The sequence below is a fragment of the Ctenocephalides felis genome, unplaced genomic scaffold (genome assembly GCF_003426905.1).
Source record: "Ctenocephalides felis isolate EL2017-DRISC unplaced genomic scaffold, ASM342690v1 CF-g0.4_SCAFFOLD_03573, whole genome shotgun sequence".
NCBI classification, from domain to species: Eukaryota; Metazoa; Arthropoda; class Insecta; order Siphonaptera; family Pulicidae; genus Ctenocephalides; species Ctenocephalides felis.
Window position 1 is genome coordinate 13,111,719 of NW_020539727.1, and position 144,179 is coordinate 13,255,897.

Consider the following 144,179-nt stretch of genomic DNA (forward strand, 5'->3'; position numbering starts at 1 on the left):
GAAGTCAGAATTAAAAGAGTTGTGATCCAAATAATTAAATTAAACTTTAGATTAAGATTAGCCTATTTTCATAATATCATGCAAATTGGAGCACAGTAAACAAATTCACAGGGCATACGCTTTTTCCTCTCCATTTACAGCAGTAATTTTGTTGATCATAGGTTAAATAGAGCACATGAGAACAGGAATTGTCAGATTAATTCACTTCAAATATGAACTTAAGTAATAATGTATATTGAATTATTAGTGAGAAATATGTAAATTAGATATTAAAATTACTAAAAGGCATTTAAAACTTGGTACGAAATTAAAAAAATTAGAGGGCAAAATTATTGAAGCAATTATTTTGGGTAGAAAATTCACAGGTGATATGGTACCTTTACCGCAAATGCTGTATATTGATTCTTTCTGAATTTGTTTTTTTAATTTAAAAAATTTCTTATGCTATTATCGTAAATACATTACAAAGGCAGACGATGATTTTTTGTGTGAAAAATTAGGAAAATCAATGTTTTAGTCGTGAATAAATAAAAAATCATTCACATATACATCCACATCTACAGGTATGACTAAAAATATTGTATGACTCTAGATATTAAAATAAATTGAGCTATTGGAAATAAATTTGTTCTATAAATCGCAGTGTATAATTTTAATGTACAATTTTATTGAACATATTTTAATATTTGTTAAAGGGATAATTAAAGTATTAACTGTGGGAATTGAGAAACATCATTTTATTTGAAGCAGTTCTACATTTAACATTACTTATATATTTGTTTGAATAGTAATTCGAAAAACAATAATGATTATTTTTAACTAAACGGTATAAATATTAGTATAAGATATTAAAAAAATTATATGTTGGTACAAAACAACGTCTGTCGGGTCATCTAGTTTTATTATAAAATTTGAACAGCAAAAACTGTGCATACCACAATACGCGAGCTGAAATAAACACACATAAACGATATTCTAGTTACTTACGAAAAAGTTGTGAATTCATTATATTATATAACGCCATAGTTCAGAAAATATTTTCTTTAACAAATCATGTTTGAAACGTTTTCCGAGGCAACGGGGCAATACAGACAAAAATTTGAAATCCGTAATTCAATCTGGAAGCAAATTATTGGTGTAGCACAAAAAGTACGTAGCAAATCACCCCCCAGCTTCCACACTACCATACAATTCTGTTCTCTCCGCTTTTTGTCGCTCGGAGCCGAGTTAACGACTGAAACAATAATAAAAAAAATAAAACAAATACTCTTATTTGATGTTGTGTCTACCATACGAAGGTTCCGTACTAAACTATACTTTACTGCATTGTTCTCCTGTATTCTCTGACTCATATGTGTTAACGAAAAAAAGAACCTTGAACGGAAAAAACCCTATACGTTTCATTTCGATTTGGTATTTGGTTTAAAAGCACGTTCCGAATGGAATTGAGATTGTGAAAGAATATATTTTGAATTATTAATTGGAAAATTCATTGTTCACTGGTTTCAAACAAATACCAATTTATTACAACAATATATTGATTTTAGAGCTCATGTTTATGTATGTTTATATACTTTGTTCATTTAACATAAGAAATAAGTCTTATTAGTCTATCGATGGCACCATAGTAAACACTAAAATAAAATGCTGAAATGAAGATGTTGTCTAAAATCATCTTCAGATAATTATTTCAGATAATCATTCTGAACCTTATGAGTAGGGTTTATACAAAAACCGACATTTCAGAAAACCGGTTTTCGAATTTTAATTTTGCTAAAAAAAACGGTTTTAGCCGGTTTTCGAATTTTATATAGAAAATGAATTTTTGCTCGAATATTCTGTAATTTATCCGCAAATTTAGTGTGATTTAGAGCAGTATTTGACTGAATTTATTTATTGTTCAATTTTATAGATAGTAAACAAAATTATTCTAATTTTAGTTGACAGAAATAAAAAATAATAGTTTATCTTGATTAAATAACTTTGAAAATAATTATTCGTTATTCATGCATCATTTTCACATATGAAAATGAAAATATTTTTATGATAGTGAAAGGAAAGTTTTCGAATGAATAAAAATAATACATTTCTAAATAAAAAACTTTCATTAAATTATAAAAAATATATTTTATACATGTCGATACATACTTGTTAATATCAATTGTAGTTTTAAAAACAATTAAGCTAAACTCGGGTATTCTAATTGTGTTTTCTGTTTAATGAAATATGATTTCGAACAACTGAGAACGTTTTTCGAATTGCTACTGAAATAAAAAATAATATCATAAAGCCTGATATAATAATTCTGAGCTTTTTTTTAAGTTTGAGTCGAGGAAGTTTCTTCTTCAAGAAGAAGTCACACTGATTTAAATTAAAATATACTCTGGTATAAAAATCTAAATTAATTTTTACAACACCTTTCTGGGAACCATTGCACACTGATAAGATATCAAATGCTATTGACCCGATATGATTTTAAGAATCTAAACGCTTTCATCTATCTTTTATATTTGGCCATATTTGTCATTTTTTATTTATACGGAGAAATTCGACTTTTTTCACTAAGAAACCGGTTTTCCAATTCCATAATTGCAAAAATTTTCATTTTAGATTTTCGGCCCACTACCATAACTACCTTACGGGAAGTTAATAATTGACTTTACCATTTAAATGCTATAGCATTCATGTGTTCCTGTTCATACAACTCGTCAAATTAAAATCATAGTTCATTATACATGTGTGTATTACTATTTCCAAGATGATTGATGTATTTTCAATCCATTAAAAAGGCTGATGAAAAATAAACATTTCGTTTAATAAAAAAAATGAACGAGTAATGAATGAATGAATGAACAAACGGAACGACCGCATAAAATCAAAGAAAACAAATGACTAAACATCACATCAGGCCCAGAAATAAATTTTGTTTTTCTTTCTCGTCCTGAACAGTCCAAACACTCGAGTTTCCGTTGTTTGAATTTTTTTCGAGTTGCATAAAACACAAAAACGATACCGACGGATTAATCTGAGAGCTGGGATTGAAAATCAAAAACATTTTATTCATGAAACTAAATAACTTGATTTCCTCATTTTTCAAGCAACATCATCATCTAACTTTCATAAAATTTCTGGTTTTTGTTTTAAAAAAACTCGATCAGGTTCAATTTGACGAAGTCATGGAAAAAAACTAAACACTAACTAATCTGAAAGTGCAAGGTCAGGATTATTTTGTAGAAGTACCAAAACATCCCAACCAATAATTTTTGTAGTGTATTAATATTTAATCTATTTGAAAACATTTAATATTCCTCGAACATTTTATTACGGTACGGGAAGTTCTAGCAATTTGCCTTATGGCACGATGCCACTAGTTTTGATTTTGATTTCATATAACCTGAGATTTTTGCGATTATTATATCTGTCAAGGTTATAACTAATTAATTCTCTAGGCAATTTCGTATTATCTTATCTTTTTCTGTAGTCACTAATTAGCACTAAATAGAAGCGTTTTACTTGACGTGGATGCTATGACATTCATGGAAAATAACGACTAAAATATGATAATCTTGAAAATGGTGTTGATTAACTTCCCGTAGGGTAAGTTATAGTAATCGCAAAAAATCGAAAATAAAATTTTTTGCATATCTTTACGTTTCAGAGGTTTCTGAACATTTTGGCATACCTTAGAAAAAATGGATGTGTGTATATGTATGTGTGTGTGCGGATACAAATGAAGTTCAAAGTTTCCAAAATATTTCTAACTAGAAATAAAACATTTTTTCAAAAGTGTTTTTCCAAAAATTAATTTTTATTCAAAAATTTAAATTTTCTCAAAAATCTATGTTTTTTAAAACATATTTAATCTTTTTTTTGAAAAAATAATTTTTGGTACGGGAAGTTCCAGCAATTTGCCTTAAGGCTAACACCACTAGTCATGGTGGTGTCAGCACGATGCCATACACCACTAGTCTTTTCCTGTAGGCACGAATTAGCTCGGACAAGCACTTTGCGTAAAATATAAGCGTAATACTTGGCGTGGATGCTATGACATTCATGGAAAATAACAACTAATATATGGTAATCTTGTAAATGGTGTTTAAACAAGTTGTAGATATCAAAACTCATCATGTAATAATTGTGTTTGAAGAACTTCATGTAATTAAAATTAACATACATTCATTGACTGATGGTTTTTTACCTTTTCGCTGTCGATATAATCTCATTCTTTGAACAGTTGTAATATCTGTCTTGCCTAAAAAATATTTTCTATTTTAATAACTTCAAACATTTATGTAAACTACGAATAATATAGAAATTATTTTTAATCAATAAACTTATGCTTAGTACACGGCACAAATGTTTAATTTGTTTTATTATTTTCAAGGAACAGGGTAAAAAATTCTTCTGATTCAGGCATTTTTCATTAAGTCAAGATTTGTACTGCGATGTAACTTTAAAATGTTTATTTATCTATGCCGATTTCCTTGTTGGTAGCGGTACGCATACAACGTTGATGCCGGTACGTATACAACGACTGGCCTCTATTCACATGACACGACAACTAATCACAATCGACCCGTATAGAAATGATCTCATCGAGAGCGAATGACGAATCATTGGCACTCGACTCGTAACGCACTTCCGTTGCATTTGTACGGATTTACACCCTAGTCGCGGCTAAAGAAGTTTTACTTCTAAAATAGCAAAAACTTAGTTTATTGTCTAAAATTGTCTAATCAATCAATAATAGAAATTTTTACGAGTGGGACTTGATGTTGAAATCTCCAGCAAGAAATAAAAACCCTAAATGTCGTGGTAGTTGTACATAAACGTGATAAGACTACTTCGACCAATCACGTCCAGTCGTTTGCAATGGTCACATCGATGACCAATGGCGAATCAGTTTGTCGCGTAACGCATTTCCGTTGCATTTTCGCGGATTTACTCCCCATTGCACTGAAAGAACTTTTATTCCAATAATGACAATTTTTGCACCTTGCTAAAATTTTTTTGTCTAAAACTTGTATATGGTAAATTACTTAACTATGTACCATTATTATAGTATTATTATTATCTTATTATTCCTAATATTGTTATTTTGTTATATTTATTATTATCTGTCTCTTATTGTTTTAATTCCACTTTGTTTTTCTAGTATTATTTTAGAATTCAGAAATTTTATTTATTAATTTTATTTTTATTATTATTTGCTTCTATTTTCTATTAAATCATCATACTACGGATATCATTTCAATATAAACACTATCCTTTGTACTCTTATTTATTTAAATTTATGTTATTGTTTATTATAGTTACTAGATGTTAAATTATTTAACAGTTGTAATAAATATTGTAATTAAAAAAAAGTTAATTTATTATCAAATTCGTTTTATCTCAAATAGGAAACGATAAGTAAACTTCATTCAACAAACTCGAATAAAAACAGAAAAAAATCCACGGTTGTATCGCGTTAACTTGAATGTTTGTTTTAAAAATACCCGTCCTGATTTTAGGATTTCGGAGAATAGTAGGATTTTGTAGGAGTTACGTATTTAGAATAACGTAAAACCAAAGAATTTCTATCATAATTAAGTTGTTGGATAAGGCGAACCAGGTGCTCTTGTTAACTAGAAGATATTAATGGAAAATACATTTTTGAATCAGACAGATACTGAATTTTATATAAAAATGTACTTTTACACATCGTATATTTAACTTCGTAGGGCAAGTTATAGTAATCGCAAAAAAATCGAAAATGAAAATTTTTATATATATTTACGTTCCAACGGTTTCTGAACATTTTGGCATACCTTAGAAAAATTGAGGTATGTGTGTGTGTGAGTGTGAATGTGTGTATGTGTGCGGATACAAGTTTTTGTCGACGATTTCGGGAACACGGATCAACCGATTTAAATAATTCAAAATACATTCGATTCATATTGATAAGGAGACGTGCTGATTAGTTTTTGGCGAAGGCAGGTCTAGCCGTTTAGTAGATAAAAGTGCGATTTCAACAATTCAAAAAACATTTTACTTGTATTGACAAGATGAAGAACTGATTAAATTTTTGGGACGGCAGGTTTAGCGGTTATGGACTCTCAATAAAAATAAGTTAAAAAAATTTCATTTGGCGGTCAAACATGTTTATTAGACTTATTTTATGGAGATTTTCATAATGTGTACACAACTTCCCTACTAAGATTATTAATTACGGTACGGGAAGTTCCAGAAATTTGCCTTAAGACACGATGCCATGCACCCCACTAGTTATGTTTATATATTTTGATTAACATAATACTGTTTTTATCGTAATTGACCTATGATTTTTTTAAATTATTGAACTTTTTTATAAGAGGAACCAGGGTGCTTTTGTTAACTAATTTATTGGGAAAAACGTTTTAGAATAAGACTTTCGATATTGATTTATTTTTTGTGATGAAATGCAATTTATATTACATATTTATATTATAAAGTTATAAATGAAAACATATTTTATTATCTGACATTTCATGCTGAATTTTATATAAAAATTGCACTTATATGTCCTAATTAACTTCCCGTAGGGTAAGTTATTGTAATGGGCCGAAAATCGAAATTGAAAATTTTTACATTTCTCGACGTTTTGAAGGTTTCTGAACATTTTGGCATACCTCAGAAAAAATTGTGTGTGTGTGAGTGTGTATGTATGTATGATACAATTTTTCGTCCACGTTTTCGGGCGCACGGATCAATCGATTTGAATGGTTCAAAAAACATTCGATTCCTATTGATAGGGAGATGTGCTGATTAGTTTTTGGCAAAGGCAGGTCCAGCGGTTTCGGAGATACAGAGCTAAATGTGAAAAATGGCAGTTTTTGAGAAAACTAAGCTTCTGATTTGAATGATTCCAAAAACTTTCTGCTTGTTTTAACAAAATAATTGATTTTGGAAAAAAAAGTTTTTGCCTCAATTTTTTTTTTGTATATCGAAAATAATTCAGATTTTTATTTTAATTGTGTTCTAATATACTTAAAACAAATAATTTCAACTTTCCAATTTAGTTTATATAATTCTTATAAATATAAATAGACAATGTTACAATATTTATAATAATCTATTTTAAATCATTTAATATTCCTCGATCATTTCGTTACGGTACGGGAAGTTCCAGCAATATGCCTTAAGGCACGATGTCATACACCCCACTAGTTTTATTATTTTACTTAACATATTTATACAATAATTTTCTGCAATTGCAATCACATAATGTTGAAATATACATCAGGGTTATAAATATATAGTTCAAAGCTGTTAAATTTTTTTACGATATTTTATTTTTATTAGAGCAATTACAAAACCATAAAACTTTTGCAATGGTATCATTTTACTATAAAACCGTTAAATTGGTGGTTTAATTTTACAATGCTATTAATTTTCTGTAAACATGATAGTCTAATAAAATACGTTTTGTGTTTTTGTTCATTAAGCAATACGATTATAAAAATTTGAAGCAAAATCTATCTGCATATAAATGCCAGTAAAATGGTGAGCCAATAAAATTTAAAATCGGCTCAGCAGTTTAGGTATCTATTCCGGACCAACTTTGTAACATATTTTTGTGTATATATGTAATAATAATGAGAGCAGTAAAAAAGTATTTAAAAATACGATTTCCATCCCCCTGTTCCAAAAATCGACAGATGTATCATCATTTCGAGGGAATGGGTTCGAGCCTGTCACCTCGTATGTGCACCCATTGCCTATTAATGGGTTTATATATCGAGTAACAATTTAAATTCAAATTTTGTTGGGGGCTGTGAAAACATCCCCAAACACCCTCCAAAATGTATGACACGATGGAAATGAATATTTGAATATTTTAATATCGAATATTGATATGAATATGAATATATATATATATATATATATATATATATATATATATATATATATATATCATTTTATTAGATTGCACATCGGTTGTGTAACGAAAACACCCCATAAATTGAATCAAAAACTGTTTTATGAAAATTTGAATTTAAACGATGTGTCAGTTGAATTGTAGATTTTATTATAGATTGTAGTAAATGTGAATACACAGATTTATAAATATATTTTTGATTATTCAAAATTTATTTCTTGCTTCCCGAACAAGTTTATGTTCTAGTCCAAAAATACGATTTGCTCATTTTCAATTATTATATACATATGCAGCGAGCATTTAATTTTTATCTTTCTTGCCTATAAAATTTTGTGAGCAATTTATACTGAAAATTCAATATTTTGTATTTTAATTCCAAATCCGACTTTCTAAATTTTCAATTATTATAAATGTATTTTTGATTATTCAAAATTTATTTCTTGCTTCTCGAACAAGTTTTTTTATTATTTTTATTTTTATTATTATATGCATATTCAACGAGCATTTATTTTTTATCCTTCTTGCCCATTGCCCATATTTGGGGAAATTTAAACTAAAACATTAGAAAATTCAATATTTTGTATTTTAATTCAAAATTCGACTTTGTAAATTCTCAATTATTTTTAATTTAAACGACGTGTTTGTTAAATCGTAGGTTCTATTATAGATTGTTGTAAAAATGAATACAGATTTTATATTTTTCAAATTTATTTTTGATTATTTAAGAAATTATTTTTATTATTGTGTTAAGGAATATAAATTCCTTAACACAATAATAAAAATAAACTAAAATATTAATTTTAGTTCAGAAATTACGATATGCTAATTTTTATTTATTATATACATATGTAAAAATAGTTCTTTTTATGCATATTCTAATTTTTTTATTTAGCTTAAATAAGAATATTCAATATTTTGTATTTACAGAAATTCCGACATCCTAACTTTTTATTAACTTCCCGTAGGGCAAGTTATAGTAATCGCAAATGAAAATTTTACATATCTTTACGTTTCAAAACTTTCTGAATATTTTGGCATACCTTATAAATAATAGATGTATGTGTGTGTGTGCGGATACAAATTTTCGACGACGATTTCGGGAGCACCGATCAACCGATTTGAATAATTGTAACCGATTGCAACCGATTCGTATTGATAAGGAGACGTGCTGATTAGTTTTTGGCACAGGCAGGTCTAGCCGTTTTGGAGATACGGAGCAAAGAGTGCAGAAAATAGAAATAAGTTTTTGAGAGATCGGAGCGTCCGATTTTAATAATTCAAAAAACATATTACTTGTATTGACAAGATGAAGAACCGATTAAATTCTTGGGAAGGCAGGTCAAGCGGGTTCGGAGATCTAGTCAAAAAAAGTGAAAAAATGCCTTTTTGAGGACAAAAATGATTATTAGACATACGCACGTCAAATTAACAGATATTTTATGAAGATTTTAATAATGTGTATCAATTTTGTTTACTTATCTATGGGTTTTCTTAACATCGTTTGCCCGTTAGACGGCGACGCGGCGCTTACGCGCTTCGATATTGCATTTCTATGCAGCTAAAGCAGTTCGATTGCTTTGAAATAAGTTCAAATTTTCCAAAATATTAAAAAATAAAAAAAACATTTTTTTCCAAAAGTTTTTTTTCAAGTCATTTTTTTCAAAAATTTAAAATCTCTCAAAAATCGAATTTTTTCAAAGTTTAAAACAAATTTAATCTTTTTAAAAAAATCGATTTTTGGTACGGGTAGTTCCAGCAATTTGCTTTAAGGCACGATGCCATACACCACCAGTTATTTTTAATTGAAAGCAAAAAAAAATATTTACAAAATAAACAGTTCAACTATTTTACCTTAATAGCTGAATTTCAATTCCTTTTAATTAAGATGATTATATATAGGTATATTTATGCAACTTGCCTTATGACAAAATGCCACTTATTTTGTTATAACAAACATTTTTTTTATTAACTTTCTAAATAGCAATCAGAACGAGTTACAACTATATAAGCTATTGTGATGTATGTAACTCAAATACAGTATTTGAGTTCAAAACAAAACAAAAATAAAGATATGTAAAAATAATTTGTTTAGAAAACTCCCCGTTCAGAGTTTCTAAAATGATCATTCAAATTAGGTAAGCTGGTTGCTTTATAACAAACATTTAAATTACTTTATAGAAAAACTGTGAATATATATAATATGATATACCTATAGAACTTTTTAAAACAATCATGATAATCAAATGACACTAACTCATATAAAACCAAAAGACAATAGTTATATAAAATATATAAAAAATTTAAGAAAACACAACTGAAATCTTTTACCATGAAGCCGCCACCGAACAATTCAAAACGCGCGCCTCTGAGTCCTCTGGACAACTTCAAAGCAATCCTGTTTCACAATGCAAGTGTGTTTTCAAAATCCGGAAACACGTCGCCTCTATCGGCGGATAGTGGAATCATAAACGGATTTGCATCTGGTGGAACTTCCGACAGCAATAGTTGCAGTTTTAGCGAACTTTCTTCTCCTGATAATAATGGACAAGGTACTTGCATGTCGCCAAATGGTAATGGGAGGAAATTTGACACAAAATCAGGCGGAGGAGGTGGAAATATCAAACCAGATGGTAATGGAGTTAAAAGGGTCCATGGTTCACCCTTCAGCGAACTTTCTTCTCCGGATGTCAACAAAGGTTTCGATAACTCTGGGCCAGGTACTTGCATTTCACCAAATGGCAATGGTAGGAAATTTGATACAAAATCAGGCGGAGATGTTACACCAGATGGTAATGGGCCTAAAAGGGTTCATGCCAATGGCCCTAAACGCCAAGGTTCACCCTTGGAAAAAAATGTACCAAAGTGTATATCCACCGAAACCAACGTCAACTCTTGTTTCGAACACGTTTCCAAAAGATCTTCAGCTATTTTGGACTTGGGTAAAACCACACCTAATGCTGATAGGAATAATTTAGTCGACGACAATGTGCACGTTACCACTACCGCCTTTATGGCAACTCCTAATAATAACTCCTACACCAACAGAAGTAGTTTCATCCTGGAACAATCTGGTGGCAGCGTGACACCAAACAACAAATTTTATCCGGATACCACCAACAGAAGTAGTTTCATCCTTGAACAAACTGGTGGCAGCGTGACACCAAACAACAAATTTCATCCAACAAATAGCTTTATCTCATCACAAAATGCTGAAACAAACGGGTTTTACCCAGACACCTCCAAATTTTACCCGATATCAGTGGACAATCGTTTTCAACCAATTACAAGGAGAATTGATTCTCCTTTAGGGTATAAACAAAAGTGCAAAAGTGGTAGTGCTACTCCTGTGGATTCTGGAATAAACAGGGATTCCAGTAGGAGATTTTCTGGAAGCAGTTTTAATGGTTTCAGTTCGCCTAATGGAAATACGAGGCGGTATGGAGAGTTGGCACATTGGAGATGCACGAAAAGGTAAAGGATAAGAAAATTTTAAAATTATTTGTTTTTTGTTTGGTAATTAGGTAAATGATTTTTTGTGTAAATGTTTTACAGAAGGGTGATGACAAAATTGAATATGTTTTTTCCTTTTTAGACAACTTCAAGTGTTTATATTTCAAATATAGTTCAAACAAAATTTAAGACAGAAATTTGATTTGCATATTAAGGTTGAACAAATTTTATTCCAATATTAGATGACTCGACAGACGTTGTCCTATACCCATGTCTGCAAGTTTTTAATATAATATACTAATATTTACCGTTTACCTAATAATTATAATTATTGTTTTTTAAATTACTCTTCACGCCAAAATGCATATACATTTATAATATGAGCGATGGTAAATGTAGAACTGCTTTAAATAAATTGACGAGTCTCAATGCCCACACTATATTGGAAATTGAAGTATTTTAAACGGTATAACATAACCATAACCATAACATAATACTGGTACTTAATTTAATTTTTTAGTATTTAAGATATCCAAAATTGCATCTTAAACTTCTCCTAATCGATATCGTGAGGGCCGAATTTTATGTATTCATCTTTACTTTCCCATTTGTTGTTATAAAGTGACATTTTTACGAATTTTAAAACTATTGTGGAAAGATTAGTAAAAGATGCAAAGAAATTATATATTGAAATAAAAACTGTATTGAAAATTTAATATCCGAATCTTGTGTCGGCGCCCCCTAAGGCGAGCGCTCGTATTTTTCGCATGCATCGCATTAAAGGTAGGACCGGCCCTTATTAATATCTAATTTCATATTTTAAGTGAATTAGTTTGTCATATCCTGTTCATATGTGTATCATTCAATCTGCCATACATATACTGTATCTTATATTATTTTAATTTCTGGCACATATCAGCTGCTTTTTGACAATAATAATGTAGACATTTCATTTTTTTATTCATAATTATAAATTTATTATACATGTTCTAATATTGTATAGGTTCATAAGTAAATTGAAACATGTCGAAACATGTCGAAAAAACAAAGAATGGCATGTCGTTTTTTGCAATTTTTTCCATTTATTTCTACAATATTGCACATACTTCACAGTACTTTATAATCACATACATCCTAGAAAATTTCCTTAACAAACTTCAGAAAGATTTATCAAAATCCGAATAATCGTTTCGGAGGAGTATACAGTAATTGCTTGTAATTTAATATGAACTTCATATAATAGCAATGAAGCTCAAATTGATTCTACATTTTAGTTAGAAAACGTTTGTATGAGAAAAAGAAAAGGGCTGTTTTTAGGGTTTTTCCGGCAATTATTCGATTTTTTTCAATCGTAAGAATCATGATTTAGCAAGTGTTTACTTGTTTATTTGCATTCATAATATGATTTAAATTTGGCATAAATCAATTTGAAAATTGGAACTTGGCATTTTATATTATTACTGTCTTAAGTTTTTGATAAAAATATCAAATATTTTTGTTATAAAATACAATTGGTTGAATTGGTAAATAAGTTTACTATAAAGCGTATAAAATTGTTGTGAGTTTCAGAATATTTACATATATTTGTTTGACATAAGATATTCATAACTAATGCATTTTTCTCAATTCATATCCCATCTAGTTCATTTTTTTAATATTTTCCTAATATGACCTAAAAAAAATCCGGCACCACCAACTCGAGTAAAAGAAGCAGAAAAGATCAAGTAAATATGTTTGTCCCAACTAGTCCATTTTTTTTTAATCTTCTCTTAATATGACCTAAAACATTTTCGGAACCTCCAATTCTAATCAACTCAAGTACTTCCAAAATTATCAGAAATTTCTTAAAACAAACAGAAATTATATCAAGTACATATGTATGTCCCAACTTGTCAATTTTTTTTAAATATTCTCCTAATATTACCTACAAAAATCTTGCATCTCCGATTCTAATCAACTCAAGTACTTCCAAAATTGGCAGAAATTTCCGAAAACTAGCAGAAATTAGATCAAGTAAATATGTATGTCCCAATTTGTTTCTTTTTTTGAATCTTCTCCTAATATTACATAAAAAAATCTGGCATCTTCAACTCGAATCAACTGAAATAATTCTAAAATTGGCGCACATTTCCTAAAACAAGCAGAAATTAGATTAAAGTAAATATGTATGTTCCAACTTGTCCATTTTTTTAATCTTCTCCTAATGTTACCTAAAAAAATCTGGCATCTCCAATTCGAATCAGCTCAAGTACTTCTAAAATTGGCAGAAATTTCTTAAAACAAACAGAAACTAGATCAAGTAAACATGTATGCATTTAAATTCTTCATTTATATTCTTAGTATATTTATGATATTTAAAGGACATTTCGGAAATATACATTTCATATATTTTCATCCTCATATGATTGGTCTTTCCTTTTTATTAACTTCCAATTTTTATTTGCATCGAAGTTGGCATAAATATGAATTAGAAGTAGAACTTATTGGTGACAAATTTCATATTCTATGGTTAGTTTTATAAAAAATTTCCGAAATTGAATACAATTAGTCGAAAAGCCGAAAAATAGTAAAAATTGAAAATCAATTTACTGTAAACTGAATGGAGTAGTAGTTGTCTACTTAGCTTAAGCTCACACGCCATATACTTGATTTAGGATATTTCTAATTAGCACATATTAGCAACCTTTTGGCTCGACTTTATTTCATTTACATTATTCTAATCATTTTCCAAAATGACCCAAAAAAAATTCCTCCGGCACCTCCAACTCAACAGTGGAAGTAATTCCTAAACCCGTTGCCAACTTTTCCCTTAAACAAATAACATTTTTTTATTTCATTTGCTATTTGCTGCCTTCACATATGGCTAGTGTGATTTATCTTGAAATTTTGGCAAATGTTACGACAATAAAACTTGCAGAAGATGTAAGTGGACTGTTGGCCTAATTTTGACGCGGAAGGATAGTTTTAGTCATTGTCCTGGAATCCAGATAATAAAATAGATAATATAATAATAATTTAGAGTTAATGCACAATAAAGATATTTATAGAAAACTAGATGACCCGACAGACGTTGTCCTGTACCCACATCTACGTTTTTGCAATATCCTATACTAATATTTACAGTTCAGTTAAAAATAATAATTATTGTTTTTCAAATTATTATTTACACCAATATATGAGAGATGTTAAATGACGAACTGCTTCAGATAAAATGATGGTTCTCAATGCCCACAGTTAATACATTAATTATCCCTTTAACAAATATTAAAATATATTCAATGAAATTGTATATTAAAAATTATAGACTGTAATTTATAGTACAAATTTATTCCCAATAGCTCAATTTATTTTAATGCCAAGGTTTATACAATTTTTTAGTTATACCTGTAGATGTGGATGTATAAATGAAAGATTTTTTATTTATTCACGACTAAAACATTGATTTTTCAAATGTATCACACGAAAAATCATCGTCTGCTTTTGTGATTTATGGTCATAGCATAAGATTTACACGTATTGAAAATAAAAATCTTTTAAAAGGTATAACAAATTCAGAAAGAATTAATAGCATTCGCGATAAAGGTACAATATCACCTTTGATTTTTCTACCCAAAATAATTGCTTCAATAATGTTGCCTATAATTTTTATAATTTTGTACCATATTTTAACTGGCCTTTAGTAATTTTAATATCTAAATTACATTTTCTCACTAATAATTCAATATACATTATTACTAAAATTTATATTTGAAGTAAATTAATTTGTTAAATCTTGTTCACATGTGCTCTATTCAGCCTACGATCAACAAAATTATTGCAGTAAATGGAGAGGAAAAAAGCGTGTGCCCTGCGATTTTTTTTACTGTGCTCCAATTTGCTTGATATTTTGGAAATAGGCTACTCTTAATCTTAAGTTCAAATCTTTCAATTCTGATTTTATCAGAACTTATAATATACTATTTTAAAGGTAATTAAATGACCTACAACTTTCTCTATCATAAATTTTACCGTAACTTCTCTTGTTTTGAAACGGCGACGGATTAAACGGCTCGAAAGACACTCTGGTTGGACATCCGCGCACTTTTTTAAACAATCATAACTCTATCAATATTTGTGTAACAGAAAAATTTTAAAAAGCAATAATTAGTCAGAAAAGGACCTTGAAATTTCATCTATAAACCTTTATACGTATCTTTTATTCTTTCAGAGATATAATAATGAGAAATTGGTTGTTTTTTTTAATAGATTTTTTTTCATGAAATCATGAGCTTTTTGGAAATTTGTACTAAAGTTGTGGTATTTTCTAGAATCCATCAAGATCTCTTAAACCAAGTTAATTCTAGAGGGAATACGATTTTTTTTAATTTTGGTGGAACTGGTACTCATAAACTATTTGATTTAAATGGAAAAAATATTGTATGCGTCCTTTATCTGCATGATAGCTCACTCATTTTACACGCAGAAGTACTCATTTTAAAGCTTATTTTGAGCACTATGAAACCTCATTTTCATATCTAGCCTAATATTGTTCCTAGAACACTTTATAGAACACCGATTTATTAAGATTTTAATTGATATAATTTTGTTCATTACATGATTTTCGTAAAAGTGTATATTTTTAGAAATATTTGCAAAAAACGATGAGAAACGCCAAAAAAACAAATTTAAACAAAGTAGCCAGAACTTAAAAAGGGATTGCTTTTTTGAAAAACATTATTAAACATTTTTCTCTTCCAATTAGTTCTTTTATCGATATCCGGCGTTATAGCAAAGGAGTCAATGTCAATCAATGATAAGCGTTTTTTTTTGTAATTTTTTCCACTTCTTTCTACAATCTAACTATATTTCTATGAATCAAAAATCCTAGAATATTCCCTTAACAAACTTCACGAAGATTTATGAAAATCCGAGTAATAGTTTAGGAAAATTAACCATTCATACCCCATTACAGAAGAATTTTATATATAAGATAGATAAATTTGGAGACGTTTTAAAAAGTACCTTTACCAATCAATTTTTTTCCAAGCTAGTTCCATTGTATCAGTCATCCATTCCCATTTGTCGATTTTTTGATCTAGTAATTTTTCATGTAACCTTTATCTTAGCCTTGGCTCTCACCCCTTGACCTGAAGGCAAGAAAAATCGCCCTATTAGCGAGATTGCTGTTTTGGCTCCGACATTGAATTGTGCTCCCTAAAACAGGATATTACGATTACGAACACTATACTGAACAAACTGTTCTTTTTTGAGATATGCGTCTTGCTTTTTATTTGTTTAAATGCGGCAGCTGGGGGAAGAGAATACTCAACAAAATAATAACTGAATGTGAAAAACTCTTGACCTGCAACAAAAAACCTCTAAACACGAAGTTTAAAGAGAACTAATATATAGAGTCTCCGATTTTTTTCTGTGATTTTTTACAAATGTCTGTTGCACAAAAAGTCAAAGTCAAATTACTGAAGACTACTATTTATTCAGAAAAATTTACTTTTTATTTTTTATCATCAAAAAATTTATAATTAAAATTATACTATTTATATTCATTAAATCAAGTAAAAAGTTGATGGTAATGATTTTCTTGTATTTTTTTGTACTTGGTTGCAATTTTTCTGATCTTCTGTCACTATGACAAACTGGATTTTTGAAAATTATTAACTGTCTTGTCGACTTTTTTTAACTTTAAAAAAATTTTATTTATAAATATTTTGTAAACTTATTTTGGGCTTTTTCGTGGCTCTCGTGGCTTTCGTGGCGTAGTCCATCCCGCAGATTTCAAGTTTCTGGTCAAAAAAAAAATGTTGAGCATTGAAAGAAATTGACATTTTCACTAGCTACATTAAGTTTAAAATTTTGATCTTGATATATTTTAATGTTGGAATTTGCATATATGTACTCGTAATTTTATAGTTTTATTGTTCATACTTACTAAAAACATCTGCTTGATATTTGCATACGATAACAATATACTTTCAAGTCTTTCAAGTTTATCTTTATGAGCTCAAGTTTACCTTTGAACTTTCTAAAACTCAAGGATTTTTTGGAAAATAATGTCTTCGTCTATTATCTAAAAACTAAACATATACATTTCCTTATTATCAATTATACAATTTGTAACTTCCCGTAGGGTAGTTATAGTAATGGGCCGAAAATCGAAAATGAAATTTTTTGATTTCTCGGCGTTTTAAAGATTTCTGAACATTTTGGCATACCTCAGAAAAAATGGATGTGTGTGTGTATGTATGTATGGATACAATTTTTCGCCCACGTTCTATATAGATATACGGAGCAAAGAGTGCAGAAAATTTTTGAGAGAACGGAATATCGGATTTGAATGATCTAAAAAACATTAAATTTGTAATGATTAGGAGAAGAGGTGATTAGTTTTTGGCAAAGACAGGTCCCGCCATTTCGAAGATACAGAGCTAAATGTGCAAAAAATGGCAGTTTTTGAGTGAAATAAGCGTCCGATTTGAATGATATAAAAAACTTTCTGCTAGTATTGACAAAACAATTGCTTTTGAGAATGTTACATCTTTTTTTATTTTCCATAAAATATTTTTGTAATTTTGGATTATGGTAATTCAAAAAATGACCCAGGCTAAGCACAGTCTTAGCGCCACTCTGGTACAAATGTTTACCCAAGTGCGTTTAGACTGTTTATGTACTATGTCCAATTTTGTGAAAACTATTGAAAAATGTGAAAATGCCGCCAAGATAAGCACAGTATAAGTGAAAATGTCGCACAGAATTATTTGCAAATGCGTTTTGACTGTGACTATACGGGAGTACTTTTTCAATTTTATGTAAATTAGGCAACTATTTTTTTGAAAATGAATTTGAAATGAAATGACGATTGTTAATGTTCTGGAGTTGAATTGATTTATGATTTACATTTGATTTGCTCAGATATAACAAGATAGAAAAATAATGAAAGTTACAGTATTTGTAATAATATATTTGAAAACGTTTAAAATTTCTCGAATATTTTATTACGGTACGGGAAGTTCTAGCAATTTGCAATAAGGCACGATGCCATACACCTCTAGTTTTACTCGGAGCTGGGAAGACAGAAAATAGGAGTCTACTGACGAGCAAATTAGATACGGACTGGAAAGACAAAAAAAGGACTTTATTGACGAGCAAATTAGGTAGGATAATAAGTGGAATATTAGGAATACCTATGAGACCAATTTTCGGATAAAATATACCGAGAGGCGTTGCCATGACAACGCTATGTAACGCTCTTTTCTTAGTAGTAACTAGCTGTAAGTGGAATTCTGTCTTAAGGCAATTAAGGCATCGTGCCTTAAAAATTATTGTTTTTTTAAAAACGATTGACGTTTTTAAAACAAATTTACTTCGAAAAAATAAGATTTTTGAGAAACTATAAATTAAACAAAAAATTACTTTTTTTTGAAAAAAAATTTTTTTAAAAAAAAATCTATTTTTTTTAATTTTTTTTAAATTTTTTTTGGAAAAAATAATGTTTTCTTTATTTTGGCATATTTTGGAAGATCTTTTTTCAAAGCAATCGTACTGCTTTAACTGCATAGAGACAAAATGTCAAAGCGCGTAAGCGCCGCGTCGCCGTCTAACGAATAAATATTGGTACGGAACCCATAGGAATGCAAACAAAATTTATACTTATTGTTAAAATCTCTATAAAATATCTGATAATTTGATGTGCATATGTCTAATGATCATTTTTGACCGCCAAATGGCATTTTTTTTTTACTTTTTTCGTTAGATCTTCGAAACCGCTAGACCTGCCCTCATGAAAATTTGATCAATTCTTCATCTTGTCAATACAAGTCAAATGTTTTTTGAATTATTAAAATCGGACGCTCCGTTCTCTTAAAAACTGAGTTACCGTTTTTGGCACTTTTTGCCCCGTATCTTTGGAACGGCTGGACCTGCCTTCGCCAAAAACTAATCAGCACGTCTCCTTATCAATACGAATCGAATGCTTTTTGAATTATTCAAATCGGTTGATCCGTGTTCCCGAAATCGTCGACGAAAATTTGTATCCGCACATACATACACACACGTACATACATACATACATACACACACACACATACACACACACACATACACACACACACACATACATCCATTTTTTCTAAGGTATGCCAAAATGTTAAGAAACCTCTGAAACGTAAAGATATATAAAAATTTTCATTTTCGATTTTTTTGCGATTACTATAACTTACCCTACGGGAAGTTAAAAACTGTAAAAATGCTATCTATTTGTGTGGCATTTTAGATATAAAATCTAAACTTCAAAAATTTAGATATAATCGCACAAACGTCAAAAAAAATTTATCACAATTTCTGCATCTGCAATTCCTGATGTGTCATGATAACACATAAGTTAGATTTTATGTGTAAGACGCCTGATCGCACAGCAAATTTATAGTTTTCACTTTCATTTATTATAGAGAAAGGATCGTAACATAGCGTTGTCGTAAAATTTTAATTTCATTAAAGAATTGATCCCTAAGTCTTTAAAAATACAAAATATTCTGACCATTGACTGATGTGATTTTGAGATTGACAGAAATTAATGTAGAATAAACTTCCTTTCCAATCTATCCCTGATTTCTCTGGCAAGTGAGTTCGGGTGATCCTCGTGGAGGCTTTTGTATTTGTTTAAATGATTTCGTTAAATTTATATATTTTTCGATAGAACAATTCTATAAATTGGCATTTCAAGTTGTTTTTCCTCGATCAGCTCCTCGTTTTTTCCGTCATATATCTGATAAGTCGAAAACCCACGCCGTCGTATAGAGAAGAGAATGTTATAACTTATTTATTCTTTTTTCATGGGTCGTTTATCATTTTGCCTTCTGCTTTTACTAGTGCCAGTGTTTACCTTATATACTGGAAGGTAATAAATTCTGATATGCCATATTTCTCACAGGATTAATATAAACATATCAGGTTTTTGTTATCTGTATCTATTTCGTTGGATATATAGATGTAAATATTGATACATAGAATAAATTCAGATATATAAATAAATAACTATAACTATAACTATATATATATATATATATATATATAATAAAAATCTTTCAACAATATGTGTCTACTAAAAATAAAATGTTTTCTCGTTAAATTACGATTACTAATAAAATTATATCGGGGTGAAGGTATTGACCTTAATTGTTCTGAAAAAATTAAAAAAAAAAAACTATTGGTGTATGGCATCGTGTCAAGGCAAATTGCTGGAACTTCCCGTACCGTAATGAAATATTCGAGAAATTTTAAACGTTTTCAAATATATTATTACAAATACTGTAACTTTTATTATTTTTGCTATCTTGTTATATCTGAGCAAATCAAATGTAAATCATAAATCAATTTATCCCCAGAACATTTTCAAAAACAAATTTCAAAAAAATAGTTACCTAATTTACACAAAATTGAAAAAGTGCTTCTGTATAGTCACAGTCTAAACGCATTTGCAAATAATTATGTGCGACATTTTCACTTATACTATGCTTAGCTTGCACCAGTACATAAACAGTCTAAACGCACTTGAGTAAACATTTGTACCAGAGTGGCGCTTAGACTGTGCAATTTTTTGAATTAGACTGGATAATTTTTTGAATTTTTAATGCAAAATTACAAAAATATTTTATGAAAAATAAAAAAAGATGAAATATTTTTTTATCCTCAAAAGCAATTGTTTTGTCAATACAAGCAGAAAGTTTTTTAGATCATTCAAATCGGACGCTTAGTTCACTCAAAAACTGCCATTTTTTGCACTTTTAGCTCAAAAACTCGATTTGTACTTTCTGCACTCTTTGCTCCGCATCTACGTAACGACTGGACCTGCCTTTGCCAAAGACTAATTAGCAATCTCCCTGTCAATAGGGATCGAATGTTTTTTAAACCATTCAAACCGGTTGATCCGTGCGCCCGAAAACGTGAACGAAAAATTGTATCCATACATTTGTATCTGAGGTATGCCAAAATGTTCAGAAACCTTCAAAACGTCGAGAAATGCAAAAATTTTCATTTATTTGCCCATTACTATAATTATGAGGTTTTTAGTGCAACCTAGAGCTTTGATGAAATAATGATCATTTTTTGGCTTTTGTAGTTAACTTGAAATAACATAATTTGGCATATTACATCATCATTTAAATTAAAATTTTAAGTGAGCTAACATTTTGAGAGTTATCATTTCATGTGTTTGAATATTTTTATTCCAATTTTTCTACTTTTTTTCGATGATTACTATATTTATTCAATTCCGAATCACTATTGTATATACATTGACACACTCTAAAATGATTTATCAAAATTCGAATAGCCGTTTGGTGACAACACACATATAATAGCTATATGTATATTGTATATGTATAATTTATATGTTTGTATTTCTATTTCCATATTGGCTGCATGCATATTTGATCAGAGTCTCATTGTTAGTTAATATCAGTGTAAATATTTCAATATTGAGCTGTTCAAATATAATATTCGTGCATAACATTGTATCAAAATCATGTTTTGTTTATCATGTGCCTCGCATTATTGTTGATTTTAGCTTTCTGCATTTCTATCATCAAATATGCGAATTATAAAGCACATTGAATCGAGCACGTATTGTAATGAAATTATTTAACTAGTTTAGACAAATATACTCGTCTTGAGAAGTGGTGGGATATATTCGTCATGCTTATAAAACAGTTATTATCATTTGTTGAATTGAAATATTTGACAGAAAAAAGAGTGCGCGTAAGATTAACACGCGATTGAAGTAAAACTTATTTGCTACTGTACAAGATGCCATTTAAGTAAAAATAAATACATCATATAACAATTTTCAATAATGTTCATCAGTAATATGATAACACTCGTGATGCACACACTTATTAGTGTCAATCATTATACTCATTTATATAATGATAAATTATAAATTATATATTTATAATAGCATTAAAAATATGTATGTTATTTAAAAACAATAATATAATTAAAGTCATACTTGAAATATGACATGATCGGTTTGTCATTGCAATTAGCATTTATAACTTGAAACTTTATTAGAGAAATGAAGTAATTGCTGATTAATAAATTCTAAAATATTCGTTCACACAGTGGATTATGTTAAACGACTAAACAAATATTGTTTTCGCAACTTCACTCATCATGTAATAATTGTGTTTGAAGAACTTCATGTAATTAAAATTAACATACATTAATTGACTGCTTGTATCTTTTTTTATTTTTAGCTGGCAATATAATATCATTCTTTGAACAGCTGTAATATCTGTCGTGGCAAAAAAATATTTTAATGCGAACAATATAGAAATAATTTCTAATCAATAAACTTACGTTCATCACACGGCACAAATGTTTAATTTGTTATATTATCTCCAAGGTACCTGGGTGAAATATTTTTCTGATTCAGGCATTATTCATTAAATCAAGATTTGTACTACGATGTAACTTTAAAATGTCTATTTATCTATGCCTATTTCCTTGTTGATATCGGTACGCATACAACGTTGATGCCGGTACGCACATAACGATAGATCTCTATTCACATACACGACGACTAATCACAATCGACCCGTTCTGAAATGATTTCGTCGATAGCGAATGACGTACAGATAGGGAGTAACGCTATTTCCATTGCATTGGTACGGATTTACACCCTAGTCGCGCCTAACGAAGTTTTACTTCAAAAATGTGTTCTAAAATGTCAAATTTATAATATAAAGTAAGTACTTGCATAAAGCATTTTACCAAGGCAAGTTGCAACAGTTTCACGAAATGTGGAAATAATAAATTTCTTAGGTATTTAGAATTAGCTTTTTAAATATCACTATCTAAAATTTTTCTACATTTTTTTTCTAAAAAATCTAATTTAAAATTGAAATTTTAATAGATCTTTGCATTGCAAAACTTTCTGATAAACATTTTGGCATTTATTAGGAAAAAAATGATGTACTTGTGTGTGTGTGTATGTATGTGCGAATATAGTTTTTTGTTTTTGGTTTAATTTCATCGTATGTTTCGAGTACGGAACCTCAAAAGTACTTTTGGTCCGGAACAAACAAAATCGCATAAACAATTTCATTCTCATATCTGTGGAAGAGCACGAGCGTTACGACAGACATAAAAGGAAAAAACTTTTGTGCCGGATATAACAGTCGTTTTACCAGCATATAATATCATACATATATATATATATATATATATATATATATATATATATATATATATGTATGTATATATCTTTTTCTCGGCTGGTAACAGTGGATAAAAGTACTTAAAAGATGGTAGGCTGCGAACAAAACTAAACTAAAAGACCACCAACTTTTATTGTTTTTGCGAAACTGCAATTGACCGTAATGACCGACAACACATAAAAATGTGCGGTAATAAGCACGAAGAGAATTTGGCCCGAAATGGCATAGTTGACGATCGATAGAAATGATAGGGAAAAGGAACACTTAAACAAATTAATAGAGATAAGAAGGAAAATATATTTATTTTCAATTAATAACATATAAGTCTTAATCAATTGTTGATTATTCATCATTTATTTATAGAACTAAACTGCTTCAAACTGCTCGACCGATGTTTCACAATAAGTATTGCCAACCACTATGTTTCCCAATAAATATTCTTTTTTTGCTAATTACGAAGAAACGGCGTAGCCCATCATTGTGCGAAACTAATCAACGTGAGTCCTTATAGAATTACATTAAATGGTTTGCAAGTTTTTGAAATCGTTTAGCCCTTTTTGAGAAAACGTCGACAAAATGTCAAAAATGGGCTCACGTACGGACACACAAGCGCACACTCACATGCTCCAAATGTGGTCGCATGCGATTCAAAATGACTTGAAAGGCCGAGAAAGAATAAAATTAGCAAATCGAATTTTTTGGAGAAAACATAATAAACCCCTTCAGGAAGTTAAAAAATCTAGATTTTATACTTATATTGTACTCGATAACAAATTTTATCGCTCTTAACTTTTGACTAAACTTTTTACTCTTATAATTTACTCAATTCAATTGTATTAGCTTTTCAATTTTATTTTTAGTTTCCACTGAAGGAAAGTTAGGATTATAGCCAAAACGTATGGATTGTAAAATAAATTTGTTTTTTTACTGATGTTGTGCCCGATTATTAGACTTTGTTAATGCTTAGTATGTATAAAATCAATCTTGCACTATGAAGAATCTTTAAATTAAGAAATAATTTAGAAAAATTATCTTTATTTTATTTCAAATATTTGCACCAAATTCTCTTCTTAAATTTTGATTTTAGTACAAATCAATACTAATATCTCTATTATTAGAAATATCCGTATTAATTTGTACTGAACTCAAAATTTTAGGTGCAAATATTTAAAATATGTAAATAAAAAAATAATTGTTCTAAATTATTGATTGATATGATTGATATTAAATTTTCTATATTATAAGTCGAGTATTGATAGAGAAAAATGTAATTTCCTTTGTACACACTTATTACTTTCACAAGTTTTATAATTTTTGACTCAATTGGACCTAATTTTATATATTTTTAAAAATATATAAAACTTTATGTGCAACAAAAAACAATCAGGAAGTATATATAAAATAATTTGACTAAAATGTTTGTCAAAAATATTATTTTTAGAGAAAACTCATATTTTGTTAAATCATTCACTTTTTTAAAAAGTACGGACACTCTACTGCTTTTATTCTTTCCTGAAGATTTGAAAGGACTATTTTTTTCCTTTTATCTCATTTTAGTATTTAGAAACAGTAATAAGTACTAAATTACATAAATAATTTTGTTAAGTAACGAAGCAAAAAATAACCTCATAATTTACTATAAATAACAGTAACTTATTGCAATATTTTTTTGTAAAAAAGCATAAGTTTTAGAATTAATTATGGAAAATTTGGCTGATTGAATAAAATTCTTTGTTACAAAAAATTCTTAGTCAAAAATAATCATATTGTTCGAATTTAACTTACAAATAATAAAAATGTTTTTTTATTATTTTTTTATATTTTTTAATATTAGTTTTAAATAATTACTTAACATTTTTTTCAACTTTCCGTAGGGTAAGTTATAGTGATCAGAAAAATCGAAAATGAAAATTTCATGTTTTAGAATTTTCTGAACATTTTGGCATACCTACTTTAGGAAAAATTGATGTATGTGTGTGTTTATGTATGTGCGGATACAATTACCAAAAGTTTAAAACTTCCAAAATAATTCAAAGTATAAAAAAATTAAAATTTTCAAGGTATTTTTTTTTTAATTTATAAATCTCAAAAATCTATTTTTCTATTAATATTATTATTACCATCATGTGAATCGCCCAGATTTTATGGATTTTTTCTAAACAAATTATATAATATTTAATTTATGTAATTTTAGCCATCGAGTATAAGTATATATATATATATATATATATATATATATATAAATTACACTAATAAAAAATTCATTTTTCTATTACCACTATCCTTTCCCAAAAATTGCTGCTCCATCATCGTCGCCCACTCTTATTTTCGTCTCGGATGTCAAATCAATAGAAATTGATTGGCCAAGATTGATTTATGGGGGTTCTGTGAACTTTTCCTACTCGAATTCACTTTTGTGTTGGGGCCTAGAAAAGTCTCATGCTAGAAAATAAAGGAAAACGTGGGAAAAGTCGACTAATGTATTATTTTGTCACCCTTTGGTAAGGGTTAGAAAAAACATCTAGAAAAGAGAATCAACTTTGTATTTTAGTTATTTTAATATCTCTGACCTGTCTTTGATATAAAATTCATATACATACGTCCAGAAATTTATTTTGAAAATATTACTTACTTTTAAATTTCCAATATTTCCTGGTATTGCAGACAGACTTTTCTGTATACATTATCCAAAGATAGGAATTCTGCATTTCTCCCAATTTCAATCTAGCCTCACATTTCTCAAGTGCATATTTCAAGAGCACAATAGAATGAAAGAAATGTTCAGCATTGCTGCAGCAGTTAAATTCTATTGCTGCTGCAAAATGCAACAATGCAGACGAAGGACACCAAATATTCATGAGGAGGATACCATCTCATATGCATCTACTTTTGCTGTAATGAACTTTAAATTGGAGAGGAATTTTTTTGAAAGAAATAGGGTAAAGGAATCTTTTTTGGAGAAATAGCTGGTGTCGCTATTTCTTATATATAAAAATCTTATATAGGTTGTCAAATATCTCCCTTCCGCCTTTTTGTATTATAAACCAGAAGCAAAAAAGCGGAAGGGAGATATTTGACAACCTAATATATATAAAAATGGAGCCCTCGATCAAATGATCCGCTAAAACTCGAAAAGGGCTAAACCGATTTAGCCAGTATTAGTCTTGAAAAATCGTGCTAATCAATAGGTTGTCAGAAAGGTGAGATATTATTTCAAAATCGCGTAGAAACTTTACATTATTAATTTGTAAATTTTTGTAAAAGCGTAATTTAAATAAAACAATGGACGGTGGCTAATACGTCAAATGTCAAACGTTTTGGACAGATCTTTAATTGCGTTTAATAGGATGTTTTACGTGAATATTCTTTAATTATGAATAAATTGTGATAAGTAGTTTTGTTTGTAGTTTTATTTATACACAAAAACGTTAGTAAACGGGCCGCAAGTGATACTAGAAACTCAAAATATCATTTTTTTTGAAATACTAATATGAAAATGCATTTTTTGGCATTGTAGCACTCTTTTTTTGCAAATTTTATTTTCTGAAAGATCTCATTTGTATAATTATATACTCATTGGCATTTATAAAACATTTTCTAAATTATATTATTTTTTATTCCATTATTTATATTGTTTAAATTCAGAACCTACATTTGGTATGGATCAAAGGGACATTTTGTCGAATAACATTTTCCCAGTTATAATTTTCCAGAATTTATCGAAGAATAGATAGTAATATATGAAGATCTGGGGTTAAAAGGGTTCACCACCGATGTGTAAAAAACCAGTAAAGTTAAGCATTGTTTAACAACAATATTTGAAAGTAGAGGGAGAAAGATGTATAACCAGCTATAACCTTGATTCTTCTGCCTTTGCTATTGGGAGATATACGGTAATCTTTGAAAATCCATAATAAAAGTATTTTCTTCCGTTAGTAGTTTTTTAACATTAGTTACAAATGTAATTATTTTGAAAAATACCTTTAAAATTAAAATAAGACATTAAACCTGTTTGCCACCTGGCCGTTCCAAGTTACTAATCCTATAGGGGAAAAAAGGTCTAGATAACAAATTTTTTAAAGACATCAAAAAAGCACTTTTGTACTATGATGAAGTAGCTGACAGTTTTACTGATCGTAGTCAGATAATTGTTTGTTTGAAATGAGTTATTTGTTGTGATTTAATTGGTATGGTCCTCATAATATAATTTATATTTGCTCAAAGTCAAATTGGACCTTTGTGCCTCGCCTAGCCTTACATATATACTTTTTATTATTTTTTTTTTAATTTATCGATGGTACTTAAAACTTTTCAAAAAACTGGTCAAAGAAGAAATACTTAATTCATTTTTTATCTCTTCTCGCAGAACTTTCAAAATTTTGTATAAGGTCAGTAGTATTATTTACAATTATACACAAAATCCAGGATCCAAAAAGAAGTTGAAAAAGTTGAAACGTAAAATCAATAAGTCGAAAGATCAAAAAAGACTTGGATTAGATTATACCATATTTTCTATAAAAAGTGAATAAAACTTCAGTTTGATTGTATTGACAAAATATAGACAAACTAATGAAGTTATTTTTATAATACCTTATTATATATATATCATTCAAACAACGCATCCTTATACACTAAAAGTATAATTTTTTTTGATTCTCTAGAAATTGTTTAGAATATACCTTACTTAGCAAAACGTAAATACCTTACTTAACAAAAGTAAATAAATAAAATAATTTTGGTATCATTTTTCTCAACAAGAATCAATATCACGAACATCGAATGGCATCAAATGAAATTACCAGACCGCAATCTTGAAGCTTCGTAGAAATGCCTTTTATATTTCATAAAACCTTTCATATTTCATTTTTCTCATCATACAGAAAATGATCAAATACCTCGGTTTTATATTTAATAAACCTGTCTGGTATAATTGAACTCAGGTGAAAGGAGAAGAATTTTATTTGGCATTTGACATGAAAATATAAAGTTGGCGTGTGGTAAAAAATAAAGATTTCTGGTCAAAAACAATTTTCCGAATAATTTTCCAAAATTTATGCAGGACCTTTTACGTCTTTTTATTGACAAAGGATGACAATGACACATGTCCAAGAATTAATCTAGAATATTTTCAAAATTTTGCGATGACAGCCTAAAGTGACATGTGTACAAGGTGTTGGGAAAAAGGTAGAACAGAGGAAAATAATGTAAAACATGTCAAAATGTCAACACGAATTTGAATATTTCAGATGACATGGAATGAGGATTTTAATTCTGAATAGTCGTAATTTTTGCACTAATACTACATACAATAATTTACTTAATACATAAATTTATACTCTTAATTATTTTTTCATTATTTTTTATAATTTGTTACTTTCATAAATCATAATATCAAATTTAAATATTTATTGTATTTATTGACCAACAAATGAATAAGGGTTTTTTTACTTATCTTAAATATCTCAAATATCTGTACCTTAAATACGATTTTTGTTTCAAATTAATTTCAAAATCGTGAAAAATCTATATTGAAGAATATTATAAATATTTACAATAATTTTCATAAATTGTTAGAAACATCGGGATGGAAGTGAACAGATTATAAATTATAAATGTTTTAAAAGTCAAAAATTTACGTGTTTCTTTAAAAATGTTTTTGTTCAAATTTGATCGGTTTGTCATTGTAATTAGCATTTAGAAATGAACCTTCATTAGAGAAATGAAGTAATTGCTGATTAGTAAATTCTATAAAATCAACTACAAAGATTTATAGAAACTACGAATAATATAGAAATAGCTTCTAATCAATAAACTTGCGTTTAGTACAAATGTTTAATTTGTTTTATTGTTTTCAAGGTACAGTGTAAAATATTCTTCTGATTCAGGCATTTTTCATTAAATCAAGATTTGTACTACGATATAACTTTGAAATGTTATTATTATTATTTATATTTATCTATTAAAAAGTCACAAAGAATGTATCTGTACCATAAACATTTTTCTTGGTTCCAATCAAGTTGAAAAACTAGAAAAATCTATATTAAAGAAGTTTAATAATATTTACTATAATTAAACTTCTTAAACTACTATAATTAAATTTCTTTAAAAAAAAATCAGAAAAAATCTGCGTCCAAGTGCTATACAATATTTATTATAAATCATTAGAAATATTTAGATTCGTTGTTTGTTTGTTTAAAATGCTATTTTGTTCAAATTTTATCCAAAATCTTAAAATCTAGACAGACGTATAAGTTTCTAAATTATGTGATTTAGCATGTTATTGTGAATACACAATATTTTTTATAAATTGTTAAGAATCTTTTAACTAAATTTGTTTTTTATAAAGATGTTAATAAAAATAAATCGTTCACTAAAAATATTTGGTTCTTAAAAATAGTATTTTGTCTCAATTTTATCCAAAAACTTGGAAGATTTTTTGTTAGGAATATAAATTTTTAGATTCTGCCATTTATATTGGCACTATTATTTAAAAATCGTTAAAAGTCGAGTTTGTTTTTATAAAAATGTTTTTTAGTTCAAATTTGGTCCAAAAACGAAGGTATGTGGATTGATAAATATCGTGGATAATAAAGTGATTTAAAAATTTTGAATGTTGATTAAAAGCTTCTGTAAATTGTAAATAATTTGATTTTTAAAAAATGTTTTTTTGGTCAAAATTAGGGCAAAAAATCTGAAAGTACCTCATCAAATTATAATTCATGTATATAATATTTATTATAATTTGTTGAAACAAATATTCCACCACAGGTTATAGGTACCAATTAGTTGCCATATACAAACTGCTAAAATTAACCTCTACTTTTCCATCTGGTTACATAATTAATTTTATCACTCTATTTTTATCCAATTTCTCTAACAAAAAATCTACAAACCCACTTCCAGACAGTATCTCCTGTGTATTTTTTGCCATTAGTTTCAATTGTTTTCTCTAGGAAATGTAATTATTTACAAAGCCTTCCGGACTTATCGGATTTAATCTTTGTCGCACATGTTTCCTTCAATTTCCACCTGCTCACATATGAGTTAGTTAGAAGTTGGAGAGGAGTTTGGTAGTCATCCTGCTAAAACTCCTATCTAATGGAGTTAGAAGTCGAACTGACGCGATTCGTAATTAAGAAGAACATGCTACACTTGATTTAATACGATTTACGAAGATAGGTAGGAATAAGATGACTTGGTGGAAAATGGATTGAAATTGAGGAAAAAATTTGATGTGATGTAAATTTATACTAGTGGGTGATTTATGATTTACATTTGATTTTCTCAGATATAACAAGATAGCAAAAATAATGAAAGTTACAGTATTTGTAATAATATATTTGAAAACGTTTAAAATTTCTCGTATATTTCATTACGGTACGGGAAATTCCAGCAATTTACCTCAAGCCACGATGCCATACACCACTAGAGTTTATTCCTTTACCCTGGTGAATCTGTCTTGTATCCGTCCATATATCATTTACAATTTACCTTTCTCTAAATTCGACTTCAAAAAGAAATGCCGAAATCATACATCTTCCGCAAAGACTACTACTTAGCGGGATTGCTTTCATGCAAATATTGCTCCCGAATAAAAAAGGATGAAATGCGAATGAAATAAAAAAACTGGGCGAAAAATATACAGTATGTAAATTTATGGACAGAAAATCCTTGGGAGTAAATTATTCGGGACGTGTGCCATAAGTTAAGAGAGGCATATGTTAATATTCTGACGTTAAAAAGTTGGAGAAATTGAGGAGATTTACGGTGTTGGTGGTTCAGAGATCGATCATTGATCCATTAGGGATAACATATAAATTTATGTGATTTATACGTACAATACTTTTTATAAATTGTAGAATATCAGAATGGAATTTATTTTTATAAAAATGTTTTTGGTTCAAATTTGAGCCAAAACCTTGAAGAAATCTGGATCGAAGACTATGGGTTATGAAAAACAAGGATTTTTTAATTTTAAATTTAAGTCTTCCTTTAAGATATTGTTACGAAAATCATTGCAAGTAAATTATTCGGTTATAATAATATTCTGACGTTAATGGAGATTTATAGTGATCCATCATTGATCCATTAGGGATGATCCGCAAAAAGTGCAAAAAACAAAAACAACTAGCTGTAAGTGGAATTCTGTCTTGAGGCAATTATGGCATCGTGCCTTAAGTCAAATTGCTGGAACTTCCCGTACCGTAACGAAATGTTCGTGGAATACTGAATGATTTCAAATAGATTATTATAAATATTGTAAAATTGTCTAATATTTATAAGAATTATATAAACTGAATTGCAGAGTTGAAATTATTTGTAAAGTATATTAGTACTATAGTCAGAATTAAAAATAAAATCTGAAATATTTTCGATATATAAAAAACTAAAAAAAAAAAAACTAAAAAGAAAAAAAAAATGGGACAAATTTTTTTTTCCAAAATCAATTATTTCGTTAAGACAAGCAGAAAGTTCTTTGAATCATTTAAATCGGACGCTTAGTTCTCTCAAAAATTGCCATTTTTTACATATTTAGCTCCGTATCTTCAAAATGGCTAGGCCTGCCTTTGCCAAAAACTAATAAACACTTCTCCCAATCATTACTAATTGAATGTTTTTTAGATCATTCAAATCGGATACTCCATTCTCTCAAAAATTCGATTTCTATTTTCTGCACTCTTTGCTCCGTATCTCCGAAACGGCTGGACCTGCCTTTGCCAAAAACTAATCAGCTCTTTTCCCTATCAATAGGAATCGAATGTTTTTTGAACCATTCAAATCGGTTAATCCGTACGCCCGAAAACGTGGGCGAAAATTTGTATCCATACATACATACACACTCACACACACACACACACACACACACACACACATCCATTTTTTCTGAGGTATGCCAAAACGTTCAGAAACCTTCAAAACGTCGAGAAATGTAAAAATTTTCAATTCCGATTTTCGGCCCATTACAATAACTTACCCTACGGGAAGTTAAACATAAAGTATATTGACCTAAATGCAGGTAAAATTTTGAAGCAAAATTTGGTGTCATTATTTTATAAAAATTGTTCATTTGGCAATTATTCATACTCGGTTTTTGGTATCTAATTCTTGATCGATGTGGCAGCACTTCCCAAATTCTAATTTTGTGTTACCATTAAAGCCCCAAAGGACCCCATTTGGGTCCTTAAAATGGCCATTTTCGAATTTCCTTACTTCCAGGGGCTCAAATGATTCCAAATAGATAAAAAACAATTTTCTGAAAGTTTTAGCTCTTAATATCAACGTTTAGATAGAGCGCAATTCAATCAAAGTTTTGTATGGAAATAGCATGGAAAATTTTTCAAAAATTTTAAAAATGTTTTTTAGATGTAATTTAGCGAACAAATGAATGAACAAAACTCATTCATTTGTCGCTATGTAAAACATTTTTTTAAAATTTTCAAAAATTTTTCCATTCTCTTTCCATACGAAGTTTGATTGAATTGCGCTCTATCTTAACGTTAATATTAAGAGCTAAAACTTTCAGAGAATTGTTTTTTATCAATTTGGAACTATTTGAGGCCCTGGAAGCAAGGAAATTCGAAAATGACCATTTTAAGGACCACCCTAATATATATATATATATATATATATATATATCAATAAATTGCATAGTTTTACTGCCAATCAAAATTATATACATTTTTAGAGATATATCTCTTTTTATTATTTTTTGACATTTTATTTAAGATCGTATAGCTACTTTTTTTCAATCTTTAAGTGGGATATTCCTCGCTTAGTTCTTTCAAATATTTGTTTGTGTGCCCTGGTAGTTTTTCGTGGTATTTTTTTCTACTTAGTTTTTATTTTTAGGTCTTTATGTAGTGTGTCATTTGTAATATACCAGGGTACGTTCACAAAGCATCTTGAAATTTTTGATTGCGCTACTTGTATTTTTTTTTATTTGAATTGCTTGCGCACGCCCGTAGCTCAATGCCGTATGTCCAGATTGGGATTATTATTGTTTTATATAAAAGGAGTTTGTTTTCATAGCACATATTTGATCTCCTGACAATTAGCCAATACAACTCTTTGAACTTCTTCTCCATTTGTTTTCTTTTCATTTTGATGTGCATTGACCAGCTTAATTTTCTGTAAAGATGAATCCCAAGGTATTTTACGCTCTCATATTTTGGTATTTCTATGTTGTTTATTTTTACTCTTGGGCAGTCCAGGGTTCTTGTTGTGAAGGTTATATGGCTAGATTTTGTTTCATTTATTTTTATCTTCCACTTATTGAACCACTTTTTAAATTCGGAGACATATTGTGACGGATGCAGTTGTATGAGTCCCCATGGCAACTGTATCACCGGCAAAAGTTTCATTGTCGTGTCGTGTGAGTATATGAGATACAATAGTGGCCCTAAAACACTCCCTTGTGGAACTCCTGACTTGATTTTACGTAATTCTGATGTTTCTGTTCCAACTCTAGTTCTGAATAATCTCTTTGCTAAGTAACTTTTCAATCGTGAAATTATCTTGTGCGGCAAAGAATTTTTTATTTTGATGAGTAGGCCCTCGTCCCAAACTTTATCGAATGCCTGTTTGATATCGATAAAGATTGCTGAACAATATATATGCATTTTAAAACAATTTTGTTATTATTATCAATTATTATTATATTAATCTGTTTTTTTCTTTTTTCCAGACATGACCGCCTGGAAGGGCGCGGAGGTTCCGGCAACAACGCCGGAGGTGACGACCTCCAGGCCCTTTTACCTTCTTGCAACAGGAATGGAAGAAGTAACAGGTCTCAGGCTTTGGGAAACATAAATCACAATTTGGCAAGTGTGAGTACCTTTAAAAAATATTACTAATACTAACTTAACACGTTTTCGAATGCTATAGCATTCATTATAGACATGAATGCAATTGTCAATTATTTTGAATTTATTTTATATAACCTTACGATTTTGTGGGTATTGTACAAGTCAAGTTAATGACTGATTTTTGGGGTATTTTGGTATTATCTTGGTAGTCACTAATTAGCTTGGGCAAGCGTAAAACTTGACGTGGATGCTATAGCATTCATCGTTTATAACGATTAAAATATGATAATCTGAATACTCTTATCAACGGTGTTTAATCAAATTATGGATACCACAATCAATTAATAAGTTTAGTAGTTTAGAAACAAAATAACAGCGTCATGGAAATAGACTGTTAGACATAACTATATAAAAGGATCTAAGGAATATTCTAAATTAATTGTTTACGTTCTCATTTATAAATTTAGTAAAATCATGAAAATTAAGAAAATGATAGAATGTCTTCAAAATAAATTTAATCTATGGGCCATATTTTGGGGTTATTAATCTAGATATACCAGCACTTTGAATTACCTATTTCTACCAATACCAAAAATTCTAAGATAAATATACTAAAGTTTTTTTTGACACTAATGATTTTGTAAAGTTCTACTCATTTTTATTTTATAACATTAATTTAATAATTGACTCTTGTAGTCACTCCCAATTTATATGCAAGACTCACAATCGCGCTGTTTACTGAAAAAAATCGTAAATTTTGTTGAAATTCCTTTTTTAAAAGAGATTTTATGAATTTCATTTTTAAATAAATATTTTATACATATTGATGATGGTTTGATAATACTAGATAGTATCTATGTTCTGAAAAAAATCTAAATGTATATATTTATTTGCTTCTAAAAAAATCAAATCTCCAACCTTTTCAATAAGGATAGTACTTTGGAAAGATTTACATTATTAGTCAAAACGCACAAGGATTCGAAAATTCAGAATTATCTTCTTAACATTTTTACTCCTAAATTCCCCTAAAAATTACAAGATTTTAGGAAATTATGAATTGAGTTTGGTATTAATTTAATCTATTTTACCTTGACTATTTTTTACTATAATTTTTCAATTATATATTTTTTGCAATTGATATATATGTACTATATTAGTTCTAATGGAATTCGATTTTGAATTATTATCGTCAGGACACCCCACTAACTTTCCTTTATGGTCACTATGGCGATTTTTAATGGTCGGTAAATAAAACATTATATGGAAGAATGCTAGCAAATTGCTAGCATCTCGTTCCGAATCGTTATTTCGAGTATTGGGATATATATATATATATGTGTGTGTATATATATATATACATATATATATATATATATATATATACTAGTTAGCCCGGCTGCGCATTGCTGTGGCACGATCCTCACTTTTCTAAAGTTGTTTCAATCTTTGTTCACAAATGGGTTGAATCAAGTTCAGTAGTTTAGGATTACAATCTTTAATTGGTTTAAAATTTCATATGGTACTCAACAATCTCTAGTTTGTTTAACTAATAATGTTTTCTATTTGAACATGAACTCCTAATTTTGTACAATAAAATACATAATGAGGTCAGATTTTTACTTGTGATGTTGGACTTTTTCCTAGATTTCTTAAATTATTTTAAATTATTAATATTTTAATCTATGTTGAAAATTTTCACACCTAAAATCGGTATGACTTACCTTTTTTATTCAATATATATCATTATTATAAATATAAATTTTTTGAATATTAGTCTAAAAATATCTGATTGACCCTGGCAGATTTCACTGTATTTTGATTTTTTTTTACAAAGTGACTGAAAATTAATTGACAATTAATAAACGTACTTGTCAAAGGTACGACCTTCATGCAAAAATAATGAAATTATTTTATTCGTATTATATATATATATATTTATAGATATATATATACTAGCTAGCCCGGCCGCACATTGCTCTGGCACGCTTCTCATTATTTGTTGAAAACTTATTTTAATCTTTGTTTGCAAATAAGTTGAATCAAGTTTAGTAGTTTAGGAGTACAATCTTCAGTTGATTTAGAATGTTATATAGTACTCGACAATCTCTAATTTTGTACAATAAAATTCATAATGAGGTCAAATTTATAGTCGCCATCTAGAACACTTTCATTGATTTTTTTTGGGGTTTTTGAAATTTGTAATGTCTCTAAATACTTAATTTATTTCAGAAGATAGAATTTATCCCAGAAAAATTTTGAGTCAAAAGTCAGATTTTTCTTTATTCAATATTATTTTTTTTATTATAATATATATTATTTTCATAAACATCCATATTTTTTGAGAATGAGTCTAAAAATATGTGATTTGTAACCCTGTCAAATTTTACTGTATTTTGAGTTTTTTTTTTAAATTGTGACTGAAAATTAATTGACAATTAATTAACGAATCTGTAAAAGTTACGACATCAATGAAAATCAGTGAAATTATTTTATTCATATTTTTTATACAAAAAGGGTCTTATTTTCATCTTTTCATCTAGTTAATGACAATTTTTTAACATTATTCATTATAAATAATATAGACAAGATCAGTACAAATAGAATGACGTAAACAGTTTTTCGATATCTCTCATATTTCCGACAAAAAGTGAGTTTGAAAAAAGGGGCCACTTTCACATGTTTTCACTGATATCTCGGCCAAATGATGAGCTACAGATTTGAAATTTGGTATATCGAATTTTCTCGAAAATACCTATAAAATGACATCTAAATAATTTAAATACCAGAGTGGGGCCAATTCTGTATGGAAACACGCCCATACCCTTTGGCCCACGTCTTTTTTAAATTTAAGTTCAATTTTTAGTTCGAAAAGTAGTTTTTTTAAATGTCGATTAAGAATCTTTTATATATAAATATATATATATATATATATATATATATGTTTTACAACCATTTATTCGATTATTACACCGAAAGCAATAAATTTTTAACAGGGCATAATATTTTCAAAATGCCATTTTATTTCATATCCATCGTAAATTTTTGCGACGTTTGCAATAAATTTAATTGTTTGGAATGGATGTGGCGAATGTTTTCGAAATTTATAGTTCTGATCAAATATTACTATCGATGTAAAACTACTCGAGATAAAATAAATTACCTTGAATAAAATATTTTGATAGAAAATTTAAAAATAGTTTGAAGTTTACATATTTGAATTTTTCTTCAGCCGAAATAGCTTATATATTTTGTGATGTAACTTTTCTTTATTAGATTTTCAGAGGCAACCCAATGGTTGTCCTAAATATTTTTGATGTTTATCTTACATTTACTATTAATTCACCTATTCAAATTTTCCTCCATGACTTTCATTTCCAAGTTAAATTACAGATGCCATTCTAGGAAATGTTCTCTATGTAGAACGCCTTGTAATTTTCTTAAAGATTAGTTGTCGTACCAAGATGGCATATAATTCTTGTTATTAGTCATGGCTTTTGATTAAGTTGAAAACATACGATGAAAATTATATATTGGCAGCTCATAAATTCAATGAGATCATTATGAGAGCATTGAACACGGTTCAATACCTTGGAATTACTGACAAGTAATAAAGGAAGATGATATATGCAAATATTTGTTTAATAATAAATGCCATATTTTATTGAAGACTCTACTTCAATAATGATAACACTTTCGAATGAGGTCAATTTTCTTCTCGTAAAATCATTAAAATCAAAAATCAACAAACAAAATCACAAATTAACAATCAACGATATAATTTTTTCAATCAGTTATGGTTTTTGGCTTATATACTATTATTAAATTTTATTTTTTATATATGTTTCAATTTTAATCAGTTGCCTAATAAAATACAATCATATTTACTCAATTTTGTGCACTAGCCTAAATTATTAAAAATTTATTTCACGTAGAGGATTTTTAAATCCAAAATCAGTTTAAATTGTTTTTTTTAATACACTATTTTAATTTTGATATACGGATTCAATTGGAAAATGTCGCTTTTCATTATTCTTAAAATACATATAATTAAACCTCTTTATATTATATTAAATTAAATTAATTTTATTATATATTTATTTATATTATATTAAATTAAATTAAAATTTGTATATTTATAAAAAATGTTGTGAACAAATATTTTTTTTAGTATTTTTGATATTGAATTTTGAATATTATACAAAATATAAATTTGATTATAACAATAGCTATATTAAGTTTTGGAGTTTTTTCTGGAATAATTGTTTATTTCTTCTATATATATTATTATCGATTATAAAATTTTATGACATTTGTTTCACATAAGATACAATTAAACATTGTGATAATTTATAAACACTTATAAATTCAATTAATTAACAAATATAACAATTAACAAATATAAAGTTCAATTAATTAATTTTTGTTATTACTTATTAATTCATTTTAGTTATGTTTTTCTTTTTATGATTTATCATTATCTTCGTTTTTTGAACATTTAAAAAAACTCTGATATTTTGTAAAATATATTCTAATATTAAATTATTTTTATTTTAGATACTTACTTAGTATAAAACTAACAAGTATTGTATTATTTTAGAATTCTGATTACATGCGCTAAATTTTAATGGAACTTCCTAGCATTTTTTAACACTTTTTTCTTCATACTTTTTTCTCTCAAATTTGTCAAATTTTGAATTTATTTACATATTATAAATTTAAATAGTACAAATAGTCATAATTATAGAAAACTGAGGGTTTTTGCCAATATTTTTTTACTGCGATCATAATTATGTTATTTACGATTACGGTTCGAAATTTTGAATGACCAAAATTTGTAAAAATTAACTACAATAACCGAAAAATATTGATTAATTCACCAAACCTCTCTAGGTTGTACTTTAAAGCTCATGATTTTCTCAAATCCATCTGATAAATTTAATTTCTTTTTTTTTTCATTAACACTGTCTTCCTGTTTCGGCTTGACGCTGAGTTCTGGGACACCCTGTATATATATACATATATATATATATATATATATATATATATACTGAATGCATTTGCATACCTCTCCTCCAAACTATTTTTCCCTGTTTTTATTTGTCGTAAAAACACCGCAATTTCAAAACGATACACTCTCGTTATATTCAAATGTGCGGATTTACCGACGCAAAAAATAGACAAGTACCCAATTCAAAGAAAAGATTTCAAACCCTAATAGTACATATATATATATGTATATTTATATAAAAATATTTTCCTATGTATATTATGCAACCTTTTTTGCAAAATGGCAATTGGCATATATTTCGCACGACTATGATATTGCAACAACAAAACACGACGTAAGTCTTCTCATTAGCATATACATGGCGAGTCCGGATTTTTTACGATTTTCCGGACTTTTCTGGAAAAAATCACGCATATAGTTTTATCCATAGTATTTTATGCCTATGTTTTACGACGTATAGGATGTTTGCATAAATAAACATACCTTTTTGATACAGATTTTTATGTCTACGGTAATAAAAACTCATCTATGAATTTCAATGATATTTTTATAGTTGATTGTTATTAGATACTAGTAATATTTTTACTAGCTAAAATTGGTAATATGGTTTTTGCAAAAAAATGACTCTTAATATTTTTTGGTTACACTTAAACATCATTTTATTTATATTTTCAATGTTTAACTATTTAAGTTTAAGAATATGTGTACCAGAGGATTTTTTAAAAATTAAGTTATTTTTGGAGATACAGCTGTTTGACCATAATAATCCTTTTCCGTTTATTCCCTTTAAGTGTTAGTCGTAAAGCTTTGTTTTGTATAGTCTGTAGTCTCCGTAGGTTAATCTTTGTTTTGAAGCAAAAAGTAAGAAGTTTTGATTTGAATATTAGTTTGCACTACTATTTATAAAAATTAACTGGTGGTGTTTGGCATCGTGCCTTAAGGCAAATTGCTGGAACTTTCCGTACCGTAATTAAAAATCTTGGTACGAAACACAAAAAATTTGCACAAAATGAGTGCACATTATTAAAATCTCTATAAAACACCTGATAATTTGATGTACATATGTCGAATAATCATTTTTGACCGCCAAATGACATTTTTCTAACTTATTTTTATTGAGAGTTTCTAACCGCTGGACCTGCCTTCCCAAAAATTTGATCAGTTCTTCATCTTGTCGATACAAGTAAAATGTTTTTTGAATTAATAAATTCGGGCGCTCCGTTCTCTTAAAAACTGAGTTACCGTTTTTAGAACTTTTTGCCCCGTATCTTCGGAACGGCTAGACCTGCCTTCGCCAAAAACTAATAAGCACGTCTTCTTATCAATACGAATCGAATGTTTTTTGAATTATTCAAATCAGTTGATCGGTGTTCCCGAAATCGTCGACAAAAATTTGTATTCGCACACGCACACACACATATCCATTTTTTTCTAAGGTATGCCAAAATGTTCAGAAACCTGTTAAACATAAATTATATAAAAATTTTCAGTTTCGATTATTTTGCGATTACTATAACTACGGGAAGTTAAAAATGTATGAATTGAATATTAGTTTGCACTACTATGTATAAAAATTAATAAATGAACTAATTTGTAAATAATGTTTATAATAATTGCATTGTACAAATGATGCTATAACAGACGATTTTTTAAGGTCTGTGTTACGATCTGCCTTTAAGAAAATAACTCCTAAATATAAATATTGCTATGTACTTTGAGCTATTAATTTAATTTCTTAACTATTTTCTTAAAACGAATAACTTTTGAAGGTTTTTTCTACGTTTACGATTTGCAGTTCAAAGTATCTACTCCTTCTATAGAAGGTAAAATGCGATCCCTAAATATAAAATAAAGTGAGAGAGTGAGGTATAAAATAAAAATGATTCCTTTATTCAAAATCCCGAGACCGCGAAATGCGTTTTCAAGAATGCTGTAGGAACATTTCTCTTGTATTATATATAGACGGGGAAATAGACGGTTCTTAAATGGTTTAAAAACCGATTTTAGACAATATTTTTAAACACGAAATCATTGCACAAAGCACAAAAACAAAATTGTTTGTTTGTTGCTTTAAAAATGATTGAAATGAACAAAATCTAATAAACTGGTATCAAACGATAGCGAGGCATGTTTTTCACAAAATTTGATATATCACTTTAGTCAATTGATTAATTACTTTTTGAGATATTAGGTCGACCGGTTGCAAAAACAAAACTTTTGGAAAATCGTAGTCAAAGATATTAATGCTCTTGGAAAAAAGTTACTTACAATCAATCTGCAATTCCAGGGCCATAAAATTTATCTTTTTGTTCGAGAACAGACTCCCGTTGCAAAATAAAAAATACGAAATAAAAAAAGTCGACTTTTTTGAATTAACAAGGTAGAAGAGACTTCCTTAATTTACTTTACTCCCAGCTGATAAAAAAAGAGTGCGCGTAAGGTTCACACGCGATTGAAGTAAAACTTATTTGCTACTGTACAAGTTGCCATTTAAGTAAAAATAAATAAATCATATAATAAGATTATATATCTGTAATCAAAACATCCAAATCAATGCAAGACCACGTTTAGTTTAAATAATACTTTTATCATTTTGCATGAAGTGATCTTAGAATAAAAATTGCAGAATCTGTTTTTATCATTCTGAATATCTTCCTTGTAATTCTTTTCTTTTGTGCCTAGTTAGTCTATGATACTTTTCGTAATATGAATTATTTCAATTGTTTTTGAATTTATGCCTTTTTTGCAATGGTAAATGGTGACTGATTAAATTGTAACGATTGCAGTTGTTGTTATATTGGTGAATGTTAACAATATATTTAAAAGAGAATTAATGAACCTATCTGTAATCAAAGTATCCAAATCAATGCAAGACCATGTTTTCGGAACATATTTTTAGTGTAATTAATACTTTAAGTCCTCTTGTCATTCTGAATAAAATGATCTTAGAATAATTTTCTGAATCTGTTTTTAACATTATAAATCCTCTTTGTAATCCTGTATTTTGTGCCGAGTTAGTACGTGATACTTCTCGTAATATGAATAATTTCAATTTTTTTTTAATTTCTGGCTATTTTTTCTATAGTAAATGATGACAGATTAAATTGTAATGATTGCAGTTATTGTTATATTGGTGAATGTTAACAATATATTTACAAGAGAATGATTGTACATATATGTAATCAATACATCCAAATCAATGTAAGACCATGTTTTCGGAACATATTTTTAATGAAAATAATACTTTAAATTCTCTTGTCATTCTGCATAAAGTGATCTTAGAATAAAAATTTGCAGAATCTGTTTTTATTATTTCAAATCTTCTTTGTGGAAATAAACACAATTTTGCCCTTCTACTAGTTACTTATATGATACTTCTCATAATATCAAATTATTTCAAATTTTTTATCAATTTTTGATTGCGACCTCTATTTCAATATTTGAAATGCTTTTAAATATTCAGATTTTATTACCTTCATTATTTTCTTCATTTTTATATTTTTTGGATTTATTTTTAATATTTTTAATACTTTGTTTTGTTTTCGTTATTTTTTCCAAATCTTGGATTCACCTTTCTTTCAACCAAAAAATTCAAAATTTTCCTGGTTTTCCAGGCATGACTTTGTTTTTGTTTTCCTTAACAATTCAGTTATATAACTATATATAACTATATAATTTTATATTTAACTTTTAGTTACGATTTAACGATTTAACTTTTAGTTTATCATTTTATTGTACTGATCTGTTTTTATGCAACAATATTTTAAATTTGTTATTTGTTTTTGTTAGTTACAATTACTTTAAACTTGTTAGCTAATATAGTATCATTGTAAGTAATTAAATATAATACTGTACGTTTTGATATCTATATGCCTATCTATAAACATTTAAGTGTATTACTATCCGTATTTTGAGAAACGCTTCTCCAAATTCCAAAATTTTTCTTTATTTTTTCCTCATGATGTGGTAGAAAATATCTTGAAACCTAAAGATTTATGGACAGTATTTCCTCAATGTTCAAATTACTATTTAATGTACTTTTTTCCCAGCTAACTGGTAAATCAACAAAATTATTGCTATTAAAAAGAATGTTATTTTTATTCTCTTTTCAATGTTACATCTTTACAATCATCTATCACCGATCCCAACTTTTTATCCGTATTTTGAAAAACGCTTTACCGAATTTTTCTCTTTTTTTGTCCTATGATGTGGTAGAAAATTAGACAACTGGTAAATTAACAAAACTATTGCTGATCAAAAAAAAAAGTTTATTTTTTTTATCTTTTCAAAGTTTTACATCCATCTTCCACTAGTCCAAACTTTTTATCCGTATTTTGAAAAACGCTTTTCCGAATTTTTCTCTTTTTTTCGCCCTATGATGTGGTAGAAAATATCTCGGAACAAGAAGATGGAAAAACCTTTGATCGTCTCAAGACCAAAGGAGCGTGCAGTGAAATGGATGTATCAAATTGCTAAAAGACGCCCTTATAAAGGTGGTAGGTTGTTTTATTCTGAAGAAGTTGCCCGCATATATTTGAGGGATGAATTTTGAATATTTGATTTAAAGAGGAGAATTTGATCCGAACACTATTATAAAATTATATATATATATATATATATATATCTTCTATATATATAAAAATAATTCGAGTTTTCCTTCCTGACGAAATAACTCCAGAACGCACGAACCGATTTTGACAATTTTGCATTCGTTGGAAATGTCTCGGGCTCCGCAAGGTTTATAGCTAAGAAAATTAGTTGTGCATGGCATCGTGCCTTAATGCAAGCTGCTGGAACTTCACGCACCGTAATTAAAAATTCGAGAAATAAAAGTAATCAATAACTGTTTTAAATAATTTCAGAAAGATTATCTTCTACATATATAAAAATAAGTCGGGTTTTCCTTCCTGACGAAATAACTCCAGAACGCACGAACCGATTTCGACAATTTTGTATTCGTTGAAAAGGTCTCGGGCTCCGCAAGGTTTATAGCTAAGAAAATTAGTTGTGCATGGCATCGTGCCTTAATGCAAGCTGCTGGAACTCCCGCACCGTAATTAAAAATTCGAGTAATAAAAATAATCAATAACTGTTTTAAATAATTTCAAATAGATTATCTTCTATATATATATATAAATAAGTCGGGTTTTCCTTCCTGACGATATAACTCCAGAACGCACAAAACGATTTCGTTTCGTTTATAGCTAAGAAAATTAGTTGAAAATTTGCGAATTAATTATGGATTCACTTTCATTTACTTAGAGAAGTTCAACTAAAAAATACTTCATTTTTGTAATCGAAATAAATTCATTACTGTTGTATAATAAAATTAAATTTTTCCTTTTCAAATATAAAACAAACAAAAAATTTCTTCATCTTTCTCACGAAACCATCTGGTGGCGAAACGGAGTTCGTCGGGTTTGCTAGTATATATATATATATATATATATATAAATTTAAAAAAATTACTATTAAACTTCTCTTGAATTACCATTACCATTTTCTTGCATCTACTAATAAGTCATTTTCCTTAAACTTTTACCAGAACTTTTTAACTTTCCGTAGTTATAGTAATGGGCCGAAAATCGAAAATGAATTTTTTTGCATTTCTCGACGTTTTCAAGGTGTCTGAACATTTTGGCATACCTCAGAAAAAATGGATGTGTGTGGATGTATGTATATGGATATGTATGCGTATTGATACAATTTTTCGGTTACGTTTTAGGGCGCACGGATCAACCGATTTGAATGGTTTACAAAACATTCGATCCCTATTGATAGGGAAATGTGCTGATTAGTTTTTGGCAAAGGCAGGTCCAGCCGTTACGGAGACACGGAGCAAAGAGTGCAGAAAATACAAATCGAGTTTTTGAGAGAACGGAGTATCGGATTTGAATAATATAAATAACATTCAATTTGTAACGACTGGGAGAAGTGGTTATTAGTTTTTGGCAGAGGCAGGCCCAGCCATTTTGAAGATACAGAGCTAAATATGCAAAAATGGCAGTTTTTGAATGAACTAAGCGTCCGATTTGAATGATCTAAAAAACTTTCTGCTTTCTGCAAAAAACTTTTCAAGATAAAAAATTATTACATCTTTTTTTATTTCTTATAAAATATTTTTGTAATTTTGGATTATAAATTCAAAAAATTACCCAGGCTAAGCACAGTCTAAGCGCCACTCTGGTGCTTTGACTGTTTCTGTGCACCAAGTGCGTTTAGACTGTTTCTGTACTGGAGCACTTTTTCAATTTTGTGAAAGCTATTGAAAAATGTGAAAATGCCGCCAAGCTAAGCACAGTATAAGTAAAAATGTTGCGCAGAATTATTTGCAAATGCGTTTAGACTGTAACTATACGGGAGCACTTTTTCAATTTTGTGTAAATTAGGCAACTTTTTTTTGAAATTTAATCGAAATGAAATGACGATTGTTGTTAATGTTCTAGAGATAAATTGATTTATGATTTACATTTGATTTGCTCAGATATAACAATATAGCAAAAATAATGAAAGTTACAGTGTTTGTGATAATATATTTGAAAACGTTTAAAATTTCTCGAATATTTTATTACGGTACGGGAATTTCCAGCAATTTGCCTTGGCACGATGCCATACACCGCTAGTTTCTTCTTCCATTGATCTGTAATTTTTAATGCGTCGACTGTTTGAACTTGCAATAAATTTTTAATGATCAATTCGAACTGTGAACGGGAAAAGCTTTTGTCCTTTATACAAAAGACTATCGGAGGAATCAAACGGAATTCAATTAGAATCACAGACGATTCCGCGTTGAAGAATTCTGCTTAAAGCGATTTGTGCTGTATAAGACGCCGGGAGATGTATTCTCGGTGGATATATATATTGAGAGATATTTCTAGGACAGTAGATTGAGTATTTCGTTAGATGATTCGTGACTTTATGCAGTTTCTCCGGGGTTTCCTCCAGATTCTATTAAGAATTTATCTGGAGTTAATTAATGAAATTATGATTAATTTCTAGAAACGTCTACTCTTTCGTAAGGCCAATGTACTGGAATATTATTCCGGAACTAGTTAGTCAGAAGATTAAACCTAAGAGACAAATTCTAGGATAAAATAGGAGTGTTATGTAAAATTTGGTACTTTTTACGTTGCTATTTTAAAGTAGAGGGCAAAAGATGTAAGACACATTTTTAACTTCTCGTAGGGTAATTGTAATCGTCGCAAAATCAAAATTGAAACTTTTTACATTTCTTCACGTTTTGAAGGTTTCTGAACATTTTGGCTTACCTCAGAAAAAATGGATGTGTGTGTGTGTGTTCGTATATATGGATACAATTCTGGTCCACGTTTTTGGGCGCATGGATCAACCGATTTGAATGGTTGAAAAACATTCGATTCCTATTGATAGGGAGATGTGCTGATTAGTTTTTCGCAAAGGCAGGTCCACCCGTTACGGAGAAACGGAGCAAACAGTGCAAAAAATAGAAATCGAGTTTTTGAGAGATCGGAGTATGGGATTTGAATGATTCAAAAAAACATTAAGTTCGTAATGACGGGGAGAAGTGGTGATTTGTTTTTTGCAAAGGCAGATCGAGCGGTTTGGTAGATATAGAGCTAAATGTGCAAAAAATGGCAGTTTTTGAGAGAACTAAGCGCCCGATTTGAAAGATTCAAAGAACTTTCTGCTTGTTTTAACAAAATAATTGCTTTTGGAAAAAAAAATATTTCAGTTTCTTTTTCAAGAATTTTTTTTTTTTGTATATCAAAAATAATTCAAATTTTAATTGTAATTCTGACTAAAGTTCTAATATACTTTAAACAAATAATTTCAACTTTGCAATTCAGTTTATATAATTCTTATAAATATTAGACAATGTTACAATATTTATAATAATCTATTTGAAAACATTAAATATTCTTCGAACATTTTGTTACGATACGGGAAGTTCCAGTAATTTGATTTAAGGCACGATGCCATACACCACTAGTGTTTTATTAATATTGTCAAAAGAATTGATCTAAAAGTATGTAGTTATACCACTTGCACAGACTTATTAAGTCTGGATTAATTTCACAAAGCTTTTATGGTTTTATAATGATTCAAAAAATTACCGAAGAATGTTTTGCTTTAGTTTGTAATTTAGACAAATCGTTTAGTTCTTAAATCTTAAATTCCTAAATATAAAATAACCGATTGCTATATTGGCAAAATTTCTCATTATATTTACAAGAGAATAAATGAACATATTCATAATTCCAAAAATCCAAAATCCAAAATCCAAGTCTATTTAAAACTATGTTCGCCAAAGTTTCAGCAAATCTCACAATTTTTCTTTGTGTAAAAATTGGCTGAATAGTGTCGAAGTGTGATTTAAAATTATTATGTGTTTCACGTTTTGAATTGGTTTGGATTGAAATTATATTGCTTTTTTCTGTATTTGATTTTCTATTTTTTTCAATAGATGTCAACGTTAAATTTTTTAATTTTAATGCATGATATGTATTTTCTTACTTATTATTTCCAAAAAATAATTTATCACAAAGTTTTTAAGGTTTTATAATAATTCAATACATTTCTGAGAACTTTAGTTTCTTTTTTGTTTTAAAATCTTAGAAGATATAATTACCTATAACGTTTCTAAAGTTGATTGTAACGATTGTAATACATGCTAAGTTGGTAAAAATTCTTATTATATCTACAAGAAAATTAATTTGCATATTTAACTTATCATTCTTGTATAAGCTTCAGTTAATAGTTTCATCACGTAATCTATTTTGATCATGTCTAAAATTGTACCTGGTGTAAAAAAATCTTGGCCAAATATAAAAAATATACATTAGACACAAAACATACTTGTGGTTTCTCACCAAAATTTTGCACAAAAGCTTGGAAAGTCATTTCTTTGCTTAATTTTTTTTTGTAATTTTTACACTTTCATCATCTGGCATTAACAAAATTTGCTCGCCACAATGAAGTGGCTAAAATGAGATCTATACAATATATCACCTTTATATCATCCATACTTTTTCACCGCACTGTCCACGTATTTAAAACAGGGGTTTTTGTCCTTCAGGGGTTGGTTTTCCAATGTACATCGGACCAACTTCATCCCCAGGAAGGGTTGTAGAGCAAATTGAATTAAGTGTCTCATTGAAATGAAACTGCGTCGGTCTGTTTTGTCGGAACAGATAGGACGAATCTTGATTTTACTAAGAATAGTAAAGTCTCGTATATGATTATATGGGTTGCTTGAGGATTCTTTACACGTTTTTCTCATAAATTTTGCATTTATGATCTCTTCAACGTACTCGGCTTGAATATTAAATGCGAGGATTATTACATTATAGAAATAATTTATAAGCTGGATGAGCCGAACTATCGCTTGGATATGGATATATATATATATATATATACATATATTAGCGTGGTCCTTGATATGGATATTTTCGAATTTCTTTGCTCCCAAATTGATAAAAACAATTTCATTGAAAGTTCTAGCTCTTAATGGTATCTTTAAGATAGTCTGCACTCCAACCAAAGTTTTTTGGTTTTTCTTCCTAATTAAATACTTATTTTATAAAATATATCAAATTTTTGTTGTAATTTTTCATTTATGATCAAAGTAAGCAAATACAATGTTATTCTCAAAATTTTGATTCACTTTTCGCTAAGTTAATAAATTCTAAAAAACAAATGGAATTTTACCCATTTTATTTCTCTAAGAATCTTTGGTTGGACTGCGAACTATCTTAATGTTAATATTAGGAGCTAAAACTTTCAGAGGATTCGTTTTTATCATTTGAGGCCTTGGAAGTAAAAAAATTCAAAATTATCCATGTCAAGGACCACCCCAATATATATAATGTTTGTGTCACGATGTATGTCCTCAATAAACTCCTAAACTACTGAACCGATTTTAAACTTTATTTGCTCATCGTGTGCATATATATCCAACTTAGGTGATAGGCTTTATTCAATATCTCATTTAATATTAGAAATATATAATTTTTAAGAATTTCAATAAATTTTGACAGTTATAAACTAAAAAAAAAGTGAAATGACAGTTTTAAATATTAATGGAAACTTCGATACAAATCGATTTAAGATTCAGATCAGATTCATTCAACATTCATTCAACATTATAAATCACAAGACAAAGTGACATATTAAATTTAACATAAAAAATTCAATAGTTCATAAAAATAATATTTTTGACGAATTCAAAATGGAAAAATATATTTTAATATATCCAACTTATGTTATAGGCAATATTACAGATCACATTTTAGATACATAATATTAAATTTTTGAAAATTTAAATAAATTTAGGCAGTTATGAATTTCAAACAAAAAAAATGTGCAAAATAACAGTTGTGAATTTTCAGAGAAATTTGTGTGAAAATTGATTTATTATTAGAATTTAATTAACTCAACAATGTGTGTGTGTGTTTCGTCGACGATTTCGGGCGTATGGATGAACCGATTTGAAAAGTTCAAAAAACATTCGATGCCTATTGATAGGGAGATGTGCTGATTAGTTTTTGGCAAAGGCAGGTCCAGCCGTTTCGGAGATACGTAGTAAAGAGTGCAGAAAATAGGAATCGAGTTTCTTAGAGAACGGAGCATACGATTTGAACGATTCAAAAAAATTCTGCTTGCGTTGACAAAAAATTGTTCTTGGACAAAAAATTTTTTTGTTTCTTCGAATATCTCATTTTGATACTGAAAGTTCCACCAAATTTTTTTAAGGCACGATGCTATTAGTTTGCTTACTGTCTTATGCTTATTATGTATCACGATTTAAAACTAAATTATTATATTATATCACATTTGTCATAAAACTTTGATTGTTCAAAATTTAGAACACATTTTTTCTTGCATGTATTCAGCACATATTGAATATAACAATTTGGCATTCACTAAATTGAAAAAAAAATGCATGTACGATATGTATTTTAGGAAATTATTTATTAATTAGTAATATAAAGGGTATGCCAAAAAGAATCTGGAAAGAAAATGCAGGGCAAGTGAATGCAACATCAATGCATCTATAAAATTTATTTTAAAATTGGTAACAGTTTTAGTATTTGTCATCAAACATTACAGTGTGTATGGAGTGTCAATGTATGTATATGTATATGCCTATTTTATATGTACACAGGATTAATTATATATTCCTGGGAACAATTGTTCGTCACACCATACAATAGTTAATCTTGGCCATTATTGTCCCTGGGATGACGACAATACGACAAATGATTCCGCATCATATACACACAGATATAATATATATATATATATATATATATATATATATATATATGCATTTATTCATGAATTAATGAATACCGTCTTCAAAGTCCTTTTGTCCTGAAACTAATTCATAATAAGAGATTAGCACGACATTCCAAGATCATTCAGAACATCACAAAGCGAGCACATTTCATTCTAATATTATATAAGACACGGTGTTATAAATTTAAATAAATTAAATTTGTACTCGACAATAATGAAATACGGAGAAAATACTGTTTTTGTAATCATTTATCGATCAGAATCATTCTATTTTTCTCAAGAGCATAACATCCATCTATTTTTCTTCTACTAATGTCAACAACCCTCAGAGTTTCAAATGTCAATAACTCGAAATGAGAACGAGGAAATCCAAAAGGACCAGTTGGAGTTAGAGGGGTAGATTTTTGTCAATGGGTGGTTTTTGCATTTTTATCACGGTCACACATCCCTGCAGGATATGCAAAAATGATTTCACAAACCCCTTCCTTCCAGCAGCCCCTCTTTGGGGAAATAAATATATAGTATTTGAGTGTGTCTAGATATTTATTCTTAAAAGGAATTGCTGATGCTGGTTCGATTTGTCAAGTTATATAACACGATAGGAAATATATTACATGTTTATTGCATTTTTGTGATGGACAAATTTATACGATTACTGTTTATCATATATATAAATACTTGTTAACTTGATTTGTCTCTATTAACACACCTCATTTCTAATTACTCGTTTATTGTCTCTAATGACACTCTCTATAATATTTATATTTATATAACACTATTTATCTTCCACAATATATAATCTACTCACACATTATTCTTTTGTTATTCTATCCACACACACATATATATGTATGTATATATATATAAATATATATATATATACAGGGTGTCCCAGACCTCAACGTCAAGCCGAAACCGAGTAATAGTATTGACTTTAAATGTTCTGAAAAATTAAAAAAAAATTATCTCAAGTTATTTGGAAATTATGAGCTTTTAATGCAATGATAGAGATTTATGAACTTTTGTTATAAAATTGTAAAATTTATTAAACAAACGAATTAGAATTATCTTCTGGATGAAAAGGGATAAATTTGTGAGATGTCATCGATTTTAATAAAAAAAAAGTATTTGAAAAAGTCTCAAATTGAGTTTCGATATTCCAAATGCATTGATAAATTCTAGAGATTTTTTTAAAAATTCAAAGGGTTATGCCAAAATACAAGCAAAGATAATGGTTTCATTTCTAGAATCCATCTTTTTATTTGCAAAATTCATGGCTTCTACTCTAGTGTAGATAAATCGAAGGTATTATTTTCAAAATCCATGACTTTTTTTCAACCTGGATAAATCCAAGGCTTTATGTTCAAAAATTCAATTATGGATTTTCATAATCCAAGGCTTTATGTAATAATCTAAAGCCTTATGCCAAAATCTAAGACTTTTCTAATGCAAATGCCTTCGGTGAAATTATGACCATAATTTGGTTATCGTGGTTAACTTTTATTAATTTTTGTTTGTTGCTTCTAGTTTCCAAGAATTGAGACTTTTTGTCAAATGAAATTAAAATTTAAAAATTTGAAAGGCTTTCAAAGTCGATCCTTAATACAACTAGCAAAAATCGAGTCATTTTTCGGTTTATTTATTGTTTTACTCGAAAATTTTCAACTATAAAATCATTAAGTATTTCACTATTTTAGAATCCTGGTTAAATTTGTCAACTTTTGATGGTACTTGCTACACACCTTTTACACATTTTTTTTAAAGAAGTGCCTCAAAATTCCTTACCATTTAGATTTTAAATTCATAGTTCTACAAAAAGTCTTCAGGCTTCAGGCTTCAGGCAATTCTGTCATTATTTATGACGTGTTATTTATATTCTAGAAGAGTTTAATAAACAAAAATAACGAAAATTATTCAAAATAACCAAAAAATGGTGACAGATAAATTTCTGAGGTTGTACTAGAAAGATCGCAATTTTCAAACTACGTTAGATATTACTTTTCCATTTTTTAAGATTTAAGTTAAGATCAATACTGCAGCTTTGACGTTGAGTTCTGGGATACTCCACACACACATATATATATATATATATATATATATATATATATATTATTTTATATAGATAGACAGTATATCCGAGGTTTAACAATTCGTGCTAATCGTTCCGGGGAGCTTAACATCATAAACCCAACATGACTAGGATCTGGCAGGACGAATTTAATACAATTTATACATTGTGGTGGTGTATATTTCCAAAATGCAAATAACAGAGTTTAGTATAAATAGATCCCCTATTCCCCATCTTTGAATAGTAAAACTATTCGCAATCCATCCTGATAATTCTATAATACCTACTAATTTCCATATACATCTGTATCTACCTTTTTTTTTTCAAGTATATTGATTTGGTCATTGTAACAGATTTTCCGCAAACGATTTTCACTCACATGTGTTGCTCGAACGTGTATCTTGTGTGTACTTTTCTGGAAACGCTTCGAGAATATGAAAATACGTTTTCTGCCTTATTACCAACAAAAATCTAGGGTGAAAAGATGTTCAAAAGAAGAAATTTTGGGAACATTCTAACATCTGTTGCGTAAGAAAAGATACAGTATCGTATCTGAGGGATACATTCAAGGAAATTGACTTATGAAATTTGTTTATTATTCTCAATATTTGACTAGAAATCAGCACACTATTCTTTGTCAGTGTTCTGTTAACTTGGAAGGTTGTCATTTATATTGTGGGATCAAAGTAGACTCATTAAATCGGAAATATTTGGACATTTTTCTTGACAAGAGCCTGAAATAATATCTATCATTATTGATTACGGCTTGCTTATGAATAAATAAATAAATAAATACATTACCACATTGATGACGACTTGAAAATTACAAAGATTAAGAATTCAAGAATATACGAACATTTGTGCTAGAATGATAATGCCATATGTACAACTCTTTTACATTCAGTCTACATACAATTAAGTACAACGTGTTTCCGATCAGTTTTGTAAACAAATATTTTATAATTCAATTTTTGTGAAGATGGAAATTATGATTCAAAAGACAAATCAAGACAAATAATTGCATTTTCACACTATTATTGATCCCATTTTTTTTTCGTTTACATTACGTGAAATGTGGGGAATCTATTGCAAAAATACCCTAGAATTTCTCTGGATTGACATAGAGGTTAGGTTAGTTGTAATAGTGATCGCTTATTGAAGTTCTAATAATCATGAGCAATATTTAACTTCCCGAAGGAGAAGTTTATGTTTTCATCAAAAAATCCGATTCGCTAATTTTATGTTTTTTCCTGGACGTTTCAAACCATTCTGAATCGAATGAGACCAAATTTGGAAAAATAGTGTGTGTGTGTGTGTGTGGTAGAGATCGACTGGGTCGTTTTCTCGAAAAAAATTTTTCCGAAGATTTTTTTTTTTTTTCTGGCGATAGATATACCATAGTCTTATAGATCGTACTAAAATATTACGGCCCTACGTCAAGAGTTTAATTTTAAAAATTCGTCATAGTTTGCAAAAATTAGTATCGCTTTTTGTCGAAATTAGACCTTACATCGACGTTTGCTCAAAAACACCTGAACCGATTTCACAAATTTAAAAGCCATTTGATGTATCTAGATGAGGACTATCGTTTCTCAGTTTTGTGCGACGATCGACGGAGCCGTTTCTTTGTAATTTGGAAAAAAGTGTTAAACTTTACGTCCACATTTAAGCTCATACTTCCGAATAGATTTTAAAAAATCAAAATGATTTGTTTTAGATGAAAATCTACTGAGCCGTTTTCTTATAATGAACTGTTGAAAACAAAATTTAGACCGATTTTTGTGGAACTTTTTTTGGCGACATATATCATGGTCTTATAGAACTTACTGAAATGTTACGGCCTTACGACAAGTAGTTTATTTTTAAAAATTCATCAGAGTTTGAGAAAATGAGTAGTTTTTTTGACGTTTGTTAAAATTAAAATTATATGATTTACTTGATATAACGATAGAGTAATTGGTCTTAATGAACATACTAAACCATTAAAGTCCTACAGAAACTGGTTCAATTACAAAAATTATTGATTTGTGAAAATTTGCTTTTAGAAAATACTCCGAGGTAACGTGTACGTTCGTTTTCAATTATGTGTAATAAATCAACTCGGAATACTTTTAATCACTCATAAATTAATTTATTTTTTATCGATTAAGTCGATTATTTATCGGGAAGTATATGGACATATTTGACAGATCATGTTCAAGAATTTCTTTGATCGTCAGGTATCTCATGCAAAGCTCGAGGATTTACTCTGTCGTGATATATTACATTATATTAATTAATATATGCAAATAGACTGCACCACATTCGCAATTTGAAATGTCAATACAAAATGACACATGTTTGGAGGGTGCACATCTGTGCACTTGACAATGTCATTAGTTACACCACGATTCTAATTGGATTTGGACAAGGTTTCATATTAGAGTGAATTTTGCACATACAATTGCACATGAGAGATTGATAAATGTATGAAAAATAATATTTTAGCAGGAAAATTATAAGTAATCGAAATTACCAATACAAATATAATATTTTGTAATCCTGATATAATTTGAGAGATTCGTTTTGATCGCCATGCACAATCATCACAATCCAAGAAAAGTGAACTTGAAGTAGCCTTGAATTTGCTTTAAAAAACACTCATTTTTCCTTTCTCGTCTAATTGCAGATATTGGAAATTGTGCAGAACAAAATTCCTCTACACAATTCCAAAATCCGCACAACCGCATTTTATTTTTCAATTACCAATTAATCAAAATCCCTTCAAATTTATCACCATCATCGTCCATAAACAATATATGAAATTCAAATTTCGCCGCCGCAGATCTACATAAAAACCAGTGTTCAAACAAATGAAATTCCGGAACAACCATTCGATGTGTATGTCTATGTGTTCAGGTATATTTCTACCTTTTAGTTATATCAAAAACAGTGGTCGAATGTGTGTGTTTTATTTTGAATACATTACAAATTTCATAAATCACATTGCGATGCATTCCATGCACGTAGTAATTGAATATACGCGAAACCGAGGTAGATTCAGGAATGGTTGGAGAATTACACTGTTTTGTCGAAAATAAAGGGATTTTAGGGTCTTTTAGGATATGGAAATTGTGGTAATAAATGAAATTATTATTTTGTGAAAAATGCGTTTAAGAAAGTGCCACGAACATTTCTAGAATCAAGCTCCAAAAATATTTGTTAAGAATGTGTTTCAACGTTCAACAAAAAGTTTTCAAATATTACGTGATTATTGTAAAACATTAATGTGCTCAATGAAGGGAGGGTATTTTAGTCTATAAGTTTTAGGAATTTGTGATGGTAATTATTCAAAAATATGTGCACAAGAGGATTTTTCAAAATTTAAATTATTTTCGGAGTTATACGTGTTTGACCACGACAATCATCCTCATTACGGGATACGATACCCACGATTTCTCAACTTTTACTGGACCGATTTACTTGAAATTTTTACAAAGACTTTTTATAGACTCATGTTCAGTATCAACTATGCTCATTCCCAAATACCGATTTTTACTATTTTTGTTAAATTAAAGAATATAAAAAAAAGGTGTAAAAAACATTTGTTCAGACATTCGCGTTTTGTCAAATTTTTCAGATCCCATACTTCATCACCTGATAGAATTAAAAATTTTGCTTTTCAAACGTTTCAAACGTTTTGACTGATTTTTTTTTCTGGATTCTTAAAATAAAATAACAACCTGTAAAAAATGGATTGCAATAAAATTGCCTTTTTACGGACTTTCAAACATCACATATATTTAGTTTTTGGTAATTAATATTTAATATAATTATTTAGAATAACAAGTTTAGTTACATTTAATTGTCCAAGTGGAATCACATCATACATTAAAAACGAAGTGCTTTCAAAAACTTGAGAATAACAAAATTGTGTTTTTGCTTAAAACGATTAAAATGTTTTGGATTAAATCATCATTATTTTTAAGGTACTTTTCAAAATTCAGAGTTGATTTAGAAAGCATTTATTGTATAATTATAACAATTATTATATAATAATCAATTATTATATAATAATTAATTTTTGTATAATAATTTTTGAGAATGACTTTCAACGTCGAACAAAAAGTTCAGACAAATTGCGGACTCTCAAAAGCCATATTTCAAATTAATTTTAAAAATTTAAAGTCTATTCGATGTAATTTGATAGGACTTCGAATCTATCATCTTTGCGCTACAATCAGTCTAAACATTTCTTTATAATTTGCAGAAAAGTGCAAAATTTTACGTTCACGTTTTTTTTAAATGATATAATGTGGATACCGTGCTGATTACTCTGTAATTTAAAAAAAAATATTTTTTGTTAGTGTTTTCAATGAATCTCAGCATCTCGATAATTGATAATATATATAAATTATAGACGTGTGAAAACTAGTTAAATTACAAAAGTAATTGAAATTTGGAATAATAGGCTGCGATTTTAGGACATACAAACTCGTTTTTGCGCTTTATAATTAACCTAATTTCAAATATCATAAATGTGTTTGCCATTCTAAGTGAAAAGTGAAAAACTTATTATTTAAATAACATAGCTAAATTCACTTCTTATTGATCAATTCAATTTTCAACAATTCATACCTATGGGAATGATCATGCAACTTGCCTTGAGGCTAAATGCCTCTTTCATCTAGTTATTGTAAGAATTTATCTAATATTAGTAATTTATTTTTTATTTGAATTCATGCATTTTGAGGAAGAGCAATTTTTACTTATTAGAGCGATTTTTTGTTTGGGGTATTATCGAGTGAAAATTTATATCACTACTGCTCGATATCAAGTTGTCTGTGCACGTTAAAATTAAATTATTTCAATTAAGGACTAAATTCAATTACAGACTGTGTGTATGTGGTTTAAATTTGACAGTGTACAGTTGAATTGCTATCACAAAGGCAACAAATATATTCGCCTACTACAAATGATATACGCTTCAATTAGCAGGTACGTGCGTTTGTCATGAAGAGGGTCCACAATTGTGGAATGGTAGAAGCATACAATTCAGGCGAATATTTACATATGCAGACAACATAAACGACGATGGGAATATGTATATATATATATATATATATATATATATATATATATATATATCTTCTTATATCTAAAAATGGAGCTCTCGATAAAATGATCCACTAAAACTCGAAAACGGCTAAGCCGATTTGGCCAGTCTTATTCTTGAAGAATTCGTGCTAATCAGTAGTTTGTCGAAAAGGTGAGATATTATTTCAAAATCGCGTATAAACTTCACATTTTTTATTTGAAAATTTTCGTAGAAGCGTAATTTAAACTAGTTGGTTTGGTATTTTGCCTTGAGGCAAGTTACATGAACTTCCCGATATGTGTAAATAATCGACTTAATAAAAAAAAATGTGTAAATAATATACTTCATCAATCCTACTTAAAAAAACGATAATAATTTTAGCAAAGTTTGAAAAATTTTTGAAATTAAACTACTTGTCGTAAGGCCGTAATATCACAGTAAGTTCTATAAGACCATGATGCATATCGCCAAAAAAAGTTCCATGAAAATCGGCTTAAATTTTTTTTTTCAACAGTTAATTACAAGAAAACGACTCGGTGGATTTTCACCTAAAATTAATCAGTACCATTCCCTAATATCTTTCGAACAGTTTTTGATATTTTAAAATCGGTTCGGTAGGATGAGCTTAAATGTGGACGAAAAGTTTAACACTTTTTTTTCGAATTACAAAGAAACGGCTTGTCAGATCGTTGCACAAAACTGACAAACGATAGTCCTCACCGAAATACATCAAATGGCTTTTAAATTTCTAAAAACGGTTCAGGCGTTTTTGAGAAAACGTCGATCAAAAGTCTAATTTGACAAATGCCAAAAAGACCATACTGATTTTTGCAAACTTTGACGAATTTTTAAAGCTGAACCAGTTGTCGTAGGGCCGTAATATTTTAGTATGATCTAGAAGACTATGGTATCTATCGTCAAAAAAATAATCATAAAAATCGTCGATTTTTTTTTTAAAAAACTTTATTACAAGAAAACGGCCCGGCCGATCTCTACCAAAAACTAATCAGCACGATTCCCAACCAATATCTTTCGAACGGTTTTTGAATTTTCAAAATCGATTTAGAATTGCGGGCTAAAACGTAGACGAAAAATTTTTCACTTTTCTGCCATTTATAAAGAAACGGCTTGGCCGATCGTCGCACAAAACTGACAAACAATAGTTCTCGTCGAGATACATCGAATGGCTTTTAAATTTTTGAAATCGACCCAGCCGACGTTTTCGAGAAAACGTCGATTTACGGCAAAAAATCTGTTCACATACACACACACACACACACACACATACTTTTTCCAAATTTGGTCTCATTCGATTCAGAATGGCTTGAAACGTCGAGAAAACATAAAATTAGCGAATCGGATTTTTTTATGAAAACATAAAGTTCTCCTTCGGGAAGTTAATTAAACAATGGACGGTGGCTAATACGTCAAATGTCAAAGGTTAGGATGTTACAAAATTGAATCACATTTTATTCTGATACGTAATGATGCCCTTGTTCTGTTCGACATGTAATAACAGATAATCAGATCGCTTATTACAACCATATCAATCCCTTGCTCTTCCCTTATTTCCTCGCCCCGTATCAATATCGGGGTATATTTATTGGTATTGATAAAATTATCCCCGATATATCTGGTAATAAATCCAGAAAGATATCGTTTCGTTATTGTCCCTTCACTCTCGTTTGATAACTTCATTTATTTACGAGGACATCAAACGAAATAAATTCGAACTGCTAAGGCAATCAGGAAAACCAAAGAGAGATTCGTCAAAATAGATTTTAAATCTGGATAATGGAAAAGATATAAAATGGATTTGGAATGGAGTTTCTTATAAAATTTTAGCTTTTTATAAAATTAATTAAAAAAGTATTTTAGAGCTTCACCTGTAGTGGAGCTAGGAAATGCAATACCGGTATACCGGTATACCGAATTACGGGTAAACCGCCCGATTTTTTGGCGGTATTTTTACCGGTAATCATCCTAAAAATACCTGTCTTTTCGGTATTTTTATATAAGCGCTATTTGATACATAATAAACTAAAGATTAAATTTCTCAGATCAAATTTATCTTTAAATTCCGTAATCGCATAAAAAGCTATATCTTCAAGTGATTCTATAAGATAAACAAATGTCAAATATTATCTCAACTCGTCATTAAACTGAATATTTATTGCTTTCTAAATGGCTTCATAACGTGTTACAATAAATAGAATTGGACTGATAGATTATGATGTTTGCTTCATCTTATGTAAAAATGTAACGGTTTTTTAAGTGATATTTGCGCCAAAATATTTTATATCATACAGATTACCTCTGCGTAATCTTTATTTTTTCCTAACTTTGTACATAATAATTATGATAATTACTAAATATTTTTGCTTCTTATTACAATTATGAAATATTAGTTTTCGACATCGTTTCGAAGTTTAAAAATACTATAGAAGCATCACATTGTTTTAAATAACAATACTAAACAACTATAGTAACTTATTATTTATCTCGATAAAGTACCCGATCTTAAATTATATTTTTGTAGAAAAATTATTTTTTTGGAGATTATGCTAATTTAACACATCGGATACAGACAATACAGTTATTATAATAATGTAATATGATCTTTTATGAGTTTTTGGTCTTTCTTACTCATAAGTTTGTTTTTGTGAAAAGTATTCAATATACTCGATAGTGATAATGAATTAATTAAATTGGATATACTTTTGTTAAATTATTATTTAAAAAAATAAACTTATTGTTTTATTTTATTGTTTTTATTGTTTAGTTGAATATAGTTGTGGTTGTATAGACATTTCTTTTATATTTGTACTAGTAACTTTCAATTTGGTTTACGTTTGTTTAAGATAATAAAAATACCGGTAATTTATCGGTATTCCGGTTTTAAAATGAAAAATTACCGAAATACCGGTATTAAAATTTTCCATCGGTATTGCATTCCCTAGTTGGAGCTATAGGATTTCAATCATAACTTCCAGGTTTTAGATCCTGGATAATTTGTTCCAACTCCAGTAAATTCAACAGTACATTTTGTTTTGAAATTACTTACTCCTTGCAGTATATTCCTGCAGATTTTCGTCCTTTATCTATTTTAAACCTGTACCTCCTATCTAAAGTTCATCCACCCCATAGTAGTGCTCCATCTTTTAAATGTGCTATGAGGGTTGTTTTCGATCTGTAAGTATCGCCGGGTAGTTTGTTCGAACGACAAGAGTTTAGGGGAGGAGAGGAGACAACGTGTTCGGTTATGAGAAATCGAACCCCCTATTTCTGTCAAATGCTCTACAGTCAAATCAAACGCTAATTTTATAGGGGCACATCCGGGGGACGCGGGATTTAAAAAATACAGAGTCGAATTGGAAAAGTAATAGACTAAAAACAAATATTGTTTTTAACTTCCCGTAGGGTAGTTATAGTAATGGGCCGAAAATCGAAAATTTTTGCATTTCTTGACGTTTTGTAGATTTCTGAACATTTTGGCATACCTCAGAAAAAACGGATGTGTGTGTGTATGTATGTATGTATGGATACAATTTTTCGTCGACGATTTCGGGCGCACGGATCAACCGATTTTAATGCTTCAAAAAACATTCGATTCGTATTGATAAGGAGACGTGCTGATTAGTTTTTGGCAAAGGCAGGTCCAGCGGTTACGGAGATACAGAGCAAAGAGTGCAGAAAATACAAATCGAGTTTTTGAGAGAACGGAGTTTTCGATTTGAGTGATCTAAAAAACATTCAATTTGTAATGATTGGGAGAAGAGGTGATTAGTTTTTAGCAAAGGCAGGCCTAGCCATTTCGAAAATACAGAACTAAATATGCCAAAAATGGTAGTATTTGAGAGAACTAAACGTCCGATTTGAATTATCCATAGAATCCTCTCTGCTTGTTTCAACAAAATAATTGCTTTTCTTTTTTTGGAAAAAAATTGTTTTTAATTTGTATATCGAAAATAATTCAGATTTTAATTTTAATTTTGTTCTAATATACTTTAACAATTTCAACTTTGCGATTCAGTTTATATAATTCTTATAAATATATATTAGACAATGTTATAGTGTTTATAATAATCTATTTAAAGGTACGATGCCAACACCACTATTTTTTTTAATTCAAATCTTTAATTTGTAAAAATAAAGTATGGGTAGTATCAAAAAGGAGCATTAAGTATAAAAATTCTTGTGATGATATAATAATTAGCAGTGATATTTTTTAACCGAAAATAGGTAATGTTGAAAGAAAAGTTGTATCCAATCTTATTTGTATGGTATAAAAATTTAGCGTATTTAAAAATGTCGTAGAAATTTTTGGACTTTTGGAAATTTGACGAGAATGCTCCCAATTGCAAAATTTCTCTACTTCATTTTGGCAACAGCTTGTTTTAATAATTTCGTTTTAAAAATTGATTTCATACTAAATCTCTATAAATCTATTTTTTATAGTCATATCTCAGAATAAACTATACTTATAGTAATAAAATATCACATCATAACTATTAAAATAAGTCGTGATTTATCATTCAGCCCTGAATTAACCTCATAATATCGTATCTTCACTTCGCAGACATTTTAAAGGGCGCAACCATCCCTTTGGTAGTTTGGGTAATCCTCTCATGTAAATTAAGAATACGGATATATATATATATATATATATGTGTGTGTGTGTGTATTAAATGTGCACAACTGTTCCTTTAACGAATTTTTGCCACGTGTCTACGAGGAGCTTAAAGTCAATCAAAAAGCTAATTCTTTGATGTTTTGGCAGGAGCTTAGAGCTTAGCTGAAAGTTTTCGTAAACTTTCTAAATTCCCGTTCACCTTACATTATTATAACATATGTTAAATTGCTAAATAGTAATAATATTTATAAAAAGAGTAAGGATCACACGCGATTGAAGTAAAATTTATTTGCTACTGTACAAATTTGAGTTCAGTAAAAATGAATACATCATATAACAATTTTGAAATGAACCTTCATTAGAGATATGAAGTAATTGCTGAAGAATAAGTTCTATAATATTCGTTCACACAGTGGATTATGTTAAACAACGCCTAAACAAATATTGTTTTTGCAACTTCACTCATCATGTAATAATTGTGTTTGAAGAACTTCATGCAATTAAAATTAACATACATTCATTGACTGGTTGTATTTTTTTAAAAAAAATTGCGATATAATTTCATTCTTTGAACAGCTGTAATATCTATATTGTCTAAAAAATATTTTCCACTTTAATAACTTCAAAAATTTATAGAAACGACGAATAATATAGAAATAATTTCTATTCAATAAACTTACGTTTTGTACACGGCACAAATGTTTATTTTGTTTCATTATTTTCAAGGGGCATGGTAAAATATTCTTCTGATTCAGGCATTTTTCATTAAATCAAGATTAGTACTACGATGTAAATTTAAAATATTTATTTATCTATGCCGATTTCCTTGTTGATATCGGTACGCATACAACGACAGATTTCTATTCACATATACGACGTCTAATCACAATCGACCCGTATAGAAATGATTTCATCGAGAGCGAATGACGAATCATTGGCACTCGACTCGGCCGTAACGCACTTCCGTTGCATTTGTACGGATTTACACCCTAGTCGCGCCTAAAGAAGTTTTACTTCAAAAGTTTACATTCAGTATAATACTTTTATAATTTATGCTTATTCTAACTAAAGGAGTGATATTCAGAATTAAAATTTTCATTTTTGTGATTAACAAATGTAGTCGTCATTGCTCCATTCTGATGATACATAACTATGTCTAATTCATATCATTAAGAATTTCTATTAATAAATATTTTTGATACTTGTAAAACTAATAAATGTGTTTGGTTTGGCAATTTTTATTCACTACAAATAATATTATTCCAACTAGCTTAAAACACATTTTACTGAATGAAATGTTTAAAACATCAAGTGAATAGTCAATTGTTGCTCTACTTATTATTATTATAATTAAGAAACAAATAAAATTCATGAAAAATCCATCTATAGGACCTTTATTTATTTCTAATTTTTTTTTTATAGAGTCGATGTTCCTTGTCCAGTGATCAGCAGTCAGTAACTCCGACTTCAGATTTGGACGCAGGAGTTTTTGCAGCAGGAGAAACTAGTGACAGTGATTCGCCTGTGCCTCCTGAAAGACCAAGGGCTCAAGGACAAAGGTAATAATAATAATTTCATTCCATAATAATTATTTGCCAAATGACAAATAACGACAAGGTAACAGAATGCTACCTGTATTTATTTTTACGTATTATGATTTTTTTAACTATCTTTTATTATTTCCAGGCCGCCTCTCGATTTACCACCAAAGCCAGTAGAAAACGACATAGAAACAAAAGATTTACTAAAAACCAACTCGGCTGATCAAAGAAGACCGTCTTTGGACGACATAAAAAAAATCCAGGATGTCGATGGTGACCAAGAGGACGAAGGATCTTATGGGGCACCCTGTGGATTAGGATTACTTGAAAGATTACTGAGGTCGCACCCTGTTTGGTTTTTGCCTGGTATCCAAAGAGCTGGTGCTGTGCATTTGTTGCAGGGGAAAGATGAAGGGGTAAGAAGAATTAGACCGATTCTGCTGCATAACAGAAAAATGTTATGGCAAGGCCATGTTATGAAGAACTTTCCATACTAATATTGACAAAACCCGTGGGGGTGCTGTGCAGTCAGGCGAATTTCTTAGGTTGTCTGGTAGAAAACTCTACCTAGAAACCGCAAAAATGTCAAAAAAAACTTTGTTACATAACAGGGTCTTTCTGACCCAGCTTCATAACATACGAGTGACGTTTCACTTTATATGTAAAACGCCTGAATGAACATTGACATTTTGACAGTGTTCAGTATGATTCACTAGCATAATGTATGGAAGTCGGAGCGTAACATGGCCTTGCCATAACATTTTTCTGTTGTGCGGCAGAATCGGCTCTTTAATCAGTTTATTCATGATGTGTCAATTCTAATCTTTTATCATTATTTTTTTAGAATTTTGTGGTTCGTGGCTCTAGTCAACCTATGACGATGGCTGTCAGTGTGCGGCTTCCAGCAGGCAGAGGTCCTTATATTGAACATTATTTAGTAAGGGCTAGTGAAGGTCGTGTTGGTTTGGAAACATCTGCTAATAGATTCGATTCTATTCCGGAGTTGGTTGCTCATTATGCACAGTGCTGGTAAGTAAAAAATAATAATTAAATCTTGAAAACGCTACCCAAAGTTTTAATTCTAAATCTTGCATATGACATGATTCGTTTGTCATTGAAATTAGCATTTAGAAATGAATCTTCATTAGAGAAATGAAGTAATTGCTGATTAATAAATTGTATAATATTCGTTCGTACAGTGGATTATATTAAATAACGCCTAAACAAATATTGTTTTTGCAACTTCACTCATCATGTAATTGTGTTTGAAGAACTTCATGTAATTAAAATTAACATACACTCATTGACTGCTTGTATTTTTTTACTTTTTCGTCGGCGATATAATCTCATTCTTTGAACAGCTATAGGATCTGTCTTGTCTAAAAAATATTTTCCATTTTAATGACTTCAAAGATTTATAGAAACTACGAATAATATAGAAATAATTTCTAATTTTTTTATTTTTATTTACTTATATATATACATTATTTTCATATCTCAGTCAGGCAGATGTGCCTGGTATGAGAGATTATGAAAAACAGTTTTCATATAATATATACATTTCATTTGACTATAATATCTATTTCATTAATATAATATCTATATATAATTAAAAATATCTTTATATATAACTCTTCAGTCTTCTTTGTCTTAAATTTCCTTATAGTATTTCTTTATTTTTCTTTTAAATTTATCGTCATCATTGGTCATCTTAATATCGTTTGGCAATTCGTTATATATTTTGCTAGCACTCCATATGACATTTTCTCTCAAATTCTTTTTTCTATTGTGTTCAATGTGAAAATTGTTGTGTTGTCTAGTGTAGTGTTCATGTATATCTTGATTTGTGTCTATTGTTGCACTTGTTTTAATTCTGTTATATTTCATTTTGTGTATTAATTTGCATTTCTCTATTTTAATTTAATCAATAAACTTAGGTTTAGTACGCGGTCGAAATGTTTAGTTTGTTTTATTATTCTCAAGGAACAGGGTAAAATATTGTTCTGATTCAGGCATTTTTCATTAAATCAAGATTTGTACTAAAATGTACCTTTAAAATGTTTATTTATCTATGCCGATTTCCTTGTTGATACCGGTACGCATACAACGACAGATCTCTTTTAGCATACACGACTGCTAATCACAATCGACCCGTATAGAAATGATTTCATCGAGAGCGAATGACGTACAGTTCGGGCGTAACGCACTTCCGTTGCATTTGTACGGATAAACACCCTAGTCGCGCCTAAAGAAGTTTTACTTCAATAATAATTAAATCTTGAAAACGCTGCCCAAAGTTATATTTCTAAATCTACCATCTATTTTAGTGATGAGTTACCAGTGCAGTTAACCTTACCTCGAGCCCTTCGCGAAGCCAGAAACCGTCAACAATTGTCATCCTTGGCCCTTTTGGGTCAAGAATTTTGGAGGCATCCTGCTACGCCTTTATTACCACCTCCAAGGCCTTCGACTTCTGCTGATTCACTTGGTGAAAGTTCTTCTGCTTCGGATGCTGCCAGCGATTACACCAGCGACAATGGTAAGGAATCATTTGAAATTTAATCTGTAATTAGATAATTGTTTTCTCTTTTTTAAGTTGAGATAGTTGACGTTTTATTAAATGATTGATCTTCATTCCAACATGCCTTGTGTTTGAAACCAAAATTTATAGACGTCATTGGAGGCAATTGTTGTTGACGAATATTATACATTTTTTTGTCAACAGAAATATTTTTTCTTTTACCATTTTTTTAGGTAACAATAAGCACATAAACCCTCTAGAAACCAGGACACCATCACCGTTCTCTGATCCAATTGAACACCATCCTGCTCAACGAAATCAGTTAACAACTTTTAAGGGCCCTAGGGCTCCAAGACCTACGCCACCTTGCACATTAGATCTGAATAATGTGACGACAGGTGGACATAGTAATGGATTTGATAGGTAAGTAAAACATGTCATTATTGTAAGGCAAATGACTTAAGAAATTATTATTATTGTATTTTTGTGCAGAATTCCTGGACGTGTACCACCTGTTCCGCCGCCACGATGGAGCAAACCTACAACTCCTCCAGGAACTAATGATAACTCGAGAGTTCCTGTAAGTTAATAACATTTATTTTTAACATAATCAATTACAATTACAGTTTATACTAGATGACCTGACAGACGTTGCCCTGTACCCACATATACATTTTTTAAATATCCAGTACTAATATTTACCATTCAGTTGAAAATAATAATTATTGTTTTTCGAATTACTATTAACGCCAATATATGAGAGATGTTAAATGTAGAACTGCTTCAAATAAAATGATGATTCTCAATTTCCACAGCTAACACTTTAATTGTGCTTTTAACAAATTTTAGAATATGTTCAATAAAATTGTATATTAAAAATTATACACTGCAAGTTATAGAACAAATTTATTTCCAATAGCTCAATTTATTTTAATGCCAACGGTTATACAATATTTTTCGTCATACCTGTAGATGTGGATGTATAAATGAATGATTTTTTGTTTATTCACGACTAAAACATTGATTTTCCAAATTTATCACACGAAAATTCATCTGCCTTTGTGATTTATAGCATAAAATATACGTATTGGATATTGAAGTCTTTTAAAAGGTATAACAAATTCAGAAAGAATTAATATATAGCATTCGCGGTAAAGGTACAATATCACCTGGGAATTTTCTACCCAAAATATTTGCTTTAATATTGCCTATATTTTTTTTTAATTTTTTAACTGGCTTTTAGTAATTTTAATATCTAACTTACATTTTTCTCACTAATAATTCAATATACATTATTACTTAAGTTTATATTTGAAGTGAATTAATTTGTCAAATTCTGTTCTCATGTGCTCTATTCAACCTACGATCAACAAAATTATTGCACTAAATGGACAGGGAAAAGCGTGCGCCCTGTGATTTTTTTTACTGTGCTCCATTTTGCATGATATTTTGGAAATAGGCTAATCTTAATCTCAAGTTCAGAAGTGAAAACAATCATATTAAAATAATTCACTATTCCAGTTGCGAAATGTAATAAAAATCACACATAGATTCCAATTAGAATAATTTGAATTCAACAAATATAAGTACAATATAAAAAATATATCTCAAAATGGCATATTTTGCCTTTAGATATACGAGAAAAATTTGAGATTTAATAAGGGAACGCCCATTAATTTCGTGAACAATTTTTAAGGATTTTTTAAAGATTTTTTGTGTAACAAAAAATAATAAAAAGCAATAATTAGTCAGAAAAAACCCTTGAATTTCAGAGATATAATAATGAGAAATAGGTTGTTTTTTAATGGATTTTTTTTTTTCAAGAAATCATGAGTTTTTTGAAAATTGTTTGTACTGAAGCTATAGTATTTTCTAGAATCCATCAAGATCTCTTAAACCAAGTTAATTCGGATGGAATACGATTATTTTTAATTTTGGTGGAAATGACACTCATAAACTGATTCAAATGAAAAATGAAAAACATTGTATGCGTCTTTTATTTGCATGATAGCTCACTTATTTTACGTGCAGAAATACTTATTTTAAAGCTTATTTTGAGGACTATGAAACCCCATTTTCATATCCAGCGTTATTTATTAAAATATTAATTTATATAATTTTGGTCATTTCATTATTTTTATTAAAATGTATATTTCTGAAGATATTAGCAAACAACGTTTTTGTCATCATTTAGTTAAAAAATAATAATCTGTCAAATTGAATTTTAATATAGGGTATGTAATTACATTGAACTGACATTTTACAAACGTGAGACGCATGCGCAGAACTGCATCACTTGTCAGACGCATGTTGACTCTATTTTATTATATTATTTTAATTTTTGGCACATCTCAGCTGCTTTTCGGCAATAATAATGTAGACATTACACTTTCCTTATTTATAATCATGAATTTATTATATTTTAATATTGCCTTAGCCTATAAGTGAATGGAAATGTTTGGCAAATGACAGTTGTCATTTGTTTTGATGTCAAACCATGCCTTAAACTAGTGGGGTGGGTGGCATCGTGCCTTAAGGCAAATTGCTGAAACTTCCCGTACCGTAACGAAATGTTCAAGGAATATTGAATGTTTTCAAATAGATTATTATAAATATTGTAACATTGTCTAATATTTATAAGAATTATATAGACTGAATTGCAGAGTTGAAATTATTTGTTTAAAGTATATTAGAACTTTAGTCAGAATTAAAAATAAAATCTGAATTATTTTCGATATACAAAAAATTAAAAAAAAAAAAAAAAAAAAAAAAAAAATTGAACAAAATTTTTTTTCCAAAATCAATTATTTTGTTAAGACAAGCAGAAAGTTCTTTGAATCAATTGAATCGGACGCTTAGTTCTCTCAAAAACTGCCATTTTTTGTACATTTAGCTCTGTATCTCCGAAATGGCTGGGCGTGCCTTTGCGAAAAACTAATAACCCCTTCTCCCAATCATTACTAATTGAATGCTTTTTAGATCATTCAAATCGGATGCTTTGTTCTCTCAAAAACTCGAACTCTATTTTCTGCACTCTTTGCTCCTTATCTCCGTAACTGCTGGACTTGCCTTTGCCAAAAACTAATCAGCTCTTCTCCTTATCAATAGGAATCGAATGTTTTTTAAACCATTCAAATCGATTGAACCGTATGCCCGAAAACGTGGGCGAAAATTTGTATCCATACATACATACACACACACACACACACACACACACACACATCCATTTTTTCTGAAGTATGCCAAAATGTTCAGAAACCTTCAAAACGTCGAGAAATGTAAAAAATTTCAATTCCGATTTTCGGCCCATTACAATAACTTACCCTACGGGAAGTTAAAAATATTTTCAAGGGCAAACAATCATAAGCGGTTTTTTGTAATTTTTTTCATTTATTTTTACAATCTAACTATATTTCTATGAATCTAAAAATTCTAGAAAAATTCTCGAACAAACTTCAGGAAGATTCATGAAAATCCGAATTATAGTTCAGGAGGATTAACCATTCATACATAGTTACAGAAGAATTTTATATATAAGATATTATAGTATATTTTACATTTCCAGACCTTGAGCAAACGCATGTCACCCGAAGGAGAATGCTTCGCATCCACCATCAACTCCAATACATCTGGCAGCATGCGTGTTCACAAATCCAAAATCAACGCCTCTCTGATAACTTCAACGAACAATGGTATCATGTCACCAGGAACCATCAGCAATGGTGTCACTTCCCCAAATATTCTATCACCAGGAATGCTCACGTCTCCTGATTCTAACAATGGACAAGTTTCTGGTTCTACAATGAGTGGTATAAATTCTACTATCACTTCGCCTATGAGTGGGACGAGTGGCGTTACGTCTCCTATGAGTGGAGCAACATCTTATCATACGAAGAGCAGCAGTCATAATAATAATAATGGGAGCAGTGGCAGGTCGAGGAGGGGTGCTAAGGCTGCTAGGAAAGCTAGCAGACACTACCAGGTAAAGGATAATAGAATAACTAGTGGTGTATGGCATCGTGCCTTAAGGCAAATTGCTGAAACTTCCCGTACCGTAATTGAAAATACGCGAAACCGAGGTAGATGTAGGAATGGATGCAGAATTACACTGTTTTGTGGAAAATAAAGGGATTTTAGGGTCTAAAGGATATGAAAATTGTGTTTTTAGATAAAATTATTATTTTGTGGAAAATGCACTTTAGTGCAATAAACGGAGCGTTTTAGGTCTGAATTTTTTTACGGTGCTCTGAATTGGATGAAATTTTGGAATTAGGTTCATCTTACCCTCAAGTTCAAAAGTGAAAACAATTCGGGTTGCGCCATCACCCACCGGGGGGATGACACCCCCTCTCAATTGTGTAATTACATTTTTTCAAAATAACGTTGGATATGGATAGAAGAACTAATTATAAGAAAAAATGTCTTTTATAGTTTTTCAAAAAAACTAATACTTTTCAAGTTACTGGCCACTAAAGATTCATATATTTTTGGCGTTTTTCTTCGTTTTTTTGCAAATATCTCCTAAAATATACATTTTAACGAAAATCATGTAATGAACAAAATAATGTCAGTAAAAATCTTAATAAATCGGTATTACATAAAGTTTTCTAGGAAAAATATTAAAAAAGATTTGAAAGAGCAAAGTTGTTTTTTATTTCGTTCAAGATTTAATTGTTGTATTTAAAGCCATCTAGTGTCGAGGTTTTACATTTTATGCATTTCGGTGAAATTGGGTTTTATAGTGCTCAACATAAGCTTTAAAATGAGTGCTGCTACAAGTTTTTTGCGTGTAAAATGAGTGAGCTATCAAGCAAATAAGAAGCATATACGAAGTTTTTTTCTTTTAAATCACATAGTTTAATGAGCCATTTCCACCAGAATTAAAGTAATTCACATTCCATCTAGAATTCACTTTATTATAGACATCTTAGCTTAGGATTCTAGCAGATTCACTACTTTAGTACAAACTATGTTCAGAAAACTCACGATTTTATAAAAACTTTTTTTTCTAACGAACTTAATTCCAAAATTTCATTCAATTCGAAGCACAGTAAAAAAATTCAGAGGTTATACCCTTTTTTCCTTTCCGTTTACTGCACTACTTAAGAAAGTACCACGAATATCTCTAGAATCAAGCTCCAAAAAATATTTTCTAAGAATGTGTTTCTAAAAACAAAAAGTTCTTAACTAGTGGTGCCTTAAGGCAAATTACTGGAATTTTCGTGCCCTAATGAAATATTCGAAGAAATTTAAATGTTTTCAAATATATTATTATAAATACTGCAATTTTCATTATTCGTATTTTATAGACGAAGACGTTTATATATGTTTGTATGAAAAGTAAATAAATAAAACCTAATCAAGCGGAATAAGAATAGAGGATTTCTTTGTATCAATTTTCTAAGAATTTTTTAAACTGAATTGCAAAGTTCAAATTATTGACTTTAAGTATATAAGCGAGCTTTATAATTTTTGCCAGAATTAAAATCAAAATCCGAATCATTTTAGATATTTTGAAATTAAAAATTGTCTTCTTCAAAAACTAATCATTTCGTCGCACTGTCAACATAATCAAAATGTTTACTGAATCATTCGAATGAGATGATCCAATCTCTCAACTAGTGGTGTATGGCATCGTGCCTTAAGGCAAATTGCTGAAACTTCCCGTACCGTAATGGAATATTCGAGAAATTTTAAACGTTTTCAAATATATTATTACAAATACTATAACTTTCATTATTTTTGCTATCTTGTTATACCCGAGCAAATCAAATGTAAATCATAAATCAATTTATCTCCAGAGCATTAACAATCGTCCATCATTTCATTTCGAATTCAATTTCAAAAAAATAGTTGCCTAATCTACACAAAATTGAAAAAGTGCTCCCGCATAGTTACAGTCTAAACGCATTTGCAAATAATTCTGTGCCACATTTTCACTTATGCTGTGCTTAGCTTCGCGGCATTTTCACATTTTTCAATAGTTTTCACAAAATTGGAAAAGTGCTCCTTTACGTAATCAGTCTAAACGCACTTGGGTAAACATTTGTACCAGAGTGGCGCTTAGACTGTGCTTAGCCTGGGTAATTTTTCGAATTTTTAATCCAAAATTACAAAAATATTTTATGGAAAATAAAAAAGATGTAATAATTTTTTATCCTTAAAAGCAATTGTTTTGTCAATACTAGCAGAAAGTTTTTTAGATCATTCAAATCGGACGCTTAGTTCACTCAAAAACTGCAATTTTTTGCACATTTAGCTTTGTATCTTCGAAATGGCGGGACCTGTCTTTGCCAAAAGCTAATCACCTCTTCTCCCAATCATTACAAATTGAATGTTTCTGAGATCATTTAAATACGGACATACAAAACACACACACATCCATTTTTTCTGAGGTATGCCAAAATGTTCAGAAACCTTCAAAACGTCGAGAAATGTAAAAATTTTCATTTTTGATTTTCGATCCATTACTATAACTACCCTACGGGAAGTCAATGAGAATATCTGGTTACGTGTTAGGCTTTTTTAACTTCTCGAAGGATAAGTTTATGTTTTCATCAAAAAAATCGATGAAAAATTTTATGTTTTCTCGACGTTCCAAGCCATTCTGAATCGAATGAGACCAAATATGGGAAAAGTATGTGTGTTTGTGTATGTGAACAGATTTTTTGCCGTAAATCGACGTTTTCTCAAAAACAGCTGGACCGATTTCAAAAATTTAAAAGCAATTCGATGTATCTCGATGAGGATTATCGTTTGGCAGTTTTGCGCTACGATCGGCCGAGCCGTTTCTTTGTAAATCGCAGAAAAGTGAAAACAATTCATCCACGTTTTAGCCCGCAATTTTGAATCGATTCTGAGAATTCAAAAATCGTTCGAAAGATATTGGTTGGGAATCGTGCTGATTAGTTTTTGGTAGAAATCGGCCGGGCCGTTTTCTTGTAATAAAGTGTTAAAAAAATGTTTTTCGACGATTTTTATTATTATTTTTTTGACGGTAGATACCATAGTCTTATAGATCATACTTAAATGTTACGGCCCTACGACAACTGGTTTAACTTTAAAAATTCGTTCAAAGTTTGCAAAAATTGGCCGTTTTTTTTGGTATTTGCCAAAATTAGACCTTTAATCGACGTTTTCTCAAAAACGCCTGAACCGATTTTAGAAATTTAAAAGCCATTTGATGTATCTCGATGAGGATTATCGTTTGTCAGTTTTGTGCGACGATCCTCCAAGCCGTTTCTTTGTCATTTGGAAAAAGTGTTAAACGTTTTGTTCACATTTAAGCTCATACTACCGAATCGATTTTGAAAAATCAAAAACTGTTCGAAAAATATTGGTTGGGAATGATACTGATTAGTTTTAGATGAAAATTTACCGAGCCGTTTTCTTGTAATTAAATGTTGAAAAAAAAATTTAAGCCGATTTTTATGGAATTTTTTTTGGCGATATATATATCATGGTCTTATAGAACTTACTCAAATATCACGGCTTTACAACATGTAGTTTAATTTTAAAAAATCATCAAAGTTTGAGAAAATGAGTAGTTTTGTTGATATTTGTTAAAATTAAAATTAGACGATTGACTTGGTATGACGATAGAGTACTTTGGTCTTAATGAACTTACTAAACCATTAAAGTCCTACGGAAACTGGTTCAATTATGAAAATCATTGATTTTTGAAAATTTGCTTCTAAAAAATACTCCGAGTTAACGTGTTCGTTTATATCGGGAAGTTCATGTAACTTGCCTCAAGGCAAAATACCAATACCAACTAGTTTTACATTTTTCATTTCTTCAGGAAAGTGATATTTTGGAGTCACCAAGTATATACTGCAGAAGTGGTCCTGGTGATAAGGCGTCGGACTACGAAGACGTTTGGGGTCCGCATGACGCTGCCTTAATCAACGCCCAAAACAACAAGCATAGGCCTGATTTGCTCTCCGATCACACACGTAAGTTGTAAATGACAATTTATCCAAAATCTAAATCTTCATACAAATATTTTAACTAATTTTTTTTCAGCCCCAAGTTGTGTAACGTCCCTCAATGGCAACGTGCTGAGTCCTTTAGAAGCTGGCAGTACCACGACAAGTACAACCACGACAAAAACTCGATCCGAATTGGCAACGAACGAAAATCCTGCAAACGAAGCAGAACTTCCACCTGCAGCAGAATCACCGGCTGCTGGTAACGGAGGTGGAAATAGTCCTTTTTATGCAGAACCTGCTGATGCCATAATAAGACAACAGATTGTTTTGAGAAGACCTAAAGGGACTGGAATTGGATTGAGGTAATATAAACTTTGTCTGTTATTAACTTCCCGTAGGGTAAGTTATTGTAATCGCAAAAAAATCAGAAATGAAAATTTTTATATATCTTTACGTTTCAGAGGTTTCTGAACATTTTGGCATACCTTAGAAAAAATGGATGTATGTGTGTGTGTGTGTGTGTGTGTGTATGTATGTATGTAAGGATACAATTCTTCAGTCACGTTTTCGGGCGCACAGATCAATCGATTCGAATGATTTAAACAACATTCGATCCCTATTGATAAGGAGATGTGCTGATTTGTTTTCGGCAAAGGCAGGTCCAGCCGTTACGGAGATACGGAGCAAAGAGTGTAGAAAATGCAAATCGAGTTTTTGAGAGAACGGAGTATCGGATTTGAATGATCTAAAAAACATTCAATTCGTAATGATTGGGAGAAGAGGTGATTAGTTTTTGGCAAAGACAGGTTCCGTCATTTCGAAGATACAGAGCTAAATGTGCAAAAAATGGCAGTTTTTGAGTGAACTAAGCGTCTGATTTGAATGATCTAAAAAACTTTCTGCTTGTATTGACAAAACAATTGCTTTTGAGGATAAACTAAATATAAATAAATACAAATATAAATATAAATATAAACTAGTGGGGCGCATGGCATCGTGCCTTAAGACAAATTTCTGGAACTTCCCGTACCAAAAATTATTATTTTTTTAAAAAGATTAACATTGTTGAAAATAATTGACTTCGAACAAATTAGATTTTTGAGAAACTATAAATTTGACAAAAAATTACTTTTTTCTTGAAAAAAATTTTTTTTAATTTATTTTGGAAATTTTTATTTCTTTATTTTGACATATTTTGGAAATTCTGAACTTTTTTTCAAAGCAATCGTACTGCTTTAAGCAAACATTATGCATAAAGACGAAATGTCAAAGCGCGTAAGCGCCGCGGCGCCGTGTAAGGTATAAACATTGGTACAGAACCCATAGGAATGTAATCAAAATTTATGCTGATTATTAAAATCTCTGTAAAATATCTGATAATTTGATGTGCATATGTCTAATGATCATTTTTGACCGCCAAATGGCATTTTTTTACTTTTTTCACTAGATCTCTGAAACCGCTAGACCCGCCTTCATGATTAATTCTTCATCTTGTCAATACAAGTAAAATGTTTTTTGAATTATTAAAATCGGACGTTTCGTTCTCTTAAAAACCGAGTTACCATTTTTTGGCACTTTTTGCTCCGTATCTTCGAAATGGCTAGACCTGCCTTTGCCAAAAGCTAATCAGCACGTCTCCTTATCAATACAAATTGAATGTTTTTTGAATTATTCAACTCGCTTCATCCGTGTTCCCGAAATCGTCGACGAAAATTTGTATCCGCACACACGTACATACACGCGCACACACACATACACACACACACATCCATTTTTTCTAAGGTATGCCAAAATGTTTAAAAGGTTTTGAAACGTAAAGATACATAAAAGAAAGAAGGGAAGTTAAAAATTATTACACCTTTTCTTATTTTCCATAAAATATTTTTGTAATTTTGGATTAAAAGTTCAAAAAATTACCCAGGCTAAGCACAGTCTAAGCGCCACTCTGGTACAAATGTTTACCCAAGTGCGTTTAGACTGTTTATATACTGCTGGAGCACTTTTTCAATTTTGTGAAAACTATTGAAAAATGTGAAAATGCCGCCAAGCTAAGCACAGTATAAGTGAAAATATTGCACAGAAATATTTACAAATGCGTTTAGACTGTGACTATACGGGAGCACTTTTTCAATTTTGTGTAAATTAGGCAACTTTTTTTTTAAATTGAATTCGAAATGAAATGACGATTGTTAACGTTCTGGAGATAAATTGATTTATGATTTACATTTGATTTGCTCAGATATAACAAGATAGGAAAAATAATGAAAGTTACAGTATTTGTAATAATATATTTGAAAACGTTTAAAATTTCTCGAATATTTCATTACGGTACGGAAAGTTCCAGCAATTTGCCTTAAGGCACGATGGCATACACCACTAGTTTTGTTTTATTTTTTAGGCATAGTGAACCATCAAGTGGACGCGACTCGAGTTCGTTCTACGCCTTTGGTTCAAGATTTCCACCTCATCCAGCTTTACAAAGAATTGATTCGAGCGAAGAATTGTCTTCGTCGAATTTTGGAGGTCCTGCTCTTGGAGCAGGTTCAGTTTGGAATGGACAACAGTCGCAGCAGCAACTTCTTCTTGGCTCTGTTGATGATCTTCAACGAAAATCTGTTGCTAGACGAAGGAAAGGTGATGCTTGGACTGTTGATAGGAGCTGGGAGTTTGTAGGTAAGAAAATAAACATAACATTATTTTTATTTATTGGTAATAAGAATATACTCTAAGACCAATTTTTTTAGCTCGAGGTGATCTCGAACAAGAAACTCCTTTCGACATGCCAATTACTGGCAATGAAGCCGATTGGTCGAGAATAGGGTTTCCATCAGATCTACATAATGAAGATGATTTGATAGATCCTCCATCTGGGCCTAAAATAACAATCCGAGAGGTAATATATATATATATATATATATATATATATATATATATAATCAATTATTAACTTTCCGAAGGAGAAGTTTATGTTTTCATCAAAAAATCCGACTCGCTAATTTCATGTTTTCTCGACGTTTCAAGCCATTCTGAATCGAATGAGACCAAATTTAAGGAAAAAGTATGTGTGTGTGTGTGTGAACAGATTTTTTGCCGTAAATCGACGTTTTCCCTAAAAACGGCTGGACCGATTTCAAAAATTTAAGCCATTCGATGTATCTTGATGACGACTAGCGTTTCTAAGTTTTGTGCGACGATCGGCCAAACCGTTTTTTTGTAAATCGCAGAAAAGTGAATAATTTTTCGTCTGCGTTTTAGCCAGCAATTCTGATTCGATCTTGAAAATTCAAAAACTGTTCGAAAGATATTGGTTGGGAATCGTGCCGATTAGTTTTTGGTAACGGTCGGCCAGGCCGTTTCCTTGTAATAAAGTTTAAAAAAAAAATTGACCGCTTTTAATGTTTTGTTGTGACTGTAGATATCATAGTCTTGTAGATTATACTAAAATATTAGGGTCGTACGACAAGTCGTTTAATTTTAAAAATTCGTCAAAGTTTGCAAAAATTAGTATCGCTTTTTTCGGCATTTGTCAAAATTGGACCTTTCATCGACGTTTTATCAAAAACGCCTGAACCGATTTCAGAAATTTAAAAGCCATTTGATGTATCTCAATGAGGACTATCGTTTGTCAGTTTTGTGAGACGATCCGCTGAGCCGTTTCTTTGTAATTAAAAAAAAAGAGTTAAACTTTTCGTCCACATTTAGGCTCATGCTACCGAATCGATTTTAAAAATTCAAAAACTGTTCGAAAGATATTAGTTGGGAATGATACTGATTAGTTTTAGGTGAAAATCTACCGAGCCGTTTTCTTGTAATTAACTGTTGAAAAAAAAAATTAAGCCGATTTTAATGGAACTTTTTTTGGCGATGTATATAATATTATGGTCTTATAGAACTTAACTGAAATATTACGGCCTTTCGACAAGTTGTTTCATTTTAAAAATTCATCAAAGTTTGAGAAAATGAGTAGTTTTTTTGACGTTTGTTAAAATACAAATTAGATGATTTATTTTGTATAACGACAGAGTACTTGGTCTTGAACATAGTAAACCATTAAAGTAATATGGAAACTGGATCAATTATAAAAGTTATTGATTTTTGAAAATTTGCTTTTAGAAAATACTTCGAATTAACGTGTTCGTTCGTTCATTTTCAATAATGTGTAATAAATCCACTCGGAATACTTTTAATCACTCATAAATTAATTTATTTTTTATTGATTAAGTCGATTATTTACACATATCGGGAAGTTCATGTAACTTGCCTCAAGGCAAAATACCAATACCAACTAGTTCTGGTTATTGTCTTTTATTAACTTTATTACTTCCACAGATGATTGCAAAACGATTACCCGATCTCGGTTTACCAGAACCAACAATCACAAGTTGCAATAGTTCTGAACAAACCAGTAGAATGTCTGCCTATGATAATGTGGAAGGACGAATTACTTCAGGTATTCTAAAACCTTTCAATTTAAAATGTTTTAAAATGTTTTTTGAGAATCCTGTGATTAACTTGATTTTTTCTATTTTTTAGGTCCATTATCGTCACGAGAAAGTGACGATGGCACTGTCTTCTCCGAGCCTTGGGATTGTTCGAGATGGCAAGGATTATTGTTGGCGAATAATAATAATAATATTGATTCAGAATCAACAACGACAAATGGTCAACAGCAGTCTGTTCAGAAAAGACATGCTACAATTGGTAGAAATAATAGACCTCCGACGTTGGAAAGACCTTGTGCTATGTATGGTAAGTCGAAATAAATTTTTTGTAGATTTATATATATATATATATATATATATATATATATATATGAATTTTTATAAATATATTTTTTAACATGAGAGAAACACTTGAGAAATTTACTATGAAATTTTTTTTCTCATATTTTTATGACTTAACACGCTTTGAAACATAATCCAAAAATGAACAGTTTGTATCTCGAAAGAATGGAGTGTCATTGCGTTTATTCCTTTTTCAGCAAAACGTCTTCTAAATAAATTATCTTCTAGTGTTTTTGTGTTACTGAAGTCGTTTCATTAATTTATCAAAAATTATCTATTTGTATCACGAAAGGATCCAGTATCATTTCGTTTATTTTATTATATAGTTTAATGAAACACTCTTTTGCAAAACGTTTTCTAAATCAATTTTTGTCTTAAGAGTCGGGTTAAATATGTCTATATTGTGTTTTGATGTGTGTATGTGTTCTATTAGCATAGTTTTAAATGGTTTAGGATTTTTGGAATTGTTTTTGTGTTACTGAAATTGTTTTATTAAATTTTGGCTAGTTACACCGATATATATTAAATCACAATCTGAGCAATTAATTTGATTTTCATAGAACAAATTTCTGAGGCGTTTGATATTGGAAGCAATTTTAATACTTTCCAATCTTAGAAATAATTCTGAGTACGTTCTACAGCAATTCTAAATGTATATAAATAAAAACAAAAAAAAGAGTGCGCGTAAGGTTCACACGAGATTGAAGTAAAACTTTTTTGCTACCGTACGAGATGGCATTTAAGTTAAAAATAAATACATCATCAATTTTGAATAATGTTCATCAGTAATATGGTAACACTCCTGATGCATACATTCATTAATGTCAACCATTATACACATTTATATAATGATAAATTATAAATTATATATTTATAATAACGTTAAAAACATGTATGATATTTAAAAACAATAATGTAATTAAAGTCATACTTCAAATTTGACACGATCGGTTTGTTATTGTAATTATCCTATGGAAATAAACCTTTATTAGAGAAATTAAGTATTTGCCAATTAATATATTCTATAATATACGTTCACACTGTGGATTATGTTAAACAACGCCTGAACAAATATTTGAAGAACTTCATGTAATTAAAATTAGCATACATTCATTGACTGCTTGTATTTTTTTTTCGCTGGCGATATAATCTCATTCTTTGAACAGCTGTAATATCTGTCTTGCCTTAAAAAATATTTTCTATTTTAATAACTTCAAAAAATTATAGAAACTACGAATAATATAGAAATTATTTCAATAAACTTACGTTTAGTACACGGCACAAATATCTTATTGTTTTATTATGTTCATTATAATTATTTGCGGGGAGCAGGGTAAAATATTCTTCTGATTCAGGCATTTTTATTATCGGGTATCCAAAATTTTTTTTAATCAAATGTATAATTATTTGTATTAAATCTACGTCGCTATCTATCTATTACCATTTTGCGTTTAAATCTATCAAACCGATTTAAACTAGTTCATCGTACAAATATCAAAACGAAAAATATTTATTAGGACAAAAGTTAATTAAATGCACAAAATATTTCGTAGAATCCAAATTTTGTTATCTATAACGCGTCGTTTTGCTCTTAAAATTGAAACCGTGAGAAAATGATGATAAATTTATATAATTCTTTTTGAATGTGTGTAAGGAGCAGATTATTTCGTTTGGTTAACAAAAATTAGTCATGAGGCATAATTGTAGAGCAGAGAAGAAATTTAAATAAACTAGTTGGTATTGGTATTTTGCCTTGAGGCAAGTTATATGAACTTCCCGATATGTGTAAATAATCGACTTAATCAATAAAAAATTAATTAATTTATGAGTGATTAAAAGTATTCCGAGTGGATTCATTACACATAATTGAAAACGAACGAACATGTTAACTCGGAGTATTTTCTAAAAGCAAATTTTCAAAAAACGTTAATTTTTATACTTGAATTAGTTTCCATAGGACTTTAATGATTTGGTATGTTCATTAAGACCAATCACTCTATCGTTATACCAAATAAATCGTCTAATTTTAATTTTGACAAACGTCAAATATACTACTCATTTTCTCAAACTTTGATGAATTTTGAAATTTGGTCTCATTCGATTCAGAATGGCTTGAAACGTCGAGAAAACATAAAATTAGCGAGTCCAATTTTTTTATGAAAACAAACTTTTTCTTCGGGAAGTTAAAAATTCAAACTAGCAAATCATATATTCTAGCTAGTAAAATTAACATTTCTTTAGGAAAGTCAATAATTTCTTCCACCAACTTTCATACTAAATTTCAAAATAAATTTGTCTTCAGATAAACGCAACAATAATTATTTATCATCACATTAGAAGTCCGTCTGTCCGCCTGTCTGTCTCTAAATTTTATGCGCATTTATAAATTATCTACTTAATTGATTATTTTATATACTTTTCTATCTACGATAATTATTGTTTTATCTTGTCGATTAATAATAATAGTTTATATAAATTCTTGTGTGGGAAATTTGTTTAAAATTCACATACTGATTAATATTGTAGTTAGTGAATCATATCGAATTGAATTGTTTACCGGCGTGGGATTTGTTAATGCAAATAAAATTTATTGTGATAATTTTTCAATATGTTCATTCAATTAATAGTAGGTAGTGGGTTTTGCAAACATTCTTTTGTTTTAAGAGATACGATATCGGTTAGGAGAATTTTGAAAGAAAATTGTACCGTGAGATGATTTGATTTCAAGCTTTACCATGAGGCAATTTTTAGGGTTTAGTGTTCAAAATCTCTCTAGAAATTTCAAATAATATTTTTGAGTTTGATAATTAATGAATTGCGCTTTAGGAACTAATTTTGTTTAAATCAAACTTCAACTAAAATTTCAATATAAGTTTCAATTCATATAGTTAGAAAACGATTACCTGTTTTTAAAAAATAGATTGTGTTAAATTTTTCGAGCTTACCACTTAGATTCACATTATGAATTTTATATTTTGCATCTAAAAGCCATAATTTAAATCGAGTTTTACACAAATAACTATTTTCTTTTTCATTCGATAGTTCTATTTTGTGTAAGAAAAAAATTGAAAATTCAATGCATGAAATTATTTTAACAAACGAATAATTTTATATTACAACAATAGATTTTGAGCATAACATAATGCTAAATGATGAAAATTAGATAAATTTTAGAAAATTCTTATAAAAATGGATTTTATAATAATTGTATGGCAGATAGAAGATATTTGTCCATGTAAAATTCAAAAAAAATCAGTAATAATATAAAATGAATGATAATAATACTAATAATAAATATTAATTAAAAATATGATAACCCTTAATTAGTTTTCACTAAATTTATCTACACAAAAAAAAATTCACCTATGTTCACCTAAAAAACTTTCTTTTTTTATTCGATAGTTTTATTTCTTCTAAGAAAAAAATTAAAGAATGAACTCATTTTAACAAACAAAAAGTTTGCTTATTTTAACAAACGAAATGCAACAAATGATTTTGATCGTAACATAATGCAAAATTATGAAAATTAGATGAATTTTGGAAAATTCAAACTGTGAATTTTAATAACAAATGGATTTTTTAATAATTTTATTGCTGCTATATTTCTCCATGTAATTTTCAGTTAAAATATTTTATATGAGCCATGTTGAATAATAATAAATATTAATTAAAAGTATGAGATCTTTAATATAAATACTAATTATTTTAGAATTACTTCATGCACTAAAAAAATACAGAAATAATCAAGAAATATTCTTTAAAAAATTTCAAATTTAGATCAATATTAATATCAATTATTTTGCTAATATTTAGTATAACATTTGTTCTACTATTCCAAATTATTTTAGGTTAAAGTTTTATGTAAAATTCGTTTAGTTTAATTTTTAACTACCAGACATTTCGGTCTTTTATAAATATATTATTTACCAGGAAAATTTTCTTTTCTAAAAATTGGACCAAATGTAATAATTATTTCGTGAATTTGTCCAATGTCCAATTTTTGTTCAATTTAAATATTAAAGCAGCTATATCAAAGTTTAATATGAAAAACCAAGATTATTCAATGTTATATCATTACATAAATTCAATGCTATATTTTTTACATAAATTTATAATAGTTTTCAAAAAGTAGATCGTCTTATATTAATACAATTATTTTGTAATCTAATGAGCGCTAGAAAAATTTGAAAATTGTTATATAACACTTGAAGATCCTTAGATTTTTTACATATACTTCACTTCTGCATTTTTCACAAAAATACAGTGATCAAATAAGATAGATATATTATCCAAACATACTTATCCAAAATAGATCATATTATATTGATCACCTTGCAAACTAGTTAGGTTTAGAAAATTTTCTAATTAAATCTAAATCTAACTTTTATGTTTTTTAATACCACTTAGATCTTTTACAAACACTCCATTCTCCAGAAAATTTTTAGATTTATCAAACAAGAGACAATGATTATTTTATAAGCACTTATCCAAAATTGGAACATCTTGCATTTATCTCTTTATGAACTACTTATTAGTCCTAGAAAATTTTTGCTATTACTCCCAATTTGATTACTGTAGCAAATGTGATGAAAATAATCCAATTAAAACCCTTTATATTGTATGTAAGCGTTCTGATTTTTAAAATTGTTTTGTGATTTTGGACTCGTTTTATTAAATTTTAATAATTTTCCATTCTAATTTTGATACAGAATGACTTGAAACTTCGAAAAAAATTCAAAGTTTGCAATTTGTTATTTATATGAAACACAAATATCCTACTCTATTTCTTTTATAAATTCAACATTTTCTGAAAATATCCAGAAGCGAACAAATCTTATCCAATATAGTCAGCAGTTCTATTCGGAAAGTCATTTGCAACTTATATAATCTGATCTAAATTAAACTTTCTTGATCTTTTTTTGCTAAAACTTCTACAAAAACAATATTTTCTAGAAAAATACAGTTGTGATCAAATCTTATCCAAACACTTGTACAAAATTAGATCATATTATATTGATTATCTTCTGAACTGGCTGATAATGCTAGATAATTTGTGCAAGTACACCAAATTTAAGTATTATATTGAATAATCTAATATTTTATTTAAAAAAAACTGGGTATTTCTATAACAATGCCTTCAAATCTTTTACAAATCCTCAATTTCTCCAGAAAATGCAAAAATCTTATATTGGATGATATTTTCCTAATAACTTTGTGAACAAATAGTCAGCAGTTTTATTCAGAAAGTCATTTGCAACTTGTAACATTCATATAATTTGACCTAAATTAAACTTTCTTGATCTTTTACAATTACTCTATTTTCTAGAAAAATGCATTTGCGATCAAATCTTATCCAAACACTTGGTCAAAATTAGATCATATCATATTGATTATCTTCTGAACTGGTTGCCATTAGAAAAAATGTGATTACATCCAAATAAAATATTACATAAGTTAAAATAAATTCAAGTTTTATATCCTTGCAAACCAAAATTTTTAAAAGTACTTTATTCGCCAAAAAAAAATCTTATACTGATAAATATCCAAAATTAGTTTACGTTGCATTAATCAATTTGTGAACTGATTACCTCTAGTTGCATAAACATTAAATTGAATATAAATTTAATCGAAATTAATTTTTGTATCTTTTATTACCAAACCCTTGGAACTTTTACAACTACTCGATTTACCAGAAAAATGCAGAAGTGGTCAAATAAGAAGGCCATAGGTTAAAACGCAGTTAGTTGTCGCCGTTCACTTATTGTCTATATCAATATCAATTGCAAACAATATTAACAATTCAATAGATTACGTTATTCTCATATGTGTATTGTCTATGGTAAATAAACAAAAGTCGATCTATACATCATTATTTATATTGCACATACATAGAAATCAATTCGAAATTCGAGATATGAAATTGTTTCATGGATCTGTTAAATGCGTATAAGAATTAATTTAATCAGGGTTCGATAAATGAACTATGAAGTTTTGTTTAGAGAAATTTGTCTTAAGGATGTCATAAGAATTTGTTAAGATTTTTTCAAAAGTTGCTTCTGATTATAAGCCCATTCTGCCTCACAACAGACCAATGTTATGGCAAGGTCATGTTATGTTCCAACTTCCATACATTATGCTACTGAATCATACTGAATACTGTCAAAATGCCATGTATTTGCTGTGCATTCAGGCGTTTTACACATAAACTGCAACGTCACTCGTACGTTATGAAGCTAGATCAGAAAACCCCTATCATCTAACATCGTTTTTTAGACATTTGTGCGGTTTTTAGGTTAGGTTTTCAATCTGGCAACTTGAGAAAAATGTCTGACTGCATTGCAACCACGTGGCTTTTATCAATATTTAGTATGGAAAGTTCTTCATAATATGGCCTTGCCATAACATTTTTCTGTTATGCGGCAGAATCGGTCCATATATTTCGTTTTTAGCCTATGGAGTCTATTGCCATGTTAAATTTCTGTAACAAATTTTATTAAAACATTTAAGGAAAAGAAACACCCTTGCCGATCTTGGCCAGGAACGATTTTCAACTGATATCTTGTTAATGGTTTCTCAATTTTCAAAATCTGTTCAGATTTTTTTAAAATTTTTTGGAAGATAAAACGTATTATTAATAATAATCGATCCATTTCAGAGTATACAAAGTTTTCATTGATTGTATGCAATTATTTGCTTTTTACTTATTCAAAACATTATTGTTTTGTTATTTTTATTTTACAAATAGTTATTAGAAGGCAACCCAATGGTTCCAATATACAATTTATTTGTGATGTATTCTAACATATTTAATTAGTATTCCTAACTTAATTTATACTTGTAAATATATTTTTATATCCAGAGTGTCCCAGACATTATGTCTTTAAAAATTTTAAATTATGGCACGGAAAATTCCAGCAATTTTCCTGAGGGCATGATACCATGTACCATTAGTTTTGTTAATTTAGTAGATGACTTGTTAGAAAGCAAACCTGCAGTAAAGCTCATATCTAATTTTCTAATTTTAGCATGCTTGAATAATATTTTTGACTTTTTAATTATTTTTGCAGCAATGGCCCGAAAGACAATTGGTCATATTTTAGATCTAAACTGTCATGTAAAATCTAATATCATTACAAATTGATATCAAGTATCAAACCCCGAACCAGTGGTTCCTAATCCGCATTATTACTACAGCCAGCTCTTAAAACTAAATATCGTTTTAAATTTTTTTTATGATTTAATTGAAGTTAAGTTTGTTCACTAACAGGTATTTGGAATAATTAACTAGAATATTAAAAAAGATATTTTAAACTTGTTTTGCAAAGTTATCTACTTTTAATTCATTCAATTTGGTTGCCAATTTGTTTTTCAAAGTTAGTTACTATTTTTTTATTAGAAACGAATTGTGATTTATTTGGAACCCGGGTTGCAGGGCCGAGGCTCTCAGTACAAAGCTACTCGTAAGACCAATTTGCGCTTTAATTTATCTTTATCTACTCCTAATTCTTTTATGTCGACTTTATTTAGTTTGTGTGCTGATTTGTGTAATTAAGATAAGCAAAACGTCCTTCACACAGAATAGCAGCATCTTTTAATGTCCGGACATTTGCCTGATAACCGCCGACAAAAGTCAATATATCATTTTACGATTTATTATTATTGCTAATATTATTGTAATATTAGATGTAAAGTCATATGTTATTTATTACACGAGATCAGAGATCTTTAACATCTTGAAAAAAAAAAGCGTAATTGTGGGATAAAAATTGATACAAAGTGCCAATTGATGTAATATATAATATACTAGTATCTATTTTATATTTACAACTTTTCCTAGGCTTTCCTAATAATTGTTGTTATATTAACTTCCCATAGGGTAAGTTATTGTAATCGTCCAAAAATCGATAATGGTAATTTTTGCATATCTTTACGTTTCAGAGGTTTCTGAACATTTTGGCATACCTCAGAAAAAATGAACGTGTGTATATATATGTATGTATGGATGCCATTTTTGCGCCCACGATTTCGGGACCACCACGGATCGACCAATTTGAATGATTCAAAAAACATTCAATTTGTAATGATGAGGAGAAGTGGTGATTAGTTTTTGTCAAAAGCAGATCCAGCCGTTTCGGAGATACAGAGCAAAGGGTGTAGAACATAAAAATCCTGTTTTTGAGAGATAGGAGTATACGATTTGAATAATCCAAAAAACCTTAAATTTGTAATGATAAGGAGAAGTAGTGATTAGTTTTTGGCAAAGGTAGGCTCAGCCATTTCGAAGATACAGAGCTAAATGTTAAAAATATAGCAGTTTTTTAAAGAACTAAACGTCCGATTTAAATGATTCAAAGAAATTTCTGCTTGTTTTAACAAAATAATTTATTTTGGAATGTTTGTTTCAAAATAATTCTTTTTCAAATTTTTTTTTCAAAAAAAAATTTTTTTTGTATATCGTTCTAATATACTTTAAACAAATAACTTCAACTTTGCAATTCAGTTTATATTATTCTTATAAATATTAAACAATGTTACAATATTAATAATAATCTATTTGAAAACATTCAGTTATTCCTCGAACATTTCGTTACGGTACGGGAAGTTCCAGCAATTTAGCCTTAAGGCACGATGCCATACATCCCACTAGTTTATATTTATATTTATATTTTGAAACGTAAAAATTTGTAAAAATTGTAATTTTTAATTTTTGGACGATTACAAGAAATTACTCTACAAAACGTTAATTATAAATATTTCTATAATAGATAAATTGTAATCAGCAAAAAATTATTCGTTTTTAAAATACTGTTAAAATTAATATAATTTTACACGTATTTTCTAACTAAACATTTGTCACATTTATGCCTCTTCATTCTGTATTAATAATATTATCTATAAATTTAATTTAATCCCTTTTTTGTGAATACAAGTTTTTACACAAAATATTTCTACTTTGTAACTGTAAATAATACGGGGTTGACCCAAACCTTACCTGAAAATGATTTAAAGGACCTCGCATTTGCATTACTATTTTAATTTCCGTTTTTATATAATTTTAATATACTTTTCAATTAAAATTCTTACCAAATTATTAGAATATTTAGATTATTATATTACTAGTTTTGCCTGAATTTTTTTTGTCCAAATAATTTCCGAAATTTAAATATATTTTTAAACCCAACCAAAGGTATTTTTACAACCCCGTCTAGGACAAAAGTTTCGTCCGTTTTTGGCCTTTTGAATAATTACCCACCCACTATTGTTGTGAAACAGGTATCGAATAGAAACTGATCGAAATTCGATTGAAAAAGTGTAACATAAACATTATACAAATCAATATCTTTTATTTGCGTGCCATTGTTATATAACATGTTTAAATTCAAACTAAATTTTTAATAATACTCACTTTTTAAAATAAATTTAACAGGCTTTTCAATAAATCTGTTGAAATTAATCCTGTTCAATGTATGTATTTAATTTACATTTATAAATTGCCGTAGGGTAAGTTATTGTAATCGTCCAAAAATCGAAATTAAAATTTTTTACATTTTTTCACGTTTTGAAGGTTTCTGAACATTTTGGCATACCTCAGAAAAAATGGATGTGTGTGTGTGCGTGTATGTATGTATAAATACAATTTTTCGGCAACGTTTTCGGGCGCACGGATTATCCGATTTAAATGGTTCAAAAAACATTCGATGCCTATTGATAGGGAGATGTTCTGATTAGTTTTTCGCAAAGGGGCAGGTGCAGAAAATAGAAATCGAGTTTTTGAGAGAACGGAGTATCCGATTTGAATGATTCAAAAAACTTTCTGCTTGAAGAGAAAGAAAAAATTTTTTTTTTCAATTTCAATTTTGAAAAAAATGCTTAAGGAACGATGTCATACATTACTAGTTATTTTTTTAATTTTTTTATGGTATTTATTTTACTTTTTGTAAACTTCTAATACATTTCTTATTTGTTATAACATCTAATACATTTTTTATTTGCTATAACATAAATATAATAATAAAATAATATAAATATAATAATGAAATAATAATAAAATAATATAAATTATAATAATAAAATAATATAAATATAAAAATAAAATAATATAAATACAAAAATAAAATAATATAAATGTAATAATAAAATAATATAAATATAGTAAAATAAATAACGATATATAAATACCTTGAAATAGTAGAAATATGCAATCATATTTTTATGACTCTTTTCTTTGGTAAATTTGTGTTTGAAATATAATTTTTATAATTTATTTAATAACATCCCAATAACAATAACGTCTTCATTCAGTGGAAAATAATAAAAATTAAATAAAACTAAGTAAATAATCAGTAATAATTTAAGTAAATAAAATAACTAATATGAACTTACTCTGTGGCAATTGTTTCCAGAAACTGGATTTCAAAAAAAAATGCCAATTTTTTTGATTCAAGAAATTGGGTGTCGAAACAAGTGCTAATTATTTTAACCCAAGAAACAGGGTTTCAAAAAAATGCCGATTATTTTTATTCGTATCAATTTTACTCATAATAAGTAATTTGATATTTTTATATATCCCAAATATTTCATTTGTTGCACTATGGCAATATATTTTTCAAACTATTTTTTTTTTTTAATTAAATTTATTTATTTATATATATACATTATTTTCATATCTCAGTCAGGCAGAGGTGTCTGGTATGAGAGATTATGAAAAACAGTTTTCATATTTTATATATACATTTCATTTGACTATTTTATTAATATAGTATCTATTATAATTAAAATATCTTTATATATAACTCTTCAGTGTTCTTTGTCTTCAATTTCCTTATAGTATTTCTTTATTTTTCTTATAAAATTATCGTTATCATTGGTCATCTTAATATCGCCTGGCAATTCGTTATATATTTTGCTAGCACATTTTTTCTCAAATTCTTCTTTCTATTATGTTCAATGTGAATTACAATTAATCATTAAATTATTAAATTAATCATTTTATCATTAATAGAAATAAATAAAAGTAACAATTATCAAAGTATGTCAAATGTCTTGTACTTTATTAAAAAAATATTTATGCTTAAATAATTTAATAACAATTCTTTTACCCTATATCGAACTTACTTACCACCGTCTACCTTAGTATGGACCCCACTACTGACTCGTTTCGTAGAACTTGTCGCAATCCAAGAAACGCCTCCTTTCTTCGATTTAACAATAGCAATACAACTTGACCAACAGTGAATCGATGTCGATGTTCGATAATATCTTCTTGTCTCTTGTTAAACTTTAAATACATACATTTGTCGAACATTTCCTTCATTCTAGTACCGATTGTCGTACTGTGCACACTTTTGCGCTTTTCGGCGCTCCTTGGGAGCAAAAATAAAAGAATCATAATTTGTAATAATAATTCATCAAAAGAATTATAATTTGTATGTGATTGAAAATATTGGTTTGTTTAGTGTCGAACAATTGTGGTGGATTTTGTATAAAAGTTGGAAGTTGGAAGTTGCAAAAGTTGTGTTGAAGTGGTGTGGAAGAGCGTTTACGGTTTAGCTGGGCCGTAGGTAAATGAGCTACCAGCAAAAATAATAAATGATTAAATTTGAGTGTTAGTAATATTTACATTTTCGACAGAAGTGATTGTTCGAATTTTTGGACAAAAATCTTGTGTCAACTCGACAACAAAATCCCAAAAAAGTGTTATTTTGACCTCAGGAAAAGTTTGGCAAAAAAGTGTCGTTTATGAACTAGTGTTAGTTGAGTAGAATTATCAATTTATTTGTAAAGAACTGATTTTTGGACAGCAAATCCAGGGTCAACTCGAAAAAGTTGCCCAAAAAAGTGTTACTTGTTTTGACTCCAGGAAGACTTTGCCAAAAAAGTGTCGTTTGTGAACAATTAGTTTGCGAAAAAATTGTTGGTGCACTTGGTTCAACTCGGTTGTAATATATTTTTGAACAAATTGCAGTGACTTTAGAAGGAGTTTTCCCAAAAAGTGTGAATTTGTGTTATTTGTCGTTTATCAAATTCCCCAGAAGAAGTTTCCTAAAAAAAAGTATGTTATTTTGACCACAGAAAATATTTTCGTTCAAAAGTGACAATTATTTTAATTGTGTTATTTGACTATTAATCTTATAATTGTGTTATAAGACTTTTTCTATTTTCCAAATGAATTTTTCAAATTTTGAAAATTTAACCCGCTTCAAGATGGTTTCAATTGATGGTCGTCGATTGTTACGTGAAAGATAGCATTTTTTTACGAAAAAAACGCGAATTTTGGTAAATTTTGGAACAAGACTTTTGCATATTTAAGGAGCTTAGTAGTAGTTGGACGTGGTTGTAAATAATATTAAATATAAGTGTATATAAATATAATCATAATTATTATAATAATTACTTAATCATAATAGTGTTTAATAATAAAATTTAATTTACTCGAATAATAAAATACAAATTTTAGTGAGCAAACTGAATTATTAGAGAACATTCATGATATTATAATATAAAATTTTATTTTAATTTAGCATTTAAAATAAATAATTTAATCAACGTGACAAGTGCTTTGATAAGTGTTTTCAAAATATTGATAAAAATTGGCAATAATTAAAATTATACCCTAAATTTTATGAATTAAAATAAATTTTGCATAAATTTTGCAGTAAAAAATAGAATAGAATTTTCAAATACTGCTAAATAATATTTATAATTATTTGTGAAAAATTGTCCTTATAAATTTATGTCAAAAAGTGGTAATTTTTGGACAATAGTGTTTTTTAAAATATTGATACAGATTATTAAAAATTGACAATAATTAAAAATATAATATTCTAAATATTATAACCGTTCAACTAAATTGTAGCATAAATATATAAACTAATTATTATTCCCAATTTTTCTACAAAGATTGCAATTTTAAAATTATATTTAAAAAAAGTGAAAAGTTTTTGGACAAAAGTGTTCTAACAATATTGATAAGGAACATTCAAAATTGTTAATAACTAAAATTACAATACTCTAGTATTATTATTAAGATTATTGCATAATAAATTCTGTTTTTTTTTTAAGAAAATAAAATAATTAGTATCACAATAATAATAATAAAACTTCATTAGTATCAAATTTTTTAAATTGGCAATAATCAAAAGTTAAAAACAATTTATAAATGTTATAATATTTTAAATAAATTATGATAATAAATTTAAATTAAATTAGTAAAATACTTGATTAGTGTAAAATCTGTAATAGAATCTGCAGGATATTAAGTGCTTCTTTTAAATTTTTACAAATTGAAAGATAATAAAATAAAATAAAAATCCTTGATTTATAAATAACAATTTGTAATAAATCAACAAGTGCATACAGGTTTATATATATATACAAATCAAACACCAAAATTAAATTTGAACAATATAAAGATTTTAAAAAATCTTAAGAAGAACTTTACTTTAAATATTATAATACATAATTTAAAACCAATTGTAAAAATAAAATATATAAATAAATGTTATAATAATAAATAATGAGATAAGTGTAACTCTATATAAAAACTTTTGGTGTAAAATCTAAAACAATACCTCCCTAAACTAAAGTTAGTTTAAATTACAGTGTATTTCTAAAGACAATAAGTTTTAACACATTTATTTACTATAAAAAAATATTAATAATAAAATCAAAATTAAGCTTAAAAAATATAAAGTGTCACCTTATATAGAAACTTTTGGTGTAAAATCTAAATTAATACCTTCTTAAATTAAAGTGAATTTTTATAGACAATAAATTTTAATTCATTTATTTACTATAAAAATTAATATTAAATCAACAAGTGCATATATTTTGAGTCCAAAACCAAAATTCTAAATAAATAAAAAAAATAATAATAATAAGTTTGAGCAATATAAAGACTTTGATTGGTGACAAATCCCAAGAAGAACTTTTGACTATTTGCTGTTTGTGTATTGTTTATGCAAATAAAATTTAAAACTACTGAGTTGGGGTAAAACCAATAAAATCAACTACTGAAAAAAATCTTTTAAATTCTGAAACCAGCTAAAAATTCGTTAGTCGAGAACAGATCTCTGACAACGATCTCGTGTACCCAGGCAATTAATTCCATATCTTCAAGTATCATTTTACAATCTCGAGTACATTATTTTGTCACAAGTTTATAAATAGTACTCGATTTTATAATCGCGCGCGCGTTCTTCTCCAGTTTTAGATATATTTTCTAGTCAGTGTCAGGTTTTATTAATGCATAACTTCAGCTTTCGCACATTTGTTGTGGCGGGGAAAAACCGCCGTTCGATCTGCCATGACGTGGTTCAAAAAGTGGTCGCTAGGAAAATCCGGGAACGAGAACATCATCAAAGAGGCAAACAGACCTGATGATGGGGTCTTTTTGGCTTTGGAAGCAACGGAAATCGAGAGGGATGGAGGCGAAGACTTCTATTCCAAGTTTGTGGTCGCTGAGAGGACCAGATTTGGTGACCCTTGGATCGTGGTTGGCCCCAGGGAAGAAGTCAGTTTGGATATCCAGAAGGACCAGGATGGTGATGGTGGACTCCAAAAATCCAAAAGTGAGGTGGAAGATTTTTTTGATGCACCAGAAGACGCTATCAACGACTATGAGGTGACTGAACGTACAAGAAATGGTGACCCTTGGATTGTGGTTTACCACAAAAACCAAGTCGGAGTAGATGACGACTTTTTTGACAACATGCTTGTATCAAAAAACAATTTCATGCAACATGATGACATCCTATTTTTTGATAAATTTACCATACTGGAGAAAACCAGACACGGTTGTCCTTGGATCATAGTGCAACACAAAAACGACAAACAAGATTTTCGCGACGACTTCTTCGATCAAGAGCTATTTCCTTCGAAATATTTGGAAGCTGAGAAAACACGTTTTGGTGACCCTTGGATTGTAGTGCACTTGCAACACGAATCAGAACTTTTGGACGACTTTTTCGATACCAAAAATGAACAAAACGCTTTACTTGATGGTTCTGATTTTTATGTCTCTGAACGTAGACGATCTGGTGAAATTTGGGTTGTCGTAGAACATGCAAGACAACAGGATTTGAAGTTGACGTGTGATTATTGCGTGGAGGATGATTTTTTTGAAACATTGGATACCAAAAAGATTGACGAGTGCACTATTGAAGATTTCCAAAAATCTGATAATATTGAAAAGGATTATGCAAATGAGAGCGCGTTGGCTCAAAGCCTTCTAGATTCCTTGGAGTATATGAAAGATGATGTCTCTAAGAATGACAACGTGTTTGCCAAAAACGTGTTGAAGCCTTCTGATATCCTGCAAAATGATTGTAACAAAACTTCGGGTAAAAAGTCTTTGGATTCTTGTGAATACCAGTATGTGATCACAGAACGTACTCGTGATGGCGACCCATGGGTCATCGTAGATCCTCTAAACCGACGTCTACCAACCTCCGACGACTTTTTCGATGCACCACCAGAACCAAACGGCCTAATACCAGATTCCCAACTAGTAATAACCCAAAGAACACGTTTAGGAGAACCCTGGCTAGTAATAGACCTCCCATCAGCAGGTTCTTCCAAAACAACTCCGTCCGAAGACAACGCCTTCTTCGATCTCCTACCCATATCGAAAGATGGCGCCACTAATTTTCCGAACCGACTTGCTAAAAAGTCGAGAAAGGGCGACAAGTGGCTCAGGAGTGTCGAGAAATTGAAGAAGAAAACAAGGGCGCCTATTTTGAATTTGCAAGAGTATTTTCATTTGAACGATAGTGGTGATTTGAGGGTTATCAATTTTGGTGTCAAAGTGCAGAAGGGCTGGGATAGTTGTGATGGCCCTTGGAAATGGTGGCATAGGGTTCCTTTGGGCAGGGAAGCCAGGGAGGAGAAGAGGGGCTTGTTGGGGAAGCTGAGGGAAGGGATTAAGAAGATTTGGAGGAAATATGGTAAATGATTGATTTTTAAGTATTCAGTATGTTTAGAACTATCTGATCCAAAGATTTTATTTTTTACCAAACAAAATATGGTTTTGGCTTCATCATATTTTAATTAGCAATCAGATTTAATAAAATATTGAATTATTTATTGGCTTTACATGCATGATAAATTTAAATTTAGTATGACTGTTGACTTTTTTTTATTATTTTTACTATTTTATACTTTTGATGTTTAGTTCATTGATGAAAGTATAATTTTTATCATAAATAATTATTTTTATTAATTTCTATTCGATATGATTTCGTTTATAATTGTGCAAATGCGACTTGTGTCTTTGACGTAATAATTATAAATAAACTTGAAATGTTTGCCACGTGGATGCGGGTTATCTAATGGGAGCAAATCGAAAGCTCTTTATTATAAATTGTATGTAAATCTATATATATATATATATTATATATAATATTATATATATATATATATATATATATATATATACATATATATATATGTATATATTTATATATATAAAGTACGTGTCACGATGTTGGTCCGGAATGAACTCCTAAACTACTGAACCGATTTTTTTTAAATTTTATTACCTGACTGCGTGCATTTATATCCAACTTATAGACTATACTTTAAAAAAATAATTAAAAATCTTAGGTATGGGAATCAAATAATTTCAAATCAAATATTTCTGAAATTTTGCTTATATTTGATACAATTTTTATTAATTTTTTTTTAAAATTAATTTCATTGTAACAAACAAAGCAATAATTATATGTAATAAACATATGTAATTATATGTAATTACATAATTATATGTAATAAACTCATTCAGAAGTTCAATATTTGCTCATATGTCGATAAATTCAGAAATTCAGTAAACAAAGCAATGACATGATTTTTACGTGATGTTTCCTCTTGAAAATATATTTTGATGTACAAATGTATATAATTTCTGCTTGATATCAAGTTGCCCAAAACTCCTTATTTTTGATAACTATAGACTTTAACTTAATGCGATATAACGATTTATCTAACGTATTTTCATGTAAAAACGTACAAAACTGCCGCTTGATATCAAATTGCCCAAAACTCCTGATTTTTGGTAACTTTAGACATTAACTTAATGTAATATAATAATTTATCTAAAGTATTTTTATGTAAAAATCTACAAAACTGCAGCTTGATAGCAAATTGCCCAAAACTCCTGATTTTTGATAATTTTAGACTTTAACTTAATGTAATATAATAATTTATCTAACGTATTTTCATGTAAAAACGTACAAAACTGCCGTTTGATATCAGGTTGACCAAAACTCTTGATTGAAGACCATAACTTTAGACTTTTAACTTAATGTAATATAATAATTCATTATTCGTATTTTTATGTAAAAAATTACAAAACTGACGCTTGATTTCAAGTTGTCCGTAACTCGTATTTTTTTATTTTATTTATTTTTTTAATGTAGATATTTATAAATTAAATTTTATGTAATTGAATGAACCTATGAATTCAAAAATCTATAAAATTGTATATTAAAAAAACTGCAGTCCTGTTTGCAAACTGTTAAGTTTTTGAATTTAGGCAAATAATTGTTTATGTATAAAAATATTTATATATAATAATTTATGAGTCTTGAAAAATGAAAGTTTTTGAAATTAAATTCATCGAATCCATAATTTTATAAATTTAAATAATAGCGATGGCCTCTTTGTAAATTTTTATATGTAACTAAACTCATTCAGAAATTCAATACTTATGTTAATAAATTCAGAAATTTAAAAATTTAAAAATTTATTCGTTTATTTGTTCGAACATGAAGCCAGGCTTTTCTATTTCTATTTAATATTTATTTAAATATAATTGCACAGTCAGTCTTGATTGGAAATCACTATTTTATATAAACATCTGATCATTATTTTCGAAATTATAAAATTAGTGTTTAAATAAATATTAGAATTATTAAAATTAGGGTTTGAATAAATAAATAAACAATTAAAATAAAAAGTGGTAAACCTATACAAAAGTTAAACCTAATAAAATAAATAAATAAAACAATCTTCCTTAATAAATTTGGTCGCAATATATTATTTGAAAAAATACAATTTTTAACTTTTTGTAGGAGAATTGTATGTTTTTTATATCGTAATTATTTCTTGAATTTTTTTGACCATGTCGATGAAAATTTGTATACATGTATGTATGTATATTATTATTATTATTAATTCCGATTCAGTCAAAACGAAGAAAACTCTCTTTCAATAAGATAAGAGACCATTAATTATTATTACATACAATGCAATATGACGCGTTCCACTTTCGCAAAAGATAACGAAAATAATCATTTTGCAAACAATACCACATTCCTTATTTATCCAAGAATTTAATACAAAAATCATAAAAATGTTATGTAAAAAAATTTGCCGCCAAAAGATAATAGACACTTTAGGATCCGTATTTGTTCTGCATTTTTCATGTTTAAAATTTTGTTTAAATTCAGTAAATATTTGGATCATGTCGAATAGCAAAATTTAATTAAATAGATAATTCTAAAAATTGTATAGCTGACATTAAAATTGCTATAATAGTCTTGAAAACTATTCTATAAATATTTATAAAAGTCGCAATTTTTAATTAAGTTTACCATTTAATAATTTCTTGTTTTATTGGCAAGTGTTTCTTTTCAATATTTAATTTTTTTGTGTTTATTATTATTCATTTATTTTATCGCAAAACTTTCAATACGATAAATCTTTTATCTTTACCAAACTTCCTGGGAATATGAACTTTTATATCAATATAAACAAATCTATCTATTCATCAGCAAACAGATTTCAGTCTAATTGTCGCCTTTTCAGTAAATTAGTAAACATCCGAGACATTGGCATCGATTTGTTTGAGAATTTAAGTACAATTGTATTTCCAGGAAATGTGATTGCAAATTGTTAACTGGACTTTAGTAAACTAAATAACTAAATAATAATTGTATTTGAAGAACTTCATGTAATTAAAATTAACATACATTCATTGACTGTTGGTATTTTTTTTACTTTTTCACTGGCGATATAATCTCATTCTTTGAACAGCTTTAATTTCTGTCTTGCCTAAAAAATATTTTCCATTTTAATAACTTCAAAGATTTAGATAATTAACGAATAATATAGAAATAATTTATACGAATAATATAAAATTATTCTTGGGCATCCATCCAGTAATTAAAAACAGTTTTATTGAAAGAAAATGTTTTTATTAAGAAAACATACGTTTCGAGTCTTGATTTGACCCGTCTTCAGTGCTACAATTAAATATTCCAGGGTTACAATTTAAAAGCAATATAGAAAAAATACATAATTACAGAAAAATATAAAAACATGTGAAAAAAAGCATAAATCTAACCAGTTTAATAAATTTATTTTATAACTAATATATATTGTGTATATAAAAGTATATAAAATGAAAAACAACATATAATAAACAAATGTAAGGAAACTTACCATACAAATAAATTTGAACTTACATAAACCTTAAACTTAAATTTGAAATTACAAATAATTTTGAAATTAATTTATCATAACTCGACGTTTTATCAATTTGTTGTATCATACTTTTTTCGTGTGTTTTTGTGTTTTATTTTCAAATTAATTTGTATGGTGAGTTTCTTTACATTTGTTTATTCTATGCTGTTTTTCATTTTTATATACTTTCACAATATATATTAGTTAAAAAATAAATTTATTAAATTGGTTAGTTTTATGCTTTTTTACATGTTTTTATATTTTTCTGTAATTATCTATTTTTTCTATATTGTTTTTAAATTGTAACCCTGAAATATTTAATTGTAGCACTGAAGATGGGTCGAATCAAGATCCGAAACGTATGTTTTCTTAATAAAAATTTGCTTTCAATAAAACTGTTTTAATTACTGGATGGATGCCCAAGAATAATTCTATCATATATATATATATATATATATATATATATACTAGCTGACCCGGCAAACGTTGTTTTGCTAAGTAAGGTATATTCTAAACAATGTCTAGAGAATCAAAAAAACTAATACGCTAAGTGTATAAGGATGCGTTGTTTGAATGCTATAAACACTATTAGTTTGTCTATATTTTATCAATACAATCAAACTGGAAGTTTTATACACTTTCTGTAGAAAACATGGTTTAATCCAATCCAAGCCATTTTAGGTCTTTCGACTTATTGATTACGTTTCACGTTTTTCAGATTCTTTTTTGATTCAGGATTTTATGTATAATTGTAAATAATACTACTGAGCTTATACAAAATTTTCAAATTTCTGCGAGTAGAGAGGAGAGATAGAAAATGAATTAAGTGTTTCTTCTTTGACCTGCTTTTTGAAAAGTTTCAAGTAAATCGACAGTCACAGTTAAAAAAATCACTTAAGTTAAAAAGTCATTTTATGTAAATATTTATGAATTTACTGCTATCTTCAACCCAGGCTTCCAAAAACGTACCAAATTCATGAAACATTTTGTATAAATATTACTTTGTATACCTATACAACTACTTCTCTTCTTCAATTTAATTGGTTCCTGAACACAAATAATCAATTACACTATTTTTTCTAGTTTCTTCACCCCGAACTGCCAATTCAACCAACGGTCAATCCTCCAATTCTTGCCAGCAGCAGCAACCCTCATCTCAAGGGCTTCGTAAGGGCGAAGCACCAGGCCTAAGGGTGCGCAGATACGCCCTTCAATTAGCCAAAGACAAAAGCACCACTTTTGCCCAAAATGTAGACCATTTCATTGCTTGCACTAGGGATGGAAGGGAAAGACAACCCCATGTGGTCATGAGAAATATGAGGCAGTTCATGTCAGGTAATAATAAATCATTATATATATCTATATATATATATATATATATATATATATATATATATATATATATTTATTTATTAGCTGACCCGGCAAACGTTGTTTTGCTAAGTAAGGTATATTCTATTCTAAACAATTTCTAGAGAATCAAAAATATTAATACTTTAAGTGTATAAGGATGTGTTGTTTGAATGCTATATACAATGAGGTATTATAAAAACAATAAACCCCATTAGTTTGTCTATATTTTGTCAACTGGAAGTTTTATACACTTTGTATAAAAAACATGGTATAATCCAACAAGTCTTTTTTGGTCTTCCGACTTATTAATTACGTTTCAAGTTTTTCAGATTCTTTTTGGATTCTGGATTTTGTGTATAATTGTAAATAATACCACTGAGCTTATACAAAATTTTCAAATTTCTTCGAGGAGAGATAGAAACTGAATTAAGTATTTCTTTTACGAACTGCTTTTTTGAAAAGTTTCAAGTAACATTCGATGAGTTAAAGTAAATTTAATAAAAAGTATATATGTAGAGTAGGGCAAGGCACAAAGGTCCAATTCGACTTTGAGCAAATATTAATCTTATATATAAAAATATAGCTCTCGATAAAATGATTCGCTAAAACTCGAGAACGGCTAAACCGATTTGGCCAGTCTTAGTCTGAAAAAATCATGCTAATCAGCAGGTTGTCGGAAAGGTGAGATATTATTTCAAAATCGCGTAGAAACTTTACATTTTTAATTTGAACATTTTTGTAGAAGCGTAATTTAAATAAAACAATAGACGGTGGCTAATACGTCAAATGTCAAACGTTTTTGGCAGATGATGTTTAATTACGTTTAATATGATGTTTTACGCGAATATTATCATATTTTTCTCAAACACGGTGCTCTAAACGATCTCATTTGTATAATTATATACTCGTTGATATTTATAAAACATTTTCTAGATTATATTATATTTTATTTATGTTTTTTAAATTCAGAACCTAAATTTGGTATCGATCAAAGGGACATTTTGTCGGACATTATTTTGGTATTGATCAAAGGGACATTTTGTCGGACATTATTTTTGCAGTTATAATTTCCCAGAATTTATCGAAGAATAGATAGTAATATATAATTGTTTGTTTGAAATGTGTTATTTGTTCTGATATAATTGTTTTGGTTTTCATAATAAAGGTCAAATTGGACCTTTGTGCCTCGCTCTGCTCTACATATATACTTCTTATTTAATTTAAAAAATAATATAATCTAGAAAATGTTTTATAAACACCAATGAGTATATAATTATACAAATGAGATCTTTTAGAGCACCGTGTTCGAGAAAAATATGATTTGCAAAAAAAGAATGCTACAACGCCAAAAAATGCATTTTCATATTAACATTTCAAAAAAGTTGATATTTTGAGTTTCTAGTAACACTTACGATTCGTTTAATAACGTTTTTGTATATAAATAAAACTACAAACAAAACTACTTACTACGATTTAATTATAATTAAATAATATTCACGTAAAACATACTATTAAACGTAATTGAACATCGTCTCTCAAAAACGTTTGACATTTGACGTATTAGCCACCGTCTAATGTTTTATTTAAATTACGCTTCTACAAAAATGTTCAAATTAAAAATGTAAAGTTTGTACGCGATTTTGAAATAATATCTCACCTTTCCGACAACCTACTGATTAGCACGAATTTTTCAAGACTAAGACTGGCCAAATCGGTTTAGCGGATCATTTTATCGAGAGCTCCATTTTTATATATAAGAAGATAACTTATATAACAATTTTTGTTTTCTTCAGGTATGAAAAACTATCTCCTGAAACACGGTGAACGTGGTTTTGAGAGGGAAGTACAATTGGCTCGTGCAAGGTTACGTGGGGACGAGTTTTTAAATTTGGACGCACTTTTGGAGTCCGTCATGCAAAAATTGGTGGCAGTTCCTCTGAGAGAACATTTGTATGCGCTATTTGTGGAATGGTGTGCGACCAGAGGCGATATCGAACTTATGGCTGAAAATATCAAGTTGGCTGCTGAATACGAACCTAGGGAACTTGGACTTAGGGTAAGGAAACTTTTTTTTTTTATTCGACAATATATTTACAACTGTCAACATAGACATCAAGTGAATCTTTTGGCAATTATATATCAAAAATTCCATCGATATATAAATAGTGAAAAATATGTAGTTGCATTTTTCCTTTATAAAAAATAATGTAATGTGACACGAGTAATTACAAGCTAATTAAATCACTAAATATTTTTCTTTTGAAGTATTTTTTTCTTTTTTAGGTAAGGAAACATAACGAATCTGATTTTATGGTGACATGGCAGGTTTTTATTTAGAACTATTGAATAGTGTTGTTTTATATTTATTTTCTAGGCTTGTGTGAGTCCTCCAAATGGTGCTTCGATGAGCGCAATTGCTGATCAATTGACTTTGCTTCAGGAAGCAGAATCGCCTTTGGACAAACTCGATAAATTATTGAGAGCAGTTGCTTTGGTTTTTGAAGGAACTGGAGGAATAAAGTAAGAACATAAAAAAATTATAAATTTAATTAGTTGGTATTGGTATTTTGCCTGGAGGCAAGTTACATTAACTTCCCGATATGTGTAAATAATCGATTTAATCAATAAAAAATAAATTAATTTATGAGTGGATTTATTACACATAATTGAAAACGAACGAACACGTTAACTCGAAGTATTTTCTAAAAGCAAATTTTCACAAATTAACAATTTTTATATTTGAACCAGTTTCCGTAGGAGTTTAAAGGTTTAATATGTTTATTAAGACTAAGTACTCTATCGTTATAACAAATAAATCGTCTAATTTTAATTTTAACAATCGTCAAAAAAACTACTCATTTTCTCAAACTTTAATGATTTTTTAAAATTAAACTACTTGTCGTAAGGCTGTAATATTTCAGTAAGTTCTGAAATCGGTTCAGGCGTTTTTGAGAAAACGTCGATCAAAAGTCTAATTTTGACAAATGCCAAAGAAACGATATTAATTTTTGCAAACTTTGACGAATTTTTAAAGCTAAATGAGTTGTCATAGGACCGTAATATTTTAGTATGATCTACAAGACTATGGTATCTACCGTCAAAAAAATACATGAAAATCGTCGAAAAAGAATTTTTAATACGTTATTACAAGAAAACGGCTCGGCCGATCTCTACCAAAAACTAATCAGCACGATTCCCAACCAATATCTTTCGAACGGTTTTGAAATTTTAAAATCGATTCAGAATTGCGCGCTAAAACGTGGACGAAAATTTTTTCACTTTTCTGCTATTTATAAGGAAACGGCTTAGGCGATCGTCGCACGAAACTGGCAAACAATAATCCTCATCGAGATACATCGAATGGCTTTTAAATTTTTGAAATCGGTCTAGCCCTTTTTGAGAAAACGGCGATTTACGGCACAAGATCTGTTCACATACACACACACACGCACATACATAGTTTTTCCAAATTTAGTCTCATTCGATTCAGAATGGCTTGAAACGTCCCGGAGAAAACATAAAATTAGCGAATCGGATTTTTTGATGAAAACAAACTTCTCCTTCGGGAAGTTAAAAAAGTGGTACTTTTGAATTGTAGACGTGGATACAGGACAACGTCTGTCGGGTCATCTAGTATATATATGTATATATATATACATATATATATATATATATATATATATATATATATATATATATATATGGCCGAATTGAGCCAATTTCATATTAAATATTATTATTTAGAAATGAAACCGTAATGAACTGTTGTAGACTCGATCTTAATGTGAGTTTATTGATAACTCAATTTACAACGAACTGATATCATATAAATTTTGATATAAATTTATTAGCCCAACAATTGATGGATGACTAAAACCGAGAACCATTTTACGATAGTGAAAACAATAATCTACTAAAGCTTGCTAGATGCGACATTCGCATCAGCGTAGCTCCAAGTATGCTGTGTAGTTTAGTCCACATTGGCGTCAATCAACTGACATCTGTCAAGAACATTTTCATTCCGCCACATATATACATATATATCTAATATATCTATTTTTCCCCAGGGTGGTCTCCGCCGACGACTTCCTGCCCCTCCTGATCCTGGTCATAGCCCGCTGCGGAATGGTCGGAGCAGAAATCGAATCCGAGATAATGTGGGGCCTGCTCCAGCCCAGTCTCCTGTCAGGAGAAGCAGGTTACTACCTCACTGCCCTTTCGAGCGCCGTGCACGTCCTGAAGAGTTTGGGAGCAGGTTGTAAGGACGCCACTGCCGCCTCCAATTGCTTCGTGGCCGCTTCGAATAATGGAATCAATGGGGCTTGCGAATCTGAAGTGAGTTAATAAAAGATTTAATAGAAAGGAAATATTTGGTAGGAGAGAAAGATTTGTTAGGATTAGTTAGGATTGACAAATTTATTGGAAAGTTATTAGGATGATGGTTTGAAAATTTGATTGAAATCTCATCTAAATTGGTTTCGATCTGAACATGAAGAGTTACAGATGATAAACAGACATAAAGATAAGAAACTGAATTAGTATTTGGATTTTAGGATTTGATCTTCGAATTTTAATTCGATATTATATTACTAATCTCCAATTAAAAAGATTCAGTTACAGACGTAAAAAATGATTTTTTTCAATTTTAATATAATTGAGAAAAAGTGTATAAATATAATTTTTTTGTTGTGTTCTCAAAAGTTCCTAAAGAGAGGAACATCCGAATTCTCGACAAAATAGAATTTAAATAAATATTTTTTTTTAAAAAAGGAAGAGGCTCTTCGTTCAGAAAATATTAAAATTAATATTAAGGTGTGGCTTTCATCTATCACTTTATTTATTTCTGTTCTATTTCTTTCTCTGCTCCAAAATTAACAACTATTATTTAACATGTATGTATGTTTTTTTATAATTTTGTATAAATGTTCTGTTTATATTTTTTGATATGTCTGTTTAATTGTTACTGTGAATTTTGATGACTTTTTGTGTTATTTTTTTCTCTCTTAAATGTCAGTATTAATTTGTTTATGACTTTGTATTTGTATGTGTTATGAATTTATAAATATAAGTTTTAATAAATTTGTGTGCTTGCATTTTCATTTTTTGCTTCTGCTCTCCTGACATTCCTTGGCTTTGCTTTTTTCTTCTGCTCTACTTTTTTATTTTATTAATGCTTATAATTTTTCTAACACTATTTCAGCTATATATATATATATATATATATATATATATATATTATTTTAACTTGGAAATATAAACACAATGCTCTATTTTTTGTACTAATTAATAAATAATATTAGGCTTTGTCGCCATGTCGCTCGGATTGTGACTCCTCATATATCGGACAGAATTTTATAAAATTTTAATTCTGAATTTTGAAATTAAAAATAAAGAATTAATTTGTAACAATTTAAGTATCTAAAATCAAGTCAATGGTGACATGTCTTTATATTAATAATAACAATACTAATAATTCATGGTATATTTTATTTATTTAATACCACAACCAAAAAAAACTGAATTGTTTTTTAATTACAATATTTGTTACAACTGCTAAATAATATAACATCTAGTAACATTTATGAACAATAACAAAAATATAAATAAAAAAGAGTACAAAATAAAGGATAGTATTTGCATTAAACTAAATATGAATAAAAATAATCAAAATATTCCAACTTTTTTATGTACTGACTATTCTAAATCTAAAAATAGAATTATCCCATTTTTTGCTAAAAAAATATTTACCATCGTGGGCCAAATAATGTACAATTAATTATGAAATTATGCATTTTTTCAATAAATTTTGTAACGTTTTTTAAAAATCACTGTTTTGTTTCCTTTATCAATGTGCAATCATTTTGTTCATTTATAGGGTATCCCAGAATTCAACGTTGAACCAAAAGGAGGTGATAGCATTGATCTTAACAGTCCTCAAAATTTTGTTCTTTTTTTAAATTTCACACTTGGAAATTATGAGCTTTTAAGTGCAACCTAGAGCTTTGGTGAAATTATGACCATTTTTTGGTTATTGTAGTTAATTTTTACTACTTGTTTTCATTTAAATTTAGGAAATGTAATCCTGAATTTTTGGGACCACAGTAAAAAATTTGCCAAATTTTCTCAAGTTTTCACAAATTTCCTCAAGATTTCAAAAATTACGACTTTTTGTTGAACTATAAATTTAAACTTTCCAAAATCGGTCGACTTTGAGAGGCCCTACTTTGAAAAAAATGTACTAAATTTTATTGGCAAATTTTATCAACAGTTGGCACTTCCACTTTCGTTCGGATTTCTACCCACAGGTATATCATCCCTTATGTTCTATTAATACAATAATAAGTATTTCAAATATAAAAGGTGTGATACAATTGGGTGACATAAAAGGAGGAAAGGAAAATTTCCTCTAAAAAAAATCACCTAACAATATTTATAATAATAAATGATTATACTAAAAAAGAAAAACAAAACCAAAGATTTATTTGCTTTGAAGGAAAATCGGTAACGAGCCAAGTATCCTTCTCTGCTATGGGTCAATCAGAATATAGTTTGGTATGGCGTCCAACCTTTGGGTTGCCCTTCACAAAACCATGTAGTTAAGAAATATCACCAAAACAGATCATCACCTTACTTCCTCATTCCTAAGAATATTTATATTATTTTATATATATATATATATATATATATATATATATATATTGATATTTTTTAACAGCAATCAGAACCTTGCGTCCTATGAGCTGTTGGGCTGAAACTTCTTACTTCTTATTAACTTCCCGAAGGAGAAGTTTGTTTTCATCAAAAAATCCAAATCGCTAATTTTATGTTTTCTCGGCGTTTCAAGCCATTCTGAATCGAATGAGATCAAATTTGGAAAAAGTATGTGTGTGTGTGTGTGTGTGTGTGTGTGAACAGATTTTTTGCTGTAAATCGACGTTTTCTCAAAAACGGCTGGGCCGATTTCAAAAATTTAAAAACCATTCGATGTATCTCGATGAGGACTATCGCTTGTCAGTTTTGTGCGACGATCTGCCAAGCCGTTTCTTTGTAATTTTCAAAAAAGTGTTAAACTCTTCGTCCACATTTAAGCTCATCCTACCGAACCGATTTTCAAAAATCAAAAACTTTAATTCAATAATCAAAAATTGTAATTAACTGTTGAAAAAAAAATTTAAGCCGATTTTTATGGATTTTTTTTAGCGATATATATCATGGTCTTATACCACTTACTGTAATATTACAGTAAGTATTATATTTAAAAATTCATCGGAGTTTGAGAAAATGAGTTGTTTTTTTGACGTGAGTTAAAATTAAAATTAGACGATTTACTTGGTATAACGATAGTGTACTTGGTCTTAATGAACATACTAAACTATTACAATCCTACTGAAACTGGTTCAATTATAAAAATTATTGATTTTTGTAAATTTGCTTTTAGAAAATACTCCGAGTTAACGTGTTCGTTCGTTCGTTTGCATGTGTAATAAATCCACTCGGAATACTTACAATCACTCATAAATTAATTTATTTTTTATTGATTAAGTCGATTATTTACACATATCGTGAAGTTCATGTAACTTGCCTCAAGGCAAAATCCAATTCCAACTAGTTTTCTAGATGGTAACCCAATGGTTAACCCATCCATATTTGATGATTTTTGTTATTAGAATAATTATAATAGGGCTGACTTTTTATTGGTGCAGCAATGCCGGACAAGGGCTATTTTCACTTGGAAACATATTGCTATCCATAATTTTTTTTTTTTTAAATTTTACATATAATATTTTCTCCAACAGCGACCCCGTCTCCTACTACCAGCCTGCGGGTCCCTTCTCAGGGTTGTAGTTCCTGATGAACACAATGGGTCCCTACAAACCAGGACCTTACCAGTTAGACCTCATACAACCGCCAAAGAAGTCTGCAGGATCATCGCCCATAGGGCCAGAGTCACAAATCCTCAGGACTACGGACTTTTCAAATTGGTGGATGGTGAAGGTAAGAGAAAAATATACACTAGGTAAAAAAAAGAGTGCGCGTAAGGTTCACACGCGATTGAAGTAAAACTCATTTGCTACTGTACAAGATGGCATTTAAGTAAAAACAAATACATCATATAACAATTTTGAATAATGTTCATTAGTAATATTGTAACACTCGTGATCGAATCACACATTTATTAGTGTCAACCGTTATACACATTTATATGATGATGAAGTATAAATTATATATTTATAATAGCATTAAAAATATGTGTAATATTTAAAAACAATAATGTAATTAAAGTCATGCTTCAAATATGACATGATCGGTTTGTCATTTTAATTAGCATTCAGAAATGAACGTTCATTAGAGAAAAGAAGTGATTGCTGATTAATAAATTCTATAATATTCGTTCACACAGTGGATTATGTTAAACAACGCCTAAACAAATATTATTTTCGCATCTTCACTCATCATGTAATTGTGTTTGAAGAATTTCATGTAATTATAATTAACATACATTCATTGACTGCTTGTATTTTTTTACTTTTTCGCTGGCGATATAATCTCATTAGCGAAACCAAATTAAATCAAACTATTGATTAAAGCGTTGAAAGCACAACCGTAAAATTGAATAAAAAAATATTTATGGAAAAGCTCTCTAGGTATTTTTACGTTTTCGGTGTAATTAAAGTGACTAGTAGCCCTTGATCAACTATTCTTTAATTATTAGTTACAAAATCGAAGATAAAATTACACCTAAAATGCAATAATAATTTTCAAAAGTAATGAATGTTAAAAAATTATTAAGTTTCTGTTAGTGAGTTAGAACTGCTTATAAAATAAGGAAACCTTATTGGTTTCACCATTTGGTGCTTTCCAAATCTAGCAAGAAATTTGTAAAATCGTGCATATCAATATATATTTCTTTGTTTTTAGCAAAAAGAGAATCCATTAAACACGCTTTATTAAATCGGTACAAGTAAGGAATTTTCACAGACAGGCAAAATCTTCGTAAATTGAAATTAAAACTAATAAAACAAATTAAAAAATAGTTAACTATTCAAACTGCCCAAACGATTTTCAAATGGGTAATAAATAAATATTCTCAGCTTTCAATTAAGTAAGGCACTAGTATCATTTTTTCTTGCCTTGATGCAATTTGCTCGTCATAGAGTTTATTTATTTGTAAAATTTACAGTTTTGCTCTAGACACATAAATTTATGTTTAGATTGTTAATCAGTAGAGTCCTTGTTTGAAACATTTTACTTTTACCATATTGGTGAGCGGAGTTTATGTTCTCTCTTTGTTTGCACGGCAGTAGAGTTTTTTTGTTATTATTTATCCAGAAGTCTTCTGAAAGACTAAAGCAACTACATAGTTATATTTTCCACTCACGATAGGATTCTGAAAAAGGACTCTACTGACTAAAAACAAAGCAACATGGACTTTACTGACTCTGTCTTATTGCACGTCAGTAGAGTCCCTTTTAAATTTTTCATCCGGAAACTTCTTTTTTGTCTAACCAAGGTCAACCAGCATTTCTAGTCATATTTTTTAACCATTGTAATGCTTGTATTTTTTTTAAGTAAAACTTCTTTAGGCGCGGCATGTGTGTAAATCCGTACAAATGCAACGGAAGTGAGTTACGGCAAGGTCGAGTGCCAATGATTCGTCATTCTTGATATGCGTGACTATAAACGTGCGTACGTCACCGAAAGCGCGAAGCATATTGTTCATTTATCGGTGTCTCATGTCATTACATTTTAAGGTTAAATATTAGTACAAATCTTGAGTTAATACAAAATGTGTGGATCGGATGAATATTTTATCTCGTCCTCTATAAATAATTATATTGCAAATATTAAGCAAATGAAAAATTTGTGCCGAGTAAAAAACGTAAGTTTATTGAAATAATTTGTATTATTCGTGGTTACTATTTATTTTTGAGGTTATTAAAATAAAAATTATTTTTATATGCAAAACAGATACTACAACTGTTCAAAAAATGAAACTGTATGGCCAGCGAAAAACTAAAAAAAAAACAAGCAGTGAATGTATGTTAATTTTAATTACATGAAATTCTTCAAATACAATTACATGACAAGTTGTTCAACATAATAATTCTCTGCATTTTTATAGAATTAAAAAATATTAAAGCAATACAGCTTTATTTTAACATGCCGAAGATATATCATTTTCAGAATTATATCTCAGACACTTCTGGAATTTTAGAGAAAGTTTACATGTTTTTCGTTTATGATGGCTATTAAGTATTACAAAGTTGCATATTTTTATAAATAATGAAGAATAAATTGATATTCAGATTTATTACTCTAAACAAGAGATCAAGCGCAACAATAGTTTATTCAGCTGTGTGTCATTCATATACAGATATACTTCATAATGGACATTTATGCAATTTATTTATTGCTAGTGTTAATGAAATTATTCAAAATTGTTATATGATGCATTCATTTTTAACTTAAATGCCATCTTGTACAATAGCAAAAAAGTTTTACTCGAATCGCGTGTGAACCTTACGCGCACTCTTTTTTTCTACTTTTTCTCTGGCGATATAATCTCATTCTTTGAACAGCTGTAATATCTGTCTTGCCTAAAGAATATTTTCCATTTTAATAACTCCAAAGATTTATAGAAACTACGAATAGTATAGAAATAATTTCTAATCAATAAACTTACGTGTAGTACACGGCCCAAATGTTTATTTTGTTTTATTATTTTCAAGGAATAGGGTAAAATATTCTTCTGATTCAAGCATTTTTCATTAAATCAAGATTTGTACTTCGATGTAACTTGCAAATGTTTATTTATCTATGCCGATTTCCTTGTTGATATCGGTACGCATACAACGACAGATCTCTATTCACATGACACGACGACTAATCACAATCGACCCGTATCGAAATGATATCATCGAAAGCGAATTAGACGCTATTTTCGTTGCATTTATACGGATTTACACTCTTTTAATTTAAGAAGTTTTACTTAAAAAAAAAATATTCATCAACTTATTTTTAATTTTTTTTTTTGGCAGAATCTCTCTTGGCCGATGGTGAATGTCCGCAAGAAGCAAGATTGTCTGCTGAAGGCAAACATTGCGTTTTGGCTTATAAAAGAATTGACGCCAAAATTGCTTGGCCTACACAAGCCTTGGTGATTTCTGATGAAGATTGCTAATGGAAAAATGAAAAGGACAATGAAACTTTTGGTCTTTTGAACTTTTGGAGACTTTCGGATACTTTTGGAGTCTTTTGGAGCCTTTGGTAAACGACTACCACCTGGTATGGACAAAATTGCTTGTATCAAGGGAAAAGTGGTAAACGACTACAATTTTGGGTATGTTATTGGTTAAACATCTACTTTTGTTTTGTTACTTGGTTACGAAAACAATTTGTCAAATTATAAGGAAAAAACCAAAAAGGCTTTATATTATTATATTATATTAAAGCAGTGATTTCCAACCTGTATGAGATACAGAACATTTAAGCTGATGCACCCTTTGGCCAAAAGTGCAAATTTTTCCATATGTCCATTTATTTCAGTAGTTACTAAAATCGACATACAACTTGTCCTAATAATACTTATAAATCCACTAAGGATTTTTTTAAGAAAAAATGGTCCTTTTTGCGGCAAATTAAAATAAAATGACAATCCCTTAGACAACTCTGCGCTTATTTGTAGTTTTAGCCAATAAGCGTACGATTTGATGTATAAAATTAAATACTAATTTAAAAAAATTAAAAAGTTTCTTAACCATTAATTATAATAATTAATATGTTAATTAAAAAAATAATTTCCATTTTAATATCTTCAAAGATTTATAGAAACTACGAATAATATAGAAATAATTTTTGAACAATGAACTTAAGTTTGTACACGGCACAAATGTTTAATTTGTTTTATTATTTTCAAAGGTAAAATATTTTTCTGAATCAGGCATTTTTCATTTGTACTACGATACAATACAATAATACAATTAATTAATAATATTATTACTAAATTAAATTTATTAACGCGAGAGTAAATTTTGCATGAGGAATTTAATTTGGAAGCATGATTTATTGGAAATGTTCAATTTTTCATGAAAAATTGAAGGTTTTTAATGGAAATCTATAATTTTTCATGGAATATTGAAGGTTTTTTTGATTGTGTTTCTAAATTTTGTTTTTGTTTTTAAAATTGTTTGGGAAGATTGTTTTATGCATGTATTTTGTTTATTTTTTTAATTAAGTTTTTTAAATTTTGTTCTAAATTATTTTGTTGTTGATGGAATTGTAATTGTAGGTATATTCTGTGGTAACATTATATTAAAAAAACTGTTTCTAAAAAATTTGTTTAACAAAACTTAAACAAATTATATAAATTTACACTAGATACGACTAGATACGTCTAGATGCGACAAAAAAATTTTGAAAAAAAAGCACTTTTAATATAATTTCTAAATATTTTTTTATCAGAAAGTGTTTCATTTTTTTAAATTAATTAATTGATTTATTATTAACGATTATTGTAAATTCATTATTACAATATTATTTTATTTTATTTAGAATTTATTAGCAATTTTTTAACAAATATTCTCATAATTTTTGGACACTAATTTTTATTAATAATAATTAATGGGACCTTACCAGACTTTTCTCAAATTTGTCAAACGTTTCGCAAATTTCGAGAAAACGCACTTTAAAATCACAAATTTTTGCTTTTTATTTAAAAAAATCTTGCCGCAATTCAAATAATATAACTATTATAAATAAATAGAAGAAACATTAATATTTTTTTACATTCTTTAGTACTTGGATTCAAAAAAACATAAGACTTACTTGCCTCATAAATAGTTATGTAATATTGTTTATTTACTTCTTTTAATGCCTCACAAATTTAATAATAATTTATATATAGAGTTTCTGGATTCTGCATAAATTTAATATTATTTCTTATATTTTTTTAAATTTAACTATTAAAAACAAACACTATTAAATTACATAAATAAAAATATAATTTTTTGATATTTTGTAGTATTTGGACTCAAAAAAACATAAGACTTGCCTCATAAATAATTAATATTAATTAATATCAATTATTTTTTTAATGACCCATAAATTTATTATAATTAATAATCGATATTTTATTGCTTCATAAATTTAATATTATTTATAATAGATTTTTTGTAATTTGACATTTTTGGATTCAGTAAAAAAATACAAATTGCCTCAGAAATTTATTATTTTTGTCGTGATTTTTTTGAACCCTAAAGGACTTTTATTAGTAATATAATTTTAATAATTTTTAAAATCGATTTAAAAAATATTTGACTACTCACACATTTATTTTTCAACACTCATATATTTATATATTAAAAAATATTTAATATTTTAACTACTTTTATTTTTCCTAATAACCATATGATACAAATTCTATACATATGATGTGTGCAAAATGCACTTTAATATATAAATATAAATATTATAAATAATATTTGATATAAATATATATATATATATATATATATATATATATATATATATATATATTAATATATATGTATATATATATATATATATATATAAATTAATTTTTACATAGCTCTTTATATTAAAATTTCTGTCTTTTAATGTAAACCAAAATATTCTTAGTAATTTTATTTAAATTTAAATTATTTTAAAAAATATTCATATTTCATTATTTTTGCAATTACAAAATAAATATTACATGTTTAAGATGTTTATCATAAACACTTTATTATGAATTTCAAATTGAAGAATAAATTTTTTAAACAAATAATCAAATTTCAAGAAAATATTTATACTAATTATTAAACAAATTTTGTTTTTTTTTTCATTTATGCAGCCTTGCCCTATTTTTAAAGTATAGTAAAAATTTAAGTTTTTTTAAACCATTATTTTTTTTACTAACAATTAGGGTTATGTAAAAAGTAAGGGTTATGTAAAAATTAAATTATATTTCACCAATTACCAATAATCGTTTTAAAAAAATATTTAGAAGTAGACGACAGCTTTTTTCAATTTCACAAAAACATTTTTATAATAATAAAACGTGATGCTGTGATTATTCGTATTATCAAATTAAAAAAAAAACATAAATTATGAATAAAAATTTAAAAAATTAGCTCTAGATTTTTATATATTTATTAAAAAATAAGTATTATACGAGAACGTCGTGAAAATGTATTAATTAATATGTAATGGACTCTAATAATAATATAAATATTATTAATATAAATATTATTATTATAAATGTAAAATGTATATTAGAATTTAGGAATATCGTTGTGTAAATGATTTGTGAAATTTGTAGAGTAGATTTATTATTAAAAAAAATTATCGAAAGGACCACCGCAGTGCAATCATAAATCTTGGTTTTGCCAAATTTAGTAAAAGAAATTTTGGAAAATAATTTTCATTATAAAATCACTACACATACACGCCCATATTTGTATATGAAGTCAACTACTATTTTCTATCATTATTTTAAATTTTTCAAACGTTTCGAGACTCTATTTGTGTCATCATCAGAGTAATATATTTTATATTTAAAAACAAAATTTGAATTGGATAGAATTATCCAGTCATCCAGCTTACAAATTATCTTAAATCTTAGAACGAATATTTATATTTCAAATCGATTAATTTATTTAACAAATACGACCAACAAAGACTAACCTAGGCAAACTACAGACTACACAAAACAAAGCTTTGCGATTTACATTTGTTGTTAATTTTAAAGATTTCGTATGATTTAACTAGATTATTTATTAAAAAAATTGGTGAATAGAGTACTGTACTAAATACACTTTCAAAAACCATAAGTCGTGCATCGGATAACACGGACTTCCTAGTGCATTTTTTTTAAATAATTAAATATAAATATAAACGTTTGTAAAATTTAAAATATGGACTTGATGAACATTGTGGAAAACTGTTATTTTCATTTACATCAACTTTTATGTGTTATATTATTTTGTACAAAAAAGATTAGTCATCCAGTTTACAAATTATCTTAAATCTCAGAACGAGTATTGATATTTTAAAACGATTAATATAAACTAATACGACTAATACTACCTAAACTACAGACTACACAAAACAAAGCTCTGCGACTTACATTTGTAGTTAATTTTAAAGATGTTGTATGACTTAAATAGATTATTTATAAAAAAATGGTGCATAAAGTACTGTACTAAATACAATTTGGAAAACCATAAGTCGTGCATCGGATAACACGGACTTCCTAGTACATTTTTTATTAAAATAATATTAAATATAAATATAAACGTTTGTAAAATTTAAAATATGGGCCTGATAAATAGTGAGGAAAACTCTTATTTTCATAATTAATACTACATCAACTTTTATATGTCATATTAATTTAAACAAAAAAGATTTTACACATCATCGAATTATTAAATAGAAAAAACTAAATTATGTTCCAAAAAAATTTATGAGTGTTTCATACGTTTTGTATACTAATTTTACACTTCTTCAGTGGATAAAACACACAAATTATTTTTAAAAAAAATTATAAAAACAAACATAAAAGACTTGTACAATAGTCATATTTATAAAATGGAATTATATATATTTTTTAATAAATTGAATTTAAATTAAATATGAACGATAATTATTCGTAATTATGAATAACACGTTAAATTATAAATTTTTTTTTGTAAGTTAATATTTTGTTGTTCATACATAAAATTTAAATTTAATTTAATAAATTCTATTTTATAATTATGACTTTTGTACACGAATATTATTGAAGATTTTTTTTTAATCATAACTTAGTTTGTTCTATTTATCAATTGGATGGATGTTTGTATAAAAAACTTTTTTTGTTTTTTTTTATAAATATATTATATACAGTTAAGTTTATATTTTCTGAACCAAGAAAGTTCCTCATTCTTATTAATTTTTCTATATTTTGAACCAAAATATTTGTGCATTTGCATTTTTTGAAATAATAATAAATTATGTTTGTTTTTTGGAGAGACTTGAGAGATTTTTATTATAATTTTTTGAGAAAAACTATTTTTTTTATATATTTTTCTTTTCAAAAGTCTTTAAATTCTACCAAGTTATTTTGGAATATTTCTTTTTTTAACTAAACAGTTTGTTTATTTATTTTTAGTTAAAAACAGGAGCATTTTTGGTTCAGAAAAACACTTTATAATTAAATTGTAAATATGTTTGTAAGAGCATATATTTATGTTACAATATTGTTCTTAAAATCACTTTTTTGAAATTTTTATTTTTTTTAATTTTTCCAAACTTTGCTGGATTTTAATCATTAATTTAAATAACTTAAAAATTAGAATTTTATAGTTATTCTATAATTTTCTATAGTTTTTCAATTAATTGAATAAATAACTATATTGATATGTATTAGTAAAATAATTTTACTCTATTGATAGCTGTAACCAAATAGAATATCTCTTATTTAAATATATATATATATATATATATAAATAAATATATATATATATATATATATCCCATATTTAATTTTTTTAAATATAAGAAAACAATATATTCATCATGCTCAATTCATATACATTTATATTTAAGTACATTTATCTGAAAATATTTTTACTAATATTTAACCCTAGTCAAGATAAATATATACATATATAATTTTTATTAATTATAAATATAAATATATATTATATTCTATCAATAATTTAGGTAATAATTATAGAATTTGTTATTATTTTTTAGTCAGTATTTAATATAAACTTAAAGAGTGATGTCTGTGTTTGTTCTATGTCAACATTTTCAATATTTTTGAAAATATTTATATATATATATATATATATATATATATATATTGTCGAATGTATCTGTATATGTATTATAATAATATTTAACATTTGTATAATATATATTTGTCATTTTTAATACCAAATATAGCTAAAACTATCATCAAATGAATTCTTTTTTTTTATTGTTTTTTTTTGTTGTTTGTTTTTTATATTGTAAGAAAAATTCCAAAAAAATTCTACTTTTAGAAATAGATATATACATTTATATACTGATTTATACACCACTTGGCAATTATGTAAGGACTTGGTATTGATGTAATATAGATATATACATTTATATATTGATTTATACACCACTTGGCAATTCTATATGGATTTGGTATCGATGTAAAATAGATATATACATTTATATATTGATTTATACACCACTTGGCGATTATATAATGACTTTGTATTTAAGGAAAATAGATATATACATTTATATATTGATTTATACATCATTTGGCAATTTTATAAGGACTTGCTATTGGTGTAAAATAGATATATACATTTATATATTGATTTATACACCACTTGGCAATTATATAAGGACTTTGTATTTAAGGAAAATAGATATATACATTTATATATTGATTTATACACCACTTGGCAATTTTATAAGGACTTGCTATTTGTGTAAAATAGATATATACATTTATATATTGATTTATACACCCCTTAGCGATTATGTAAGGACTTGGTATTGGTCTAAAATAGATATATACATTTATATATTGATGTATAAACCACTTGGCGATTATGTAAGGACTTGGTATTGGTGTAAAATAGATATATACATTTATATATTGATTTATACACCACTTGGCGATTATATAATGACTTTGTATTTAAGGAAAATAGATATATACATTTATATATTGATTTATACACCATTTGGCAATTTTATAAGGACTTGCTATTGGTGTAAAATAGATATATACATTTATATATTGATTTATACACCACTTGGCAATTATATAAGGACTTTGTATTTAAGGAAAATAGATATATACATTTATATATTGATTTATACACCACTTGGCAATTTTATAAGGACTTGCTATTTGTGTAAAATAGATATATACATTTATATATTGATTTATACACCACTTGGCGAATATGTAAGGACTTGGTATTTAAGGAAAATAGATATATACATTTATATATAGATTTATGCACCACTTGGCGATTATACATGAACCAGGTATTGATGTAAAATAGATATATACATTTATATATTGATTTATACACCACTTGGCAATTATATAAGGACTTGGTATTGGTGTAAAATAGATATATACATTTACATATTGATTTATACACCACTTGGCAATTTTATAAGGACTTGCTATTGGTGTAAAATAGATATATACATTTATATATTGATTTATACACCACTTGGCGAATATGTAAGGACTTGGTATTTAAGGAAAATACATATATACATTTATATATTGATTTATATACCACTTGGCGATTATATATGAACTCGGTATTAATGTAAAATAGATATATACATTTATATATTGATTTATACACCACTTGGCAATTATATAAGGACTTGGTATTGGTGTATAATAGATATATACATTTATATATTGATTTATACACCACTTAGCGATTATATAAGGACTTGGTATTGGTATAAAATAGATATATGCATTTATATATTGATTTATACATCACTTGGCGATTATATTAGGACTTGGTATTTAAGGAAAATAGATATATACATTTATATATTGATTTATACACCATTTGGCGTTTATATAAAGACTTGAAATTGGTGTAAAATAGATATATACATTTATATATTGATTTTTACACCACTTGGCGATTATATAAGGACTTGGTATTTAAGGAAAATAGATATATACATTTATATATTGATTTATACACCACTTTGCAATTATATAAGGACTTGGTATTGGTATATAATAGATATATACATTTATATATTGATTTATACACCACTTGGCGATTATGCAAGGACTTGGTATTTAAGAAAAATAGATATATACATTTATATATTGATTTATACACCACTTGGCAATTATATAAGGACTTGGTATTGGTGTATAATAGATATATACATTTATATATTGATTTATACACCACTTAGCGATTATATAAGGACTTGGTATTGGTATAAAATAGATATATACATTTATATATTGATTTATACATCACTTGGCGATTATATTAGGACTTAGTATTTAAGGAAAATAGATATATACATTTATATATTGATTTTTACACCACTTGGCGATTATATAAGGACTTAGTATTTAAGGAAAATAGATATATACATTTATATATTGATTTATACACCATTTGGCGTTTATATAAAGACTTGAAATTGGTGTAAAATAGATATATACATTTATATATTGATTTTTACACCACTTGGCGATTATATAAGGACTTGGTATTTAAGGAAAATAGATATATACATTTATATATTGATTTATACACCATTTGGCGTTTATATAAGGACTTGGTATTGGTGTAAAATAGGTATATACATTTATATATAGTAAATCATAATTTGTGTAGAAATGCTGTGCAGTTAGTTGTTGCTTTTATTAATTATATTAACATTTATTAAATATATTGAGCTTCACTAAAATATTAAACATTATTTACAATTTTGGAGCTCACTATTAGACGGATTTCAATTGAATTATTGTCTACATAAATTATTAAATATTAATACAATATTATCAAAACATTATTAAAAACATTATATATTATTATAAAAGAAAACTATACCATCCAATGAGAATCCACTAAGATTCCAATGTTTCTAAGGCGATTGCATGCAGCGCCTCTATGCAAAAATGTTCTCAGTTCGTGAGGAACTACTTCATGATTTGAATTTTTATGGGAATTGGATATATAAATGTATATATTGATTTATACATGATTATATATAAAAGCTCTCATAGTTTGTATGGGAATTGGATATATACATGTATATATTGATTTATACATGATTATATATATACTAGCTGTCTCGGTTTGTATAGGAATTGGATATATACATGTATATATTGATTTATACATGATTATATATATACTAGCTGTCTCGGTTTGTATGGGAATTGGATATATACATGTATATATTGATTTATACATGATTATATATATACTAGCTGTCTCGGTTTGTATGGGAATTGGATATATAAATGTATATATTGATTTATACATGATTATATATATATATATTTACTAGCTGTCTCGGTTTGTATGGGAATTGTATGTATAAAGTTATATATTGCTTTTCGTATTATTATATAGACCAAATTCAATGCATGGCATATTATTTTAAGGCAAATTGCTCGAACTTTTCACCGCAATGAAATATATTAAATGGAATTTTAAATGTTTTCAAATATATTGTTATAAATTTGGGAGATATACAGAAAAAGTAAGTAAAACTGGAAGAAGTTTAAATATTCATTTAAAATTTATTGAAAATATAAAATAAAATACTTAATAAATTTCCTTGGAGATTCGAACTTGAGACCCAAAACAAGGGCGACTGCCACCGTCACCTAAGCCATTTAACGATCTGATCCATCCCATCGCCGGCAAAAATTTGATAGGATTTGGTATATGGGTAAACAAAAACTTCACATACCTCTCTTGCTCTTTAACTTGTCGAATAAAAACCCTGTCGGATTCGAACCAGAATTCTTTTGATAACAATCTAGTTTAGCGCTCTAACCGATTCGGCCACGACGGCAAAGAAATTTCGCCTGCTAATTCTGGAAGGACATTCTGCGAGTGCATCCGACCATTATGATTCGAGTCAAGGTCGCAGAGGGATGATATGGAAAAATTAAATGTTCACCTAGGGGGTTGAAAGTGGGCTCATTCGATTCTGTAGGTCCTTGCGAATTTCAAGCGGGGGGTTACAGGGGGGGGGGAAATTTTGTCCGTTTTTTGCTCAGGAGAGCAGAAAATTGACTTTTTGTAAATTCCACGCTTTTTCTATGGGAATTTTTTGAAAACTTTTTCGTTTTTAAGGGAATTTTGTGCAGACCTCAATGACGTGTCAAGGTCAAGTTCAAGGTCATTTATATAGATCTCAATGACGTGGTCAAGGTCAAGGAGATTCATATAAATGACCTTGACCAAATCTTTGAGGTCAGTAAAAAAAGTTTTCCAAAAAATCCCATAGAAAAAACGCGAAATTTACAAAAAGTCGATTTTCTCGTCTCCTGAGCAAAAAGCGGACAAAATTTTCCCCCCTGTAACCCCCCGCTTGAAATTCGCAAGAACACGAGGCATCGAATGAGCCCACTTTCAACCCCCTGGGTGAACATTTAATTTTTCCATATCATCCCCCTGCGACCTTGACTCGAATCATAATGGTCGGATGCACTCGCAGAATGTCCTTCCAGAATTAGCAGGCGAAATTTCTTTGCCGCCGTGGCCGAATCGGTTAGCGTGCTAAACTAGACTCTAATCAGAGGGATGCTGGTTCGAATCCGATAAGGTTTTTTATTCGACAAGTTTAAGGGTGAGAGAGGTATGTGAAGTTTTTATTAACTCATATACCAAATTTTATCAAATGTTTACCGTCGATAAGATGGACGAGATCGTTAAATTGCTTCGGTTGCAATAGCGATGGTTCTTGTTTTGGATTTTCAGTTCGAATCTCCAAGCAAATTTATTAAGTATTTTATTTTATTTTTTCAATAAATTTCAAATGAACACTTAAACTTCTTCCAGTTTTATTTACTCTAGAAGGAATCTATAAATTTATATATCGACTGTTGAAATTTTGTTGAAATGGATATATAAATGTATATATTGATTTTTCCATTATCATATATGGCCTAACTGCCTTAGTCTCGATGAGAATTGGAGATATAAATGTATAAATTGATTTATACATGATTATATATATACTAGCTGTCTCGGTTTGTATGGGAATTGGATATATAAATGTATTTATTGATTTTTCCATTATCATATATTGTCTAACTGCCTTAGTTTCGAAGGGAATTGGATATATAAATGTAAAAATTGATTTATACACGATTATAAATTTATATATGGGCTTGGTATAATAAAAATTATTATATATAAATGTATATATTGATATATTGAACAGAGTATAAAGGTATCCAATGGAAATTTACTAATTTTCCTATGTATCTAAGGCGATTGCATGCAGCGCCTCTATGTTAAATTGTTCCCAGTTCTCCGGGAACTACTTGGTCATTTGAATTCATGGATACCTAACCACGAATTTATATATCGATTTATACTTCATTGTAGATGGCCTAACTCTTATTCTTTGTATGGGATATATAAAAATATATATAGTGCCTTTTTGCATCATTATATAAGGCCTAACTGCCTTAGGTTATATGGGAATTGGATTCATAAATGTACGATTTCATAAATGATATTACACCTAAGTCTGCTTTTACACGGTAGATTGCTTCCAGAAGAAGCCGTGTAAAAAAAACGTGTAAAAAAGACATTGATCTTATACAAAAATGGATGATTTGTTCCTAATCTCTAAAACCTATTAAAATCAGTGAAAAACAGTAATTTTTAAGAACAAGATTATTTAATTAAATCAAATATATAATGCTCATTTTCACAAGCATAGTAATTAATGATAAAAAAGATATGCACTCTAATCTTAAAAGTAATATAAATTAAATGTACGGCAAGTTCAGGAACTAAAAAACTATGTTGTGAACGAAAAGAATAGGTTATTCAATTTTTAAGGTAAAAAATAAAATAAAATAGAATTAGTGCTATTCACATTTGCTTTGACCAGTAAAAATTGTTTGTACGCGCTAAAGGAGAATTCACTTAAATCTTTAAGCTAGTGTTCGCATACTATCGGTACTATTGATGGTTTCAGACTTTTTTTTCATAAATACTTTTTTGTGATATGAACATACTTCGCAAAAATTAAGTACATAAAATTCCAAATCGTGCTAAATGTAATAATAATAATACAATATTTTCAAACAATATACAATATTTCCAAACAATTTACAACATTTTAAGACAATTTTCTAATATTTCCAAACAATTTATAACATTTTAAGACAATTCAATATATTTTTAGATATCATACAACTTTTATACATTTTTATACATTTTCAAACAATAAATTCTGTTTTTTTTTTCATATAATAAATTAAATTTCAAATTTAAATCAAAACTGTCTTTACAGTTGACAGCTTCCATTCCATCAGGCAACACTCACATAAACTTTTGCTTGTGCACTTTTTCATAAGAAAGAATATTACAGTTGAATTTAATAGCACATTTTAATAGTGATATTGATAATGACAAATCTATAAACATATAATTTGAAATGTACAATTATACCCCTAAATCTAATTCTCTCTTAAATTATGTCCTCTAACTTTAACTTAATTAATAATGAAATAGATATTCACAACACTTCACCTAATCAAATAATCTCCATCTGAACAAGTTAATCTTTTTATTTTCTTTTCAAATATCTCATTATTTTCTTATTCTGTTTATAAATATTATTGTTACATTCTGCATTATATGTAATTTTATCTTAAGCATTTTATGTTACTAACTATATATTGTAATTTATTATATATTTTATTTGTTATTATGTAAAATAATTGTATTTTTGAGTCCTCTTGGAGAAATCTTAAAATAAATACTTATTACACTATAAGTACAATTATTGAGTTTAATTGGACTAGTGCAATAGAGCAGTGTTATTAATGAAATTGGTGGTTATAAAGTGTATTCAGTGTCGATTATGGAGATTTGTTCGGTTTGAATTTGCCGCCATCGCCACCGTCGAACTAACCGTCAAAGTCTAGTTCACGTGACGCGCAGAGAGATGGCGCTGCGGGCGCACCATTGGCGCGGTAACCCGGATTTTGTCCTTTCTCTTGCCGGCCGCCATGGAGTTAACATCGAAGAGGAAAATCAAGAAAAAGAAAGCGAAAAATTTCTCGGTGAATAATTAATTGTGTTTTAGTATTTCAAGACAGTGATGGATTTTTATTGTGTAGTGCATTATTGTGCCCAAGTGTTTTCATTTTTGAGTGTACGGTAATTGAATAGTGTGCAAAAGTTTAGTGATTTTGGCGCGCAAATATTTATAGGAATGGACGCTTTCGATTCTTCTTGTTTTTAGTTTATTTTTTAACAAGTCAATAAATTGAAAATGATATTAGCTATTATTAGTTAATTAATATTCGTATATGCAGTTCTACTAACAATTGAAATTACGCAATGCGACATAACAAGGTAAGTTCTTGCTGAGAATGAAATATTCAATCATTGACATATTTCAACAATGCATGATATTGTTCTTAATCTCCAGTGTTCTTTTTTGTAATATTATCATTTGTTAGGGCGTTTTAAATCAGTTTCTGCAACCATTGCACAATGTCAGTTGCGCAGATTTTAGACAACTTACAACATTTTAAAACAGTTCACAAATTAGTGGTGTATGGCATCGTGCCTTAAGGCAAATTGCTAGAACTTCCCGTACCGTAATGAAATATTCGAGAAATTTTAAACGTTTTCAAATATATCATTACAAATACTGTAACTTTCATTATTGTTGCTATCTTGTTATATCTGAGCAAATCAAATGTAAATCATAAATCAATTTATCTCCAGAACATTAACAATCGTCATTTCATTTCGAATTCAATTTAAAAAAAAATAGTTGCCTAATTTGCACAAAATTGACAAAGTGCTTCCGTATAGTCACAGTCTAAACGCATTTGCCAATAATTCTGTGCGACATTTTCACTTTCTGCTTAGCTTGGCGGCATTTTCACATTTTTCAATAGTTTTCACAAAATTGGAAAAGTGCTCCAGTTCATTAACAGTCAAAACGCACTCGGGTAAACATTTGTGCCAGAGTGGCGCTCAGACTGGGCTTAGCCTGCGTAATTTTTTGAATTTTTAATTCAAAATTACAAAAATATTTTATGGAAAATAAAGAAAAATGTAGTAATTTTTTATCCTCAAAAGCAATTGTTTTGTAAATACAAGCAGAAAGTTTTTTAGATCATTCAAATCGGACGCTTAGTTCACTCAAAAACTGCCATTTTTTGCACATTTAACTATGTATCTTTAAAATGGCGGGACCTGTCTTTGCCAAAAACTAATCACATCTTCTCCCAATCATCACAAATTGAATGTTTTTTAGATCATTCAAATCCGATACTTCGTTCTCTCAAAAACTCTATTTGTAATTTATGCACTCTTTGCTCCGTATCTCCGTAACGGCTGGATCTGCTTTTGCCAAAAACCAATCAGCACATCTCCCTATTAATAGAAATCGAATGTTTTTTAAACCATTCAAATCGGTTGATCCGTGCGCCCGAAAACGTGGACAAAAAAATGCGGACATACAAAACACACACACACACATTCATTTTTTCTGAGGTATGCCAAAATGTTCAGAAACCTTCAAAACGTCGAGAAATGCAAACAATTTCATTTTCGATTTTCGGCCCATTACTCTAACTACCCTACGGGAAGTTAATGATTTTTTTTTTTGAAATTGAATTTGAAATGAAATGACGATTGTTAATGTTCTAGAGATAAATTGATTTATGATTTACATTTGATTTGCTCAGATATAACAAGAGATAGCAAAAATAATGAAAGTTACAGTATTTGTAATAATATATTTGAAAACGTTTAAAATTTCTCGAATATTTCATTACAGTACGGGAAGTGCCAGCAATTTGCCTTAATTCACGATGCCATGCGCCCCACTAGTTAATTATGTTATTAACCAGTATATTTATATCTAGGGAATCTGCACCAGGTAAGACAGGCAGATTTGGTATAGGAAAGCATTCTTGCCATAAAATAATCCCGTAATTCAATAGCAAATTTGCGTCTGTAAATCATCCTGTAATGGAACCACAAATTTATCCTGGAGTGACATCACAAATTACTCCTCCTGTGGTAACTCCACCAAAAATAAAATTATATGCCATGGCTTTGGAGCTGCTTCGGATTTATTTGGAACAGGGTGACACTGTAATGTATAATGGTTATATTAATATATATTAATATATATATATATATATATATATATAAGTTTCAACTTTCCAATTAAAAATTTTTGATTATAAAATTTGACTATGTATAATTTTATATAATTTGACTTATAACATTATGGAGATATTAAAGTCTATTCAACAACTTTGTTAATAATTTAATTTAATAACGAATTTAACAATTCGTTCGGTTTAAATTTGCCGCCATCGTCACCGACGAACTAACTGTCAAAATCTATTTCACGTGACGCGCAGATAGATGGCGCTGCGGCCAAACCATTGGCGCGGTAACCCGGATTTTGTCCTTTCTCTTGCCGGCCGCCATGGAGTTAACATCGAAGAGGAAAATCTAAATGAAAATTTGCTCGTCGTTTTGATGTTGTTTAGCTTATTATTAGTTAATTAATATTCGTATATGCAGTTTTACTAACAATTCAAATTGCGCAATGCCACATAACACGGTAAGTTCTTGCTGAAAATTAAGTATTCAATCAATGACATATTCCTACAATGCATGTTATTGTTCTCAATCTCCAGTGTTCTTTTTTGTAATATTATATTTTTTTAGGGCGTTTTAAATCAGCTTCTGCAACCGTTGCACAATGTCAGTTGCGCATGTTAATAATCTTCCAAGCGATTAATGCTCTACGAAGACGACTGACATAAGTTTGGAAAATTTATGAAGGAGCTTCAAGAATATTACTAGGAATGAGCTCAGATTTATAAAAATAAAAAACGAGGAAACCAATATAACAATATAAAAGTAGTATGAAAATAACATGGATAATATAACAAATATATTCAGGTTGAACCATTTATGTATATTTTGAAGTAAGTGTTCAAATATTTATTAGCTAAATCATCGCTATTTTTGCGAGGTGTTTTTATGCATAATTAAAATGTTTCTTTTTTTTAGATCTTGGCCAATTGCTAATCCAACTGTCTCAGAAATTCATTGTATTTTGATACTCCAAGAAAGTGTTTGTTAAAAGTTTTTTCTCGTGCTCACTGAGTGATTGTGCGTAGTGTCAATTTCAATCAGATAAGCATTTGACGCAAATTTATCAGACAATAGTGATATCATACAAGATGACAAAAGATTCTTTCTTTCGATTTTTATTTTAATTTTCTACCATCGTGATAGTATTATAGTGGTACAATTATATATGTTCAAAAAAAATTACAAATCGCATATCAATCTTCCAAGAATGCAATTGTGTAAATTGTTTAAAATTACGCAATTTTATTACATGTAAAGCACATTTTACGTTCTATATATCATATTTTTTACTGTTTTTAAATATTTAAAATTATTCATTTAACTGAACTTTATTTATTTTCAGGTGACTCTCATGAGGACTGTGATAAGTTTGAAACACTCATTCATATCAATATTCAGTAGAAGTTTATGCGACAACAATGGGCTTCATTGTGAATACAGTCTTGATTGCCTTGCCCAATGCCACCTTCGAATGCCCAGGATTTTTGCCTCCCCGTTTTGATTGTTTTGTTAGAGCCTTATTTAAATGCCCATAATGTTTGCCTTCTCGTCTTGGTTGCTTTGCCCAATTTCCAGGATCTTTGCCTTCTCGTCTTTGTTGCCCTCCCCAAACGGCCCAGGATCTTTTCCTCGCTATCTTTGTTGCCCTGCCCTATGGTCCACAATCTTTGCCTTGTCATCCTTGTTGCCCAAGGTCTTTGCTCCCCGTCTTTGTTGCCCTGCCAGTTGCCCAAGGTCTTTGCTCCCCGTCTTTGTTGCCCTGCCCAATGGCCCAAGGTCTTTGCTTCTCGTCTTTGTTGCCCTGCCCAAATGGCCCACGATCTTTGCCCCCTCGTCTTTGTTGCCCTGCCCAATGGCCCAAGGTCTTTGCTCCCCGTCTTTGTTGCCCTGCCCAATAGCCCAAGGTCTTTGCTTCTCGTCTTTGTTGCCCTGCCCAATGGCCCAAGGTCTTTGCTTCTCGTCTTTGTTGCCCTGCCCAATGGCCCAAGGTCTTTGCTTCCCGTTTTTGTTGCACTGTTCAATGGCCCAAGGTCTTAGCTGTCTTGATTGCTAATTCTAAAGCCTTATATATTATTCGAATGCCCAGAATGTTTGCCTTTTCAAATCTTTTACCTTGTCCAAAGCCTTATTTAAATGTCCAGAAGTTTTGACATCCCGTCTTGGTTTCTGTCTACATAACAATAACAATGCCTGCATCGCTAACATGAATCTTTTCTTTACAGATTCTTCCAATTCAACCACCGAATAAACAACACACCGACCTCTTCATCAGGGACCTCTCTCTAATTACAGAGTATGTATATGTCTATATAACAATAACAATGCCTGCATCGCTAACATGGATCTTTTCTTTACAGATTCTTCCAATTCAACCATCAACGCGCCGAATAAACAACACACCGACCTCTTCATCAGGGACCTCTCTCCAATTATAAAGTATGTATCTGTCTATATAACAATGCCTGTATCGCTAACATGAATCTTTTCTTTACAGATTCTCCCAATTCAACCATCAACGCGCCGAATAAACAACACACCGACCTCTTCATCAGGGACCTCTCTCCAATTATAAAGTATGTATCTGTCTATATAACAATGCCTGTATCGCTAACATGGATCTTTTCTTTACAGATTCTTCCAATTCAACCATCAACGCGCCGAATAAACAACACACCGACCTCTTCATCAGGGACCTCTCTCCAATTATAAAGTATGTATCAGTCTATATAACAATGCCTGCATCGCTAACATGGATCTTTTCTTTACAGATTCTTCCAATTCAACCATCAACGCGCCGAATAAACAACACACCGACCTCTTCATCAGGGACCTCTCTCCAATTATAAAGTATGTATCTGTCTATATAACAATGCCTGTATCGCTAACATGGATCTTTTCTTTACAGATTCTTCCAATTCAACCATCAACGCGCCGAATAAACAACACACCGACCTCTTCATCAGGGACCTCTCTCCAATTATAAAGTATGTATCTGTCTATATAACAATGCCTGTATTGCTAACATGGATCTTTTCTTTACAGATTCTTCCAATTCAACCATCAACGCGCCGAATAAACAACACACCGACCTCTTCATCAGGGACCTCTCTCCAATTATAAAGTATGTATCTGTCTATATAACAATGCCTGTATCGCTAACATGGATCTTTTCTTTACAGATTCTTCCAATTCAACCATCAACGCGCCGAATAAACAACACACCGACCTCTTCATCAGGGACCTCTCTCCAATTATAGTATGTATCTGTCTATATAACAATAACAATGCCTGCATCGCTAACATGGATCTTTTCTTTACAGATTCTTCCAATTCAACCATCAACGCGCCGAATAAACAACACACCGACCTCTTCATCAGGGACCTCTCTCCAATTATAAAGTATGTATCTGTCTATATAACAATGCCTGTATCGCTAACATGGATCTTTTCTTTACAGATTCTTCCAATTCAACCATCAACGCGCCGAATAAACAACACACCGACCTCTTCATCAGGGACCTCTCTCCAATTATAAAGTATGTATCTGTCTATATAACAATGCCTGTATCGCTAACATGATCTTTTCTTTACAGATTCTTCCAATTCAACCATCAACGCGCCGAATAAACAACACACCGACCTCTTCATCAGGGACCTCTCTCCAATTATAAAGTATGTATCTGTCTATATAACAATGCCTGTATCGCTAACATGGATCTTTTCTTTACAGATTCTTCCAATTCAACCATCAACGCGCCGAATAAACAACACACCGACCTCTTCATCAGGGACCTCTCTCCAATTATAAAGTATGTATCTGTCTATATAACAATGCCTGCATCGCTAACATGGATCTTTTCTTTACAGATTCTTCCAATTCAACCATCAACGCGCCGAATAAACAACACACCGACCTCTTCATCAGGGACCTCTCTCCAATTATAAAGTATGTATCTGTCTATATAAACAATGCCTGTATCGCTAACATGGATCTTTTCTTTACAGATTCTTCCAATTCAACCATCAACGCGCCGAATAAACAACACACCGACCTCTTCATCAGGGACCTCTCTCCAATTATAAAGTATGTATCTGTCTATATAACAATGCCTGTATCGCTAACATGATCTTTTCTTTACAGATTCTTCCAATTCAACCATCAACGCGCCGAATAAACACACACACCGACCTCTTCATCAGGGACCTCTCTCCAATTATAAAGTATGTATCTGTCTATATAACAATGCCTGTATCGCTAACATGGATCTTTTCTTTACAGATTCTTCCAATTCAACCATCAACGCGCCGAATAAACAACACACCGACCTCTTCATCAGGGACCTCTCTCCAATTATAAAGTATGTATCTGTCTATATAACAATGCCTGTATCGCTAACATGGATCTTTTCTTTACAGATTCTTCCAATTCAACCATCAACGCGCCGAATAAACAACACACCGACCTCTTCATCAGGGACCTCTCTCAATTATAAAGTATGTATCTGTCTATATAACAATGCCTGCATCGCTAACATGGATCTTTTCTTTACAGATTCTTCCAATTCAACCATCAACGCGCCGAATAAACAACACACCGACCTCTTCATCAGGGACCTCTCTCCAATTATAAAGTATGTATCTGTCTATATAACAATGCCTGCATCGCTAACATGAATCTTTTCTTTACAGATTCTTCCAATTCAACCATCAACGCGCCGAATAAACAACACACCGACCTCTTCATCAGGGACCTCTCTCCAATTATAAAGTATGTATCTGTCTATATAACAATGCCTGCATCGCTAACATGGATCTTTCTTTACAGATTCTTCCAATTCAACCATCAACGCGCCGAATAAACAACACACCGACCTCTTCATCAGGGACCTCTCTCCAATTATAAAGTATGTATCTGTCTATATAACAATGCCTGTATCGCTAACATGGATCTTTTCTTTACAGATTCTTCCAATTCAACCATCAACGCGCCGAATAAACAACACACCGACCTCTTCATCAGGGACCTCTCTCCAATTATAAAGTATGTATCTGTCTATATAACAATGCCTGCATCGCTAACATGGAATCTTTTCTTTACAGATTCTTCCAATTCAACCATCAACGCGCCGAATAAACAACACACCGACCTCTTCATCAGGGACCTCTCTCCAATTATAAAGTATGTATCTGTCTATATAACAATGCCTGTATCGCTAACATGGATCTTTTCTTTACAGATTCTTCCAATTCAACCATCAACGCGCCGAATAAACAACACACCGACCTCTTCATCAGGGACCTCTCTCCAATTATAAAGTATGTATCTGTCTATATAACAATGCCTGTATCGCTAACATGGATCTTTTCTTTACAGATTCTTCCAATTCAACCATCAACGCGCCGAATAAACAACACACCGACCTCTTCATCAGGGACCTCTCTCTAATTATAAGTATGTATCTGTCTATATAACAATGCCTGCATCGCTAACATGAATCTTTTCTTTACAGATTCTTCCAATTCAACCATCAACGCACCGAATAAACAACACACCGACCTCTTCATCAGGGACCCCTCACTAATTATAAAGTATGTATCAGTCTATATAACAATGCCTGCATCGCTAACATGGATCTTTTCTTTACAGATTCTTCCAATTCAACCATCAACGCGCCGAATAAACAACACACCGACCTCTTCATCAGGGACCTCTCTCCAATTATAAAGTATGTATCTGTCTATATAACAATGCCTGCATCGCTAACATGGATCTTTTCTTTACAGATTCTTCCAATTCAACCATCAACGCGCCGAATAAACAACACACCGACCTCTTCATCAGGGACCTCTCTCCAATTATAAAGTATGTATCTGTCTATATAACAATGCCTGTATTGCTAACATGGATCTTTTCTTTACAGATTCTTCCAATTCAACCATCAACGCGCCGAATAAACAACACACCGACCTCTTCATCAGGGACCTCTCTCCAATTATAAAGTATGTATCTGTCTATATAACAATGCCTGTATCGCTAACATGGATCTTTTCTTTACAGATTCTTCCAATTCAACCATCAACGCGCCGAATAAACAACACACCGACCTCTTCATCAGGGACCTCTCTCAATTATAAAGTATGTATCTGTCTATATAACAATGCCTGTATCGCTAACATGATCTTTTCTTTACAGATTCTTCCAATTCAACCATCAACGCGCCGAATAAACAACACACCGACCTCTTCATCAGGGACCTCTCTCTAATTATAAAGTATGTATATGTCTATATAACAATAACAATGCCTGCATCGCTAACATGAATCTTTTCTTTACAGATTCTTCCAATTCAACCATCAACGCACCGAATAAACAACACACCGACCTCTTCATCAGGGACCCTCTCTAATTATAAAGTATGTATCTGTCTATATAACAATGCCTGCATCGCTAACATGGATCTTTTCTTTACAGATTCTTCCAATTCAACCATCAACGCGCCGAATAAACAACACACCGACCTCTTCATCAGGGACCTCTCTCCAATTATAAAGTATGTATCTGTCTATATAACAATGCCTGCATCGCTAACATGGATCTTTCTTTACAGATTCTTCCAATTCAACCATCAACGCGCCGAATAAACAACACACCGACCTCTTCATCAGGGACCTCTCTCCAATTATAAAGTATGTATCTGTCTATATAACAATGCCTGTATTGCTAACATGGATCTTTTCTTTACAGATTCTTCCAATTCAACCATCAACGCGCCGAATAAACAACACACCGACCTCTTCATCAGGGACCTCTCTCCAATTATAAAGTATGTATCTGTCTATATAACAATGCCTGTATCGCTAACATGGATCTTTTCTTTACAGATTCTTCCAATTCAACCATCAACGCGCCGAATAAACAACACACCGACCTCTTCATCAGGGACCTCTCTCCAATTATAAAGTATGTATCTGTCTATATAACAATGCCTGCATCGCTAACATGGATCTTTTCTTTACAGATTCTTCCAATTCAACCATCAACGCGCCGAATAAACAACACACCGACCTCTTCATCAGGGACCTCTCTCTAATTATAAAGTATGTATCTGTCTATATAACAATGCCTGTATCGCTAACATGGATCTTTTCTTTACAGATTCTTCCAATTCAACCATCAACGCCCGAATAAACAACACACCGACCTCTTCATCAGGGACCTCTCTCCAATTATAAAGTATGTATCTGTCTATATAACAATGCCTGTATCGCTAACATGGATCTTTTCTTTACAGATTCTTCCAATTCAACCATCAACGCGCCGAATAAACAACACACCGACCTCTTCATCAGGGACCTCTCTCTAATTACAGAGTATGTATATGTCTATATAACAATAACAATGCCTGCATCGCTAACATGAATCTTTTCTTTACAGATTCTGCCAATTCAACCATCAACGCACCGAATAAACAACACACCGACCTCTTCATCAGGGACCTCTCTCTAATTATAAAGTATGTATCTGTCTATATAACAATGCCTGCATCGCTAACATGGATCTTTTCTTTACAGATTCTTCCAATTCAACCATCAACGCGCCGAATAAACAACACACCGACCTCTTCATCAGGGACCTCTCTCCAATTATAAAGTATGTATCTGTCTATATAACAATGCCTGTATCGCTAACATGGATCTTTTCTTTACAGATTCTTCCAATTCAACCATCAACGCGCCGAATAAACAACACACCGACCTCTTCATCAGGGACCTCTCTCTAATTACAGAGTATGTATATGTCTATATAACAATAACAATGCCTGCATCGCTAACATGAATCTTTTCTTTACAGATTCTGCCAATTCAACCATCAACGCACCGAATAAACAACACACCGACCTCTTCATCAGGGACCCCTCACTAATTATAAAGTATGTATCAGTCTATATAACAATGCCTGCATCGCTAACATGGATCTTTTCTTTACAGATTCTTCCAATTCAACCATCAACGCGCCGAATAAACAACACACCGACCTCTTCATCAGGGACCTCTCTCCAATTATAAAGTATGTATCTGTCTATATAACAATGCCTGTATCGCTAACATGGATCTTTTCTTTACAGATTCTTCCAATTCAACCATCAACGCGCCGAATAAACAACACACCGACCTCTTCATCAGGGACCTCTCTCCAATTATAAAGTATGTATCTGTCTATATAACAATGCCTGTATCGCTAACATGGATCTTTTCTTTACAGATTCTTCCAATTCAACCATCAACGCGCCGAATAAACAACACACCGACCTCTTCATCAGGGACCTCTCTCCAATTATAAAGTATGTATCTGTCTATATAACAATGCCTGTATCGCTAACATGAATCTTTTCTTTACAGATTCTCCCAATTCAACCATCAACGCGCCGAATAAACAACACACCGACCTCTTCATCAGGGACCTCTCTCCAATTATAAAGTATGTATCTGTCTATATAACAATGCCTGTATCGCTAACATGGATCTTTTCTTTACAGATTCTTCCAATTCAACCATCAACGCGCCGAATAAACAACACACCGACCTCTTCATCAGGGACCTCTCTCCAATTATAAAGTATGTATCTGTCTATATAACAATGCCTGTATCGCTAACATGAATCTTTTCTTTACAGATTCTCCCAATTCAACCATCAACGCGCCGAATAAACAACACACCGACCTCTTCATCAGGGACCTCTCTCTAATTACAGAGTATGTATATGTCTATATAACAATAACAATGCCTGCATCGCTAACATGAATCTTTTCTTTACAGATTCTGCCAATTCAACCATCAACGCACCGAATAAACAACACACCGACCTCTTCATCAGGGACCCTCTCTAATTATAAAGTATGTATCAGTCTATATAACAATGCCTGCATCGCTAACATGGATCTTTTCTTTACAGATTCTTCCAATTCAACCATCAACGCGCCGAATAAACAACACACCGACCTCTTCATCAGGGACCTCTCTCCAATTATAAAGTATGTATCTGTCTATATAACAATGCCTGTATCGCTAACATGGATCTTTTCTTTACAGATTCTTCCAATTCAACCATCAACGCGCCGAATAAACAACACACCGACCTCTTCATCAGGGACCTCTCTCCAATTATAAAGTATGTATCTGTCTATATAACAATGCCTGTATCGCTAACATGGATCTTTTCTTTACAGATTCTTCCAATTCAACCATCAACGCGCCGAATAAACAACACACCGACCTCTTCATCAGGGACCTCTCTCCAATTATAAAGTATGTATCTGTCTATATAACAATGCCTGTATCGCTAACATGAATCTTTTCTTTACAGATTCTCCCAATTCAACCATCAACGCGCCGAATAAACAACACACCGACCTCTTCATCAGGGACCTCTCCAATTATAAAGTATGTATCTGTCTATATAACAATGCCTGCATCGCTAACATGGATCTTTTCTTTACAGATTCTTCCAATTCAACCATCAACGCGCCGAATAAACAACACACCGACCTCTTCATCAGGGACCTCTCTCCAATTATAAAGTATGTATCTGTCTATATAACAATGCCTGTATCGCTAACATGGATCTTTTCTTTACAGATTCTTCCAATTCAACCATCAACGCACCGAATAGTCAACACACCGACCTTTTCATCAGGGACCGATTCAACTATTAATGCCCCGGAGAAGCTTCAAGATTGCGTAGAAGTTGATGCGAGCGTGCAAGATAATGTGAAGTGACCGACAACAATGGACTTTATTGTAAAGAGAATCTTGATTGCCTTGCCCGAAGCCGCCTTTGAATGCCCAGGAGTTTTGCCTCCGCGTTTTGGTTGCTTAGTCCAATTCCCAGCATTTTTGCCTCCAATGCCTTATTGAATGCCCTCCATCATGCCTTCTCGACTTAGTTGCCTTGACCTCCAATGAATGGCTTGCATCTTTGCCTCCTCGTTCTGATTGTTTTGTCTTGAGCCTTATTTTGATGCCCATAATGTTTGCCTCTGCGTCTTGGTTGCTTTGTCCAATTCCCAGGATTTTTGCCTCCTCGTCTTTGTCCTCCAATGCCTTATTGAATGCTCTCCATCGTGCCTTCACGACTTAGTTGCCTTGACCTCCAATGCCTTATCGAATGCCCTGCAGCTTTGCCTTCTCGTTCTGATCGTTTTGTCTAGAGCCTTATTTTGTTGCCCATAATGTTTGCCTCCGCGTCTTGGTTGCTTTGTCCAATTCCCAGCATCGTTGCCTCCAATGCCTTATTGAATGCCCTCCGTCATGCCTCCTCGACTTAGTTGCCTTGACCTCGAATGCCCTGCATATTTGCCTCCCCGTTCTTATTGTTTTGTATACAGCCTTATTTTGTTGCCCATAATGTTTGCCTCCGCGTCTTGGTTGCTTTGTCCAATTCCTAGGATCATTGCCTCCTCGTCTTTGTCCTCCAATGCCTTATTGAATGCTCTCCATCGTGCCTTCACGACTTAGTTGCCTTGACCTCCAATGCCTTATCGAATGCCCTGCAGCTTTGCCTTCTCGTTCTGGTTGTTTTGTCTAGAGCCTTATTTTGTTGCCCATAATGTTTGCTTCCGCGTCTTGGTTGCTTTCTCCAATTCCCAGGATCTTTGCCTCCAATGCCTCATTGAATGCCCTCCATCATGCCTCCTCGACTTAGTTGCCTTGGCCTCGAATGCCCTACATCTTTGCCTCTCCGTTTTGATCGTTCTGTCTAGAGCCTTATTTTAGTGCCCTGTATCTTTGAATGTGTCGCTTTCTTGTTGTATCTTGATGATCTTTATTGTTAATCTTGGATAACTCATGGTGCCCCCCTTATTTGAATGACTACGGTCTTCGTTTTTCCAAGTCTTGTCTTTACAATTGAAGCCCCTTATTGTCAGTAACTTCACTTTGTCCATGATTCATATAATCAGTGATAATTATAATTAATATTAATTATAATGTTTATATAATAGTAGTAATCCTAACTAATACTGATAATGTTTATAATAGTTGTAATTGCAATTAATTTTAGTAATAAATAATAATTATTAGTTATAAATACTGTTTTATTGTATTTAGAGTGTTATAATAATATAATTAATATTTGTAATGTAATGATCTAACCATGTGTGTAATGTCAAATGAACTATCAAATACAATTATTTAAACTGTATCTGTAAGTGTTTAATTCAATTTCTATCAATTTCAGGGATATTCAATTAAAGTTAAAACACTTTTGTATACTTGCTAATTTATCATCATCAACCATTAATATTATTTATTCGAGTCGATTTCGATTAAGTAAATTTCAAGTTAAGAAATACATGGACTTTTGAATTGAGTAAAAATTCATGGATATATCCATGATTTTTTGACATGAAATATTGAAAGAAAAAATGTGTGTTTTATACATGTTTAATTTGAGTGAAAAAGCGTTGGATATATATTTAACGAGATTGAAGTGAGTGAAAAATGTGAATATTTTAAAAGTTTAGTTTGAATATAGCTACTAATATGTTGAAATTATTGTATTATACGATGTTAATAAAATTATTGTAATTGTAATAACAACAACTTTTAATTGATATTTCATCTTTTTAATTAGCTATATACTTTAGTTAATATGAGCATGTTATTAGATTGTCTTTGCAATTTAACTTAGAATTATTTAATGGCTCAAAGACTAATTATTTATTTCAACAACTCTATGACCAACAGATTAATTAAATAGTTCAATTTAATTATTAAGTATAACTAGTGTTAGTTAGTTTTACTTAACTAAGAAAAATATTTTTTTATGTCTTTTTTTAACTTTAATAAATATGAGCAATTTATTAATTTAATTACTTTATTATTTTATTACTTCATTATAAAGGCTAAGATTGTGTTTGCAATTTTGCTCATAATTAAATTAATTATTTGCACAAAGACTTATTGTAGCTGCTTTATTGCAATTCGATCAATTAATCAGTGTATTTTAATTAATATGTATAACAAGTATCAGTTAGTTTTTCTTAACTTAAAAAAAAATATTTCCTTAGTTACTTTAATTAATTTAGATTGCATAATAATTAGTTAATATTAATTAATACCTATAACTTATATTAATTATTTTTGCTTCTAAACTTATAAAAAAAATACATCTTAAAGACTTAGAAATTTTTTCTTTCTATTTGTTATAACTTTTTTCTTATTTAATTTAACATATTTATTACCTTAATTAAATCCCGCGTGGTAAGGGATTTTTTTAATCCCCAGGTTCTGCGGTTACCTAACCATACAACCCTGGTTTAAGGTAACCGGAACCCTGAACGTCAGGTAACCGGAATTCGGTAAACCCTGACGCACGGGGTCGGGATGGGATTAGCTACCCTACAATTTTACAATTAATTCGCTTACATCGATTTTTTATGTTTTACCTTACCTGCGTCTCGAACCTGCTACCATATCCTTCCAATCTTCTATCCCATTCACTCCTCTTAGCCCGCTACTCCATGCTGATCACACCGAAACACCGCCACAAACTGGCTTATGTAGACTCGATATAAATAAGCCATAAAATAATTCAACCGGCGACGATTTAACAAGTCAAAAGCACAAAAAAAAGCCGAGTTCGTCACCGGTTGTGTGGCGTAACGGTTAGCGTGATGGCTTTGTACCGCAAAGGTAACGAGTTCGATCCCAGGATCGGACGGGAAAAAAGTTCGTCGTGTTGGCCGGTATACCACGCAAACGTGCCGGACGTTACGTTGATGTAATTAAGAAAAGCTCCGTGTAGGCGAAGGGGTGAATGAAGAAAACCTTCCCTGCCTCGGGCACCCTTTGTCAGGCATTGCGACCTGGCGGAGGGTGCCCTAGCGGATTTCTTCACTTTATTTACTTAACTAGACGGCGGGGGGTCGGGAGGCCCCCCCACGCGGGCGCGGAACCGGTCAATCAAGAACCAAGCCAGCCAGCCAGCCCCCGAATTTAATGCCTCGCGCGCGCGCGCGTGTGCGTGTGCGTGCACGCGCGTGTGGGTGCACGTGCGTGTGCGTGCACGTGCGTGTGCGCGCGCGTACCTAGGGGTACAGCATATACATTCTTAAAAACGTACTAGTACGCGTTGCTACGCAACGCGTACTAGTACATTTTTAAGAATGACATTTTTAAATAAGTACGCGTTGCTACGCAACGCGTACTAGTACATTTTTAAAAATGTCATTCTTAAAAATGTACTAGTACGCGTTGCGTAGCAACGCGTACTTATTTAAGAATGTCATTCTTAAAAATGTACTAGTACGCGTTGCGTAGCAACGCGTACTTATTTAAGAATGTCATTCTTAAAAATGTACTAGTACGCGTTGCTACGCAACGCGTACTAGTACATTTTTAAAAAAGTACGCGTTGCGTAGCAACGCGTACTTATTTAAAAATGTCATTCTTAAAAATGTACTAGTACTTTTTTAAAAATGTACTAGTACGCGTTGCGTAGCAACGCGTACTAGTACATTTTTAAGAATGACATTCTTAAATAAGTACGCGTTGCTACGCAACGCGTACTAGTACATTTTTAAAAATGTCATTCTTAAAAATGTACTAGTACGCGTTGCGTAGCAACGCGTACTTATTTAAGAATGTCATTCTTAAAAATGTACTAGTACGCGTTGCGTAGCGTATTTTTAAGAATGTATATACTGTACCCCTAGGTACGCGCGCGCACACGCACGTGCACGCACACGCACGTGCACCTACACGCGCGTGCACGCACACGCACACGCGCGCGCGCGCGAGGCATTAAATTCGGGGGCTGGCTGGCTGGCTTGGTTCTTGATTGACCGGTTCCGCGCCCGCGTGGGGGGGCCTCCCGACCCCCCGCCGTCTAGTTAAGTAAATAAAGTGAAGAAATCCGCTAGGGCACCCTCCGCCAGGTCGCAATGCCTGACGAAGGGTGCCCGAGGCAGGGAAGGTTTTCTTCATTCACCCCTTCGCCTACACGGAGCTTTTCTTAATTACATCAACGTAACGTCCGGCACGTTTGCGTGGTATACCGGCCAACACGACGAACTTTTTTCCCGTCCGATCCTGGGATCGAACTCGTTACCTTTGCGGTACAAAGCCATCACGCTAACCGTTACGCCACACAACCGGTGACGAACTCGGCTTTTTTTTGTGCTTTTGACTTGTTAAATCGTCGCCGGTTGAATTATTTTATGGCTTATTTATATCGAGTCTACATAAGCCAGTTTGTGGCGGTGTTTCGGTGTGATCAGCATGGAGTAGCGGGCTAAGAGGAGTGAATGGGATAGAAGATTGGAAGGATATGGTAGCAGGTTCGAGACGCAGGTAAGGTAAAACATAAAAAATCGATGTAAGCGAATTAATTGTAAAATTGTAGGGTAGCTAATCCCATCCCGACCCCGTGCGTCAGGGTTTACCGAATTCCGGTTACCTGACGTTCAGGGTTCCGGTTACCTTAAACCAGGGTTGTATGGTTAGGTAACCGCAGAACCTGGGGATTAAAAAAATCCCTTACCACGCGGGATTTAATTAAGGTAATAAATATGTTAAATTAAATAAGAAAAAAGTTATAACAAATAGAAAGAAAAAATTTCTAAGTCTTTAAGATGTATTTTTTTTATAAGTTTAGAAGCAAAAATAATTAATATAAGTTATAGGTATTAATTAATATTAACTAATTATTATGCAATCTAAATTAATTAAAGTAACTAAGGAAATATTTTTTTTTAAGTTAAGAAAAACTAACTGATACTTGTTATACATATTAATTAAAATACACTGATTAATTGATCGAATTGCAATAAAGCAGCTACAATAAGTCTTTGTGCAAATAATTAATTTAATTATGAGCAAAATTGCAAACACAATCTTAGCCTTTATAATGAAGTAATAAAATAATAAAGTAATTAAATTAATAAATTGCTCATATTTATTAAAGTTAAAAAAAGACATAAAAAAATATTTTTCTTAGTTAAGTAAAACTAACTAACACTAGTTATACTTAATAATTAAATTGAACTATTTAATTAATCTGTTGGTCATAGAGTTGTTGAAATAAATAATTAGTCTTTGAGCCATTAAATAATTCTAAGTTAAATTGCAAAGACAATCTAATAACATGCTCATATTAACTAAAGTATATAGCTAATTAAAAAGATGAAATATCAATTAAAAGTTGTTGTTATTACAATTACAATAATTTTATTAACATCGTATAATACAATAATTTCAACATATTAGTAGCTATATTCAAACTAAACTTTTAAAATATTCACATTTTTCACTCACTTCAATCTCGTTAAATATATATCCAACGCTTTTTCACTCAAATTAAACATGTATAAAACACACATTTTTTCTTTCAATATTTCATGTCAAAAAATCATGGATATATCCATGAATTTTTACTCAATTCAAAAGTCCATGTATTTCTTAACTTGAAATTTACTTAATCGAAATCGACTCGAATAAATAATATTAATGGTTGATGATGATAAATTAGCAAGTATACAAAAGTGTTTTAACTTTAATTGAATATCCCTGAAATTGATAGAAATTGAATTAAACACTTACAGATACAGTTTAAATAATTGTATTTGATAGTTCATTTGACATTACACACATGGTTAGATCATTACATTACAAATATTAATTATATTATTATAACACTCTAAATACAATAAAACAGTATTTATAACTAATAATTATTATTTATTACTAAAATTAATTGCAATTACAACTATTATAAACATTATCAGTATTAGTTAGGATTACTACTATTATATAAACATTATAATTAATATTAATTATAATTATCACTGATTATATGAATCATGGACAAAGTGAAGTTACTGACAATAAGGGGCTTCAATTGTAAAGACAAGACTTGGAAAAACGAAGACCGTAGTCATTCAAATAAGGGGGGCACCATGAGTTATCCAAGATTAACAATAAAGATCATCAAGATACAACAAGAAAGCGACACATTCGAAGATACAGGGCACTAAAATAAGGCTCTAGACAGAACGATCAAAACGGAGAGGCAAAGATGTAGGGCATTCGATGAGGCATTGGAGGCAAAGATCCTGGGAATTGGAGAAAGCAACCAAGACGCGGAAGCAAACATTATGGGCAACAAAATAAGGCTCTAGACAAAACAACCAGAACGAGAAGGCAAAGCTGCAGGGCATTCGATAAGGCATTGGAGGTCAAGGCAACTAAGTCGTGAAGGCACGATGGAGAGCATTCAATAAGGCATTGGAGGACAAAGACGAGGAGGCAATGATCCTAGGAATTGGACAAAGCAACCAAGACGCGGAGGCAAACATTATGGGCAACAAAATAAGGCTGTATACAAAACAATAAGAACGGGGAGGCAAATATGCAGGGCATTCGAGGTCAAGGCAACTAAGTCGAGGAGGCATGACGGAGGGCATTCAATAAGGCATTGGAGGCAACGATGCTGGGAATTGGACAAAGCAACCAAGACGCGGAGGCAAACATTATGGGCAACAAAATAAGGCTCTAGACAAAACAATCAGAACGAGAAGGCAAAGCTGCAGGGCATTCGATAAGGCATTGGAGGTCAAGGCAACTAAGTCGTGAAGGCACGATGGAGAGCATTCAATAAGGCATTGGAGGACAAAGACGAGGAGGCAATGATCCTAGGAATTGGACAAAGCAACCAAGACGCGGAGGCAAACATTATGGGCAACAAAATAAGGCTGTATACAAAACAATAAGAACGGGGAGGCAAATATGCAGGGCATTCGAGGTCAAGGCAACTAAGTCGAGGAGGCATGACGGAGGGCATTCAATAAGGCATTGGAGGCAACGATGCTGGGAATTGGACAAAGCAACCAAGACGCGGAGGCAAACATTATGGGCAACAAAATAAGGCTCTAGACAAAACGATCAGAACGAGAAGGCAAAGCTGCAGGGCATTCGATAAGGCATTGGAGGTCAAGGCAACTAAGTCGTGAAGGCACGATGGAGAGCATTCAATAAGGCATTGGAGGACAAAGACGAGGAGGCAAAAATCCTGGGAATTGGACAAAGCAACCAAGACGCAGAGGCAAACATTATGGGCATCAAAATAAGGCTCAAGACAAAACAATCAGAACAAGGAGGCAAAGATGCAAGCCATTCATTGGAGGTCAAGGCAACTAAGTCGAGAAGGCATGATGGAGGGCATTCAATAAGGCATTGGAGGCAAAAATGCTGGGAATTGGACTAAGCAACCAAAACGCGGAGGCAAAACTCCTGGGCATTCAAAGGCGGCTTCGGGCAAGGCAATCAAGATTCTCTTTACAATAAAGTCCATTGTTGTCGGTCACTTCACATTATCTTGCACGCTCGCATCAACTTCTACGCAATCTTGAAGCTTCTCCGGGGCATTAATAGTTGAATCGGTCCCTGATGAAAAGGTCGGTGTGTTGACTATTCGGTGCGTTGATGGTTGAATTGGAAGAATCTGTAAAGAAAAGATCCATGTTAGCGATACAGGCATTGTTATATAGACAGATACATACTCTGTAATTAGAGAGAGGTCCCTGATGAAGAGGTCGGTGTGTTGTTTATTCGGCGCGTTGATGGTTGAATTGGAAGAATCTGTAAAGAAAAGATCCATGTTAGCGATACAGGCATTGTTATATAGACAGATACATACTTTATAATTGGAGAGAGGTCCCTGATGAAGAGGTCGGTGTGTTGTTTATTCGGCGCGTTGATGGTTGAATTGGAAGAATCTGTAAAGAAAAGATCCATGTTAGCGATACAGGCATTGTTATATAGACAGATACATACTTTATAATTGGAGAGAGGTCCCTGATGAAGAGGTCGGTGTGTTGTTTATTCGGTGCGTTGATGGTTGAATTGGAAGAATCTGTAAAGAAAAGATCCATGTTAGCGATGCAGGCATTGTTATATAGACAGATACATACTTTATAATTGGAGAGAGGTCCCTGATGAAGAGGTCGGTGTGTTGTTTATTCGGCGCGTTGATGGTTGAATTGGAAGAATCTGTAAAGAAAAGATCCATGTTAGCGATGCAGGCATTGTTATATAGACAGATACATACTTTATAATTGGAGAGAGGTCCCTGATGAAGAGGTCGGTGTGTTGTTTATTCGGCGCGTTGATGGTTGAATTGGAAGAATCTGTAAAGAAAAGATCCATGTTAGCGATGCAGGCATTGTTATATAGACTGATACATACTTTATAATTGGAGAGAGGTCCCTGATGAAGAGGTC

General features: G+C 29.8%; 2 protein-coding genes and 1 long non-coding RNA gene across 3 annotated transcripts; all 3 read left to right on the plus strand.

Moving 5' to 3' along the window:
• The first annotated feature begins 10,229 nt into the window (after window positions 1-10,229).
• Window positions 10,230-79,131, plus strand: LOC113389557 (protein sprint-like). The gene is made up of 16 exons (XM_026626578.1): window positions 10,230-11,371; window positions 34,244-34,385; window positions 63,850-63,986; window positions 64,114-64,384; window positions 64,813-64,997; window positions 66,296-66,507; window positions 66,723-66,912; window positions 66,982-67,069; window positions 70,055-70,471; window positions 74,291-74,444; window positions 74,515-74,782; window positions 76,819-77,093; window positions 77,165-77,313; window positions 78,750-78,870; window positions 78,954-79,036; window positions 79,126-79,131. Exons 1-16 carry the CDS (start codon window positions 10,230-10,232, stop codon window positions 79,129-79,131), a joined length of 3,840 nt encoding a protein of 1,279 aa, XP_026482363.1.
• On the plus strand, window positions 79,074-111,329 carry LOC113388986 (protein sprint). The gene is made up of 7 exons (XM_026626020.1): window positions 79,074-79,169; window positions 99,749-100,000; window positions 101,812-102,074; window positions 102,393-102,538; window positions 104,086-104,308; window positions 107,815-108,013; window positions 111,058-111,329. The coding sequence occupies exons 1-7, from the start codon at window positions 79,163-79,165 to the stop codon at window positions 111,198-111,200; spliced, it is 1,233 nt and encodes a 410-aa protein (XP_026481805.1). The 5' UTR covers window positions 79,074-79,162; the 3' UTR covers window positions 111,201-111,329.
• Window positions 111,330-128,139: 16,810 nt separating this feature from the next.
• Window positions 128,140-131,577, plus strand: LOC113389383. Its single transcript, XR_003368247.1, has 3 exons — window positions 128,140-128,194; window positions 131,412-131,490; window positions 131,549-131,577. It is a non-coding gene; the product is annotated as an uncharacterized LOC113389383 (long non-coding RNA).
• The last annotated feature ends 12,602 nt before the right edge of the window (window positions 131,578-144,179 follow it).

Bases quoted from the DNA above. Each gene is read 5' to 3' on its own strand.
- LOC113389557 (XM_026626578.1), top strand. From the start codon at position 10,230: ATGAAGCCGCCACCGAACAATTCAAAACGCGCGCCTCTGAGTCCTCTG. The intron at 64,385-64,812 runs GTAAGAAGAATT...TTATTTTTTTAG, and splicing joins TGCAGGGGAAAGATGAAGGG to AATTTTGTGGTTCGTGGCTC. The intron at 64,998-66,295 runs GTAAGTAAAAAA...CATCTATTTTAG, and splicing joins GCTCATTATGCACAGTGCTG to TGATGAGTTACCAGTGCAGT.
- LOC113388986 (XM_026626020.1), top strand. The intron at 102,539-104,085 runs GTAAGAACATAA...ATTTTTCCCCAG, and splicing joins GAAGGAACTGGAGGAATAAA to GGTGGTCTCCGCCGACGACT. The intron at 108,014-111,057 runs GTAAGAGAAAAA...TTTTTTTGGCAG, and splicing joins CAAATTGGTGGATGGTGAAG to AATCTCTCTTGGCCGATGGT.